A 116,808-nucleotide genomic window follows, 5' to 3' on the forward strand; every position below is an offset into this window, starting at 1 on the left:
GTTGCGAGGTGATTCTTGGGATTTCAGAAACCCCAAAGGTCTGCTAAGTTGTCACAGACTTGCAGAACACCGAGTTGATTCTCATAGAAGGGACCACAATCACAATAGTATTTGCAAATAATTTTCTTTGTTCCCACTGACAAATTCGATAGATCATAAGATTGCAGACGGTCAGAGAGAATTGAAGGTGGTCGAATTCCAACTGATGTGATTAAACGCCGCTGGCTGATTGGGGTTTGTCAGGCAACTGAGCCGTGAAGTTTACAAAAAATTTTGCAAGCACACAGTGCTCCTTAGTTGTTCAGTTAACACTTTCATTAAAACGTTTTTGTTGCACGACTACGATAAACTTTTCATGCATTGTCTGATATACAAGGGTCCCTTCAAACGAATGTTCAGTTTCCGATAAAATATGGCAAGACATTGAATGAAATTGGAGAAGTTTTAGATTAACACGTACAGGGGGAATTAAACAGCAAAGATGAAAAAGGTAGAAATATTTAGTTTTGTTTTTGTTGAAAAGATAAACTCTAATAATAAAGAAATAGAAGTTGAACCAAAATCAATGAGAATATAGTTGTATTAGAAAGACTTTAGAGTTTGATTAGATTTTCCAACAAATAGTTATGTTGTTCAAAGCTGACGAAAAATAAAAATTCCATACACATTTTACCACATTTTATGGATCAAATATGCTATACTAACACACCTAAGGTCAGACATGTGCTGTTATATTTGGTGTTATATACTTAACCAACCATAAAAATTGTAGTGTTCCTACATAATTTTTCCAAGGAAAGCCAACATTAACATAGGATTTTTGAATGTATACATTATATAAAAGGGACAAAGCGGTTGCCTACAAGTCCAACGTAGAAGTACTATCCAACACACTTGTTTCTATTCTAAACACAGCACACTGTATTTCTTATCAGTGAACCAATTCTATTTTTAGTGTGTATGTTTCCCATTCCAATGTTCTAAACGCATAAAATCATTGGCACTCATATTCCCAAAGCAAAACAGTTAGCTGAATTATATGCATTAGAAGGTAAAATGACTCTTACAGCAGATGAAGACAGCGAATTTGCAGACGCTCATTTTGACATTTCTAGAGGCGAACGGGGCTTAGTTAGAGCGACAGTGAAAACTTATGGAAAAACCGAATCGTATATTTTCTTAAAATTGTTCAAAAAGGTTAATCAAGAGTTTGAATGTCAACAGAGAATAACGTTGACTTTAGACGAGTTTAAAAAATTCTTCCTGTCCTTGAACTCTAGTAAATAGTGCGGGAGTCTCAAAACTTTCTCCTGATAGATTGCACAGAAGATTATCGCTCACACTTTGTGAGCTGTAAAAGTTGATCCACAAGTTGTTTTGTTTTAAACTTGAGAAAAGAGATGGACTTGACCGAGTGCTGTCGGGGCTCAATGTCGGACTAAGATCTGCAGTGGGGGTGCAAAGTGGTGACGCGTTGCGAGGTGATTCTTGGGATTTCAGAACCCGAAGGGTCTGCTAAGTTGTCACAGACTTGCAGAACACCGAGTTGATTCTCATAGAAGGGACCACAATCACAATAGTATTTGCAAATAATTTTCTTTGTTCCCACTGGCAAATTCGATATATCATAAGATTGCAGACGGTCAGAGAAAATTGAAGGTGGTCGAATTCCAACTGATGTGATTAAACGCCGCTGGCTGATTGGGGTTTGTCAGGCAACTGAGCCGTGAAGTTTACAAAAAATTTTGGAAGCATACAGTGCTCCTTAGTTGTTCAGTTGTCACGTTCATTAAAACGTTTTTGTTGCACGACTACGATAAATTTTTCATGCATTGTCTGATATACAAGGGTCCCTTCAAAACAATGTTCAGTTTCCGATAAAATATGGCAAGACATTGAATGAAATTGGAGAAGTTTTAGATTAACACGTACAGGGGGAATTAAACAGCAAAGATGAAAAAGGTAGAAAAATTTAGTTTTGTTTTTGTTGAAAAGATAAACTCTAATAATAAAGAAATAGAAGTTGAACCAAAATCAATGAGAATATAGTTGTATTAGAAAGACTTTAGAGTTTGATTAGATTTTCCAACAAATAGTTATGTTGTTCAAAGCTGACGAAAAGTAAAATTCCATACACATTTTACTACATTTTATGGATCAAATATGCTATACTAACACACCTAAGGTCCGACATGTACTGTTATATTTGGTGTTATATACTTATCCAACCATAAAAGTTGTAGTGTTTCTACATAAATTCCCCAAGGAAAGCCAACATTAACATAGGATTTTTGAATGTATACATTATATAAAAGGGACGAAGCGGTTGCCTACAAGTCCAATGTAGAAGTACTATCCAACACACTTGTTTATATTCTAAACACAGTACACTGTATTTCTTATCAGTGAACAAATTCTATTTTTAGTGTGTATGTTTCTCATTCCAATGTTCTAAACGCATAAAATCATTGGCACTCATATTCCTAAAGCAAAACAGTTAGCTGAATTATATGCATTAGGAGGTAAAATGACTCTTACAGCAGAGAAAGACAGCGAATTTGCAGACTCTCATTTTGACATTTCTAGAGTCGAACGGCGCTTAGTTAGAGCGACAGTGAAAACTTATGGAAAAACCGGATCGTATATTTTCCCAAAATTGTTCAAAAAGGTTGATCAAGAGTTTGAATGTCAACAGAGAATAACGTTGACTTTAGACGAGTTTAAGAAATTATCCAAAAAAACAGGAAAAATTCGCTCTGCTGCTAACAACACAACTGAAAACGATTCTACCCTCAAAGCTCCCTCTGCAAAGAAACCAAAGTTCAAACCAAAAGACGACGAACACGAATTTTCTGACTCAAATAGAAAACCTGATTGAAGATGGTGGAAGCTATGTATGATCGTTCGCCTGGCTACTTTAGACAATTTCAAATAAAGTTCCGATTTTTTATCTCTCATGAGAAACCAGATTCTACGATTGCTAAAATTTATGCACTATGTACACACCTTGACAATGAATATTGTAGAGTGTTACTTACTAACCATTATCATGTGTTGTTTGATTTAACCGATGCTTTAAAGGACTTCATAAAACAAAGCAAATTTTACACAGTTCCGTGTCTTTATACAACATTCAGTTGCCTTTTTGCTAACAATAGGACTTTGGAGACAACTGGAGAAGTTTTTGAAAAACTGAAGCTCGCTGTGGAGTGCGACAGTTCTACAGACCAGCTAAAAAGAGACCTTGAACAAGTTTACAAACTCCTACCAAATGCTGTCAACAGCAATAACAGTCAAATATTCGTTGGGAACACAACCTGTAAAACCTTAGTAAACAATCAGCAGACATCAGAAATTCATTTACAAAATGACCATTTACCAAATGAAACTCTAAAACGATTTTAACAGATTTTAAATGGTCAACAGCAATAACAGTCAATTATTCGTTGGGAAAACAACCTGTAACACCTTAGTAGGCAGTCAGCAGACATCACAAGTTCAATTACAAACTGACCATTTAACAAATGAAACTCAAAAAGGATTTCAACAGATTTTAAATGGTCCCCATTCTGGTGCTTTCTGTCAAATAATGGATATTTTTATGAGTGGTTTTGGAGGATTGGAGTTGGATACTGATATTTTATTTGTTTGCGTGATATATGAAGAAAAAAATTTTAAAAAAAATATTCAAATTAGTATGTTAGCAGAATTAGAGCATCATATGATGTTCGAAGCGAATCAAATCGACGTCATTGATCTTTACATTTTCTTTTTCACCAAAAATTTAATGAGCAATATAAATGCAAAATATGCCACATATTGAAGAGTTTTTGTCTTGTATTGGTTGGTTTCTGAACAATTCATACACTGTTTGAATATCATCAGCAGAGGAAACAAGTCTATTGTGCAAAATTAAGCTTTGTCCAAGTGGATCAGCAAAAATGTATCTTCTAATTCTTTGACAAATAAGTGTCCAATGTGTTCCAACTGTTTGAGCAGTGGATACATTCACTATAATGAAGCTGTTCTCTCCAATTTTAAAAGGAAAGTTGTCAGCCGCAAATACACCCTTGAACTTGTATTTCAAAAATTTACATGTTTGAACAAGGATGTTTATTTCATCATCATCCATCAGTTTGTAAGAATATGATTTTTTGAAACTCTTCGGGCTGAATCAATGAAGATTGTACTGGCCTTTTCACCAATTATAAAAATTTTGATACTATTGTGCAAGGCGGCTGAAAAATTAAGATCAATTGAAATTGAACAATTGGTAAGTTCAAAGTGAATAAAGTCATGTGATGCCTGCTGAGTGCTAGTGAGATCAAACACCATTATAAAATGGTTAGGGTATCCAGACAAACTTATTTCATGCCCATTATCCATATTGGCTAAAACTGACATTGTATTGAAGTACAAGCGTTTCACGTCCGTTGTATTTATGGGGCTGTCAGCAATGGGGAGTCCATTTCGATAAATACAAATCTGCTCCAGATTAACATTACGGAAGTGAAAACGATTGAGTTGTTTGCATCCTAAGAAAGCTTCATTTGTGTTAAGACAAATGGCAAGACGTCGAGTAGGCTCCTTGCTAAATACATCTTCGTGTTTCCAACTTTGTAAACCAGTGGAAGCCAAAAATGTTTTAGTTATAGTTTCCAAGTGATGATGGGACGCTGGAATTGATAGTAAAGTTTTTTCAATTGTAGAGACCAGGTCATCGTTAAGCGTCATTTTTCTCACATAAAAACTAACTTCAATAATTTCAACCTTGTTTGATTTTCAGGCATCGTCAGAAATTATAACCAAAATCATCCATTGATCGTCTAAACGAAATTCGGAGAGTGACTGCACTCGAAAGATATCGGTCGCATTTAAAAAAATCTACTGCCACTTTTTCATAAAAACTACACTCAGCAGATTGTCTAACCAAAGCTTTTCGTCTTTTAACTTCAGCTGTTACAATAGCTCCAGGATTGCCTTCGTACGAACAACCTTGGCAAGCCAACCAAGTAGTTTTTGCATCTTTGTTGTGAGAAAACTCGGTTCAATGAAGCTTTGTGAGCATAATTTCCATTTGCATTTGAAATTTTTAATCCGTTGGCTGATACTGTAAGTCATTCAAAACTAATCGACCAGCGGAATCTATCTCATCTTCTTTATGACTCATTTGAAAATATGTTTTGATCAAAAATGAATTAAAATTTAATTTTTGTGTGAGCTCATTATTTTGGTAGTAAATCTCTCAACCATAAAAAATTCATATGTAGTTTATCTGGAGTCTTTGTCTTCCTTCTTGTAAGTCACTTTGTAGTTAGATTGCACGCCATAATCTTTCGCATAGTAGACAATTGACTCAACGTTTCTTTTGCTGACTTCCCGTTTGATTTCACGAGGGAGACTTTTGTCGTCCAGGGTCACTTGAACCGGTGCTGGCGACTTGTGAATAGGTAAAGGGGTTAGTTTCAGTCTTTTCATTTTCTCTTGTAATTTCTCGGTACATTTGAAAACATTTGAGCAGTGAAAAGTATTTCTTCAGAGTCTCAACCTCAGCTATGTTGCAAAGAATTTGTTGTTTCCTCAGAATGGATTGCCCCCGTGATTCTAATTTTTCCTCTCTGACCAGAGATAGTGTTATTTGATTATCATTCGTTATGAAACTGCATACTGGAGATAAATTCAATTGAAAAACTGAAGGAGCTCCCTTCTCCATTCGACGGCTCATTGGTGGGCAGTTTCAGCCAATAGAAATACAACTGCTTTTCTTTTAGCACAATGTTTTTTTTTCTTTCTCGGGTAAATTTAAAGAGTGTAAAGCACAGGTAAAATGTTTAATCGTATGAGAACTTTGGGATATAAAAGAGTGTCCAAATCTACAAGTTCCTTCTGCAATAGGGTTTGCAGTGAGTCAAATTTCTCTTTTACTTTTGCATAGAACTTTCCGGATGGAAAACGAAGTTTAATTGCGATAAAGATTTGGGATAGAAACCAGTAAGGATAACTACCAGTGCTCCAAGATAAACCGTGTAAGAGCTTACTAACCCACTGATGGGATTTCCTCTCACTAGCGGAAAGTGAAATGTATGGCACTGGTGGTAGGAAAAAGATTGTGTCAGAATAGTTATTTGAGCAAATCCATAACTCTTTAATTATAAAGCGGGTCTTTTTGTTACGAAAACCTTCAAAATCTAAGACAAAAACTTCGGAAATCAACATTCCAGCAAATTAAACAAATTCCTTTTAAAAGTTTTCACAAACAAGCAAAACCTTAGTCCAATCAGATGACCAATGTAAGCGTTTGTGATTGGACAAGGCAAAACATATGAATATCCAGGACCTTTCTGACTTTCTTCTGCAATAAACCCGGAAGCGTCATGAAGTATTGCGTTTAATCGAAGGAATTTATAAGACTTAAGGTAAGTGTCTAACGAAGAGTTGTCTACAACTAATAAGCCATCACATGGTCGTAGCTCGAGAGCAGTTTCCAAGTTAACGTCTGGGTCCAAATAAAGACAAGTTATATACAAAAAATATACAAAAAATATACAAACCGTTCACTATATTCCGGATAGTCAACTTTCAATTGTTCATAAATTTCATGAATGTTCTTCTAATCTATTTTCGCAATGGTTGTCATGCTGATTCTCAAACAGAGAGCTAAAAAAATTAACAAAAGTTACTTTCTATGTATGAAAAAAATCAAGTTAACAAATTGACTTTTTCAAGAAAATTTTTCTATCTTTTATAGTAGAGACCTTATTTGAGGAAAATTTCAATACACAAAAAATCACTTTTGAGTGCTCTTTCATAGCGCAAAATCCATTTTAGACCATTTTAGGACTTCGAAAAACTTTGGAAATTTTTTTCTCAAAAATTTGAAATTTTTCTGTTTCGACCCCATACTGCATAGGTGAAAAAAAGTGAAGTCAACAAAAAATCACTTTTGAGTGCTCTTTTATAGTGCAAAATCCCTTTCATACCATTTTAGAACTCCAAAAAATTTTGAAAAATTATCAAAAATTTTTGAATTTTTTGAAAATTTGAGTCATCTAGTGTCTTATATAGAATTTTTAAGTTCTCACAAGAAAGCATATATTGAGAGTCTAGGACACAAAAAACACCTAACTCTATCTACTGCGAACATTGCATCAGCGAGAATCTGCCATTTGGCTGTCGGGGTGGGGGTTCGAACCACCACCCTATAAGACTTTCTTCCACCGAAAAACTAATTTTTCTCTTAGTGAAACCAAGTTTTTTTGGTTAAATTGAGCCGGCCGGCTTAACATAAGAACTTCTCACAGGCTGGCGAAACTTAACCAAAAAACTTGGTTTCACTAAGAGAAAAATTAGTTTGTCAGTGGTAGAAAGTCTTGTAGGGGGGGGGGGGGGGTCGAACCCCCCCCCCCCCTACAGTCATATGGCGGATAAGTATACTACTAGTACTATTTTTTCATACCACTTTTTGCTCCAGCATGGTCTTATCATAAGTCGAAGTCTAAAAAAGGTGCGTGCCAGTTCACGCAAGTTCATGAATTTTTTATTTGCAACACTAGTTAATCATTAAATTGAAGGCATCAATTGTGATGATTAGAGAACAAAGTAATCGCAGAATAAAACCCGAAAACCCTACACTGTTTTGATTTACTTTGAGAAGACAACAATTATGCTAATTTGTCTTTGCAGACTCTTAATGTACTTAGGTTAGATTTTCCTCCCAGGCCTTCACATGCAATGTCAAGTCTAAGGAAAACAGGGTCGCATAATGGAGGTAATTTTGTAAATGTCAAATTTTATAATTTATTCGTAAACTATTTATAGCAAAATTGCTGTTGATGTGCAAATTTCACAAATTGCACAAATCTTGAAATGCGTAATTTTATTATGACCACAAAACATTTAATATCAAAAGAAAAAAAGTTTAAAACGAAACAAGGAGGCTCGGTAAAGTGCGTTTGCACATAAAGTTCCGGTCCCGCTCATACATTTTTCACTTAATTGTCTACCAACTGAAGAAGAGATTAAAAAATTAACGTATAAACATATCGTTCAACAAACTCTTAAATAAACAATACAATCTACCTAAAGGGGCTGATGAGACCTGTAACTACCATGATATGAATACCAGAACAAAAGGCAATAAAAATCAAATAATTACAAATATAAGTTATTTATTTTTTTGGTTGTTTTTAAAGTTAATAAATGTCAAACTGATTAGAAACAATATGCATCAATTGAAATCATTGAGAGATTCTTTTATACATCCATAGAGCGCGATGGAGACCTGTCATTATCAAGGATATGTCGTACGACTACAACAGAAACTACTACAGGCAAAAAGAAAAAGTTTGCACTAGGTAATGTGCAAGAAAAAACTTGCACAAAAACGATGTCCCAGACAATAAAACATTAAGCTGTTTGCTAAAAAAATTTAAGAATCTGAGCCACTTTAATTCAAATAACCAGAGGACCGCCTATTATTGTGATACTTTGAAAAGAAAACACAAACCTACGAAAATGGGCGATATGCAAAAGTCACGAATATTTTTTAAAACTGGTTGTACTAAGAACAAGAACCAGTTGAGGACAAAAAAACCGTTATAAAGAGCAGTTTTTTTCAATAGATAAGGGATGTAACTTGTCTAAAAAAATGCTAAGCTACAAAATAACAGAAATTAGATTGGCAAATCTCAGAAATCCGTTGTCTTTTTTAAAAAACAAATGACTTCAAATGCCATAGCCAACACAAACTCTCTACTAGAAAAGTAGACAGTTTGTCTTGCAACTTCTTCAAAAACTAATTATTATTACTGAGACTAAATCATAAGACTCTAAAAAACATCAATTGCAAGCAGAACTAAAAAAAGCTTCGCAGAAGACTTTAAGAAACCAGTGTTGAAGCCATTAAACTTATAAAATTTTAACCGCGAGAAATTTAATTCTTCATTTGCGTCTTCTTTGAACATCATAAAGTGTTTTTTTTGTAAAACGACAGCAAAATGAACCACAAAAATTGAAAAGTATCTAAAAATCACAAAATTCTTCTGAAAAAAAATATCTATGCCCCGAATACATCAGTCGAAACGTACAACCAACAGGAAAAAAACGTGACGAAGCTGATACAACATTGTAAAATACAAAGAAAAACGCAGAGCAGTACAAAAAAATTTATTTTTGTGGAAATTGAAACTGAAAGTCAATAAAATCATTAGTTAAGAACCGACATCAGCTATTAGGCTCATTTATGTTGCTAACTTTGGCCACTGAGAACTTTTATTTCCAAATATTTGTCATACGACAACAAAAGTTAACAACAAATACAGCGCAAACTTATAAACATCTGCCAAATTTTGAAAGAGAACTGTGTCTCCACGCTTAAATCCATATGTTGCATTCATGAAACAAAAAAAAAGGTTCGAATACAAAAATTTTAAAGTTTTTTTAGTTATATCAATAAAAATTGTGACAATAAACAAATGAAAAAAAAACAACTGCAAAAATAGGCAATTATGCACAAAAATCACAAAATTTTGTATGAAAACGCGTAGTACCAAAACCTAGAAGCCGATTTAGAAAAACTGCCACAAAGATTAACTGTATCTAATTTAAAAAAAATTTTGACCGTTGTTTACTGAGAATAAGCTAAAAGTTGACAGAAAAAAAATAAAATAATCGAAAAGTTCAAAAATTGCTGAAATTTCCTTAAAAGAAACACATTCAAGGACATAAAAGACCGAATGCATTTTTCAGGTTCACTTACACCTCTTGAAGAAGCGATTTTGATTATTGGATGGATAGAGCTAGCAATCAAACTGCAAAAAAGAATAAAACTTGAAGTCAAAACACAAGAAATCAGTTAAAATTTACTATAACGCTGCCCCGAAGCCATAAAGACCCTGAGTTCTCTGAAAACAAACTCTATCTACATTTGGCTTCATGTGTACGTAAGTGCGAGTTGTCATTAATAGAGCTGCGAAACAAAAATTTGTTAGGAATTAGCATTAAAAGCACAACAGCAAATTGTTTTGAAAAAAGGAAGCACCAAATTAAAAATTTAATCATTTCTGATTGTAAGAGTCCATGATAATATCAAACCTATCCCTGATTTTGCCAACAAACCGCCCAAGTGTTCCACGTTTTTGCAATATAGATCACATTGAGTGAAAGACTTCAAATAATAAAAAACAATGAGGAATTTTGAATTATTATCGAAGTAAATTTACAAAAAACCGCAATATTTTAATTCCAGAAGAATTTTATAGGGCACCGAGTTTCATCTAGCCTTTCCTGGGAGATTAATGAGATTATGTCAGCGATTTCTAGGTCTCCACTTTCTGCAAACTTGAACAAAGTGGACCAAGAAATCATAATTAGTGCAACTTTTGATGAAAAAAACAGCATTTTGGAAGTTTTATCAAAATTTTTAGCCAAAGAAACTTCAATCAAACATTTCAGCAGCACTTTTTTATCTTTTACGATCAAAATAACACTCTATCGTTAAAAATTTTAACTTAATTTAACCTACGAAAATGGGCGATTTGCAAAAATCATAAATATTTTTTAAAACTGGTTGTACTAAGAACAATGACCAGTTGAGGACAATAAAACCGTTATAAAGAGAACTTTTTTTTAATAAATAAGGGATGTAACTTGTCTAAAAAGATGCTAAGCTACAAGTTAACAGAACTTAGATTGGCAAATCTCAGAAATCCATTGTCTTTTTTTAAAAAACAAATGACTTCAAAAGTCAGAACCAACACAAACACTCTACTATAAAAGTAGACAGTTTGTCTTGCAACTTCTTCAAAAACTAATTGTTACTACTGAGACTATACAAATGGAAAAAAAAACAACAGCAAAAATAGGCAATTATGCACAAAAATCACAAAATTTTGTATGAAAACTCGTAGTACCAAAACCTAGAAGCCGATTTAGAAAAACCGCCCCAAAGATAAACTGTATCTAACATAAAAAAATTTTGAGGGTTATTTACTGAGAATAAGCTCAAAGTTGACAGAAAAAAAAATCGAAAAGTTCAAAAATTACTGAAATTTCTTTAAAAGAAACACATTCAAGGACATAAAAGACCAAATGCATTTTTCAGGTTCACTTACACCTCTTGAAGAAGCGATTTTGATTATTGGATGGATAGAGCTAACAATCAAACTGCAAAAAAGAACAAAACTTGCAGTCAAAAAACAAGAAATCAGTTAAAATTTACTATAATGCTGCCCCAAAGCCATAAGGGCCCTTAAGTTCTCTGAAAACAAATTATATCTACATTTGGCCTCATGTGTACGTAAGAGCGAGTTGTCATTAATAGAGCCGCGAAACAAAATATTGTCAGGAACTAGCATTAAAAGCACAGAAGCAAAATATTTTAAAAAAAGAGAGCACCAAATTAAAAATTTAAAAATTTCTGATTGTAAGAATTCATGATAATATCAAACATATCACTGATTTTGCCAACAAACCGCCCAAAAGTTCCAAGCAAAATGGTTCCAAAATTTAGAAAAAATTACTGAAAATTTGAAGAAAAACGTTCGAATATTCATAAAACTTTAAACCTCGATAACTCCCTGTAAAAGAAAAAGTTCGAAAATTGTTTTTAATTCCATATTCTACAATGTACGTGCCTTTTAATGATACCACTCACAACCCTCTACGATGCATATATCGATCACCCAAAATTCACTGAACAAAAAAACCCATTTGAGTATATATTCCACCCTCCCCACTAAAGCGGGGGTCGGAACAAATAGGTGTGTTTTATTTCTATTTTACTAAGGCTTGCGAGGGAAGAATATCAATTTCAATCTATCTTATTGAATGAAATTTAGCAAAATTGAAGAAAAAGGTGAATAAAAACAACGGAATTCACTCTACTTTTATCAAAAGTTTAAACCTCCATAACTCCCTGTAAAAAGCGAAAATCAAAAAAATCTTTCTAATTCCATATTCTACGCTGGAGGAGTTTTCTAATGACACCAGTCTCAACTCTCTACGATGAATATATCGATCGGCCAAAATTGACTGAACAAAAATTGAGTATATAGTTCCTCCCCCACAAGTTGGTCAGAACAAATATTTATTTTAAAAGTTTAAGATTTCGAAAAAGTAAGAACATTGAAGCCCCCAAGAGTGATCTGAATAATTTCATTTTAAACTTTCACTAAAGAGCGAATTTCATTTTGAAGTGAACTTGTTATTTTGAAGAGAATTTCAAAGTGAAGCGCTGAAACTATTTTTTTTACCAAAGAGAGGATTACCTAGTGATTTAGTTAATATCAAACCGACCCCATTGGACGTTAATTTTGTCTTAAGAATGTGAAACATTAAGGAAATGTTCTAACAAAGTTCTAACAGTGTGGAAAGCATTAGAATCCTGTGTAACAATCCATTCTAACATTATTAGCGCCCCAAAAAGTACAATTAGGAGGTTTTTGATAATCTAATTTAGAAAACGACAGTTTGGGTATGAAATACGAGAAATATAGGGTCAAAAGGAGTAAGCGTGAAATCTTATCCATCAAAGTTTCAAGCAAGAAGTTTTGATAGATTATTACAGTTTTTCCTGCATCGAGAATTAGGGTTTCATCAACTAAGACACTCAGCACTTGATATTTAAAATAATAGATTGAGGAAAGTCGTTGCCCGATGGTCAAAGACAATAGTAGGTAGTTTAATTTTGGCGCGAAGAGTCCGGATTTGAAATTGTATTCAGGCTCCACAAAACAAACTTGAACTCGCCCAAATCTGTGTAGCGGGACATAAAAATTGAATTGCTCGTATGCATTTGGTAGTATTTTGAAATTATATGGAAATTTAGAGTACCTTTTAGAGTGTTTCTAAAGGTGAACTCTCCTTCATCTGGGCGTGACTAAAAGTGGGTGCTGCGGGATGACACAAAAGCCAAAACCCCAAAAAGTTCAAAGTTTTAATGCTCTAATGAGCTTTAATTGGTCACAATTTTATAAACCAAGACTGGTAGTTACAAAATAAAGACAATCTGGTGAACTTTGAATTGCTAGGTTTTTCCAGTTTTCAAAACTCACGACTCTTTATAAAACTTCCAAATTCAAACTATTCATCTATTTAAAAAATTGCATGCCACTAATTCCCATCCAACAGTTTCCAAACATTATTGGCTCAAAAAAATTTTAGCCCTCGCTCAAGAGAGGTGAATTTTTGAAACAAATACCTCATAAAAACACGAGAATGCGCGTGAAGTCACTCCTTGCGGATGTTTGAGAGTGAGATTATTAAAACCTTATTTAAGATGCACCGGTGAATAGACTTTCTGAGAGAATAGATGTCTTTATAAATGTGACCACTAAAGGACCCGTGAAAGTTAATTTTTGTGCTTCCAGAAACTTTCAGAGTTTTTGCCTTTTTGAACAACGGATAATGGCTTGAATTGGTTTCAAAATTGAGATGAATTTTTTTTGTGTTCTCTTCTATGTTTTCTTATTTACTGATTTGTTCTTGTATGCTCTTTTTTTCTAAAAAAACAGATTCTGAAAAAACTCATAATAATTATTGGCTTCTGAGAAGAATTGATCACAGCTGTCGCCGTTGTCTTGGCTCGTATAGGCAAATTGAGTAGAAAAGCTTTTGAAAGTAACTTTCTGTGTTTACCAAACAAATGTTAATGGAAATGTCATGGGTATTGCCAATAAAGCAAAATTGGTTTTTTAACATAACATTCCAAAAGTTATCTACTAAGGATAGCACGAAAGTGGTACAAATTTTGACAACAAATGCACGACGGAGCATAACTTGTGAAAAATTGGACAATAATTAATTATTTTATAATTTGAATAATATAGAAGTCTTCTACGGAATTTGACCGATTTTAGGTGCAATGTTTGATGTTTCCTTAGGGAATAAAGAACTGTTTGTTTCATTTATATTGAGTAATTTGCTTGAATGTCAATAGAGGTACACATATTCCACCAAAGACCACTGTAAATGAGAAACAGAAGTCCAGGAAGACTCATAACACTTGAGATGATGATGACGGAGCAAAAGAGATATAGTTCATTCAGAGAGAGGTAGAGAGAGAGAGAGAGAGAGAGAGAGAGAGAGAGAGAGAGAGAGAGAGAGAGAGAGAGAGAGAGAGAGAGAGAGAGAGAGAGAGAGAGAGAGAGGTAAAAGACATTCCAAGACATTCAATTAGAACTTTAAGCTTAAAGAGACAAGACAAAACCGTTGAACAAATTAAGAAATGCAAGACCATTTGATATAATGGGAAATTTCAATTTGAATTGCTTCCAAGAACTGAGCAACAATATTTGTTTTAATATAGGAAGCTACTATTATAGAATTTTTTTAATATGTTTTTTCGATGGCACTGCGAGAAAGTTTTTTTAGTTCTGCTATTTTTGTTTGCATTAATAAGATTAGTTGTTTCATTGTGAAATTACTTTTATTGCGATAATTTATCTAGAAACAGTTTACATAGGTTTGCAGAGGGGAACTAGTTAAATAATTTGATATTGGTAACTACAATTTAAAAGTGTCTTGAAATTGTATCTCCTAGATATTGCTATTAAGTTTTTTAATTCTGCTGTTTAGATTTTGCGAATTAGGGTCAATTGTGTGATTGCAAAATATTTCTTGAAGAGACAATGTAACTCAAAGTGCGTACAAGTGAGGCAAAGTTATTTAGCAGAGTCAAAAATGTAGTCTTTGCTCCACCAATTAAACATCTACTGATTTGTTTTTGATTGATCTATTGGGCGACTGAAATTCATCACTGATAGTCCCAGCAAAAATACAAAGGACGGTAGTGGCTTTCATTGGTGGCCCTCAGCTCTTTGTTATTTTGCTGTTGACTAATTGTCGATTAGTATAAAGGCTCGCAATTTTTCTAACTGGTTTAACTGCACAGAGTTTCGATCGATTGGTTTATTTTTTGATATCAATTGTTAAGATATCCCTTTTCTCACCCCGTACGAATCTTGGGAAGTTTGTTGTGGACAATACCTGGGCTCTGGCAAAAAGCTGGGTTGGCCAAGAGAAGAGGTTGTGAAATTGTTGCCAACAAACTGTAGGGTTTGGAATTGAATGCAATCAGTTTGACCAAGACGTTTTTGGTGGTCAATTCCAGTAAAGCAGGTAGAGACCCAAGCTTGATGAAATTTTTCCGAACAATCCAGTCTTTTGTGAACAATTCCACGAGTTATTTGTTATTGCAAACAAAATATTCGTTCAGAGAAAGGATTCATCTTACATAGTTTTTTGACTGGGACGGGGGCTCGTCAGAGAGACTTTCACCAGTGAAGCTCAAGTATTGATTGATAGACAGAGTGTCAGCTGGACAGATTTTTGAGAAAAAGCTGAGTCGGCAAAGGAAAACCACAGCATGCTTTTCAAAAAAAGGTGTATGCTACAGTTAGAAACAATTACGAGATCAAACTTGATGAAACTGCAGAATCGTGTTTATGGGACGACTTGCGTGCTAAATCTTGCTGCATTGTTCTAAGAGTTGAAAATTTGAGTGAGGCGAAAGCGGAGAATTTCTCAGGAGAAAAAATGCTGAACGAAATGAAACAATTAGCATTCTGAGCTCTAGTGATGAAGACGAAATTGCGACTGAGGACGATTTTACAGAGGAAATTTTTGATAAAGCAAACAGTGATAAGTGAAATGCAGGTCAAGGCGAATACGGAGATGGACAGTACTTTGAAACTCACGATCCAAATGGGCTTATTTTTATAGAAAAGGATTCGACTTTGTTATCAGTATCCACGGAGTTAAGTAATGATGAGTCATATGAAGGCTGTTAGCTTGGAAAAATTTTGAATACATTATTCTCGAACGAACATAGATGAAACCCTTTTGACAATAATTTTAACTTAAAACAAATAGCGTGCCACAAGGCTACTGCAACGGACAGGAGGATTCTTACTACAGAGAGAACATTTTGAAGATAAAAATTGCAGGAGCTGGGATTTTATTGACTTTGAAGACAAGAGTTTGAGATAGAGATTTTTGCACTTGATGAGCATCAAAAAGCAAAGTGCTGGAAAAAACAATGAATTGATATCTGATTAGAAATAGATGACAACAGGGATGTATGATCGGCTGAAGGAGGGTTAAGATACAAGAGGAATAATTTTGGAAAGGTTTTAAAAGAATCTAAGGTGGAAAACCAGAGAAGCAAATTGAGAACGAGAAGCCGAGAGACGAGGTTCAGAAACTGTAATGCTTTTCATTGAAAGGCGAAATAGTGGTCAAACCGTTTCAGAGCATCAAGTCAACTACAGCTATGAAAGAAGATTGGAAGCTACACGAGAGGAGGTAGATACCCTTCCGAGCATCCGGAATCAAAAGTTGTCATCAGTATCCAAGGATCTAAGTAATGATGAGTCATATGAAGACTGTAAGCTTGGTGATTTCTTGAATACATATATCTCTAACCTTGAGAATTTTCATTTAAACCAATTAGCGTGCCACAATGCTACCGCAATGGACAACAGTTTTTTAGAGAGATTTTGAAGAAAAAAATTAGGAGCTGGGATTGTATTGGTTTTGAAGACAAAAGGATGGGATAGCGACTTTTGCAGTCGAGCAGAGTTAGCTATTAAAACACCGTTTTGTACAAATTTTTCCACTGTGGACATTCTACTGAAGGCATAAGGTTTACCAAGAGCCCAGGTTGAGGTTGCGCTCGAAATCGCCTCTGATCAGACCATCCCAGACAAGTGGGACCTCTGATCAGACCGTCCGAGACCGAAGTGATCTCTGATCAGACGAGTGTGCGCTCGAATATCGTTGTGCGCTCGAAGTGCGCTCGAATCCGCCTCTAATCAGACTGAAGTGCGCTCGAAATAGCCTCTGATCAGACTGAAGTGCGCTCGAAATTGCCTATGATCAGACTACAGTGCGCTCGAAATCACCTAAAGTGCGTTCAAAATAGTCCGATCAGAGAATGATTTTGAACATGAACAAATCTCTCAATATCGTTATAATAATATATTCATTTCATGAAAATCCATGTTATCAATCTTATATTCAACTAACAAAAAACCGATCCTAAAAGAATTGCTAATGAAATTAAAACCAAAAAAATGCTCAAAAAATTATTGAAAATGCCATTTATGTTTTTAACCGAATAAATGAATTTAGACAGCTTGGCATAAAAACGTCTTGATCTACTTTGATTCAAAATCTTTTCTTGAGGGGACCGGTAGTTGCTATCAGCTGGATCCCTTGGTTCTGATTAAACCCATCAGATTTTCAGATGAAGTTTGGATCAGAATGGTGTTTTATTGTTGACTTTTACCAGAGACAACAAATGTCAGTAAAAAAAACAAAAAAAAACTTGAAAAAAAAATTCGCTCGACGTGGTCTCTGGTCAGACTAGTGTGCGCTCGAATCGGCCTCTGATCAGACTAGTGTGCGCTTGAAACTGCCTCTGATCAGACCATCCCAGACCAAAGTGACCTCTGATCAGACCGTCCCAGACCAAAGTGGCCTCTGATCAGGCAAGTTCCAGACCATTGTCCAGACAAAAGTGCGCTCGAAGCCTTTTCCAGACCATGTAATTCGAGCGCACCGAGAACATGTGTGCGCTCGAAGATGGTCTGATCAGAGCTCAATTCGGTCTGGCCACCTCGACCTGGGAGCTGACCAATAGTCCGTACTTGAAACAAAAATGTGCAGCAAGCAACCTCAGTAATTTTTCTCAGTTAGGAACAGATTTTGAGTAACTGGTGCAAACGCATTTGAAAAAAAAAATCAACTTTTTGCTGGTATATCGACTGAGCAAATTGATGGTTATTGAGAAGAAAAATGCTGGAAAAACATTGGAATGATATCTGATTAGAATTAGATGACAACAGGGATGCATGATTGGCCAATGTAGGGTTAAGAAAAGAGGAGGCATGATTTTGACAGCAGCCGACTTTTAAAAAGCTAAGGTGAAAATCCAGTGAAGATTGGCTAGAACGAGAAGCCGTGAGAAGACGTTCAAAAATTGCGATGCTGTTCATTGAAAAGCGAAATTGTGGTCAAACCGTTTCAGAGCATCAAGTCAATCTTTTGTCTTCTTTTGCCCGTCATGGGTCCACTGACTTCCCATATTAGCTCTGTTAGAACGGCGAAAGGTTCACTTCGTGTTCCTATCTTGTATTCCAATGGGCTTTGTAGCTCATAAGCATCTTGACCAAGGATGATGCCAACTTCCATCAAGTTGAAGCTTTTGTAGCGTAGAACACTCAAGTGATTGAAGCTTTGCTTCAGCTTGTTGTAGTTGTAGTTTCTGTTCCCCAAGGAGATTGACGGGTGTGCAAAAGCTTCGATTGAATGCACCTTTGAATGTAGTCCCTTTATTTTGAGAGTAACCCTTTCTGTCCTCAGATCCTTTGTTCCGTGTATGCCAGCTATGTTGAGCTTCAAATCGGTGCCTTGGGCTCGTAACTTCTCTTGCACACTTTGATCGATGAATGAAACCGTTGATCCACTATCGATGAACGTATATGTGTTCAGCCTGTTGCCTCCGCTCTGTATAGAGACAGGAACTATCTGAAGAAAACTAGTAACTTCGTTGCTCTGGATGACTGTTGCTGCGCATGCGTTGACCGCGTGATTGCCCTCGTCCATTTGATTTTCTGAGAGTAGCAAACGGCTGTGCTTCTTGATGCATCCATTGATACCGCACGCGTTGACTTTACAATATTTGATTGCATGTCCTTTGCCTAGACATCCGTAACATAAGCGTTGTTTCCTCACTGCTGCGTACCGATCATTCACACTCATGTTCCTGAATAGTGGACAATTCCATATTTCATGAGTCCCATCAGCTAGCGGACAGTGATCACTTTGCATTTGCTTGGTTTCTTTCACATTCGAACTAGCGCTGAAGTTCGATGTTTTTGAGAACCGTTTGTCTCTATTTGTGCTTCTTCGGTCTTCTTCTCTTCCCTGTCCCTTGAAAGCTGAAAACCCTTTCGTGCACGAATGCTATCCTAGATAGCCACTTTTCAAACATAATCAGATCAGGCCAATCTTCATCTTTATCATCAACATAGAACTACCACTTCTCTTTGAGAACTTGGGGTAGTTTATCCACTGCCATATAAAGTGTCGAGCTTGATTGCAGATCACCAATCTGCTTGTACTCTTTGAGCACAATCACAAAAATTGAAACAATAACTGTTTCACCTGACTTGCTTTGCGAAGAGTTTCCAGTTGTGCATCAATGATCACATGAGGGCCTTCCAAATTTCCTCTCCAGAATGCTCCATAAAGCACCATAGAACTGTCCAGAATAACCCATTCTAGAGATTGCTGACCTTGCCCTGCCTGTCAGTAGAGTTTTCAGATGCCTCATCTTCTCTTAGTCTGGTATTGGTCGTTGACCCACTGTAACAATGAACATACTAGACCAATCTCGTCATTCGAGAGGGTTTCCGTCGAAGTTATTCAACTTCAGCTTTGGTAGGTTACTGCTACCTGCGTATCCAGTCTTCTATCATAGACCAGCTCTGGGGGGAACGTCTCGGCCTTCAATACTTTAGGATTGGTCTCGTGAACTGCGATATCGTAAGATGTGACTATACCTGTTCACTTCAGGGGTGGCTTCGAAGCGAGCTGTTGATCGCTCTGGTGTCAGAAGGTTGTCGATTCTGCTGGCCCAGTCTGAGACATCTCTCTTCTTTGGGGTCCAGTTGAAGGGTGATTTGTCTCGAGCACCAGTTGATTGGGAACGAGCATCATTGTCCTCTAATGATGTTCTCTTCACTTTGCGCTCTAGCTCACGCTCTTCTTCCAGCAGTTGATGCTTGGTTTCCAGTTCCTTCATTTGCATTTCCAGCTCCAGCTTCCTCCACTCGAACCGTGCTTGTTCCAGTCGCATCTTGGTTTCGAACTCAATATCGAATTTCTTCATCCTTTCCTCGCGCCTTTGCTTTGCTGAAGATGTTTCCGAAACATTCTCCGTCTCGTGGCCACTTGCTGTTGCTCTATTTCCCACTGTTTGAGCAACTTGGTTGTCCATTGGGTAGTTGTTATTGCTCTCGTTTTCGTTCACTGCTTGAGTTGTGTTGCTTGGCTCTGCATTCATTGCTGGTTGCGTGCCTTTGCTTATATATGCCAGCCAATGCTAGTCCAAACTTTCTTTGCACTTTCTTGCTTCTTTCAGATCTTCTTCGACGAAATTTGCTTGGTAGGGCACAAGCTTGTTTCGATGCTGCAGTTGCTTGGGTATTTCTTCCTCTAGAAGTTGAACAGTCTGTTGGTAGAGGACCTTTAGTTTGTTGGGTCGATCTGAATCGTTAATTAATTTGTAGCCAATCCCTGTTTTAGTGTTAACTTCTTCCACTAAAACTTGGAACTGCTTGTCGTACCTTTGAGCTGTTGATTGAAGCTCCTCTCTACTGGTTGTGCTTAGATTGCCGGGCTGCTGTTTGCTTCTGCTTTGCTGGTTCCTTTTAAGCGAGGTCAACTCTTCAACGTGTTTTGTGTATTGCACTCGCGCTCTGTATTACTTGCAGTCTGCCTTCCACTGTATTACTTCCACTTCACTTAGTCTCAAATTAGAGGTTTTTCAAAGATATCTCCTTAACCACAAATGCTAGTGAGATAAATTTTCACAGGATCTGATGTGAAAATAAACAACGCTGGGTAAACTGCGTTGGTGAGGCTACCTTTTATGTTTTTTAACCAATCTTAATACATGGGCAAAATTTTCAATGTTGAATAACTCTGTAACTAAAGATTCAAATTTGAGCAGACTTGGCAGTGCACAACACTGTCATACAAATAATCAAACGAAAAATAAATGAACTGAATTGGTTAAATGATCTTTGAGAAATAACACAACAAATTTTAGCTCAGATTCGGGTATTCTAAATTAATTTGGTAAACAATTTTTATTTCTCAATTGTCCTCAATAACACCAGTTTCAAACTAGGCTAGGCTTCGTTAAAGCCAGTAAGAGGAACTGACTATGTGCTTTGCACAAAGTTTCTCATACTTAGGAACTTTGTTCTTCAGAAAGAAAGTTTTGAGAATGTCAAACCTAATTCTCTTTTCAACAAGTCAAAGTAAAGTTAAAACTGTACAATCACTCATATGATCTACAGAAACTAGACACGATAACAAGAGATTTACCGCTCAAGAAAGTGTGCTTCAATACGCACTGTATGTCAGCAGTTTATGAAGACAAAATTACCGAGTTTTTCCGATTTTTGGTAGTTTCTTAACCTCTATTTGTACTGCCGTACATGTCAAAATTGCATCTCTGATTGGCTGTAGATTACTATGTCGTAAGATTTTCTAAATACACTGAGGTTGGGGTTCAAGATACCGTATACGGTGACCCGCACTCTCTGAATTGGTATAAAAATCGCAAAATTCATTGAATCTGGCTTACCAAGTTGTGTATCTCTTGCTCCGTTTGAGCTTAATTTGTGTGATTGTGAACATTTGAATACGTGGCAATAACAGCGTAGCTCGAGTCTGAATTTCATTATAACTTCATGCATGACGATTACGTACTAATAATAGACACTGAATATAAATGTTGAACAAAGTGAACAAATCTGTATGGCTTCCATAGAATGTAGCATTAATTTTCGCTTGTCATGCTATTCTAATTTAAGGCTTGAAATGGCCTTGAAGAGCTAATCAATTTGGTAATTGATTTAGTAAGCTCAGCCGCCACAGTGAACTGATAATTAGTTCAGGATGCCGTAATGCACTAAATTTAGTGTGGACGACACACATATATTAAAATGGTCTAAGGGAATAATAATCAATTTAAGTTTCGAAAGCTGGTTTTAGAAGATCAAAAGAGTAAACGAATTTAGGCTCAAAAAACCAAAGTGTCCTCTACCCCTCCTGTATTTACTAAATAATAGTATCAAGTATTACTCTGCTATAAAACCAACACATCATTATATCAAGCGAATTTCAAAAACGACTTGTTATTTGATCAATCGTCATGTAAGTAGCTCAAAAAGTTTATTTTCATTTTGCCTGACTACTACAAGTTTCAATTATCTGAAATAGCCAATCTAAACAAAATTGTCATTTCGACCCGTTTCAAACCCGGGCTTCCCGTTGTACATTTGTCCTTGATTTCGTGAAAGAGTTTGCTCTTTTTCGCCTGTGACCCCCGTATATCATAAAACCCACGTTGCGGAGCACCTACCATCGCATAGTTAATCATGTCACGTGCGCTTAATGGGTGCAAACAATATGCCCCCTCTAAGCTTGAGGGTGGGGGAAGCAAACGGAGAACCTGACATGATTCATATATGACCGCTTTGATTTCATACTGCTAAATGCACTACGGTGTGAAAAAGCTACATACAGCACAATTTGTGCTCTTTAAGCGTAAGTTATGCTCAGAACGTTTGATTTTTGCTAAAGCGTAAAAGAAAGTCGTGAAATTTCAAATGAAGGCGTTTTAGGTCTTTGGGCCAAAAAACAAAAGCAACTCAGTTTCAAATTAAGATATAGTACACGTCGTGAATAACAAACAATTCTCGGAAAGTAGCAGGCTCAGGTTATCTCCAGCGAAAGAACTGTGGGAATTCTTCAAACAAGCGGAACAAGATTTCATGATAAAAAAACAACAAGTATGAGCGCAAAAATACAATCAATTTTTTTCAATATAATACGAGATACAACACAATCAGATAGGCGGAAAAAGCTTGTTAGATCTGCAAACAATAATCAGAGTCTGGTGTACGTTAGAGTTTTTGAATAACGGTGACAAAAAATTCAAGATCTTTCTACAAGAAGTTGCTGCTCTTAATAAAAAAACAAGAGTTCCGATAAATTTTTGATCAAAGTAAATGAATGGAAGGTACCGGATTCATAAAGAATTAGTAGTCAGTAAGCTAGATATAAATCAAATTGAAAACGAATGGGCACTTTTGAAGCATCAACTGCAAAAACAGATAATTCTCGGAACAATGAAGATAAAAATTTTCTGGAAATTTGAGTCGGATGTCGTTTTGAACTAGTGTGAAGTCTACCAACCGTTAACTAGATATTTAAAGGGCTAAAACCTCAACTTGTTGTTAGAGAACTGATTTGAACTAAAATGTATCATTTTTGTTTCTTGGTGCTTTTTGAAAATAATTTAGGTGTTCGTAGTTTTCTGGTACCATAGTGTATTTTGTTTTTTGAGGCTTTTTGAAGGCAGGCACAAATAACGTTTAATTGTGTACTAGTTTCTAATTTTTCTGAAAGGGTCATGTATGATGTCTTTGAATCTAGGCAAGTATCGTATAAGTAAACTCGTTAGGATTTGTATGGCATAAAATATGGTCCTTGTATGAAACCTAGAAAAGTGTTGCGGGAGCTGGTAATATCATTGCACGTTTTTTGAGAAATGGTATCTCGTATCAAGATCTTATCAATATCTATTGAGTCCTCAGGGGCTTATCGGTTTCTTGCTTTTTTTTCTCATAGAGTTGCTGATGCTCCCAGGAGTTTGCATGTTTTGGCCCGGTCGTCGTCATTTCAAGTTCAAATGCAACTCATCTGGAGTGGTCTTTTGACAGATAACTTTGAACGGGCACATAAATGATGACTGTAATTTGATCCACCATGAAAATATGTTGCAAATTTTTCAAAGTGTATAATTCATCTCTGGGAACGCGGTTTTTGCTTTCCGATTAAGATTGAATTGACAATTTTTTTAGAGGTACTATTTCAGATAATTGAAACACTTAGTAATAAGACAAAATGAAAAAAAAATTGAGCTACTTATATGAATGACGATTGATCAAATAACCGTTCGTTTTTGAAATTCGCACGACACATTGATGTGTTGGTTTTATAGCACAACACTACTCGATACTGTCAAATATTAAATACCGGTGGGCTAGGGGACACTTTGGCCTTTTGCGCCTATTTTCTTTTACTCTTTTGATCCCTTAAAAATGGCATTCGAAATTGACTCTTATTCCCTTAGCCCATCTTAATATATGTAGTTCCCAACAATTTAGTTTTTGCTTTACGACATCATGTACTACTTATCAGTCCACTGACACAAAATTTTCAGAATCTCGAAAAAGCTTTCGGAAGATTCGTTGCATAAAAATGCTATTTAATTACAAACCCCGGGTCACCTGTCATACAGGTGTCCTCGACTTAATACAAAAATTTGCTCCCTTTCTAATGTGACCTTTTGTGACAAAAAACCCCGTTGCAGAGCGCGTTTTTTTACATAGTTAATCATGGCACGTGCGCTTAAATGGTGCAAATAAAATGCTTGCTCTAAGCTGGAGATTGGGGGAGGCAGACGCAGAACATCACATGAATCATTTATGACCGCTTTGATTTCATACTGCTACATGCACTACGGTGCAAAAATCTACATAAAGCACAATTTGTGGTCTTTAGGCCTAAATTTTGCTCAAAACGTTTGATTTTTTCTCAGACGTAAAAGAATGTCGAGAAATTTTGAAAATTTGAAGGCGTTTTTAGACTTGTTCTTTTCACATACACAGAAAACATTGTAAAGCTGCTTTGTTCCATCGCTGTTTGACAAGCTGCTGAAATTCGAAATGCCCGGTTCTCATGCGCCAAAATTCAAAAGCAACTCAGCGTAAAATTATGAACTAGTACACGTCATGAATAAAAAGCAATTCTGAGAAATTAGCAGGCTCACGGCATCTCCAGCGAAAAATTTTTTGGATTTTTAGAAGGAAATGGAAAATGATTTCATTACAGAAACACAACAAACATAAGCATAGAAAAACTATCACTTTGTTCAATACAATACGAGATACAACCAAATCAGATAGGCAGAAATATTTCGTTAGATCTTCAAACAATCATAAGGATCTAGTGTACGTTGAATTTTTTTGAAAAACAATGACAAAAAGTTCAAGATCTTTTTTTTCGAGAGGTTGCTGCTCTTAAGCATAAAACAAAAGTTATGATAATTTTTGTCCAAAGCAAACGAATGGGAGGTACTGGAGTTGTCAAGAAGTAGCGGTCAGTAAACTCGATACGAATCCAATTGAAAACTTATGGGCAATTTTGAAGCAGCAATTCGAAAAACAGACAGTTCTTTGGAAAAAATTGGTTAGAAGAATTCTGGAAAGTTGAATCAGATGTCGTTAGAAAATAGTGCGTATATTTTATCAACCGCCCACTAGATATTTAGGAGGCTAAATCCGCAATGACCCGTGTTAGAGAACTGATTTCAAATAAAAATGTTGTACTACTTGATGTTTGTGGAGCTCTTTGAAATTTTTTAAGGTTGTCGTAGCTTTTTGGTATCATAGTGTATAATTTTTGTCGGGTCTTTTTGAAGGCAAAAATAATGTTTATTTGTTTACTACTTCCAAATTTTCCTGGAAGGGTCATATATGATGTCTTTGAATCTAGGCAAGTATCGTATAAGTAAACTCGTTAGGATTTGTATGGCATAAAATATGGTCTTTGTATGAAACCTAGAAAAATGTTGCGGGAGCTGGTAATATCATTGCACGTTTTTTGAGAAATAGTATCTCGTATCAAGATCTTATCAATATCCATTGAGTCCTCAGGGGCTTATCGGTTTCATGCAATTTTTTCTCACAGATTTGCTGATACTCACAGGAGTTTGCATGTTTTGGCTTGGTCGTCGTCATTTCAAGTTCAAATGCAACTCATCTGGAGTGGTCTTTTGACAGATAACTTTGAACGGGCACCTAAATGATGACTGTAATTTGATCCACCATGAAAATATGTTGCAAATTTTTCAACGTTGGTAATTAGTCTCTGGGAACGCGATTTGGGTTTAAGATTAAGATTGAATTGACAATTTTTTAGAGGTACTATTTCAGATAATTGAAACACTTAGTAATAAGAAAAAATGAAAAAAATTGAGCTACTTATATGAATGACGATTGATCGAATAACCGTTCGTTTTTGAAATTCGCACGATACAAATTATCCATTGACTCCTATAATGAACAGGGGCTTATCGGATTCTTGCAATTTTGTTCTCAAAGATTTGCTGATGCTGTCAGGAATCTGCATGTCTTGCCCTCGCCATCGTCATTTCAAATTCATATGCAAACAGTCTGGAGTGGTATTATGACGGGTATTTTTGAACGATCAACTAAATGGTGACTGTAAATTGACCCAGCATGAAATTCTGTTGCCAATTTTGGAATGTTGATAATTAATCTCTGGGAAATCGATGTTGATTTTAGATTAATATTGAAATGACAGTTTTGTTTAGATTGGCAATTTCAGATAATTGAAACATTTAGTAGTAAGACATAATGAAAAAAAATTGAGCTACTTACATGACGATTGATCGAATAACAATTCGTTTTTGAAAATCGCACGATACATTGATAGAGTGATGTCACAAACACACAAAAAGTATGAGCGCAAAACTACAATCACATTTTTCAATACAATACGAGATACAACACAATCAGAAAGATGGAAACAATTTGTCTGACCTCCTATCAATCATAAATATCTGGTGTACGTTAAAATTTTTGAAAAATGATGACAAAAAAATTGGGATCTTTTACAAGAAGTTGCTGCTGCTAAGCAAAAAACAAGAGTTTTGATAAATTTGTGTTCAAAGCAAACGAATGGAAGGTACCAGAATTATCAAGAATTAGTGGTCAGTAAGCTAGATATAAATCAAATTGAAAACTATTGGGCAATTTTGAAGCATCAATTACAAAAACAGACAGCTCTTTGGAAAAATGAAGATAAAGAATTTCTGGAAATATGAGTCACATGTCGTTATAAACTAGTAGGAATATTGTACCAACCGTCCACTAGATGTTTAAAGTGCTAAAACCTCAATGACTTGTTGTTCGAGGACTGATTTGAACTAAAAATTTCGTATTATTTGTTCTTCTTGGTGCTTTTTGAATATAATCTAGTTGGTCGTAGTTTTTTGGTACCATAGCGTATTTTGTTTTTTGTGGCTTTTTGTAGGCAGGCACAAATAACTTTTAATTGTGTACTAATTTCTAATTTTTCTGAGAGGGTCATGTATGATGTCTTTGAATCTATACAAGTATCGCACAGGAAAATTCGTTATGATTTGTATGACATATTATATGCTCATTGCATGAAGCCTAGGAAATGTTTACGGGAGCTGGTAAGATTGTTGCACGTGCCTTGAGAAATGGTATCTCTTACCAAGATTTTATCAATATCCAATGAGTCCTATCATAAACAGGGGCTTATCGGATTCTTGAAATTTTGTTCCCAAAGATCTGCTGATGCTGTCAGGAAGTTGCATGTCTTGGCTTGGTCGTCGTCATTTCAGGTTCAAATGCAAACAGTCTGGAGTGGTAGTTTGACGGGTATTTTTGAACGATCAACTAAATGGTGACTGTAAATTGACCCAGCATGAAAATTTGTTGCCAATTTTGGAATGTTGATAATTAATCTCTGGGAAACCGATGTTGATTTTAGATTAATATTGAAATGACAATTTTGTCTAGATTGGCGATTTCAGATAATTGAAACACTTAGTAGTAAGACATAATGAAAAAAAATTGAGCTACTTACATGACGATTGATCGAATAACAATTCGTTTTTGAAAATCGCACGATGCATTGATACAGTGATGTCACAAACACACAACAAGTATGAGCGCAAAACTACAATCACAATTTGTAATACAATACGAGATACAATACAATCAGACAGACGGAAATAATTTGTTTGAGCTCCTATCAATCATAAGTATCTAGTGTACATTAAAGTTTTTGAAAAACGATGACAACAAATTTAAGATCTTTTTACAAGAAGTTGATGCTCTTAAGCATAAAACAAAATTTATGATAATTTTTGTCCTAAGCAAACGAATGGGAGGTACTGGAGTTGTCAAGAAGTAGCGGTCAGTAAACTCGATACGAATCCAATTGAAAACTTATGGGCAATTTTGAAGCAGCAATTCGAAAAACAGACAGTTCTTTGAAAAAAATTGGATGGAAGAGCTCTGGAAAGTTGAATCAGATGTCGTTAGAAAATAGTGCGTAAATTTTATCAACCGGCCACTAGATATTTAGGAGGCTAAATACGCAATGACCCGTGTTAGAGAACTGATTTCAACTAAAAATGTTGTACTACTTGATGTTTGTGGAGCTCTTTGAAATTTTTTAAGGTTGTCGTAGCTTTTTGGTATCATAGTGTATAATTTCTGTCGGGTCTTTTTGAAGGCAAAAATAATGTTTATTTGTTTACTACTTCCAAATTTTCCTGGAGGGGTCATATATGATATTTGAATCTATACAAGGATCGCAAAGAAAATTCGTTATGATTTGTATGACTTATTATATTGTGCTTGTATGAATCCTAAGAAATGTTTACGGGAGCTGGTAATATTGTTGCACGTGCCTTGAGAAACGGTATCCCTTACCAAGATTTTATCATTATCCATTGAGTCCTATCATGAACAGGGGCTTATCGGATTCTTGCAATTTTGTTCCCAAAGATTTGCTGATGCTGTCAGGAAGTTGCATGTCTTGGCTTGGTCGTCGTCATTTCAGGTTCAAATGCAAACAGTCTGGAGTGGTAGTTTGACGGGTATTTTTGAACGATCAACTAAATGGTGACTGTAAATTGACCCAGCATGAAAATTTGTTGCCAATTTTGGAATGTTGATAATTAATCTCTGGGAAACCGATGTTGATTTTAGATTAATATTGAAACGACAATTTTGTCTAGATTGGCGATTTCAGATAATTGAAACACTTAGTAGTAAGACATAATGAAAAAAAATTGAGCTACTTACATGACGATTGATCGAATAACAATTCGTTTTTGAAAATCGCAAGATGCATTGATACAGTGATGTCACAAACACACAACAAGTATGAGCGCAAAACTACAATCACAATTTGTAATACAATACGAGATACAATACAATCAGACAGACGGAAATAATTTGTTTGAGCTCCTATCAATCATAAGTATCTAGTGTACGTTAAAGTTTTTGAAAAACGATGACAACAAATTTAAGATCTTTTTACAAGAAGTTGATGCTCTTAAGCATAAAACAAAATTTATGATAATTTTTGTCCTAAGCAAACGAATGGGAGGTACTGGAGTTGTCAAGAAGTAGCGGTCAGTAAACTCGATACGAATCCAATTGAAAACTTATGGGCAATTTTGAAGCAGCAATTCGACAAACAGACAGTTCTTTGAAAAAAATTGGATGGAAGAGCTCTGGAAAGTTGAATCAGATGTCGTTAGAAAATAGTGCGTAAATTTTATCAACCGGCCACTAGATATTTAGGAGGCTAAATACGCAATGACCCGTGTTAGAGATCTGATTTCAACTAAAAATGTTGTACTACTTGATGTTTGTGGAGCTCTTTGAAATTTTTTAAGGTTGTCGTAGCTTTTTGGTATCATAGTGTATAATTTCTGTCGGGTCTTTTTGAAGGCAAAAATAATGTTTATTTGTTTACTACTTCCAAATTTTCCTGGAGGGGTCATATATGATATTTGAATCTATACAAGGATCGCAAAGAAAATTCGTTATGATTTGTATGACTTATTATATTGTGCTTGTATGAATCCTAAGAAATGTTTACGGGAGCTGGTAATATTGTTGCACGTGACTTGAGAAACGGTATCTCTTACCAAGATTTTATCATTATCCATTGAGTCCTATCATGAACAGGGGCTTATCGGATTCTTGCAATTTTGTTCCCAAAGATTTGCTGATGCTGTCAGGAAGTTGCATGTCTTGGCTTGGTCGTCGTCATTTCAGGTTCAAATGCAAACAGTCTGGAGTGGTAGTTTGACGGGTATTTTTGAACGATCAACTAAATGGTGACTGTAAATTGACCCAGCATGAAATTCTGTTGCCAATTTTGGAATGTTGATAATTAATATCTGGGAAATCGATGTTGATTTTAGATTAATATTGACATGACAAATTTGTTTAGATTGGCGATTTCAGATAATTGAAACACTTAGTAGTAAGACATAATGAAAAAAAAATTGAGCTACTTACATGACGATTGATCGAATAACAATTCGTTTTTGAAAATCGCACGATACTTTGATACAGTGATGTCACAAACACACAACAAGTATGAGTGCAAAGCTACAATCACATTTTTCAATACAATACGAGATACAACACAATCAGATAGATGAAAATAATTTGTCTGACCTCCTATCAATCATAAATATCTGGTGTACGTTAAAATTTTTGAAAAACGATGACAAAAAAATTGGGATCTTTTTACAAGAAGTTGCTGCTGCTAAGCGAAAAACAAGAGTTTTGATAAATTTGTGTTCAAAGCAAACGAATGGAAGGTACCAGAATTATCAAGAATTAGTGGTCAGTAAGCTAGATATAAATCAAATTGAAAACTATAAGGCAATTTTGAAGCATCAATTACAAAAACAGACAGATCTTTGGAAAAATGAAGATAAAGAATATCTGGAAATATGAGTCAGATGTCGTTATAAACTAGTAGGAATATTGTACCAACCGTCCACTAGATGTTTAAACTGCTAAAACCTCAATGACTTGTTGTTCGAGGACTGATTTGAACTAAAAATTTCGTATTATTTGTTCTTCTTGGTGCTTTTTGAATATAATCTAGTTGGTCGTAGTTTTTTGGTACCATAGTGTATTTTGTTTTTTGTGGCTTTTTGAAGGCAGGCACAAATAACTTTTAATTGTGTACTAATTTCTAATTTTTCTGAAAGGGTCATGTATGATGTCTTTGAATCTATACAAGTATTGCACAGGAAAATTCGTTATGATTTGTATGACATATTATATGCTCCTGGTATGAATCCTAGGAAATGTTTATGGGAGCTGGTAAGATTGTTGCACGTGCCTTGAGAAATGGTACCTCTCACGAGGATTTTATCAATATCCAATGAGACCTATCATGAACAGAGTCTTATCGGATTCCTGAAATTTTGTTCTCAAAGATTTGCTGATGCTGTCAGGAAGTTGCATGTCTTGGCTTGGTCGTCGTCACTTCAAGTTCAAATGCAACCAGTCTGGAGTGGTATTTTGACGGGTATTTTTGAACGATCAACTAAATGGCGACCGTAGTTCGACCCAGCATGAAATTCTGTTGCCAATTTTGGAATGTTGATAATTAATCTCTGGGAAATCGATGTTGATTTTAGATTAATATGACATGACAAATTTGTTTAGATTGGCGATTTCAGATAATTGAAACACTTAGTAGTAAGACATAATGAAAAAAAATTGAGCTACTTACATGACGATTGATCGAATAACAATTCGTTTTTGAAAATTGCACGATACTTTGATACAGTGATGTCACAAACACACAACAAGTATGAGCGCAAAACTACAATCACATTTTTCAATACAATACAAGATACAACACAATCAGATAGATGGAAATAATTTGTCTGACCTCCTATCAATCATAAATATCTGGTGTACGTTAAAATTTTTGAAAAACGATGACAAAAAAATGGGGATCTTTTTACAAGAAGTTGCTGCTGCTAAGCGAAAAACAAGAGTTTTGATAAATTTGTGTTCAAAGCAAACGAATGGAAGGTACCAGAATTATCAGGAATTAGTGGTCAGTAAGCTAGATATAAATCAAATTGAAAACTATTAGGCAATTTTGAAGCATCAATTACAAAAACAGACAGCTCTTTGGAAAAATGAAGATAAAGAATTTCTGGAAATATGAGTCAGATGTCGTTAAAAACTAGTAGGAATATTGTACCAACCGTCCACTAGATGTTTAAAGTGCTAAAACCTCAATGACTTGTTGTTCGAGGACTGATTTGAACTAAAAATTTCGTATTATTTGTTCTTCTTGGTGCTTTTTGAATATAATCTAGTTGGTCGTAGTTTTTTGGTACCATAGTGTATTTTGTTTTTTGTGGCTTTTTGAAGGCAGGCACAAATAACTTTTAATTGTGTACTAATTTCTAATTTTTCTGAAAGGGTCATGTATGATGTCTTTGAATCTATACAAGTATTGCACAGGAAAATTCGTTATGATTTGTATGACATATTATATGCTCCTGGTATGAATCCTAGGAAATGTTTATGGGAGCTGGTAAGATTGTTGCACGTGCCTTGAGAAATGGTACCTCTCACGAGGATTTTATCAATATCCAATGAGACCTATCATGAACAGAGTCTTATCGGATTCTTGAAATTTTGTTCTCAAAGATTTGCTGATGCTGTCAGGAAGTTGCATGTCTTGGCTTGGTCGTCGTCACTTCAAGTTCAAATGCAACCAGTCTGGAGTGGTATTTTGACGGGTATTTTTGAACGATCAACTAAATGGCGACTGTAATTCGACCCAGCATGAAATTCTGTTGCCAATTTTGGAATGTTGATAATTAATCTCTGGGAAATCGATATTGATTTTAGATTAATATTGACATGACAATTTTGTTTAGATTGGCGATTTCAGATAATTGAAACACTTAGTAGTAAGACATAATGAAAAAAAATTGAGCTACTTACATGACGATTGATCGAATAACAATTCGTTTTTGAAATTCGCAGGACACATTGGTGTGTTGGTTTTATAGCAGAATAGTACGCGATACTGCCATTTAGTAAATACCGGAGGGCTAGGAGACACTCTGGTTTTTTGCGCCAAAATTCGCTTATTCTTTTGATCTCCTAATAATGGCTTTCGAAACTTAAATTGATTTTTATTCCCTTAGCCCATCCTAATATATGTGTCCCCCACACTGAATTTATTGCACGGTGTCATGAACTACTGTTCAGTCCACTGACGTCAGAACATCAGAATCTCAAAAAGGCCTTCAGAATATTCGTTGTATAAAAACGCCATTTAATGACAAACCCGGGTCTCCTGTCATACATTTGTCCTTGATTTCATACAAAAATCTGCTCTTTTTCTCTTGTGACCCCCCTTATGTCAAAAAACCCCCGTTGCATAGCACGTACCGTTTCATAGTTAATCATGGCAGGTAAACCTGAAGGGTGCCAATAATATGCGTCCTCTTAGCTGGAGGGTGGAGGAAGCACAAATAACTTTTAATTGTGTACTAATTTCTAATTTTTCTGAAAGGGTCATGTATGATGTCTTTGAATCTATACAAGGATCGTACAAGACAATTCGTTATCATTTGTATGACATAATATATTGACCTTGTATGAAACCTTGGAAATGGTTACTATAGCTGGTAAGATCGTTGCACGTGTTTCGAGGAACGGTATCTCTTACCAAGATCTTATCAATATCCATTGAGTCCTATCATGAACAGAGGCTTATCGGGTTCATTTTATTTCTCAAATATTTGCTAATGGTGTCAAGAAGTTGCATGTCTTGGCCTGGTCGCCGTCATTTCAACTTCCTCTCCTCGCTTCCTCTGCATGAGAGCTGTTCTGAACGTTTCACTCTGAATAGTGAAAGTGGCGAATGCGACAGTCATGTTGAGGTAGGTGAAGATGAAGGATCCCTCGGCTGCCAGATCTAAGAAGAGGTGTCTCACATAGTCACTCCTGCCCACCAGCACCACATTTCTGTAGATCATTGCATTTGTTGACACACACATTGTTGTGAGGAGGGAGAACACTGTGAATGAAATGCCACACGCAGCTGCACCCTTAGTGAACATGATCTCTGTCTCTTGTTGGTGAAAATTTGCCAATTGGCCTTCTTGCTCATTGACAGAATGGCGTCTCCTAAGCATAATAAATTCCAGGCAAGTTAAGTTTTCGACAACTCTTGTCTAGATGGAATATCCTTTGCCAGAGATATAACTGCTCCAAACATTTAAGCAAGCCCCCGAAGTTTCTGAGAAGCCAGTAGTAGAAGAGGCTAAGCAAGACAGGGGGGGGGGGTAAAAGTATGTACCTATGTATTAACATTAGGTATAGCCTCTTTTCATCCAATTTCCAAAGATGTACCTAAAAAGAGAGAGTGAGAACAATAGACCTGTCATCTTATCGTAATTACCCAAGGGTAATTATCTTAATTACCCCCAGGGAAATGCATCCAGTTTTCCGCTTTAATGCACTTCAGCTAATCTTATCTACTTAGTAAAATATACCTGCAGAACTTTTACTTTCAAACTTTTCATTTACGCATAATTTTGTCAATTATCCATTTTTTTATTTTTCGATTATTAATGATGTTTTGTTTTCAATAATTTCAAATTATCGGAAGTTTTTCACAAAAACTTCTTGAAAGTTTTTTTTGAAAATTCCAATTTTTCAATTTTTTTACTCAAGATGTGAAAGCATGCAAGAAACCGATTTTTTGGCATTCTATTTTGGTAGTTTCTGTTTTTTTTTCGCGGCAGTTTTTAGTTTCAAAAACCCGAAACCGAAAAAAAAATTCATATAAAGTTGTTCTAATAATAAGTTAAAGTTTTTCTTAACGCTGATTTTAATGAAAAATACTAAAGCACAGAAAAGCATCACTAAAAATTTTTTGTTTTTTGTAGTTTCAGATTCTGAAACCTCAAACTAAATTTTTTTTTGGTCGAAAATGTATACTACAGTGCAACTTTAGAAGGAATTTTTCGAAGTGGCCAAACTGTTGCCAAAAAAGACAATTCTAGCCCAAAAATATCTGTTTCTAGTCCAGAATTACACAATTCATAGCAAAAATACCCAATTATTACCAAAATATACTGCATTTTTAGCCAAAAATACCTAATTCCTGCGGAAAGGAACCCATTTCTAGCAAAAGTATTCCAATACTTGCCACTCAAAGAGACACAAATTTCGCCAGAAATACCCATTTTTACCACAAAGTAGCAAAATCTTGTCAACAAATACGCAAATTGTAAACAAAATAACAAAATTTTATCAAATATTCATCTAAAACATATCAAAAATTAGACAACCTTGCATCATCTGTATTTCTCTAAGTTCTTACTAACAATCCAATTATTTAGTGACCTCAAAACATCAACTTTTGAGATCATCTTTTGTAAAAACGAAACTTCTCAGATGATCGATATAGGTTTAATGAGCACAAATTTGTCACGAATTATTTGCTATTGTACAGAATTAATCGTTAAATGTTTGAGTTCAATCATAGGAATTTAACAATTACGTCCTATTATCTTCTCAATTACGAACAATTAGGTGATCTCAATTTTTGTAAGAGAGTCAATGAACTCTTTGAAACAAAATTTATTCCAGCTACGTCATATGATTGCTACAATTAGGTACACCTAGGTATTGTATGGGGTCAGTCACTGATCTCATGTGAACAAAAAATAATCCCTACTGCTTACGATATTATTCTTACTTTATCGGAGCATACACAACTCACGTGATCGAGATCGAGGTCTTAATCATAATAAGGTAATAATTACGTCACTATTGCATCATAATGATGTCATTTTTATTGTAGTTTACAAACAAAAACTCAACTCGTTGTGCTTCTTTTCCTTCTCTTCAGCAACACAGCTATAGTTAGCTTTTTCAATCTATTTTGGAGACAATTCGAATCTCCTTTTCCTACAAACCTAAGTTGTCAGTTTTAAACCTTTCAGTGGACATTCTTCATCTCTATTACATCTTCTTATCTCCAATTCCAGGTATGTCACCTCTGTTATAAAATATGAAAGCAGACCAGAAGAAACGAATAAAGGACTATTATAATCATTGTACTCATTCGCAAATAGCATATTATTTCTTCAGAGAGAAAGATTTTGGAATATCTGTGACTTCACTTCTTTCAAGAGTTCAACCGTCTTCAACCGAAAAAGCATGGAATAATGAATATCAAATCTGTGAAATTGAACAAAAATCTTAAGGCCCACTTCTTCTTCCTCGATTTCAATGATGATGTAGCAATTATAAAGGAGAGAAAGACTTGCTTCGGCTGGGTAGCTGATCCTCCATTCTCAATTCCGAGGCAGCTTCTGGTCTTTTTTATTGCAATCGAGAATTTGCCTGAAGTCTCTGTTCCATACAAACAGACAACTGTAGATTTCTACAAGAACCACATCGAAAAAAAACTTTACAAATCTCAGAACATATGAAACTGAGCAGATCGGTCCGTGCACAATTCTGTGATTATGAGTTGTCCTAGAGACCAATGTATGAAAATCAATTGGGATTTTTTGCGGAGGAAAGAAAACTTAAATTTCTCTGGTGTGTGTCTGACGAGTATGACAATTTGCAGGAGCAAAAACCTCATCGGGATTGTGACGAGTGGGAAAATGGGTTATTGACAGAGAGTATTATCGCAAGTACAGAAGAAGAGAACGCACTTAACCCCAAATTAGCCAACAAAAAAGTCTGACAAGGCAGTCCCCTATTCTGGTTTTTCTACCGAAACTGGACAAGATACAATGAAAGAAGTACAAGGAGCATCGACTGTTGAAAATACTTCATTCAAGTCTGCCAGAACCATCCTTAGCACTGTAGTCAATGATTACCCAGATTATCAAGATCATATTTTATCTATTGAAGCAAGTGAAAAAATATCTGAAGAAACTTTCCTCAAATCTGAGCAATCAGCGTCTTGTACAAAAAAGACTGTCAGGAGAACGGCTCCTGTTGTCAAAAACCCTGAGAGAGTGGGAAACAAAAATCCAGATGGTGATGAAAGCGAAGACAAAATGTGTCCTCCATTTCGCAAATTGAGACGAGCTGCTGAGTTGTATACTAACTAAACTAGCAGGCTAAGACCTTATTTCTTTCACTGATTATTTGTTTATATTTCCGGTATAATTTGAGATCTAAAACTAGTATTTCCTGGGATGACTAATTGACTAGTTAATTTGTAATTTTCTGTTTTTACGCTCAGAAAAAGCTGAATTTCAAGTATGTTTTTGAATTGATACTTTGATACTATAATTCAGTTGAGTTTTAAAAATGCATTTTTGAAATCAACTTTTATTTAGAGTTCAATTTTGAATTAAAATGTATGTCAAAAAATGCTTGTTTTTGTAATATCTGTTTTTTTCAAAAGTGGCGGTTAACGACGAAAAACGCGTTTTTGTAATATCTGTTTTTTTTTCAAAAACGCGGGGTTATTTTGGCCTCTGCAAAACAATCCCGGCAGCTGATACTGGATGATGCAAAGCGATTGCAGTGAAAACTTTAAGGCAAAATCCAGCAGCAAGTTTTCCCAAGAGAATGTTGCAATAAGCATACTGCCTTTGATAATAGAATACCTGGTCTTTTTGAAGAAGAATTTTTGGCAAAGAATTTTTAGATATAGATACTCATACAAATTGTTAAGTAGAGAATATACAATTTTTTTCAAATAAATTGAAAACCTTTTGCATAATTTTTTACTGTTTTGAAAAAAATTATTCATTTACTATCCTATTTTTTAATAAAAAGAAGTCGTTTTTTTATAGAATGTTTTTATTTTTCATTTTTTCGTTTGTCAGTTTTTGAAGTTTTTTGATGTGAAGTTTTAAATTAAATTATTGTTTTTGAACTGAACATGTTTTTACTAAAATATTTTTTTGAAAATTGCAGTTTTTTACATAATGTTTCTAACAAAAATGTAAATCTTGATGTTTTTTTTTATTTTTCTGTTTGACTATTTTTCAATTTTTGAAGTTTTTTTCAGGTAAAATTTTCAATTTTATAATTTTTTTAAAAAAGAAAATGTTTTACCAGAATAATTTTTCTTTCAAAAATGCCGTTTTTTACATAAGGTTTTTAACAAAAAATGCAATTTGTGTTGTTTTTTTTCTATTTTTCCATTTTTTCTTTTTTTGAAGTTTTTTATGTAAAATTTTTATTTTAATTAATTTTTATATGAAAAAAAAATGTTTTAATAAAACAATTTTTTTTAAAAAATGCTGTTTTTTACATAATGTTTTTAACAGAAAATGCAATTTTCATTGTTTTTTTTTCTGTTTTTCTATTTTTCAGTTTTTGTCTTTTTTAATGAAAAATTTTTAATTGAACTATTTTTTTTTTTAAAAATGGTTATTCACTAAATCTTTTTTTTTTCAAAAATGCCGTTTTTTACATAATGTTTCTAACAAAAATTGTAAATTTTGATGTTTTTTATATTTCTGTTATTCTATTTTTCAGTTTTTGCAGTTTTTTTTAATGTAAAATTTTGAATTTAATTATTTATTTCAAAAACAAAAAATGTTCTACTAGAATATTTTTTCTTTTGAAAATGTCGTTTTTTACGTAAGGTTTTAAACAAAAAGTGCAATTTTGTTGTTTTTTGTTTTTCTATTTTTCCATTTTTTCTATTTTTGAAGTCTTTTATGTAAAATTTTTATTTTAATTAATTTAAATTTGAAAAAAAAAATGTTTTAATAAAACAATTTTTCTTTTAAAAATGCCGTTTTTTACATAATGTTTTTAACAGTTTTTCTATTTTTCAGTTTTTGTCTTTTTTAACGAAAAAATTTTAATTGAATTATTTTTTTTTAAAAAAAGTGGTTATTTACTAAAACTTTTTTTTTCAAAAATGCCGTTTTTTACATAATGTTTCTAACAAAAATTGTAAATTTTGATGTTTTTTATATTATTGTTATTCTATTTTTCAGTTTTTGCAGTTTTTTAATGTAAAATTTTGAATTTAATTATTTATTTAAAAAAAATAATGTTCTACTAGAAAATTTTTTTCTTTCGAAAATGTAGTTTTTTACGTAAGGTTTTAAACAAAAAGTGCAATTTTTGCTGTTTTTTTGTTTTTCTATTTTTCCTTTTTTAAGTTTTTGAAATTTTTTCTTGTAAAAATTTTAATTGAATTATTTTTTTTTGAAAAAATATTGTTATACTAAAACATTTTTTTTCAAATGTTGTTTTTTACATAATGTTTTCAACAAAAAAATGTATGTTTTGATATTTTTTCTTATTCTATATTTCCATTTTTCAGCTCTTGAAGTTTTTTGCAAATTTTTTAGCGAAGTCGAAAATTGTAAAAATCAATTAATTACAATTATTGCAAAAATTCATTATCTATTAAAATTATTTATTACTAATTATTACAATTATTGATAAAATCTTCGGAAATCTATAACAAATCAAGCTTTTGATGACAAACTTATTTCTTTTATTTTTTCATTTTAAAGAATTACATTTTTATTAACATCATATTTTTCTTAAGAAGTTCCAATTTACTCATGGTCTCATGACAAACATACTTCAGAGTAAACCCCGGGGTACCGTTGTCGCTGGGTGACAATTGTTGACTTCAAGCATCCCTAGCGTGCATCTAGGGATGTTGTTCAGAAATAAAAGATTGTTGGGCGCGCCAAGAGCCAAATTGGAATTTCTTAAGAAAAATATGATATTAATAAAAATGTAATTGTTTAAAATGAAAAAACAAAAGAAATAAGTTTGTCATCAAAAGCTTGATTTGTTATAGATTTCCGCAGATTTTATCAATAAGTGTAACAATTTGTAATAAATAATTGTAATAGATAATTGATTTTTGTAATAATTGCAATAAATTGATTTTTACAATTTTCGACCTCGGTAAAAAAATGCAAAAACTTCAAGAGCTGAAAAATGGAAATATAGAATAAAAAAAATATCAAAACTTACTTTTTTTTGTTGAAAACATTATGTAAAAAACGACATTTGAAAAAAATTGTTTTAGTATAACAAAATTTTTTCAAAAAAAATAATTTAATTAAAAAATTTTACAAGAAAAAACTTCAAAATTTAAAAAAGGAAAAATAGAAAAAGAAACAACAAAAATTGCATTTTTTGTTTAAAACCTTATGTAAAAAACGACATTTTCGAAAGAAAAAATATTCTAGTAGAACATTATCTTTTTAAAATAAATAATTAAATTGAAAGTTTTACATGAAAAAACTTCAAAAACTGAAAAATGGATAAACAGAAATATAAAAAAAACATCAAAATTTACATTTTTTGTTAAAAACATTTTGTAAAAAACGGCATTTTTGAAAGAAAAATTATTCTAGTAAAACCTGTTTTTTCAAAAAAAATTAATTAAACTTAAAAATTTACATAAAAAAGTTCAAAAACAGACAAAAAAGGAAAAATGGAAAAAAACAACACAAGTTGCATTTTTTGTATAAAACCTTATGTAAAAAACGAAATTTTTGAAAGAGAAACTGTTCTAGAAAAAAATGCTCTTTTTTAAAAAAATAATTAAATTAAAAATTTTACATGAAAAAAACTTCAAAACCGAAAAATGGAATAACAGAAACATAAAAAACATCAAAATTTACATTTTTCGTTAGAAACATTATGTAAAAAACGGCATTTTTGAAAAAAAATGTTTTAGCAGAAAACATTTTCTTTAAACGAAATAATTCAATTAAAAATTAAAAAAGTCAAAAGCTGAAAAATAAAAAAACAACAAAAATTGCATTTTCTGTTAAAAACATTATGTAAAAAACGGCATTTTTAAAAGAAAAATTATTCTATTAAAACATTTTTTTTTTCAAATAAAAATTAATTAAAACAAAATTTTTACATAAAAAACTTCAAAAACAGAAAAAAAGGAAAGATAGAAAATTAAAAAACAACACAAATTGCATTTTTTTGTTAAAAACGTTATGTAAAAAACGGCATTTTTGAAAGAAAAAATATTCTGGTAAAACATTTTCTTTTTTTAAAAAAAATAATAAAATTGAAAATTTTGTATGAAAAAAATTCAAAAAATGAAAAATTGAAGAACAGAAATATATAAAACGTCAAAATTTACATTTTTTTGTTTAAAACATTATGTAAAAAATGGCATTTTTGAAAAAAAAATATTTTATTAAAAAACATTTTTTTTAAGAAAAATAATTCAATTAAAAATTTTTCATTGAAAAAGTCAAAAACTGAAAAATAAGAAAAAACAACAAAAATTGCATTTTCTGTTAAAAACATTATGTAAAAAACGGCATTTTAAAAAGAAAAATTGTTCTATTAAAACAGGTTTTTTTTCAAATAAAAACTAATTAAAAAAAAATTTACATAAAAAACTTCAAAAACAGAAAAGAAGGAAAACTAGAAAAATGAAAAACAACACAAATTGCATTTTTTGTTAATAACCTTATGTAAAAAACGGCATTTTCGAAAGAAAAATTATTCTGGTAAAACATTTTTTTAAAAAAAAACAAAATTGAAAATTTTACATGAAATAAACTTCAAAAATTGAAAAATAGTCAAACAGAAAAATAAAAAAAACATCAAGTTCTTCATTTTCATCATCATCTGGATTTTTACTTCCCACTCTCTCAGGGTTATTGACAACAGGAGCCGTTCTCCTGACAGTCTTTTTTGTACAAGACGCTGATTGCTCAGATTTGAGGGAAGTTTCTTCAGATATTTTTTCACTTGCTTCAATAGATAAAATATGATCTTGATAATCTGGGTAATCATTGACTACAGTGCTAAGGATGGTTCTGGCAGACTTGAATGAAGTATTTTCAACAGTCGATGCTCCTTGTACTTCTTTCATTGTAACTTGTCCAGTTTCGGTAGAAAAACCAGAATAGGGGACTGCCTTGTCAGACTTTTTTGTTGGCTAATTTGGGGTTAAGTGCGTTCTCTTCTTCTGTACTTGCGATAATACTCTCTGTCAATAACCCATTTTCCCACTCGTCACAATCCCGATCAGGTTTTTGCTCCTGCAAATTGTCATACTCGTCAGACACACACCAGAGAAATTTAAGTTTTCTTTCCTCCGCAAAAAATCCCAATTGATTTTCATACATTGGTCTCTAGGACAACTCATAATCACAGAATTTTGTGCACGGACCGACCTGCTGAGTTCCATGTTGTCTGAGATTTGTAAGGTTTTGTTTTCGATGTGGTTCTTGTAGAAGTCTACAGTTGTCTGTTTATATGGAACAGAGACTTCAGGCAAATTCTCGATTGCAATAATGAAGACCAGAAGCTGCCTCGGAATTGAGAATGGAGGATCAGCTACCCAGCTGAAGCACGTCTTCCTCTCCTTTATAATTGCTACATCTTCATTGAAATCGGGGAAGAAGAAGTGGGCCTTAAGATTTTCGTTCAATTTCACAGATTTGATAATCATTATTCCAGGCTTTTTCGGGTGAAGACGATTGAATTCCTGAAAGAAGTGAAGTGACAGATATTCCAAAATCGTTCTCTCTGAAAAATTAATATGCTATTTGCGAAAGAGTACGATGATTATAATAGCCCTTTATTCGTTTCTTCTGGTCTGCTTTCACATTTTATAACAGAGGTGACTTACCTGGAATTGGAAATAGAAAGATGTAATAGAGATGAAGAATGTCCACTGAAAGGTTTATAACTGACAACATAGGTTTGTAGGAAAAGGAGATTCAAATTGTCTCCGAAAAAGATTAAAAAAGCTAACTATAGCTGTGTTGTTAAAGAGAAGGAAATAAGATCAATTAGTTGAATTTTTGTTTGTAAAATACAATAAAAATGACATCATTATGACGCAATAGTGACGTAATTACTACATTATTATGATTAAGACCTCGATCTCAATCACGTGAGCTGTGTATGCTTCGATAAAGTAATAATAATATTGTAAGCAGTAAGGATTATTTTTTGTTCACATGAATTCAGTGACCCCATACAATACCTAGCTCTCCCTAATTGTAGCAATCATATAACTTAGCTGGAATAAATTTTGTTTCAAAGAGTTTACGGACCCTCTTACAAAAAATGAGATCAGCTAATTGTTCGTAACTGAGAAGATAATAGGACGTAATTGTTAAATTACTATGATTGAACTCAAACATTCAACGATTAATTCTGTAAAATAGCAAATAAATCGTGACAAATTTGTGCTCATTAAACCTATATCGATCACCTGAGAAGATTCATTTTTATAAAAGATGAACTGGTTTTTATAAAAAGATGTTCTCAAAGATGATATTTTTAAGGTCACTAAATAATCGGATTGTTAGTAAAAATTTAGAGGAAAACAGATGATGCAAGGTTGTCTAATTTTTGATATATTTCAGATAAATATTTGATAAAATTTTGTTATTTTGGTTACAATTTGCGTATTTTTTGACCAAATTTTGCTACGTTGTGGTGAAAATGGTTATTACTGGCGAGATTTGTGTCTCTTTGTGTGGCAAGTATTGGGATATTTTTGCTAGAAATGGGTTTCTTTCCGCAGAAATTAGGTATTTTTGGCAAAAATGTAGTATATTTTAGTAATAATTGGGTATTTTTGCTATGAATTGTGTAATTCTGGACTAGAAACAGATGTTTTTGGGCTATAATTGTCTTTTTTTGGCAACAGTTTGTCATTTTTTTGGAAATATTTGGGTATTTTTGACAATAATTGGATATTTTGAGTCAAGAATTGGGTTTTTTTCACGAAGACCTGGGCTCTGTTGGCAATAGTTGGGAAATTTTCACAACAGTGGAGTGTTTGTTTTTCATGAATTTGGGATTTTTTTTGCCAATAATTATTTCTTTTCGGCAATAATTGGGTAACTTTTGGCAATAATTGGGTATTTTTTCCAAGAACTGGGTATTTTGGCAAGAACTGGGTATTGTTTTCAAGACTTGGTTATTTTTTGACAATTTTTTTTTGGTTTCAGGTTTCAGAATCTGAAACTTCGGAAAGAATACAAACTTGTCCTCTCTTCATGACTTAGAAATTATGCCCATTGCATTCTGCGTTAAAAATTACGATATAAAGATGTACTGTAACACACAATTCCAAAATGTTTGAGGATTCAGTTTTCAGAATCTAAAACTTCAAAAAATACAAACGTGTCTTCTTTTCATTACATTTAAACTAAGTCCATTGGATTCTGCGTTAAAAAATATGCTATAAAGATGTACTTTAACATACAATTCCAAAAAATGTTTGAGGTTTCAGGTTTCAGAATCTAAAACTTCATAGAATACAAACGCGTCTTCTTTTCACGACTTTTAAACTATGTCCATTGGATGCTGCGTTAAAAATTATGCTATAAAGATGTACTGTAACACACAATTCCAAAAAAAAATAGTTTGAGGTTTCAGTTTTCAGAAGCTGAAACTTCGGAAAAACCAAAAAGTGTAACTTCTTAGGTTAAGAAAATCGCCATAAAATGCTTTGTTAAAAACAACATATAAAGAGTTGATGTAGCATACCATTCTCGAAGAAATTACTTTTTAATTTGAGGTTTGTTAAACTCAAACTACAAAAAAAACCCAACCCATAATCTACAATTGACCGTGAAATTACCACCATTAACTCCACTTCGAAAAATTCCTTCTAAAGTTGCACTGTAGTATACATTTTCAACCAAAAAAAATTTCAGAATCTGAAACTGAAAAAAAACAAAAAAATTTTTAGTGATGCTTTTCTGTGTTTTAGTTTTTTTCATTAAAATCAGCGTTAAGAAAAACTTTAACCGATTATTAGAACAACTTTATATGAATTTTTTTTCGGTTTTGGGGTTTTTGAAACTAAAAACTGCCGCAAAAAAATCCAGAAACTACCAAAATAAAATGCCAAAAAATCGGTTTCTTGCATGCTTTCACATCTTAAGTAAAAAAATTGAAAAATTGGAATTTTCAAAAAAAAAACTTTCAAGAAGTTTTTGTGAAAAACTTCCGATAATTTGAAATTATTGAAAACAAAACATCATTAATAATCGAAAAATAAAAAAAATGGATAATTGACAAAATTATGCGTAAATGAAAAGTTTGAAAGTAAAAGTTCTGCAGGTATATTTTACTAAGTAGATAAGATTAGCTGAAGTGCATTAAAGCGGAAAACTGGATGCATTTCCCTGGGGGTAATTAAGATAATTACCCTTGGGTAATTACGATAAGATGACAGGTCTATTGTTCTCACTCTCTCTTTTTAGGTACATCTTTGGAAATTGGATGAAAAGAGGCTATACCTAATGTTAATACATAGGTACATCCTTTTACCCCCACCCCCCGTCTTGCTTAGCCTCTACTACTGCCAATCTTGGCCATTCTATATCATTTACAAAGACATAGGAGGATGATATCAATGAAATTATACACAGATCCAGGTGTCCAGGCCAGAGCGGCCTCTGCAGCCCTGTTTAATTAGATTGCCTATTGGTGGCTCAACGCTGGTCAACTATTTCCACTTTTCGATGGATCTAGGCATAACATCCGAAAAAAAACTTGAAAACTCTAGTTGATCAGAGACAACTCTCAACGCAAAAAGTGTATAGATTTTTGTTTAAATATGTTTTTTAAGATTTTGATGTAAACGATCTACTTTTGCAATAGAAAAAACATAATAATATCAAAAGCTACCTTTTCAATAGAATCACTTCACGTGTATTTTAAAACGCTTAGTTCTCCAGCAAAAAAGAGGCTTGGAGTTTTTACATCTTTTAACTTTCTGACAGCTCACACTCTTTTGTTCATATTGTATATAAATGATCTCTCTACAGTTTGAAAGAAAAGCACTTTAAAAACGTTCGCAGACGATTCTATTGTTGTAAATAACAGTAGTGACAATGATTTGCTTCTACAAATGGACGTTAAAAAATTTTCTACCGACTTAATACTAATTAACAATTAATCATGACAAATGTGAAGCTAAAATTTTGGGAAACCCAGAAAAACAAGCATGGAGACTCAAGGACAATGCTCTGGATTCCAAAACATCATGTAATTATTTAGGAATTTACATTTATAAAAAACTTAACATTCTGTGATCACGTTGAATTTGTTATTAAAAACCTAACAACTTTTTTGGACTAATGTATCGGGTACGGCATTTTTATCCAAGAAAATGCCTTCTAATGTTTTATAACTCTTTTGCCAAGTCGATCATAACTTTTGTTTTTTAATCTATCGAAACAAGCCAAAAGACTTTGCAAAATACGATAAAGTCCAAAAAAATCGTTCGAGCATTTTTCCAAAAAAGAGTTTTTAGGTCTTAATTTAAAAGAAAACAAGATACATAATGTATAAGAATTTCACGTGATTGAGCTTGTTTAAAACTTTTTGAAACAATTAAGGTCCGAATCTCTGCTGCAATAAATAATTCCGCAAAGCTTAGCAGTCGTTAAAAACGAAACGAGACTTATTTCTCCCAACTTCCAAAAACTACAAAAAACAAATCATCAAAAGCTAACTTGCTGAAAAGAATATTTAAATGGCTAAAACAACTCAATTTATTACCCAAAAAAATTCAAAGTTTTATTCTTCAACAAGTGAAGGCACATATATCAAAAATGAGTGGGCTTTATATTAAGGATAATAGGGATGTTTTTACCCTGTATTACTAAATTTCTAATGCGCTTCAGCAGAATGGCATCATTTCATCTTGGGTATGTTAGTTTTTGTTTGCTTAGATGAGCATAGACTTGAAGAGTAATTATGCTCATTTTGTCTCCTAATTGGATTGTAATTGGATAAGATTGTTTGAAATGTTGTCCAATACTCTCCAATTGAATTAACTTTTCTTTTCTTTTCCATTTTTCTTTTACTGATTAGAACCAACTTCAAACGCGCAACAGATAGATCAACGTTAATAATTATATTCAAATCGATGTCGAGGAATTGGTTAAAGGAGTTATCTCTCAGAGAGAGCCTATCAAGAGTCCCAACATTTTTCCGACGGGGAAAATGAAACAGCTTCAACATAGTTTCAAATAATTGTCAATTTAAAAGATGAAACAAGTTAAACACAGTCAAATCAATTTTTATTGGATTGATAACGTTCTTGGTTTTTTTCCCATTATTTAACTGAAACTTTTTAAAATTATTGGTAAAATATTTTACCGATAAACACTAAAACAAAAATAATTACTAATAAAACTAAAAAAACAACACTCAACGAGGAGGCTCAGTGATGCGAATATTCACATAATGTTCCAAACCGCTAATCTTATTTATTGGTTGAATAATCTACCGAAAGAGAAAAATATACAAAAAACTGTCCCTAAATCTCACATACTGATCAAAAAATAGTTGGTCTATGAATAAAATTGCTTCCTGCTCAAATCACTTGCAAAGGTAAATAATACCAAATTGGTAACCTAAACTAAACAAATTTGTTTGTATTTCATTACAAAAAACATGGGAACAGTCCATGAAGAGACTCAGTAACAAGTAAAAAAAATGATCAAAATTCGTTAAGTTAAAAAAAAGTACGTTTGTTTTTGGAATACAACTTATTTCAAATATTGAAAACCATTAGACATCAACTCAATTCTTGAATAGTTTTATGCTCCTTTATATCTGAATATGAAGATGATGACACCTGTCATTATCAAAACGATGTCGTGAGTCTACAGAAACAAACGACCATTTCAAAAAAGAAACATAAAAATTTGTTTAAAGTTCGCTAGAAGACGTCGTCAACGCCATTAAGTTCATAATCTAACAAATTAAAACAAAATTATAATCACTTGCGCTTTCTTTTAACATCAATATTGAAAAATGTGAAATCTGAATGAGACTAAATAAGACTAAAAAATAGGTACAAAAAAGGTTAGCTTTTATATTTTAAAAACAATTAATTTCAAAGTCATTAAAACAATAGTTATCAACTAAAATCAGTAAACAGTTTCACTTACTTTTAAAATCCCCTGAGATCTGTTATTAATCAGAGTTCTTGATACGTATACAAAAAGGACGACAAATAGACGAAAATTCAAAAATATATTAATTTTTTGTCCAAAAATGATGTCAAAGCCGTGAGTTACCAACTGAAATCAGTAAATAGGTTCTTTCGCTCAACGATAGAAAGGCTCTAGGAACTGCAATTTTCCAGAAATTTTCATACGACTACAAAAACGGCGACAGCTAACAAAAAAATTAAAAAAATATATTTTGCGAAAAAACGGTGTCCAAGCCGTTAGAGCAATAAGCAATGCACTAAAATCAATCAATATTTTCAATTATTCATTTTCCCAGCAACAATAATTTGATATGCGACCATATGTGTTATTAGACTAGGCTGCAAGTAGACAAAAATGTTCATAAATTGCAAAAATAAACAATACGTCTATGTGTGTCTTTCAAAACATTTGATTTCAATGTCAAAAAAATACTCAGCTGTCAACGAAATCACAAAATTGGTTCGTTTGTTCCCCTACAGGAAGCCTCGAAGACCTGCAGTTATGCAGTCAGTATATATATATATATATATGTATATATATATATATATATATATATATATATATATATATATCGAGTTAAATTAGCAAAAAAGCATCCAGATTTTGTTTTAAGAACACCCTCAGAGAATGCACAAATAACACTCACCTTCTTGGGTGTTAACGAAGATTGTTCAGAACGATTAAACAGTTCAACAGCACTCTTCTGTTTTTAGAAGTAAAATCAACGAAACTAATTTTGCAAATACGACAAATAATTTTGCAAAACTTACAAAAATTGCAAAAAAACGGGAAATAAGAACGTTAACAACAAAAATCAGTCAAATGTTCGCAGAAAATTTGGTATAGCTCTTCTTTCCTTTTTACTAGAAACTTTTCATTCTGCATTTTTTATGCGGAGTGATGCTTCTATGTGACCGTTGAGAATGAAATCTCTTCAATTTTTACTGGTTGGCAAAATTTTTCTAGGTATCTATTCATTAGTAAACAAATCATTTGTTTTACAGTACTGAGTAATTAGTTTGCCTAGTGGTGGCCCAAAGATGGCCAACAATTTCCTGCTTTTCGATGGATCTAGATATAACAATAAAAAAAATTGAAAACTCAATTTCAGGCATTTTCAAGCAGATGTTTGACGTTTCAGAAAAACTATTGTTCTCCAATGATTATTGAAATAAATCTAAGCCTCATTTCCTGTTAGATTTTTCAATTGTTAAGTATAAATTGTGATTTGCTCAGGTCTTAATTTGAGTTAGCACAAAAAACCTGATTGTGTAGATTAAAGAAGCCACAAAATTCGATGATGCCTAAACTCGAAATTGCCATTTTCCGCCTTGGGTCAATGAGCATAAAATTTTCTGATTGATGGTTATCTTTGCATATATGTGACAAATATGACAATTTGTATGTTCATGCGCGCCTGTGTATGAACGGATGCGTGTTTTTTCCAAAGTTTGTAAAATGTGTGTAAGAGTGAGATGGCAAGAAATTTGGTGTGAGAAAAATTGTTCCTTCAAATGTTAAACACGAATAGAAGCAGACAACAAAAACTAGCAGATAACAAAGAAAAATAAAAAATAGCTTCTTTATATCTCAATATGAAGATGATGACACCTGTCATTATCAAAACGATGTCGTGAGTCTACAGAAACGAACGACCATTTCAAACAACAAACATAAAAATTTGTTTAAAGTTCGCTAGAAGACGTCGTCAACGCCATTAAGTTCATAATCTAACACATTAAAACAAAATTATAATCACTTGCGCTTTCTTTTAACATCAATAGTGAAAAATGTGAAATCTGAATGAGACTAAATAAGACTAAAAAATAGGTACAAAAAAGGTTAGCTTTTATATTTTAAAAACAATTAATTTCAAAGTCATTAAAACAATAGTTATCAACTAAAATCAGTAAACAGTTTCACTTACTTTTAAAATCCCCTGAGATCTGTTATTAATCAGAGTTCTTGATACGTTTCAGAGCCACAAAATTCGATGATGCCTAAACTCAAAATTGCCATTTTCCGCCTTGGGTCAATGAGCATAAAATTTTCTGATTGATGGTTATCTTTGCATATATGTAACAAATATGACAATTTGTATGTTCATGCGCGCCTGTGTATGAACGGATGCGTGTTTTTTCCAAAGGTTGTAATATGTGTGTAAGAGTGAGATGGCAAGAAATTTGGTGTGAGAAAAATTGTTCCTTCAAATGTTAAACACGAATAGAAGCAGACAACAAAAACTGGCAGATAACAAAGAAAAATAAAAAATAGCTTCTTTTTATCTCAATATGAAGATGATGACACCTGTCATTATCAAAACGATGTCGTGAGTCTACAGAAACAAACGACCATTTCAAACAACAAACATAAAAATTTGTTTAAAGTTCGCTAGAAGACGTCGTCAACGCCATTAAGTTCATAATCTAACACATTAAAACAAAATTATAATCACTTGCGCTTTCTTTTAACATCAATATTGAAAAATGTGAAATCTGAATGAGACTAAATAAGACTAAAAAATAGGTACAAAAAAGGTTAGCTTTTATATTTTAAAAACAATTAATTTCAAAGTCATTAAAACAATAGTTATCAACTAAAATCAGTAAACAGTTTCACTTACTTTTAAAATCCCCTGAGATCTGTTATTAATCAGAGTTCTTGATACGTTTCAGAGCCACAAAATTCGATGATGCCTAAACTCAAAATTGCCATTTTCCGCCTTGGGTCAATGAGCATAAAATTTTCTGATTGATGGTTATCTTTGCATATATGTAACAAATATGACAATTTGTATGTTCATGCGCGCCTGTGTATGAACGGATGCGTGTTTTTTCCAAAGTTTGTAAAATGTGTGTAAGAGTGAGATGGCGAGAAATTTGGTGTGAGAAAAATTGTTCCTTCAAATGTTAAACACGAATAGAAGCAGACAACAAAAACTGGCAGATAACAAAGAAAAATAAAAAATAGCTTAAAAATTACATCAAATTGTGGATTTGAACATGCCCAATGCTAAAAGTAATTGCTTGTTGATCTCGCTGATATCATATCTGCCAGATTTTGAAAAAAAAACAATTGCTGCCTTACGATTTCGAAATATCAGAAATGACAACAAAAATTCGAAAAACTTAGGAAAGTTCAAATCGGATTTCGCTGTCATTTCCACGGTTACCGATACACATTTGTAAAAAAAATTACACCTGTTTTCCAAAAAACTGCTGTCAATTCATATAAAAACGATAGATACTTTTGAGTAATGATTGCAGGTCAATGATAAAGTTTTTAAAATATTTCTTTTGGTGGTGAGGTTTGTATATGCTTGTGTATATGCTAGTTTATGTGTCTGTGTGTGTGTGTGCGAGCTCATGTGCGTATATTTATGGATGTGCGTTTTTTAATATTTGTGTGGTTTGCGTGCATGAGAGCGAAAGAAAGGGATAGTAAGTAGTGAGATAGTTCAATCAAACATTAGACACAAATAGAGGCACAACGCAAAAAATGTCAGAAAGAAAGAAAAATTTTTAATATTTAATGCAAATGTGTCCAATGCCAGACCTCTGTTTTTAAAGGTAGAGGATAACATTTCTGCCAGATTTTGACAATTTAATTGTCACGTTGTGCTCATGAAATATCGAAATTGAAAAAAAAAATGCTAAAAAACATTTAAAAGTTAGGTTTCAAAGTTTAGTGTCCAAATTACAGTTAACGATGCAATTGCCTCAACAAATCGAATTTACTTTTATAGAAAAAGCGGCAAAAAAGATCTAAATGAACTGTGACGAACCTTGAGTTTTGACCAATTGACAAAAACAAAATTTAAAGTGTTTTTTTGGTATTGGGCTTTGCATTCATGTGTTGGCGTTTGGTTGTGTAATGTGTGCTGTGGATGTGTTTGTACTGTTTTTCTGTGTCTTCCAGATTAGACTACGCTTATCTTTCGACAATTTGTTCTTTTGAAAAAGACGGCATGTTTTTTTGGTTCAAACAGTACAACTATGTTTCTTCAATTCTTACAAGTTGCTTTCGGATACTCTCAACGGTTTTTCTGGCAGAATTTAAAAGTTTCTTTTTTTTCAACTATGACAGGTATGTTGGAACTTTCTATGCTACGGACAGACTCGCAAGAGTCGTCTTGTTTTTTTTCCAGGTGGAATACTTCTCGGGCCATGTTTAACAGTTTTTCGCAAAAGAAGTGTACACAGAGTAGTGAGGTTCAAAGTTCTTAACCCCGTCAGACGGTCTTATTTCTGGCTGATTTTGACAAGAAAGCATAAAATTTATGAAAGAAACGTGCTGAATACAAGCTACATATATGTCAGAAATTTCCTGAAAATGCGCTAAAATTTAAGAAACAGATGCGCTAAAAAAATTATGAATTGTCAACGCATCCAGTGCATTTCACAACATTCAGCAAATTTCTCACATATTTTCATTTTGTTCGGCGCATTTTTTTCCTAAAGAAGTTCTGCAATGTTGCTGATACCTCGACTCGGAGCATTTTTTTCCTAAAGAAGTTCTGCAATGTTGCTGATACCTCGACTCGGGTATAAAAATCCATCACACAAACCTGAGCTTGGTTGATATGTAGATATTTGTGGGAATGATGACTAGAAGTGGCACTGCGATGTAGAACACGGCCCAAATGCCCAAAACGGGCATGATGAAGGGAGAAACAGTGGCGTTATCCTGAACCGTACATCTGTTCAACATCGGGTCGTAGTAGGAGACGAACACAGTGGGGATATTCAAAAGGGCAGACAGAACGATGTTGAGGATAAACACAACTCGACAGTAGTAAATGTTGTGCATGAGATTTTGCGCGTACCAAATGTGCCGAGTGAGGGCTACAAAACGGTCGACGTTGAAGATCGCGAGCTGATTTTGAGTGAGATGGGATGCAAAGAAAGACATGAATACAGATGATTTACAACCGAAGGTGGAGAGAGCCCACGCTTTTACACTGAAACAGGTAGATAATCGTGCAGCAAGGTTGCTAAATTAAAACAATTTGAATTTGGTCAGTATGTGATAATCATTTCTGGGACGTTCGGAAGCATTTGAGATGTAGCGAAAGAGGCTTCAAGAGATTTTCAGAACTTCGAAGAAAAAAATGTTTGGCCACTACATTGTTTATTCTTTAGAGGGGAAATTGATAGAACGTTTAGGTCAAGTTTCGCGTTTTGGTTGAGAACATGTAAATTGAAAAATAGAATTCTACCTAATCACCATGCAAACATTGGTCAAAAATTGGCACTTTTGAGAAAGTTGACCAAACGTTTTGTCAAAATTTATAGCTATTTAGATATCTCAAAAGTTCGGCTGTATGACATTTGGACAAAAATGTGCCCGGTCAATTTATTTCGTGCAATGAAAGCATATCTTCTTTGCTCTCAAATGATTAAAGCTAATTTTGGAATTTTCGTACTTTATCTCCTAACGATTTAGAGCTCGAATAATAGAAATACGAATCACAACACAAACAAGGAGGTTCGGTAATGTGAGTTCCCACTTAATGTTCAGACCATAAAATTCGTCTCGTAGTAAACTACATTAGCTATGAATTGAAATCACTATTTCGATTGAAAATCTCCACAACACATGTCCGACGTAGTCCGTTATATTGGCTAATTGAAACCTGTTTTATTGAGACAACAAATAACAAAAAACTAAAAAAATTCGAAATTTTATTTTTATTCACTAACAAGTAATATCTAATTAAAAACTGTTAGCAAAAATCTAATTAAAAACAAGTTGCAATGAAACATTCATCTGATGAGACTACAGTTAATAATGAGACAGCATTAAAAGAACACAAAAATTACCTTCTCAATTTAGATATAAAAAGTGAGTGACGAAGACAATTTCAATGAGAAGACAATTTTAAAAATCAATCTTGCTCAAAAATGTTATGGAATGTTTTACGAAAAAAAACCCGTAGGCTACAGTAGCAATCGACTTCAATCTAGTCAATTGCTATAACAGTTCATTGGATTTAAAACAAAAAGGTCTAAAACAAAATCAAAAAATCTTTTAACTATTGACTCAAATCCTAGAAAACTGGAACTCATGGCCTTTATACAAACAACCAGATACACACAGGGAGAAAGAAAGAAAGAAAGAAAGAAAGAAAGAAAGAAAGAAAGAAAGAAAGAAAGAAAGAAAGAAAGAAAGAAAGAAAGAAAGAAAGAAAGAAAGAAAGAAAGAAAGAGAAGAGAGAAAGAAAGAGAGAAAGAAAGAAAGAAAGAAAGAAAGAAAGAAAGAAAGAAAGAAAGAAAGAAAGAAAGAAAGAAAGAAAGAAGGAAAAAGAAAGAAAGAGAGAACGAAAAAAAACAAAGTGAGAGAGAGAGAGAGAGCGAGAAAGAGAGAGAGAGAGAAAGAGATCGAGATCGAGAGAAAGAGAGGGAGAGGGAGAGAGAGAGAGAGAGAGAGAAGAGTAAGAGAGAGAGAGAGAGAGAGAAAAAAATTGATGCAAAAAACCCGAGATTCGGAGATAATTGAAGTTTTTATTGACAATCAAGAAGAATTTTATTATTTTCGATCAACATCTCAAACTTCTTTTGAGTTAGAAACCATTAATTAAACTAATCTTCACTATCTACGCATCGTTAAATTGTTCAAACTATCTCATTCGTAAACTGAGACTCAATCTAATGGCTCATATTTTAGAAGTAATATTATCTTAATTTCTCAACCTTCCCTAAAATTCTCCTTCATGTGTTTTCATGGGATTGAGCGACCGTAGCCAAAACGGCCGAACAAAAACTACTTATATTTATTGGTGCGTTCAAGTTTTAACATATCAAATTGTCGGTATATTTAAGATGGAGCTTTTGAACGCTTTGATACGTTAGGTATTACAACTCTGGTTTGTTCGCTTTGTAAGCGCAAGATTTTTGTATTTTTTTCTGTTTAGAAGCGTACGTTCTGTTTAAAAAAAGAAAATCTTCGTTATACTAAATGATAAAACTTAAGAAGTCGTTGGTAATTCTGCAAACTGCAAATGTCCATCGCCTCTAACAAACGACAGCCAAAAATACATTAGAAAATAGAATTCAAATGGAAGAAAAAGCATGGAAAACCTTTTAATTTAGATCTCTCTTCATTTTCTTTCCAAAAACTTTTTTAAATGTTCACATTTTTTAACAAAAAGAGGCACTTGTTTTCTGAGATATTATCGTTTACTAATTTTGTTTGCACATTTATGATATATGATGGGCACTATGTTCGAAATTTTGATTCGAAAACTGGGTTCAAATACTGTTATCAATGATAAAACAATGTGATTTTTGCATTAGTGTTGTTTCCTCAATTGTGTTCTTAAACCAAACAGTCACACTTTTTCTTGTTCTATCTAGATAAATGTTTTTATTATCTTCCATAAAATTTGTCACTCCACAAAACATGTTTATTACATATAGAGGTAAACCATTGTAAAAAAAACGTCAATTTGTTTCCAAGTTAAAAAGAAATTTTATCAATTTTCTCAAGTTTTTTTTAAAAGTTTTCAGTCGTCTTTAAGGTCAAACGGTTAATCATGTCTTTGGTATTAAACGGTATTAAACCTTCCTCATAATCTGAACTAAATTACTTCCATAAATCTCTTTTAGTCCAGATTAAGATTAATTTTTTTCATCCAAGGACACAATCGTTTGACTGGCGAATCAAGCCCAGCAGCAGAGCAATAGCCGCAAATAGCAACAAGTTGAGCGGGGCGTCTAAAAGCTTAGCAATTTTGCTCGAGCAGTTAAAGCTAATGCTCAGCTTATTTTTTTGGTGATGACTGTAACTAAGTACTCGTGTTCAATGCAATATCTCATAATTCACATCAATTTTTGCTGTCAATTTATTGTCATTTTTGCGCTAAAATCGGAGACGAATGTTTAGATCGAGCTAAAGTCGAGGACTGTGATTAATTGGAGGACGGTATTTTTTGCCGGTATTGGAGGACGGTATTTTTAGTTTCAGCCAGAGTTGAGGACAGGTAGTAGATTTGAGCAAAAGTTTTTTGCATAACAAATGTCGGGCGACAAGGGTCTCGACAAGGGTATAACTGCTAATAATTTTTTTAACCAGCGGGATCGACATAAAAAACATTTAAAAAGCAATACGGATCTTTTCCGTTTGTGCTCCCACAGTACGTTATGCACCCCCCAATTACAACGCACGTGCCATTACAGAATAAAGCATTATGTAAAAATATGGCATATGCGCCGGGGGGTTGCAAATAACTTGCACCCTCTAAGCTGAGAGGCACAAACGGAAAACATCCAGCAATAGAATAAAACCTTACTATATGATTGAAAAGATTTGTATGAAGTCGGTGACTGCGACGCTCCCCATAAGCACTTTGCAGGCCCTGTCCAATCCCAGGTCAAATACAGTGAAAATAATAAAGTAGTTGCAGGAGGCAGCAAGGAATACTACCAATGGAAACACTACCCATCTCAAGATCCTATTGGTCAATTCTAATCCGTGGAAGTCACCCTCTTGTTCTTCTTCAGTTTGTTCAACATTCGCAGACGTTTGATCAGGAGTGGACACCGCTGTAACTAACGTGACCAAAGTGATCAAAATGCTCACTTTCAGTCTCAAAGTCATTGCGTTAGTTTTGAGCATATTGTTAATTTATCAAACCGTCTTTTGTCAGCTCCGGACGTTACTAAACTTTTCCACAATTTTAATCATTGTAATATGGTGGATAGTATTATGCAGTATGAGATTTCCTTGGTAATAGTTGAGGATATTTGCGACTGATAAATTTTATACTAAAAATGAATAGATAAGAAGAATAGATATGACGAAAAATGAATTGATAAGAAGTTAAAAAGGCTTTCCGAATGAAGAATACAAAAAGCGATGAACAATGGAAGGTAGAAACATCTAGCTAGTCAGTTTTTGAATGATTTGGGTTAAAAACGGGCAAAATTTCCAAAGAAAATGCGATAAGTAAAAGGAGAAAAATGAGATCCGTAGTAAGAGTTCATCCGAATCCATCCATTTAGGAAAGGAAAGAAAGCTTTCGATTGGTCAGATTTCACTTCTCTAATAAAAGACTTCTCTTAATATCAAGTCATTAAATAAATGACCGTTTTCAAAATCAGGCTATGCAGGAATCATTAATTGAGCAGAAAAAGCGTCATTCTAGTTTTTCTTTTAGTAAAATTATCGCTGAGAGATAAAAGAAAAGAGTTCTGTGCCTGAAAATGATTCTTAAGAAGATGCGTGAAAAAAAAAAAGAATTTGCCTTTCTTTTCAACAACAGTGAGCTATTTGTAAACCGAGGACAGGAAATTCAGTGTAGGTTTTTTGTGGGTTAGTTTGGAGGGCTAGGATGTAATACCTGAAAAATATAAAGAATATTAGATCCCTTCCTCGGATATGCTAATTTTCCACTGACAAAAGAGAGTTTAACGTTGTGGAGTTGAATGATTAGCTCTCAAAATGAAACCCACACAGTCACAATTTCCTGTACGGACCAATGGTTGTGGCATATTATGTTTACTTGAGCTTTTGTTTTACTTGAGGACAATTGATAACGTCAAAAGCAACATAACCTCTAATTAGTATTTTTTAGCAATTCGGTTTATTCCTAAAATGCTTTTAAAACTGATGGAATTTATATCAGTGAATACGGTAGCTGTGACTTTTTCCATTAAAAGAAGACAGGTCAATTAATTTTTATGAATGGCTATACCAGGACCTAACGGCAGGTCAATTTCAGTACTGGGCATGTTTAATTTCATGTCTAATTTTTAGTACTGATTCAAAAGTATGATCATGTAACCTTTTCAACTTGTAAGTCTTGTGCATGCCTTTCCCAAGACTTGCAAGTCTAAATCCAAGTCTCTGCTAAAGACTTGAAGAGAATAGATTTTGAAAAAATTTATATGCTTCACTCAAGTAAGAACAAAATGCCGTTCAGAGACCATTTATTCGACGAAAACGCTGGCAATATTCGAGCCAAATCCTTTCATTAACAAATATGGTTTGTCCCTTATAATCGTGCTAAGGCACCGTAAATTTTTTATTTTTATTTCTATAAACATGGAGGCACAATTTATTTCAAATGTTTTCTCTTTGTTAGCATTTGTATAGTTTCTTGATGATTTCAATTTTGAAGTTACAAAAGGTCCATTTTAAAGAAAAATTACAAACCTTTGGTATGTTTTGGAGCTTTTTAACCATATTTTCTCGACTATTTGAACAGATAGTTTGGTCAAATTAGAGCGCGCTTAGTTGTTAATTGTGCGGTGGTTTTCATTAATGAAAGTAGGGTAATAACAGTAACAGTTCATGTATGATGGTATATCAAGAAGCAACCTCCAATGTAATATTATTAGCTTGAACAGTTTCAGTCTTTCAACCAATGTTCTTGCGAGTTCGGTCAAAGATTTTTTCTTTTTATACCAAACATTTATTTCGTTTCTCACTACGGACCGTTGTCATGTATAACAAATGAGAGCTGAGAGAATTTAATCGGATTAGGAAGCGAAATCCTTTGTACATTCTTATACAGGCGATAGAGTGTTTCAAATCGGATTTCCTTGACGCTTCCTCAATTTTTCCTCAAAAATTGAAAATAGTGCTTTTATGCTTTATATGTGAGGGAAATCCGAATAATGTGGAACGAACGCAATATAGAGCAGACTAAAACGAATTTTGGCAAAAAACGATATCCTCAAATTAGCCGGTTTCAACCAAGGAGTTCGCTCGTGATGACTTTTGGTAATTGATTCTGCTTTTAAGGCCAATTTTTCGAACGGAATGATTAGTTGATAAAATCAACACTTAAAAACACTCCAAACATATTATCTTTCAATTTGCGTCAGTTTTGTCAAACTGTGTTGATAATGTTTAGCTCCCAAGGAATTTTGGGTTATCGTTCTTGAAAATGTAAGGAATCTGTTAATTTTAAGTTTCAAATAAACTTTTTCTCATTCCCTGTTTCGCACAAAATAAACTCATATTTTTTTGTTGCATTAGCCTACAACTTTTGGGAAGAAAAATCATTTATAAAAGGGCAAAAAATCAATCGCTATGAAGGAATTAATGATTTGATTTACATAAGTAGCTATGTCGTCAACGATTTCCTGAGTTCTACAAATAATATTTTATACATATCAATAGATTATTACGGAAAAAATGTATCATACGGATAGGACAACTTAACAATTTGTCATATCGAATTTCATATTTTCATCTTGAATTTGAAGTTGTTCTTAATTATAGACAGGATACTCTCTGTTCACGTTATAAATATTCTTAGTATTTCCTTTGTATTGCGTGATCAGCCCGTGATCACTTTGTTGCTATTTTTGTACTACTGGTAAAAATTTCAATCTTCCTAATTTTGCTCTCTCAATTCAGTTGGTAATTCATTTTTGAGTAAATGTTCTTCAAACTAGTATTAAAAAACTAAATAGTGAATCGGGACGCAATCTCACATCAAAGCTGGAGAAAAATAGATTTCAACTAAAAAGAACAGGCAAACACAGTGCAAATTCTCACTCACGCTTCAAGCACAACAATTGCAGTGCAATTCAAAAAATTAGACCATTACACTGCATAAAATGGCACAGTCAGCGAAGGACTCACGCAAAACAGCGTTACACATCGACGTTTTTTGGGAGAAAAATACCGTCACCCCAACCTTATCGGAACTTGCGCTGGCAATCTGCACAAAATGAAAAGTTGCAATTCTGGCAACAGAAGGCATACACCTAAAAGCTCTACTGATTGTCCCACCTGCAGTAGTTGACTACCCACCAGAACCAACATACGAAGAAGCTGCCGAAGGCCACACCCAAGCAACATAAAGCAATCGGAAAGTAAGACATCAACAACTAAATGTAAACTGGCAAAATAGATAAAAAACCGAGTAGATAAAGCTTGGGAAAGTTGCGATCAAAAAAGCAGTATCACTTTTATACCTCTGTATAATAAAAGAAGGACATCGCATATTTAACAGTAAGCACCCATTTTTTCAGATCGGAAAGAACCAATTAAAAACTTGTGGAAAGCAATGGAGGATTCCTTCATTAAAACACGAAATCTTACCTACGACAGATCTGTATTCTTCTCATCCAAACAACACAAAGTTGCATCAGTTAAAAATTTTGGATTTTTTCCGTTTGTGCTCCTCCCTGTGCCTTATGTTCTCCCAGTTACTGAGCACGTGTCATTACAAAGTAAATCATTATGTAAAAATTTGACACGTGCGTCCGGGAGGTGCGAATAATATGCACCCAATAAACGGGGGGGACACAAACAGAAAGGATCCATGACTTCTATAGACAATTAAGGGAAAAAGCCAAAAACTGTAGTTTGTGAGATGAAGAAATTACTGCCATTCGTGATATCTTCATTCTCAATATGTTAGATTTTGATACATTGAAAGAACTTCTCAAAGAGTCCGTAACAAATACCAAAGCTCTGGAAACGGCCATCCGCATGAAATTTATCGCACAAAATCAGCTAACAAAAAGAAAAACTGGAATAATAAACAATCTTTAAAAAAAGTTAATAACTATCAAAGCCAAAGTCGTAGCAAAAATTTCTACCAACAACGACAAAACAAACTAGAATCGCAACGCAACTTCCTGTAACCAAAAAAGTAACATAAAATTGCAGCAACTGCGGAGCTTGCTGGAAGAACAATCGTACACAAAATTGTCTTGCAAGAGCAAGATATACAATAGTTTTAAGAACTTTTGCAAAATGCGCAGAACTTTTCCATTTTGCAAAATGCGCAGAATAGCAAAAATAACACAAAACCACACAATATCAACAAAACAAACAAACATAAATCACATCGAAACTACTTCTAAAAAAGACGATGATGAACAGTCGGTCAAAAATATTGGCAGTTATAGGGAACTGTACAACAAGGTACAGGACTCATAGGATAACAGTGATTCAGACAAAAGTTATATAGCAGCCGTATCAAGTGAAACTGCAAATAATTTAGAATCCCTCTATGCAAAAACTCAGTTTTGCCAAATCTGCTCCTCTTCAATGAGTGATCATGATAGTGCATAGAGTATCATCACCAAAAGCCTTGCAAATGACATATTCACAACACTCGCAGCGCTCAATGGACTAACACAGCAGATGAAAAAGTTGTAAAATCGTTTTGTAACGAACCAATGAAAGTTATCGGAAAGTTTCGAACAGATGTCATATTCAATGACTAGACATGTGAAAATGCACTTTTAACATTGGTAGATGATTGTCACAAAAAATAATAGGAGGGGACCATCTTGACAATTCTGGAGTTGCAATTCTACAACAATAGGCAAAAAAATTGTAAACGAAATAATGATATCCACCATACTTCTACATGCAAAATTAAACCATCAATTGCTTCACAGTTTCAAGAGCTAGTTTTTTGAATCGGATTATTAAAGACCAAATGGTTAATACAAAATTTCATCAGAGTACAAAGCAAAGCACTAAAAATATCGACGCGTTCCAAATAACCTCGTACCTAGAGTCACCGAGGAACTCGATCATAGAAATGCTAATAAACTCAATATCAAAACGTTTAACAGAAACACAAAAATAGTCAAAGAGCATACTTTTCTGCAACCGAATTAAAATATGCATATCGTGAACTACAGTTACATGAGAATACAGCTAAATATTGTAATTTAATCATCATTTGTGGAGAAACAACAGGATCTTATAGATTTTAAACCGGATTCCATGGAATACATAACATGGTGGCGGAATTCCAGAATGCATTAAACTATGCACTTTTAGGTCTCCCAAATCAAAAACTTTTTTAGACGTTATTATAATCATTTTCACAAGATGAGAATTACAGCAACTTAATGACATGACAAAACGTCTGAAAAAAATAAACAATGACTTTTTGCGTAACAATTTATAAAAATGTCATTTCGATAAATCAGAGAGTGAATGGCTTGAAAATAAATTCACTCAAACAGGGATTTTGCCAGTGGACCCTAAAACAGCAGCCCTTTTGGCAATTCCTCTTCCAACAACCCTCAAGCACCGGAGATCAATTCTTGGCTCTGTTCATTATTTTAACAAAGTCATACCAAATCTGGCACAATTTTATCACCTAATAAGACAATTGCTAAAAAAAATGTCTATTAAATTTATTTGCACCAAAAATCACACAAAACAATTTAGTTCAATAAAAGAAAAAGCTGTACAGAAAACAGAACACTGTCATTATAATCTTATGTTAGAAGTCACAGTAAAATGTGATGCATCAAGATCCGGACTCGGAGAAGTATTAGAACAAAACATAATAGATTAATGGAAGCCAACCACATTGGCCTCTCGTTTCTTAAACACTACAGAAAATCGTCACAGTGTTAACGAATTAGAAATATTGGGAGTTGGGCTGTCCATTGACTAATTCAAATTTCATTTATACGGCATATACTCTGCTGTAATCAACAATCACCGTCCATTATTTCCTACAGTAATACAGAAAAGATCTAACAATTCTTACATTAATAGACTTTGACGATGGACTGGTCAACCTTTTTCCGATATTTTTAACATTGAACACATGCTAAGAACAAACATGGGTTAAGTTGACTACATATCCAGAAACCCATTCGCAAAGGCCAGCAATATTTCAACATACGATGATTGTTTTGTATTTGCAACAATCTTGAAAATCCGGCGATCATCATCAAAATCGTTAAAACTCCAGCATTAGTCATTTGAAACGTAAACATTTTAAAAAAGAGCACTTTACAACAATATTCATCTCAAAATACTAGCAAAACTTTATCTGAAAATAAGTCAAAAACATCTCATATACAAACTACAAAACATTCAGTGTCAGTTAATGACCGCAATAATCATTTCAAGCAAAACTCACAAATGTCATCCGCGTCGCAATTGCCATTAACACCTCTCATAGGTAAATTCGCACTACGCAAAACACCTCAAAATTAGTTCACAATCCACTAGCAAATTAAGTGCAAATAATCTGCCAAAATCAAACGATAAAGAAATTGAACAATATGAACAATCAAGCCCAGTTTGCACCGTATTCGCCATCAAATCAACAAATCACAACCAAATACCTCAAATAGGCACAAAAAGAAAACACGAACTATAAATAATGAACAAATAAATCTCCCACTGTATTTGCCCAAAGCTCACTCTGTAACAACCATCCAAAGGAAAAATTTTCAATGAAACACAAAATTCCTCGAGGAAGACCAACAAAGACCTCAACGCCCGATTGAGCTCTAGTAACTTTTAACCTTGGAATCAAAACAAACAATTTTATTAACAAAAACATCCAGTAACAGGAAACTCTTCTACGGACACAACAGACAACACCATCCAAAAACAATCTAGGTGTAGCTGAAGATCAACGATTGATAGATACCATAAACAAAATCTTCAGCAAAAAACTACTCGCCATTCTCACTAGTAAGGAACCAATTGTGAAAAAACTACGAGACTGCCTCATCCGAAATGAAAAAATACGAACCAAAAAAAATCAGTCCCATACATTTACTCATTGTGAAGAGATTTGAGTGTGAAAAACGGATGCTTGTGCATCGATGAACGTATTGACATACCAAAAGCAACAAAAGATGCTGTGCTGAAAAAATCCATTCTACATTTCTAGGCAGCTGGGCAATGCTTTCCCTTGCTCAGCATTTTTGATGGTAATATGTCCAACGGATTGTTTTAGCAAAAACAAGCGAGTGATAAGCTTGCATAAATGTTGGTAAAAATTTAAGGACAGTGATTCCGCGTAGTAAAAGCTCACCATTAGCTTAGTGCAAGGAACCAAACGAAAAATGTCAAATACGTTTTGATGGACTTATCTTAAGAAGAGAAAGGAATAGAACGGTACTTTCTATCTGCAATTGATAATTATTATCAATACTCTAGCGTTGAATTCAAATGTCATCAAATTTGTAACTAATAATATACACAATCACGATGTTCCAAGATCCATTAAATTAGAGCAAGTGTTTGCCCGGAGAAAAAATTAATTATTTTTCTGTAAAGAACGTAAGATCGAAGCTATTTATGCAATAGAAAATTATCATGAAGCAATTGGACTGATTAAAAATTAAATTCAAACAGTAAAAGGACAATTATTATGTATGAAAGCTCATCTAATTCTTATTCTTATGCTCCAAAAACTTATTCTCCAAAAGGCAAAACAAGCAGTTATTCAAAAACTACAAACAACTAAGCACAAAGCTACAAGTTTAACTCAGTTCGATGGACACTTTGACAAAACATGTAATACAGCAATCTGCAATATCGTAACAAAACCAGATAGTAAACATCTTAGCTATAATAAATTAATTCAAAAATGTTCATATGCAGATACGATACCAGTACCATAGTTCCTTACAGATGCACCGTGGGAAAACACAGGCATGTGTAGCAATTTTGAGGTCATAAAATTCATTTGCGCTACAGTGTTTTTGTTAAAAATTTTTACACTTTTTAGCAAAATTGACAAAATTTTAGGCAAAAATTCCGGAAAATGTGAATAAAAATAACTTAAAACGGTCAAATATTCACAACAGTTTAAATCACAATAACTCGCTCGAGAAAACGATATTCAAAAAAATCTTTCTAATTCCATACTCTACGCCGGATGGGCTTTTTAATGAACAACTCACAGCTCTCTACGATGACTATATCGATCGGTCAAAATTGTCTGAACAAAACAAACCATTTGAGTTTATAGTTCCCCCTTCAAGAGGGGTGGGAACAAAAAGAATTGAAAAAAATTGTAGGGACGAGACGGTAGGCTATGTTTTAGTGATCAGCCAAAACGTCAGAACATTGTTCAAGTTTTCTCAAGCAAAGTCCTTAATTTTTGTCTCCAGCAAAAAGCACTTAAATGTCTGCAAAATAGGATATTTTTTTCTGGCAGATTATTTTTATGAAATTTGATTGACTTGAGACAGTTCGAAACAAACTCTCGACGGTGGAAATTTGACCTTGGTATGCTGCTGAAACACGTAGTTGTTAACCAAATATACTGGATCTTCATTTTTTGGTGCCAAATTTTCGTAACTGACATATTCTTCCTCAAGGGTTTTTGTCAAATGGAACTTCAGAACAATTTAACTTGCTTTTTCGTATATTCCGAAGACAAGATTTACATTCTGAAAAAGAATTCTAAATTAAAATTGAAATGTTTGCGGGAAAAAACAAATGAGCGCGTGGAACCCACACCCACCTTTCAAACTTTAAGTTAAACTCATTGATGCAGTTTGGTTCATGAACACAGCTGGAACATAGCCGAAATCTAAACCGAAAACGGAAAAAAAATATCAGCACATGTTTAGTTGCAGCATTTTTTCACTCCAACTAAGATAAAAAAAAAGAACTGAATGAGTAAAATCAACACAGTTAAACACAATGAGAAAAATATATTGGCCGGACCCCCAATCAGGGGGCCTCTAAAATTTAAAAACAAAACTGGTACACTGTTTCTTTCTTACAAAATGCAAGGCAGTTATCAAAATAGGATCCATAAAAAATCAGGCTGAATAAACCAGCTCTTTTTTGTTCACCAAATGCTGATAGGGTTCTTGCTGCTTTTTGTCGCTAGCCTCAAGATTTTTGTTACTCTGGTACTGACTAAATCCTTATTAAATGCAACGTGAGCTTGAATGATAGATATAAGCAAGAGAAAGAAGGGAAGTTCGTTGCATTTGAAGTAATAGCAACTTCGATGCTTTAGATGAAATCCCACATCAATGCAACAGTGAAGGCCGCCGTGTTTATTTCTTAGCCCAAGAAAAGAAAATGACTTTCATGAGCACATATGCCACAAAAATATTCTGTTCCTCCACCTCACTGTTGATATAATTGTTAGAATTTTCTATAACTCTGAGATTTGAGAATAACAATTCAACCGACGTCCGAACGTTTTCAAACGTGCGGATTATCTGTTGCTTTCAATGGATTCTGTGATTCCTGTGTACGCTTTGCAGTTCATTTATTTATTTGGTGCAGTAGAATTCCATACGATGTATTTACTTAGTTCATTTCATTTGCCCTTCATTTTCTAGTTCATTTATGTTCATACCTGATGTCTCGAGTTACTTTCATTTCATCTTACCTTGGTTTCCCGCTTCGTGATCAGACATATCTGATTACACGTTCATGCTTGTTTACAAGTAATTGAGTATGACTTTCATTTTCTTAATCCAAAATCAGTTGCTCTTCTCTCTTTGCAAACGCGCACCGCAAGTAAGCGCAAAAGAATTAAGTCCAGATTTCGCTTCGCGAATCAAAATTCTAAAAGTATTAAGCTAACACGCATCGCAAGTTCCTATCGAAAACTAGTAGAGTACGACATGGTGCAGTCTGCAAACAAGCGTACACCGCTCGGGATAGATGCATTTTGGGACAAGCCAACACCTGATCCTCCCCTTCGTTGGGAAAAATGGAGAAGACAATACAAACTGTCACTACTCGCAAATGAGAATATCATTCTAGACACTCTACTTGGACCAAAACCTGAGATGGTGGACATTCCATTGGAACCCATATATGAAGAGACAACAGTTGGCTCGTCGGCATAATCTGAGAGAGAAAAAAATGCCCGCAATGCTCAGCAAAAAATGAATTCGCAGAACAATTGCCAACGACTGATTGAAATCGGTATAGTGTGCGGAGATAAGCCATGGCCACTCGCGGATCGAAAACAACGAAATGAGGAACAGGCAGCTTCAACTAGCGGAATTGATACTTCCGCCACAGGCAGCATTATCGTCTGCCTTGCAACAAGTTGTACCAGAAGCCGCCACTTCACAGGGCAAACGTACATCAAACAGGAACCGTCGTAGCCCTTCTTGCTACGGTTTTGACATTTCATCGTCTGACTCGGTCACGACAGCTCAACTAAAAGGCCCACGCCGAGCGGGAGATGTTGAAAACTTCCAACCGTCACTTGCATCAGTTGTGGAGACCGTACAAACAATTGCTACGCAACAACCTGATGAACCAAACATTTCTGCTCTTATCGGAACAGTATCATCTCCTGACCCTCGGGTTCGCCTTCTAATTAAACAGCAGACCTCGACGTTAGATGGCGATATGATTTCGATGACAATTTTTGAAGCTGAAAATCGAGATATTGATGAGTGATTCACTTACAGATCACAAAACTGAAAAAACTGTTGAACTCATAACTTAGTTTTCATTTGTTATTAGATATGATAACGAGAACATCTTTTGTTATTATTTATTTAACAGGGGACAAAGAATTAATTTGTAAATATCGTTACTATTATTATTCACAAAGAAAAATTAGTACAATAAGTATAATTTTTCTTTTGTCACAACATGGGGTATGTGATACCTGTGTACACTTTACATTTCGTTTATTTAATTGGTGCAGTAACATTCCATACGATGCATTTATTTAGTTCGTTTTTTTGCCCTTCAGTTCCTAGTTCATTTTTGTTCATACCTGATGTCTCGAGTTACTTTCATTTCATCTTACCTTGGTTTCCTGCTTCGTGATCAGACATGTTTGTTCACACGGTCATGCTTGTATACAAGTACTTGAGTTAGACTTTCATTTTCTTAATCCAAAATCAGTTGCCCTTCTCTCTTTGCAAACGCGTACCGCAAGTAAGCGCAAAAGAATTAAGTCCAGATTTCGCTTCGCGAATCAAAATTCTAAAAGTATTAAGCTAACACGCATCGCAAGTGCCTGTCGAACTATAGTAGAGTACGACAGGCTCCTGCATACCTTATCCTTTGTCACTTTCCGCTGTACTGTCAAGAATTTTTGGCCGGATTGAGTTTTATCTCTCGAAAAAGTATCCCAATAAGGGGGATTATGAGCAAAAAAGACGTTCGCATAGAGGAAAGCAAAAAAGGGGAATTTCAATTTTTGTTCACGCCAAGAGTGGATTGATGTAGAGGGGTCAACAATTTAAATAGAGTAATTAGCTGAGATGACGGTTCCAACGACTGCGTCGAGGTTGATTATAGAAGCTAGTGGAAACGCCTTTTTAGTTGAAATTGAACCCACAAAACAGTCGCATTTAACATTGAGAGATTGTATAGTTTTGAAAATAAATTAAACAATTTGGATCTCTTTGATCAAACCTATCGGGATGTTGTAACTAATATTACAGGTGTTTCTGAACTGAACTTTTTTTTTCTCGACCGGTTATCGCGTTTTCCAGACAATTTAAAAATGGAACCGCTAACTTCTCCGCTATTTTTTGTTAGAAGAATTAAAAGCAATTTGTTAATCGTCGTGATCATCAACAGTTAAATAACAGCATCCCGTTTTGTTACTTTCTCAAACTTAATCAGTAGATTGTAAAAAGATGTAATCAAAGATGTTGACAAACAAAAAGAAACACAGACAAAGGTATTCAATTTTGATAAGTGAGAAATGTTTCCCAACTATCAGTGGTATTAGTAATTAAAATTTGTCAAAAGACAGATCTGATAAGTGATATAGCGTCAATGATAGCGTCATGAACAACTAAAAATTCTTTGGGACGTAACGATGCAAGTGAGTTGCTCTCAATACAATCCCAATCTGCAATTTGCGGACTTTTTAGTAACTCTAATTGCCCCAGTTTGCGATTCCGTTTTCAGATTTTCGACGGATTTTGTCAATTCTTCAAACCGTTGTAATAGTAAAATTCTGTTGTTTTACAAATTAATTTTCCAAAAAAGTTAAATTCCTCGAATTTTTCAGTCAAAAATATTAAATCAGAGTTTCGTTTTTTTCTGCTCGCCGAAACGGTGGTTTAAAATTCGGACTTAACTGATGTCGATTCTAAATAATAGTGGTTCAGATTTCTAAATTTCACGTTCTTGATTGTTCCCTGTAATTGACGCGGTTGTTTTGTGTAACAAAGTTGATTTATTTGTTTTTGTTTATTTCAAAAAATATAGCTTCAATTATTATATTATAAAACATTGACATGATTAGATTGCGAGCGGAGTCAAATAGTTGCTTACTTTTGTTATTTGGGATTTTCAACGTGCTTTTGGGCTTCTGTCTGTTATGGCTCAGCTCTCAACCTACTGCCCTCATAGCAGATATTTGTAAAATAATATTCAGACAAATTGAAAGTTTACCAGAGGCGAGCGAATGGACATGAGCCTATATTTTATTCCTACCAATTGTATTGACTATTTAAATTGATGAAAATGAAAAAAATAACATACATATCGAATTACTTTTTACAAACACTTTTCTAGATACTGACTAGAATTAGAAGCAAGATTATCTGGACATTTAACTAGGCTAATTATAAGTCTAAAGGTTAAAGGTGGATACAATTGAGATGAACAAGATCAAAATTTGAAATTTTTGGTTTACATATAAATTAGACCATTTTAAAAGTGTTTTGGTATGGTGTTGTTCTTGAAAGCATTGCTATACAAAAATCTGTACAAGTTTTTCTTATAGTTCTGACGCCCTTTATGGTTTTATGGTTTAGGTTTTCGTCAATGAATACCTTCAAGTCATTCTCCAGAGTAGTGTCAGTTTTATTGCAGGTGTGACTTTTTTCTGTAGGGATCTGGGTAGTCTGGAAGTGTTATGGCTTCTTTGATTAAATCCGTTACAGTATGTTTATCGCTATTGTTCACAACCTTTGCAACTGCTCTTAGATTTAGACTGCGACCTGACAAAAAACATCAAGGTGCATCTGACGCTCTTATGCTATTGGCATTTGCCTTGTTGTACAACAATAGTATGATACGTATTCTAATTTTACCGTATTTTAGAGTTGACACCTCGGACCGGGCTTCGCTTGCTACTTCCTATAAAATAGGTATGCATGTGTGTATAACTCCGAAAAATCTTTGAATTGAGATAACGATGGGGTGTTTTCCGCTCCAATATTGCGGATACTGCAACATCCTGGTAGTTTACCCTTTTTGAGCTCATTCTAAATTAAAACTCGACGCGAATATTCAGGTGATAAATATTCTCCTTGCTTTAAAAACAATTTTTTTATCCCAAGTCACCTGCGTCTACGTCAATAGACCAATTAATGTTACGACAGCATACATATAGTTATAACAAGTGTACTATACAGCATCTGTTAAAAGAAACGTTAATGCTGTATGTTTGCGCTCCCTTGCATTGCTCGAAAAAATCCACTGATTAAAGAACAACCTTGGACCGGACTAGTAATCCGAGCTATCAGTAGAAAGCGATCTATGCTAAAGATTCAAAATTTAGCTGTTAGTGGAATCGTAATCTGATGAACAAGTTTGTGTCCTATCCTAGCCTAACCAGGAATTTATGAAAAGACCTAATAATTCCAGTAGGGGTAAATATTGAATTAAATTAAACGGCTGAGGACCCTGGTTAAAGTACAGGGTAATTCTTTTCATAAGTTCTGTTAAATTCTATTCATGGGTGGAGTAAAAAGATTTTCATAGGCATTCTGTGTCAAGAAGGGTATTTTCATAGTTATCTTGGGTTGAGCATGGTCTTTTCATGGGTCGATTACAACAAAGTCTTTTCATAATTCTGTTCTTTTAATAGCAAATTCGGACTTTGTTATAAAATTTTTCTGCTTCTGGACATACTGAAGCAGCACCGGTCCAGGATCACACAGCATTGCACTAGAGCAGTCAAATTTCAAAAACAGTTGGAAAACTGCCAAAAGACGAACCTTAATATAAATCAGTTAATGCACCTGGACCATTTTGCCACAACAGCTGATTGAATTAAACTAGGTCGTTTAAGTGTAGTGGTCTTGTTCCAATCAGCCATGATGAAAATTAGGCGTTATACATTTTCTATTCCGATTTTATAAACTATAGTTTTTGAAAAAAATGATGCAGATTTTTGACATATTTTTGGTTCATCTAAATTGCGAAAAGATGAATGAGCATGCATGCTGACTACCTATAAGCAATAGTTAGCAATCAAATTGCACGTAAAATATTTATAGTTTCAGGACACGTTTAGTTCTGCCACAGAACTTCGGGACACGTTTCATTGTCCAGTCAAAGTTGCCGACAATTGTTTTAATACCAGTCAAAGTTGAGGATATCACAAAAAGTCCAAAAAGTCCAGAAAGACAAATTCTTGCCGTAGTAAAAATTCGGCGTGGACAGTCATTTGATGTCTTAAATCGGTCCAAGACGGTATTTTTGTAATTACATATTTAAAACAGGTTAACCAATCTGCAGATTCATACTGGGTGGTGAGCTGTCACATAATTTTAAAGTTACGAACATCAATGTTAAAAATCAAGAAAAAATCAAATTTGGTCAACTTTTTCAAATTTTGCAAAAAAAGCTAGAATGAACTCCACATTGCTGATCTGAGCGTGCAGGCTTCGGATTTGATCAGTGTTCCTTTAAACACGCTCTGATATTTTCCATATTAGCTGCAAATTGACTGTATTACGCCAAAAAAGTTTCCCTCAAGCGTTAACAGATCATTACAAAGAAAATTTCTCAATAAACAAGTCTGTTTTTCTCTCAACACCTTTAGGGAACAAAAAAAATGATCAGTTGCAGGATATTTTTTGTGATAAAATTAGGCTGATTAATGACATGATGGCGCAAAAATAATAATAATAATAAACCATTATAACCCAGGCAGCCAAAATCAACCCTCCAAAACATCAGCGTAAAGAAGCTTTTGTATATGTCCCAGAGTAAACTCAAACACAATACTCAACATTTCATCAACATATTGACAGATTTTGTGTCTAGACGTTCACCAAAAAATCTTCGTTTACTTAGAGTACAACGAGCACTAAATCAGACGCCTAGGCGTTTGCTGAAAACCCGAACATTAGTGCTAAGGTATGCAAAAAAAGCTCGGATCTTTTATCGCTCATGCCAGCTCATAACGAAATTCAAAAAGCTCTCAGAAAACTTTCTGTAACTGTTAAGCGTGTGAAGAGGTTGATATAGTTGAAGCTTTTAATCACTTGAATGTTTCTTAGTCCTGTGTATTTTGAGAACTATCTGCACAGTGGCGGAGACTTACTCAGTTGAATCACATACTGTCGGTTGGTTTGTGTTTGCCTTCCTACTTTGGTTTGATCTCCATTTTTGTATTCTATTTTCTAGTTTTTTGGCAATTTCTTGTTTAATTATCTCGGTTAATAATGATGGAACATTTACATATTACACTGTTTTTTGCAACATTTTAGTATCATGTATCATGTTGTTGCAAATGATGTAGCGCGTTGCGTTCATTTCATTAAGTTTATTAGAATATTATGCTGGTGGTTGGCTTTGGTCCTGATTCCTTCTAGTATGTGATTTAGTTGTTCGCGAACGACGACTGTTTTCTCTATTTTTTCAGCTACACTGATTTACTGATTTTTCACTGATTTACTGGCTCTGTTGCAGTATACAACTTTGCTGTTCTATATTAAATATTAAGAGACTGGTGATTGGTTGTGTTGCTCTAAGTCTTCGTATTGTGTGACTTAGATAAGTCTCAAGTTACCGCCAAAAACTCCATCCAATTGTCTTATCATTTCAGCATACTCATTAGGTACCGTAATTAATTTTAAATTGTCTGCTATCTTGTCCCGTTATATGTTTTGCGCTTGTTTCTCCGGTATTTACTGTTTTCAGCATCTCTCTAGGTTGTAATTTAGCAAATTAACTAGTTAAAGATTGTGGTTTGCTTGTTTTTTGAAACTCTTTGGTTGATTTTTGAAGCTTAATATAAATCAGTTATTGCACCTGGACGATTTGCCACAACAGCTGATTGAATGAAACTAGGCCGTTTAATTGTAGTGGTCTTGTTCCAATCAGCCATGATGAAAATTAGGCGTTATACATTTTCTCTTCCGATTTTATAAACTATCGTTTTTGAAAAAATAGGATTCAGATTTTTGACATATTTTTGGTTCATCTAAATTGCAAAAAGATGAATGAGCATGCATGCTGACTACCTATAAGCGATAGTTAGCAATCAAATTGCACATAAAATATTTATAGTTTCAGGACACGTTTAATTCTGCCACAGAAATTCAGGACACGTTTCATTGTCCAGTCAAAGTTACCGACAGTTGTTTTAATACCAGTCAAAGTTGAGGATATCACAAAAAGTCCAAAAAGTCCAAAAAGACAAATTCTTGCCGTAGTAAAAATTCGGCGTGGACAGTCATTTGATGTCTTAAATCGGTCCAAGACGGTATTTTTGTAATTCCATATTTAAAACAGGTTAACCAATCTGCAGATTCATACTGGGTGGTGAGCTGTCACATAATTTCAAATTTACGAACTTCAATGTTAAAAATCAAGAAAAAATCGAATTTGGTCAACTTTTTCAAATTTTGCAAAAAAAAAGCTAGAATGAACTCCAAATTGCTGATCTGAGCGTGCAGGCATCGGATTTGATCAGTGTTCCTTTAAACACGCTCTGATATTTTCCATATTATCTGCAAATCGACTGTATTACGCCAAAAAAGTTTCCCTCAAGCGTTAACAGATCATTACAAAGAAAATTTCTCAATAAACAAGTCTGTTTTTCTCTCAACACCTTTAGGGAACAAAAAAAAATGATCAGTTGCAGGATATTTTTCGTGATAAAATTAGGCTGATTAATGACATGATGGCGCAGAAATAATAATAATAAACCATTATAACCCAGGCAGCACAAATCAACCCTCCAAAACATCAGCGTAAGGAAGCTTTTGTATATGTCCCAGAGTCAACTCAAACACAATACTCAACATTTCATCAACATATTGACAGATTTTGCCTAGACGTTCACCAAAAAATCTTCCTTTACTTAGAGTACATAGAGCACTAAATCAGACGCCCAGGCCTTAGCTGAAAACCCGAACATTAGTGCTGAAGTATACAAAAAAATCGGATCTTTTATCGCTCATGCCAGCTGATAACTAAAATCAAAACGTTCCCAGAAAACTTTCTGTAACTGTTAAGCGTTTGAAGAGGTTGATATAGTTGAAGCTTTTAATCACTTGATTGTTTCTTAGTCCTGTGTATTTTGAGAACTATCTGCGCAGTGGCGGAGAGTTACTCAGTTGACTCAAAAACTGTCGGTTGGTTTGTGTTTGCCTTCCTACTTTAGTTTGATCTCCATTTTTGTTTTCTATTTTCTATTTTTTCGGCGATTTTTTGGTTAATTATCGCGGTTAATAAAGATGAAACATTTACATATTACACTGTTTTTTTTGCAGAATTTTAGTATCATATATCATGTTGTCGCAAATGACGTAGCGCGTTGCGTTCGTTACATTAAGTTTATTAGAATATGCTGGTGGTTGGTGTTGGTCCTGATTCCTTCTAGGATGTGATTTAGTTGTTCACGAGCGGCGGCTGGTTTCTCTATTTTTTCAGCTACAGTGATTTACTGGCTCTGTTGCAGTATACAACTATGCTGTTGTATAAAAAATATTAAGAGACTGGTGATTGGTTGTGTTTCTCTAAGTCTTTCTATTGTGTGACTTAGATAAGTCTCAAGTTACCGCCAAAAACTCCATCCAATTCTCTTATCATTTCAGCATACTCATTAAGTGCCGTAATTAATTTTAAATTGTCTGCTATCTTGTCCCGTTATGTTTCGCGCTTGTTTCTCCGGTATTTACTGTTTTCAGCATCTGTCTAGGTTGTAATTTAGCAAATTAACTAGTTAAAGATAGTTGTTTGTTTGTTTGTTTGTTTTTTGAAACTCGGTGGTTGATTTTATTGGTTTCTTAAACCATGCCTCTGCCGTCTTGTGTTCCGCTGTCGCGTGTCGTTTACTCGGCGTTTTTCGTTACGTCCCTCTCATTTCTAGTTCGCCGTTTTACTCATTACCCCGGCATACTTGTTCGATTCGTTTCATTTTTGGTCTTATCGAGCATTGTTTGCAGGGCGTGTCCGTCCTGCCTATCTGCTTTTCTCTTACGTTACGAAATCGTACTCCCTTTTCGTGCAAAAGGGTTTCAATTTTCACCTTATGACGTGCGTCGATCACCTGGCTCGTCACGTCCATCTTTTTTCCTGTTGTGTCCCGCGTTGTATACTCGGCGGTTTTGTTTTGCCCGAAGTGGCTCCCGATCAATCTTGCCCCACTCGTTTGACATTCGCGCCCCATCCGTCTCTTTTCCCGTTTTCGCGCTGCGCTCAAGCATGCTAAACATCTCTTTTACTCCTCTTGACAAAATTCTTTTCTCTTTTCGAGAGTTTGCTGGGAAAACTATTTGATCATAACCAGTTTTGTGTTGTGATTGTGCTTTGTGTGTACTGAGGATATGCTATTAGGATATTAAATTTTGGGCTCATTTAATGTGTGAAAAAGATTAAGGCAGCATTACATTTTTAAACCAATGAACAAAACGCGGTCAAATTTGGAGGCCGAACTAATTAACTCCCGCAGTGAAATCAACGATGCTTCTAAAATTAGTTTATTGTTGCTGCTGTAAGTATTGTTTTTGTCCAAGAAACGTAGAAATCAGAAAAAAAAACGTTTTCAAAGTCCAAAAATTTTCTTTGAAATTCCTTAACAAATCAAGTTGGCTACATCGTCACGTTGCTATAGCTAGAATGAAGAACTAGGAACCCAAAAAACACCGCCACGCAGAACTGCGCATTGTAAAACAGCTAAACCATAAAAGGTTAAATTTAAACAATTTTGTGCAAATTGAAGCAAATTTGATTATTTTGAACTGTCCCCCCCGGCATATAATAGACTCAAGGTTAACAATAATGCAGCTATTGACATCAATGATGTTTAAGGTCAAACACAATTACCGAGCAAAAACTCCAAACCCAACGCGTCCGCTGTCTCAAGCCACTATAGATTTCCTCTGCTTGCAATTGGCAAGCCAACCCGCTCGATAGTTTGTTGAACTTCAAGCGCCCTCTTCATACTGCATTTTCAATCATGGGTCCTGGCTAGTCCCATACGTTTTTAACTCCTGCATATACCAACAACCCTCCAAGTAGATTCCAGGCCTCCATAGGCAAAGCCACTGACTCTGACTACTCAGGTCGCAACTAATGCAAATCAATTACCCCCTTACCGGCTTTGAATTTCCATCCAAATCTTCAGCAAGTAACAACAGGGTGATTTTAATTTCGACGCTAGTCACAATTAAACTTTCTAGTGGCAGCAATTTTGTAACAACATTACAAAGTCAACTAGTAAGTAGTAAAGCAAAAGATCTCCCTAAGTTGACTGAAATGCAGTTCGTAAACTCTACAGGCAATGACACCAAGACAAAGTGAAATATAGTATGATATCAAAATTTTATGGGCTGAAGACGACATCATATTTGTCAACAATAATCTTTTGGCACTGGCTCACTTACAATCATCAGAAAAGTAGCTTACAAAAAAAACTCTTCGGGAATGTTACGTAGTAAATGGACGAATTATTAGCCAATCAGAATCGAGTATTCAAATGCGTACAGAAATTCAAATGCGTACGTTCTAAATTAATAAAATACGTTCTAATATACGTAGAAAGTTCCGAAAAAGTTCATTTAACCTAATTTTAAATAAAAATAACCACTATATGTATCGATTAAGCTGGTTTTCGGCTTAATATTTTAAGGTTTTCTAGACAATTGTCGATTGAATACGAACTGATTTTGACATCAATGACATCAGACGAAAAAACCTGTTGATTGAACAACAAAAAATCTTGCCGTCTAAATTCCACTTGTTGCTTTGTACGTCTTAATGCTTACACATTGTTTAAACGTTGTTGCTATCTTATACGTTGATTTGTCCAATTTGCGCTTTATATCGATTTGGATTATGAATAAATTGAAATTCTGAAACGGTAGACTCTTTTACTTCTCAGCTACATTATGGTACCGCTTCCCAGTTTGCGAAAAATTACAATGACAAGTAATTGTTGTGAGGACCAATGAAAGCCTCAGGAAGTGTTGAACAACAGCCACGCATTCTGTGCTGTATGGCTAACTACTACAGGGTCAATGAGTTAGAAGCCAGTCAAATAGACTGTTAAATGTTCTACACATCATGGGACACAAAACAGTGCAAAATGCGGCAATCAGTGGTCAATCTGTTGCATTTGGACTGGAGGTAGTGATGCATGGGGCCAACAGAGACTACGTCAACCTCGGAAAGCTCCTCAAAGACCGCAAACACGTTGAGGAGAACCCATGTGTCAACTGGTGACTAAAAAGAGAACGAAGTACTTCCGGATCTGGGCTCTGCATCGTACTATTCAAATTCAATACCCACAAAAACTGACAAAAAACTGTAAGACAGAACAGAAATTTTATTCACCGATATTGCACTTAATTGATAAATTTCAGACGGCAAGAAACTCAACCCGTGATTTTTTTTGACAATGATGTTGTAGTAGAATTAAACTAATCTTTGTAGAAAACATTGGTAAGGGGGCCCACAAAAAACGATTTTTGAGACAAAAAACAATGATTTTGAAAATTTTTGGTAGATTTACCAAAAATTAGAAAAAAATTGATACAGTCGGTTCGTATATCAAAAAATAACTTCTGATATAGAGAAAATTGAGAGAAAATAGTGCTAAATTGTTCAATTTTGAAAATTTTTGGTCAATTTTGAGGCAATTAAAAAAATCAAAAATTATTACCGAATATTGATAAACCGTATTTTCGAGCATAAAAATGTGCAGTTTAGTGGATTACCGTTCCGTGTTACAGAAATTGCAATAAAATTGACCAAAAATAGAGAAAAATTGGACAAAAAAATAAATTGTTGACAAAGTTGTCACAAATCAATTTCTCAAACAAGAATGCTCGTTAATTGAGCGAACCTCAATATACAGAAAAAGTTGTGAAAATTTTCACAACATCCGGCCTACAGAAAAAAAAATTATCGAATCACTATAATTTTCCCTCGTCGCTCGTTTATGTACCGTTTTGTCCGCGTCCCTTTCGTCCTTTAACTTTTCAATTCTCCGAGTTCCGTTTTTCAATAACGTCTTTCTCCCAGGACTTTGCTTTTCGTTTTCACCGTCTACGTTTCTGGATTTTGATATAGTATGTTGTCATACGTGATGAAGCATGTTGTTGTTTTTCTTGTAGTATGTTGAGTATGCTAGTATGCTGGTTTATTGTTTAGGTCTTATAGCTTTCTAGGGTGTGACTTAAGTTTATTCTCGAGTTACAGCTGGATTGTCCTTTGACTTTTCAACTTAACTAATTCACTAGCCTTCCTGTTGTAGTATATTGACTTTGCTGTTCTATGTTTGTGTGTACCTGTATGAATGCTAGTTGGTTTGGTCTTGTTGCCTTCTAGGGTGTGACTTAAGTTTATTCTCGAGTTACGGCTGGGTTGTTTCTTGACTTTTCCAACTATCTTAGTCTACAAATACACTATTGTAGTTTATTCAATTTTGCTGTAGTTTGTTTAATACCGTTTGTATGCTGATTGTTTGTTTTGGTTTGATTTTTGGTAGGATGTGACTTAAGTTTTTTCTGGAGTTACGGCTAGTAAATTTCTTGACTTTACATCCTTTTAGTGTAATACTGCATTGCCGTAAATTAGTTTGTCGTTCAATTTGTCGTTATGAACCCATTATGAACTATGTTAGATTATCTTGCAGTAGCTTCTCTCCTTCTTCCTAGGGTGTGACTTAAGTTTGTTCTGGTGTTACGGTTAGGCTATTTGCTTGAGTTTTTACTGTGGTCTGCTAACATAGTTCTTTCTAACCTCATTTCCCGCCCGTTCTTTCCCATCATCCCGTTTCGTTGCGTTGCGCGTTTTTCACCTGTTTTCCCGCACGTCCCGTTTCCGTTCCGTCGCGCACTGCTCGCTCGACTTCTTGTCTGTTCCGTTCCCGTTGCGTCGCGCGTTGCTCGCCCGACTTCCCGTCCGTCACGTTTCCGTTTCGTCGCGCGTTCCTCGCTCGACTTCCCATGTGTCCTTTGTCTCCCTCCGCGTTGAGCGCATAGCGTTCAGTGCTCCACTTCTGTTTTTGTTGGGCACTGTGTGCTCGACGACCTTTTCTGCTCTTAGGGCGGTTTGTCTTACAGACTGTCTACAGTGTGCTGTGTTTGGTGTCTTTTGCGTTGGGTTTGTTTTGCGTGGGTTTGGTTTGTTTGGAGTGTGCATATAATAGATAACCGTGTGCAGTGGTAGATTTGCTGGTCTTTGGAAATAATAGCGTCGTGATGTCTAATAGTCTTGATTAAAAAGTCAAAAAGTTGTACGCTCCCAGGTCAAAGCGTGAAGTTGAATTGCATGCTATACATGAAGATATCCTTCATTGTATAAATAATAAAAGTAGGCGAGTGAAAGTTGAACGCCTAGTAACAATTGCAACGAAGTATTTTTGACTGTTGTAGACAAAAATGAGGACCTGATTGCATTTGCTGGAAAAACGGAGGATCCAAGTGCACTTTTTCCTTCCTTACTTAGAGTCTTTTCCTTCCTTTCATTAGAGTCTTACTTAGAGGCAATGACAACCAAGAACGACAAGATCCTCACTTCAGCACGAAACTACATCAACTCTGCTGATGATAAGGTGAGTGAGTTTCAGGAACCGAGGGCTTCCATTCGTTCTAGACTTCCCTCAATTATGACCTCGTCAAAAACATCTAGTCAGCGTAAACATGATTACGTTATTGCTAAAATGAAGCGCAAAGAAAATGAAAAACAGAATGAGGCAGCCATTCGCTTTGCTAAACAGAAAAAGCAAATGGAATTAGATGAACTGGAGGAAAACAACAGGAAACGTCTGGCAGAGGCAACTCTGCAAGAATTTGAATTACTGGACGCCGTTTCTAAAGGTAGCCAATCTGAAACAACTGCAAGTGCTAGGAGCTCAGTGCGAAGTGAAAAGGCTGTCCAAGACTGGATCAACACCTCACTTGCTTTAAGTTTTCATAATGAGGAGAAAACTAGTGAACCAGAGGTTATGATTGACCCTCCAGAATGTCCTAGCCACAACAACGGCAAAACAGTGGAAGATCAGAACACTGAAAGTTCAAGGCATTCTATTCCAAAAAATTGTAGAGGCAATTACATTTTAAGCAGTGAGACCTTGCAGCAACTCGACCCCTATTATACTCCACCTGAAAGTTTTTTGGCTGCTGCTAACACGCAGGCGTTGTACCAGGCGCACCTAAGGGCGCAAATGGATCAAACAGGACAGCAAGGCATGGCGCTTCCAAGCATAACTAATCAAGGAACAGCGGATAGTCAGCCGCCTTCTGTACACACCCCAGGGGCTTCTTCACTGCCTATTCAGCAGCCCATTCCACCACAGACGTTCGCACCACAAGAAAGTCAGAATATTGCAACCGAGTTATTTCCCAACGCACAACTTCAAATTTCGCAATTCAGGGGACCTGAAACATCAAGTCTGCCGGAGAACAATTCGGCCCATCGTATATGCCCCCGACAACAAATTGATTTTGTCCCCCGAGCACCAAACGCCACTCTTCTTCCTTTTCCGTCAACAATTAATCCAGCCCCCGCAGTAAACGTTCCCTTGCACCCAAGCGGCCCACCAAGTCAAAACACTCAACAGCACAACTCCGAACCCGCCCGTCCTAATGACTTTCCCATTCCGAACCCAGTTTTCGTACTTAACCTCACTGCTCCCATCCCACACGCCCCTTTGATTAACCAGCCTCTCGTCAACAACAATTTTCAGAATAGTAATAACCGAGTACACAAAGTTGTACGTTCTGTTGCTCCTCCTTTCCCAAATATGCCCAATATCCCTCTTGGCCAAAGTTTTGTGCCAAATATGAATCAATAGCGTTTTCCGCAGCACAGACCGTCATTCCACAACAAATTTATTCGAATTCACCCCCTTTGATTGAAATGCAATCACCATCAGGCGCACAACAGGTAAACCCGACCGCAATTACTAGTAATGTTGTACCTGGTCTAGCCACTCCGGTTTTTCAGCCAACATACCCTTATGTTGGGCCCACTCCGCTGAGTTGGAGTGGTCCGCAGGTGTCTGCACTTGCCCCTCCGATACCGGACAATGCGTCAATGATTAGGGAATTAGCTGATGCAATAACCAGCAAGAAAAATGACCCCTCGCCAAAAAGGAAACTTGCTCAGTATAATGGCGATCCATTACAATGGCACGAGTATTATAGTCAATTCAAAAGCGCGATTGACTCGCAATTGCTAACTGATGACGTTAAATTGACATACCTCAAAACCCTCGTCACCGGTAAGGCAAAGATTGCAATCACCGAGTTTGCTTACTGTGGTTTAATGTACCAGGATGCACTTAGGACTTTAGAACGTAAATTTGGCCAGCCACAGGCAGTCGTAAGTGCACACTTGGATAAACTAAGCAATTTTCCGCCTCTTAAAATGCACAATAGTGATAACATCATCAACTATTCTGCAGTCATATCCAGCCTCGTTGGGGTTTTCAAGTCACTATCATATGATGCTGACTTGAAAAGCGCTTCCCTACTTAACCAAGCGGTACGGAAGTTACCACCAAACATGAGAGAGTCATGGTCGCTCTTTACGGTTAAGAAGCACTGGGTTAAGCCTACCCTCCTTGATTTTAACGATTGGCTCAAAGAAAAGGCTGAGGCCCATGATCTTAGGAAACAAAGCGCAACCAAGGCAAGGCCTGAAGATAACAGCACTTCAGTAACCAAGACCAAAACAACCTCAAAAGTGTTTGCATCAAATTCACAACAAAGGGAAACAAAGAAGCAAATGCCACCTTCATCCACAAACACTTACTCTCGCTGTATTGTTTGCAAAGGTAACCACCGGCTATGGGAGTGTCGAGTTTTCTAGGAAAAGACTCCAACCCAGAGAGCTAAGTTGGTGGCGGACAATAAACTTTGCTTTTCGTGCTTACGCGATATGCACACATTCCGCCAGTGCCCTCAACCGAGAAAATGCCGAGCAGAGGGGTGCAATAGTTCGCATAACACACTATTGCATGGAGCAGATAGGGTTCTCCCAGCACGAGTATTATAGTCAATTCAAAAGCGCGATTGACTCGCAATTGCTAACTGATGACGTTAAATTGACATACCTCAAAACCCTCGTCACCGGTAAGGCAAAGATTGCAATCACCGAGTTTGCTTACTGTGGTTTAATGTACAAGGATGCACTTAGGACTTTAGAACGTAAATTTGGCCAGCCACAGGCAGTCGTAAGTGCACACTTGGATAAACTAAGCAATTTTCCGCCTCTTAAAATGCACAATAGTGATAACATCATCAACTATTCTGCAGTCATATCCAGCCTCGTTGGGGTTTTCAAGTCACTATCATATGATGCTGACTTGAAAAGCGCTTCCCTACTTAACCAAGCGGTACGGAAGTTACCACCAAACATGAGAGAGTCATGGTCGCTCTTTACGGTTAAGAAGCACTGGGTTAAGCCTACCCTCCTTGATTTTAACGATTGGCTCAAAGAAAAGGCTGAGGCCCATGATCTTAGGAAACAAAGCGCAACCAAGGCAAGGCCTGAAGATAACAGCACTTCAGTAACCAAGACCAAAACAACCTCAAAAGTGTTTGCATCAAATTCACAACAAAGGGAAACAAAGAAGCAAATGCCACCTTCATCCACAAACACTTACTCTCGCTGTATTGTTTGCAAAGGTAACCACCGGCTATGGGAGTGTCGAGTTTTCTAGGAAAAGACTCCAACCCAGAGAGCTAAGTTGGTGGCGGACAATAAACTTTGCTTTTCGTGCTTACGCGATATGCACACATTCCGCCAGTGCCCTCAACCGAGAAAATGCCGAGCAGAGGGGTGCAATAGTTCGCATAACACACTATTGCATGGAGCAGATAGGGTTCTCCCAGCACAACAGTCAACAAATTCCAATACTATCCAGTCTTCTGGCAACACAGGTCAAAGTAAAGCAACCACTAGTCAACAGCCGTCTAATAAGACCACAACAGTGTCATCTGTTACTGATGTTAAGTGGCTCCTTCAGGTAACGGAATTGCAGTTGGTCAATTCGTCCGGTTTAGATACCAAGGCTTTAGTGTTGTGTGATACCGCCTGCAGTAACTTTTGGGTGGCCGGTAGTCTCGCAGATAGACTCGGTTTGCACGGTAAAGAACTAAAGCTAACTGTCAAGGGTATCAATACCGAAGAAGTAGTAGACAATAGGATTGTCGAAGTTACTGTGAAACCAAGAGAACATCAAGATTTCGAACCATTTACCATCAACCCTTTCGTTAAAGAGAGTCTGAACGTCGGCTCTGATATAATTAATGTACAGGCCCTGCAAGAGATTTTCCCACACTTAGCGGTCCTTGATCCCGTGACATATTCCTATAAAGACATTGAAATGATATTCGGACAAGATGTCTATCATGCCATCCGCCCGTTAGAATACTTCGCTGCCGATGAGAAGCGTTCACCCGTTGCCATACGCTTACCCATAGGTTGGATCTTAAGTGGTCCGTTACCATCAAGTTCTTGTTTAACCTCAACGTGCTTTAAAGTGAATATCGAACATGACAATGAGTTAGCAAGTCAAGTAAAGTCATGGTACTACATTGAATCATTCGGGGCAAACAAGAAGGTCGACTCCAGATCTGCAGCAGACGCAAGGGCTCACGAGATCCTTGAGAGTACCACCATACACAATGGCCTGAGATACGATGTCGGAATGCTGTGGGCAGCAGACAACATCCAGCTCCCAAATAATTACTTCTCCTCCCTTGTGCAACTAAAATCGCTCGAAAAACGTTTGGCAAAGGATGAAGACCTAGGAGAGAAGTATACTAGTACCATCAAGGAAGACCTAAATAAGGGGTATGTATTTGAGGTTCCGGACTCTCACAAGGTTGAGAGCCGGTCCGATAAAGAGTGGTACCTACCCCACCATCCGGTTTTAAACCCGAACAAACCAGGTAAGGTGCGTAGGGTGCTCAATGGAGCAGCAAAATTTCATGGCGCCTCACTGAATAAATCTTTGCTCACTGGCCCTGATCTGCTCCAAAATCTTATTTACGTACTTCTTCGCTTCCGACAACATCCAAATGCCGTCTCCGCCGACATCGAGGGAATGTTTCTACAGGTTGGTGTGTTACCATCAGATCAACCATCAATTCGCTTTCTGTGGCGGGACGACCCTACAACTAACTTTGTAGTGTATCATTATACGCGCCATATATTCGGGGCTAAAGACTCGCCCACATGCGCCAACTATGCATTACAACGCACTGCGAGAGACAATGTCAAGTTTTACCCCGAAGCTGCAAAAGCCGTCCTTGAAAACTTCTACACGGACGATTATCTTGACTCAGTGGAGTCTCCAGAGAAAGCCATCAATAGATCGAAGGAATTGGTACATCTTCTCCATCTCGGTGGTTTCAAGCTTACAAAGTTCGTAAGCAATGTACAAATCTGGCTGACCGAATTGATGGTTCCTCTCAATCTACTGAGCCCAAGGTTATTGTTTCATGTCAGGAGGATTCATCACATGTGCTAGGGTTAAAGTGGGATCACACTAATGACACTTTAGTTGTGAGTAGGGGTACAAGCTGAGCTATCACCAAATCCCTCACGCAACGCTTGGTCCTAAGTCTTGTCTCGAAAACCTTTGAACCCATTGGTCTTGCCGCACCGTTTACCGTCGGTGCGCGACTGCTCTTAAAAGATATCTGGCGTGTCAGCGTGTCACAAGACAACAATGGGATGACGAGCTCCCACAGGACATCGTTCAAAGATTTTTGGTTTGGAGTGCGGACTTAACAAAGCTTGAAAACATCAAAATTCCCCGAAGTTACTTTAGTGGACCCTTTGATAATATAGAGTTGCATATGTTCGGTGACAGTTCGCAGGATACTTTCAGTGCGGTCGCATTCTTGCGAGCCCGAGTAAAAACACCTACGGGCCAAGAAAAAACAGAGCTTGCGTTTGTTTTGGGGAAAGTGCGCGTGGCGCCAATGAAAGTCCCAAAACTCGAATTACAAGCAGCTCTACTTGCCGCTCGACTGAAAAGAGAAATTACACAAGCACTTATCGTAACTGTTAACCGAGTATTCATGTGGACAGATAGCACGACCGTGCTCCGATGGATTAACTCTAATGAAAAGCAATCAATCTTTGTAGCAAACCGCGTTTGTGAAATTTTGGAGTATACCAGCGTTGACCAATTGAACCCCGTCGCAACTAAGGATAATCCAGCTGACGCTGGCACGCGTGGAATGTCCGCTGAGGTTTGGCAACTAAGCAGTTGGGTCAATGGTCCACATTTCTTAACTAACTCAAGTTTCCCTTTCGTGCCGAACAAAGACGTCATTAATAACATCAAACTTGGCGTCAACCAAGCAGTCATTATAGAAGACACTGTTTCTCTCTCTAGATCTGTTAAAAAAACAGACAACTCCCGTTCCGTCGTTATTCCCATTTGATAAGTTTAGTTCTTATTAAAAGTACTTGCGCATTGCCGCATACGTTCTCCGGATTTTGCCGAAACATGCCGGCTACCGTAACCCCGATGGTAGCATTACCGACCCTACTGAGCTTGACAAAGCCGAGCGTCATCTACAGTATTTGGTGCAAGGAGAGTCTTTTGAAGCCGAAAGAAAAGATCTTCTTGACAATAAATTCGTTAAACGGAGTAGCCGAATTGCTCCACTTTCACCGTTTATTAGTCCAAAGGGGCTAATCCGTTCCTCGGGCCGCATCAAGCGGTTAATGGAATTTGGGTTTAACATAAAGTACCCAATCATCTTAGATGCACGTCATCCGTTTGTAAAACTGTTCCTTGAACACACGCACGTAAAGCATTATAATCAGGGCGTTGAATACCTAAGATCAATTGTGCAGGAACACTACACAGTACTGAAACTAAGATCATCCTTGCGTTCCATCAAAGCACACTGCCTGAGGAGCCGAGAATTCAAAGCTATAACTCTGCAACCAATCATGTCTGACTTACCTAAGGAGAGACTTGCTTACCAGTCTCCTCCCTTCACGAACACTGGCGTTGACTCTATGTTAGGGTCCGCCGTACTACTGAGAAAAGGTGGGGCTTCCTCTTCACCTGTCTCACTACTCGCGCTGTCCACGTCGAGATAGTTACATCCATGGACACCAGTTCTTGTGTTATGGGAGTTGAGCGGTTTGTGTCACGTAGGGGTACACCTGTCATGATTTGGTCGGACAATGGCACTAACTTTATTGGAGCGGAGAAAGAACTTCGAGAAAGTATTGAAAAGTGGAACGTTGTCAACATTGCAGCTGAGCTCGCCCACAAAGGTATTAAGTTGAGGTTCAATCCACCCAGCGCACCACATCAAGGTGGTATCTGGGAGAGGCTGGTACGCAGCTTCAAACGCGTGTTGTATACTATTCTTGGCACGCGTCGCCTCACGGATGAGGTACTGCATACTACATTTTGTCTCGTGGAGAATGCTCTCAATTCGCGTCCTTTAACATCCGTAAGCGCCGATCCGTGCGATTTGAACGCTTTAACACCCAACCACTTTCTTTTAGGAGAATACTCTACCGGTATTCCGTCTGTGGTCGGCAATAATGAGCTTGACCATCGTAAACGCTACGCCCGTGCGCAGTCATACGCTAATGCGATCTGGTCCCGTTGGATCAGAGAGTACGTACCGACGCTGAACCGACGCTCTAAGTGGCAGGCGCCTGCCGAGCAACACCTTAAGACCGGTGACTTGGTTTGGATAGTTGAGGAAACCAACCCTAGGGGTTACTACCCAACCGCTCGGATTGTGGAACTCCGTTACGGCTCCGATAGCGTCGCGCGCTCCGCCGTTTTACGTACGTCGACCGGTTCACTCGTTCGTCCGCTTGTAATACTTGTACCAGTTTTCCCAGCATCTTCTTCCGGGCCGGAGGATGTTACGTAGTAAATGGACGAATTATTAGCCAATAAAAATCGAGTATTCAAATGCGTACAGAAATTCAAATGCGTACGTTCTAAATTAATAAAATACGTTCTAATATACGTAGAAAGTTCCCAAAAAGTTCATTTAACCTAATTTTAAATAAAAATAACCACTATATGTATCGATTAAGCTGGTTTTCGGCTTAATATTTTTAGGTTTTCTAGACAATTGTCGATTGAATACGAACTGATTTTGACATCAATGACATCAGACGAAAAAACCTGTTGATTGAACAACAAAAAATCTTGCCGTCTAAATTCCACTTGTTGCTTTGTACGTCTTAATGCTTACACATTGTTTAAACGTTGTTGCTATCTTATACGTTGATTTGACCAATTTGCGCTTTATATCGATTTGGATTATGAATAAATTGAAATTCTGAAACGGTAGACTCTTTTACTTCTCAGCTACAGGGAAACCTCATGAAAATCACCAACGGGGACTCGGATAAATGTTACGTTGTAAGTGTTCAGGATGACCATCAGACAAAAAGCCGCTCAGAACGTGAGTGGTACCAAACATTTTGGGTACAGATAATTTGAAAACCGAAAACACCATAAAAACTAAAAAAATAATCAATCGAACAGCAAATTTTCACGGTTCCTCCTCAAAAGAGTCAATGTTTCCTGCCCAATTCTGCAGCAAAACCTAATCCATGTGCATATGCATGTAAATGTCCTCCAACAGGTCGAAGGAACTTGTACACATTCATTCTCAATCCAAGTGGATTCAAGCTTACTAAGTCCGAAAACAAATCGGACTGACGGAATTGATTTTTCTCCTCAATCCTCTGAACCCAGAGTTATTGTTCCGACATGATCGTGATATGTGCTTTGGATTTGGGACCACAATTTTACAATGCCATAATTGTTATTCGGGGCACTGGCAGCACAATCAAAAAATGATTTATCCGCTTGATACAAAGTCATGCGTCTCAGGTCTACGGCCCAATTGGTCTCTGATGGTGCCTGTTTAGTTTTTAAACTTTGCATAACAATGAGCAGAATTGTGATGAAGTGTTACGAAAACACAGCTCTGCATGATGTGGTGAACTGTCGAAGATGATCGCGCTTACTACAAAGAAGATACTTTAGGTATCAAGTGCTGCATCATCTATTAGGGCTCAGATAACTGTACCTTCTGTTTTAATTGGAGCAAGTACGGCATTCGTCATGAGCAGGGTCTTTCTATCTATGAAAGTTGTGGTAACTGAGTATACTATTTAGCAACCAAGTTTAATTTATAATAAAATAAATAAATGTTCACACAGGGTCCTATTGAATTCTCTTGAGTTAAAACTTTTCAGGTTACCTAGTGAGGGATGCTTGGTGTTGTGAACACTACTCAGACTGATACTGTTTGATCCGCTGTTTAAGCTGATATGGCTGAGCTAATTAACGTTGCTGTTTGCCAGCGGATGAATGCAAAAGAGAACAATTAGATAGCTTTTGAATTGAGTGTTTTACAACTGCTCCTTTAAAAGCCTATTATCCTATTATCACTGGCAACATGGCGCAGTCAGCAATGGCACAATCTAAGATTGAACTGACAATTTTTTTATATAAAGAATTTCAACCATCTATCACGTGGGAAAGTGAATATCAAAAGCAAAACTTGCCGCAATTGCAATATAAAGCATCCAAGTAGACAAATTATTTAGAGAAAATCCAACTGGCGCGGAAGTAGATTACTCCAATGAGTCGCTGTCTCAATCATCAACAGAAAAAGAAACAACGGTGGAAATACGCCAAAGTGATAGAAGAAAAGACAAACGGATTTGCAAAAAATCTGCCGGATCTTTTCAACAATTGCCCCCCCCCCCCTTTGGTACCTAGTAGAGAATCGCCTCCCCTTTTGTGCTATACTTTACCACAATATTAGTTGGCCTAAAGTTTAGATAGCCGAATATCAGTTTAAGCGCAATTGCGGACCGCTGTTCACGGCCATGCCTCTCATGCGCTGTGGGATGTAATCCGGAAATCGCGGGTCGGTTATCGCGGCGAAGCGCGCCCACCGACCCGCCAGTCGGAAATTCTTTTCGCTTTGTATTCCAATTCGGCTAATTGCACTAGCATGGCGCATTTTATTCTATCCAATTTAACACAGTATGAGCATACAAGAAAAGTTTAGTCGTCTCTGATTGGTTAATAAATCGCTCGCTTAAATTCTATTCAAGAATAGGCCCCCCCTTTTGCAAAAGGGGGGGGGGCAATTGTTGAAAAGATCCAATCTGCCAAACAATCAAAAACAAAGATCCATACCACAACAAAAGATCCACAAGGACCAACAATCTAAATTTTACGTGAAAGAATAAACAAAAAGCGCCAGAAGGGTCAATGACATAAATACAGTAGCTGCATAAAAAGACAACAACACAAACAAGGACACAGATCAAGAACCGGAAACAATAACCCCATAGAGCACATGCTACATTAGGGAATTTCTCAACGACTGGCATTCTTTAAACTTCATTCACACTCAACTGTAAACCCACAGAAGCATAAGCCCTAAAAAAGAAGCCTGAGGAGAATTGTGGATACAAATTACAACCTAAAGATTAAGAGAAAACTGGCTTGTCAACACAGGAAGTCCACGAACTCTAACACTACACCAAAAACATTGATCGAAAAAGTAGGTCAGGAAATAGAAAGACTACAATTAAAAAAGACTACCGATGTTTTAAGAATTCAAAAGTCAACATACATTACACAATTCAACTGGATTGGAAATCAGGAAACTCAGTAGCACCGAAAAGCGAAATACTGTTGTGAACCTCCAAGGGACAGACGTGCTACAACAACTCTACATAAACCTAAAACCACCAACCAGAAGTTTCACAAAGGTCAGGTCAATCAAAAAATCACAAAATCAAATTGCAATAGCGACATTCAAACAACTCTTTTGGTCATCACAACGTAAAAAAAACTAAGAATACCGCTCCACCTCATAGAAAAAGTCGAAAAGGTAATCAAATAATTGACGATAAACAAATAATCAAACTGGACAAATGTTCAAACGGGTCTTTCTTAAGTCCAGTCGTCATCACAGTGAAACACGACAACACTACAATAATAGATCTCGACTTCAAAAATGTAAACGAAGCAATCCACAAAAATAAAATCCAAATGCAACGCATTGATCAATTGATGGACAACTTGGATTGTAAAATTAGTCAACTCTATCGTAAGAAAGATGAAACTTACTTCTCCAAAACAGATCTAAGTTATTCATATAGCCAACAACCGCTACAAAAGGTCACACAAAAATAAATATTGCAATTCCAACCAATTGGGGTTAAAGCAACTGGCACAAATAGTTTCTTAAAGAGATTAGATAGACCCACAGATACGTCCACAAAATTCGAAAAAACCATGGACTTCACATTGTTTAACATAAAATCATCACATGCCTTCTTAGTTGACATCATAAAAATCATAAAAAACATTAAAGAAACAAGAACAAGAAAAAATATTGATAATACTAGACAACGCAAATTTATGCATTAACCTCACTAAATGCAAGCCCGGGAGAACTGAGCTAATATTCCGTGGTATCAGATCAACTGAAAAAAAAACGAATATAAAAAAACCGATACTTTAGTCCAAATGGACGACTACCAAACAGTTAAGCACCACCTAATAAAACCGTTTCCAAACTAACCACACTTATCAGCACCTCTCGCCCAACATTATCCACTTAGAACAAAAAAAGAGTAGCGATCTCCAATGGACCACCGAACACAATATTTTTTTTCGAAAAAAAAACAAAACAAGCTATCAAAAACATCATGGGAAGTAAAGACTTTAGCACAGCGGTTCAAACACGTATCCGCTTTGGCGCATTTAATACAGGATTCGAGTTCTGCCTGGAACAATTTCAAAACAACAATTGGCATCAACAGCCTCTGCCAACAGAATTCTCAGCACAAATGAACAAACATAGCAGGACAAGTCCTGACGTACAATTCAAAGAATTTTTATTGACTAAACAGAAAACTAGACCAAGAACGGACTATGAATGGATTGGAAAAACCATTTAGAAAAAAATCCGATCCAAAAAATCGAAAAAACAGTAAAAATCAAAGTGAAATTGCCGCATGTGAACAAAAAACCACTACCGATAAAGCGAATTTTTGTTCAAACACCGTATTCTCACTCTACTTTAAAATTGGAGCGAAAAAATTTCACGCCGCAAAACCACTCGCTTTTTCGCTCCATTTCCTGTTTCGGCGTGACCAAAATCACTACTCCAATTTGACTTCAAAAATCATGAAAATGTGTGAACAGATCTTAAAAAAAAAGACAGCGCCCCAATACAATTCAAATTCTTTGAATTGTAAAAAAAAATAATAGTCTAGAACTACTGTATGTGGTGACTTCATCAGAAAATTATATGTACTACCAATGCGGATCCAAGTTCAGTGTCCAAACGGACCAACAGGCACTGCTGTTAGCCCTAAAAACATAGGCAGCAAAACTTACCAAAATTACCTCACTAGATGGCTGGATATGGTTAAGCAGGCCAAGATATGTTTTTGACAGATTGCTTCAGCGGACTTCCAACCTCACCAGCACTTAAACCAACAGCAAAGGATCCCACATTTATAACTAATATAATAGATGCATTCAAATCCATTTGTCAACGCGCACAAAAACATCTCATTACATTGCAGACAAAACATTCCAGCCAAATGACGTATTACACGCAATACAGAATAGCAAGATTAAAACATGCGCTTTTAGACAACTCTCCGCTCAAATTCAGTTGCCGCTACCTAAGAAAAGCCCGCATGATAGTCCTCATACAGTTTAATTAAAAGTTTCCTTTGCACTAGAATCAACCCCAAAAGACACCTTTGACATTCCCCAATCAAAAAGATTCAGGTCACTAAACATAACTGTTATAGCACAAAATAACCTGAACCAATATCCAATATCAACTACCCCCAAAACAACAACCATCAGGAACAATAACCGATTGTATCTCTCTCTTCGATCCCAACATATGCCAAAATCCGTCCAATTATTTTACTCCAGAAAGTTCCCCAGTTTAAATCCGTAACATCCACTAAATACTCGTCAAACCATTCATTAAAGAGGCCTTTTACTTTGATCTCGGCATTTGGATCATTAAAAATAATTTGAAACTTTAATTTGGGAAACATAAAAACAGTTTTCGATATAGCGATATACATCATGGAATGACCTTTCAGTCAACAATATGGCTGTGTTCTTTATGATTGGAAGTTGTATTATAGCACCCAATTCAAGCTCTTAATGCTTAATTCAATTCACAGAACCCAGCAACGATAATCAGGGATACTGTGCATAGCTGAATTGTTTTTTTTCGTACCAAAATCCATCGTGCCATAATTGCTTCAGCGCAGAAATGCAAACCCCGGACAAAAAAAGCTTTGTATTTTAAACCCCTAAGACAATAAAGACAAATACTAATTTAGCAAAATTACTAGAATCCAATGCAGAAGTGCAATTGGACTTTGCTGGGCCCATACCACATAATAACAAAGAACCATATACATTAGTTTCGTTTCCTTAGATATATAATCACGACATCCAAACGCAGAATTATACAACAATTGCAAATCAGAAACTGCAACATCGTTAATAGAAACCTACATAAAAATCCCTGGCATCCGCAATAACTTAACGATGTAACTAAGCACAAGCAATAAAATAAACAAAAACTTGAAACGGTCTGGAAAAATAATATCGAAACTAAATCTCGCCCCAGCAAGCAGCCATAGCGACAAAAAATGTTAGAACGAAGCGTAGTCAACAAAAACACTGGGCACTAAAACACTAGAAAAACTAGAAAACACCAAACCAAACCCGAACGCAACTGCACGAATTACACATTTTGAAGCACCAATTGGCCATCTACCCAATACACAATTAGGCAACATATCAACACAAAGAACCTCTGATAAATAAGCAAAAGCTGCTTCTATTTAGAGCAAAAGATGCTGAGAAGACCAATGTTTGACTAAACTGCAATGTAGAATGAGTCAGGCTTAGAACTGGCCAAAGATATATAATAAAACCCCCTTCAGAGTTAGCACGATTCGAACCCGTTATCGCTGAGCAAGCAACTGCCAAAGCATCCCCTGTTATCAAAACATCTTAATTTGGGTGGGGGTTATCGTTCGAAAGTGCTATTAAAAATGTTGTTTGTTATTTTGATTTAGATTAAATAAATTAGTTTCCTTTGATTGCGAGTGTTTTGCATGATTGTATTTTGTGTTGTGAGGCTCTTGTCGAAAGTCACTTCCGTTCGTTTTCGACAAAAAGAAGTCATGTCAGTGACATCCTCGGCCCCAACTGTAGGATCAGGAACTGTTGCTGTACTGTATGATATCGGTGTAAAATCAGCAAGATAAGACAAGATAAGATAATCGATCGCAAATATAATAATTGGAAAAGGAAGTTTGGGAGGAACTGAAAGGGGAGACAGTTATGAGCGACTGAAAGGGGGACAAACTAAATTGAGCAAAAGAAAATCCCAAAAAAAGTTTGACACGCAAAAGGACTGCAAATATGGTAACAATGCTTGACTAATGATCGCAAAAATTAGACATTTGATGTGAAACTTTGCAATGATGTAACTTGTTGCATCAAATTTTGGAGACGACTTGACTTACAATTCTATACCTTTTCCTAATGAAAACTAAAGTATACATCTGCTCGTGAGAACGAGAACACAAAATAACTCATTTGTTTATTAAGACTTTGCTTAGCTTGATGACTGGTCTTACTTTCTCACCATGTGGAGTTCTCAGTTTCACGGAGCGTACTACACCATCTGAACCGGGGTAAATTTCTATAACTTTTGCAAGAGGCCAGAGACCTCGTGGCGTGAAGTCTTCAAGTAGCCAAACCAAATCATTTACCTTGAGGTTTTCAGAAGTTTTGTTCCACTTCGACCTTGTCTGTTGATTAGGGATGTATTCGCGAAGAAATCTATTCCAAAAGTGCGAGGCTAGTTCTTGAGCAGATTTCCATGACCTGGACACGGTGACTTTTTGCGATTCGAAGAGACCAGGAGGGTAGTTAAGTGACGCTCTTCCGAGTAAAAAGTGGTTAGGCGTGAGAGGCAGAGGATCGTTAATTTCACTCGGGACATTAGTTAGAGGTCTAGAGTTCATATTGGATTCAATCTCACATACCAGTGTCCACAAAATATCATCTGAAAGGGTTCTTGACCCAATTACTTTGTACAGAGATAACTTGAATATCTGCACTAGGCGTTCCCAACTTCCACCGAAGTGTGGAGCCGCAGGAGGGTTAAACACCCACTCAATTTCGACCTGCATCAGATGCAAGTGACTTGCAAAGTCTTGGGAATTTCTAAGGCTTGCAATACTGGATTGCAAAGAGTTATTTGATCCAACAAAAGATTTTCCACAATCGGAAAAGAACTTTTTTGGTTTTCCTCTACGGCTTATAAAGCGACGGATGCAATTGATTGTTGAATCTGTTGTCAAGTCAACGGCAACTTCTAGATGGACAGCGCGTACTACTAAGCACGTGAAAAGGAGTATGTATCTAGTCCTGTTTCTTCCATGTTCCTTAACTGGAAAGGGTCCTACGAAGTCTAAGCCTGTGGTTTGGAAAACGTGATGATTTTCTCTTGGTAGTCTGAACTCTGGGAGGTCAGCCATTTGGGGGGCAGCTACTTCTTGGATCATACGTCTGCATGGAATACATTGTCTAACTGTTTGTTTGACTACCGCCCTGCACCTAAGAATCCAATAGAGTTCCATTAATAAACTTCTAGTTTGTTCTGTGCCACAATGCATGTTTGTTTGGTGAAAATGTTTTATCAGTAGTCTAACACTCTGATTATTTCCATCTAGGATCAACGGGAAGCGCGCAGTTTCTAGTCTCAATGCTTTAGACAATCGTCCTCGAGCACGCAAGTGCTGGTTATGATCGACGTATGGTGATAAAGAGACAATTCTACTGGTAGATGATACTGCAATACCTTTTCTTAAGTTCGAAATTTCCACTTTAAAATCTTGATTTTGGGCACTTTTTATCAAGTAATTGTAAGCTTTTGTATAATGTGCTAGTAACAACTTGGATTCCTTTTTCCGGCATTTATCTGCAAACAAAAAGCAAAGCGCTGCAACTCTAAGTAAACGATTCCAGTTGCTGAAACGCGATATGTCAATTTGGCATTTGAGTTCTTTTCTTGGATCTGCCATTATAATTTTGACATGTTGAGCAGAGAGTAAATCTTGTTTCGGCCACGTGTTTTTATTTTGACACAAGAAGGATGGACCTAATAGCCAACGTGAGTTGACATTCATTTGGTGAACGTTGTAGCCTCGGGTACCATCGTCAGCGGGATTTCTGGTAGACGAAATGTAGAACCAATCTTGGGCGGAGGAAACGTCTAAAATTTTGGCTAGTCTGTTAGCAATGAAGATTCGATGGCGAATCTCAGGAGTCCGTAGCCAATACAAAACGGTCGTGCTATCAGACCAAAAAACTTGTTTATGGATTTCAATATCCATCTCATCTCTGACAAATTGCGCTAGTTGAGCACCATATACCGCAGCCTGTAGTTCCAAATTAGGAATCGTCATCCGTTTTATTGGCGCAACTCTTGCTTTACCGATCACAAATGCGACTGAGACGGATTCGTCAATGTGTTCAATTCGTAGATAACTGACTGCTGATAATGCTAACTCGGATGCATCTGTGAACGTGTGTAGTTCAATCGATGAAATCGGTATCTCGTTTAACAGTTTGCGAGGAAGATGTACATCCTTGAAAGACGAAAGTTCTTTTTTCAGATTCTCGAAATCAGAATTCTCATCGAGTTGTAATGGCTTGTCCCATTTTGGACCGTGGTTCCATGCTGCTTGGAGAACTTTGCGGAACCTTATTGTAAAGGGGGCGATAATTCCTAAGGGATCAAAGATGGAAGCAACAAAACGAAGTAATTTACGCTGACTCGTTTTTTCATCAAGTTTGATCTTATGGAACAATTTTTGCTCTATAACAAATGTATCGGCTTCTGGAAACCAGGGCAAACCAAGAACCTTTTGACTTTGTGGTGCGGATGTTTCTGGATTAAGTCGGATATCCGGATTCAGCAGGTCAAGAACTTGTTGACTATTTGAATTCCACTTTGTCAGATTGAAGCCACCAGTAGCAAGAACCTTTCGAGTCTCATGGACAACGTTTGAAGCTTCATTTGGACTCGATACGGCAACATACAAATCATCCATGTAAATGTTCCGCTCTATGACCTTTTGAACACTTGGATAAGTTTTTGCATTGTCCTGAGCAGATCTTCTGAGCGCGTAGGACGCTATGCAGGGTGAATCTGTAGCACCAAATATATGACTGGTGTATTCATAGGTTTCAATGCGTCCATTGTTCTTCCAGAGGAAGCGTAAGTAGGGTCGGTCTTTAGGGTCAACTTTCACCTGCATGAACATTTGTTCTATGTCTGCGCACAGCGCAATTCGATTCTCACGAAACCTCATAATGACACCAGTTAAATTGCTGAGCAAATCTGGCCCTTTCAGTAAATTAGAGTTGAGGGACTGACCCTGGAAAATGCTGGAGGCATTTGCAACTCTACGAACCTTACCAGGTTTATTTTCATTGGTCACTGGGTGATGAGGCAAAAAGGAGACATTATCTGTTAGAGATTCGGAATCATGAACTTTAACAACGTATCCTTTTTCCAAGTCTGCGTCCAGAGTAGCCTGGTACTTTTCCTTTAATATCGGATTTTTTGAAAGCTTTTGATCTAATTGGTCAAGTTGTTTTAATGCTAACCATCTGTTGTTTGGAAGAAATGCACCTTGCTTCCAGAGGAGACCTATTTGATAATGACCGTCAACAATTTTGGTCGTGGACTCTAAAATTTCAATCGCTCTTTTATCGTTTTCCGACAAAGCTTTTCGGGGCGATGCAATGCCCAAATTTTCCACTTTCATCCAATCTTGGACTAATTTGAAAAGAGAGTCGTCCATATTAGGGCAGTTTTGCACCTGAGTATACTGTACTTGTGTAGACTCATTGAGAACTAAATTCGTTTTACCGGCACACGTCCAGCCTAATGGAGTTTCAACTCCCCGTGGGGCGTTTTTTGGACCTTTTATAATTTGTTTATAGTGAATCAAGTCTAAGTTGTCAATGCCTATGATAATTGAGACATTGTTCCGTTCAAGTTCAGGAAAATTTATATGACTGAGATGATCATAATTTTGGCACAAAGCGTTTAGTTGAGCTACGTTCAATGCAGACATGTTCAAATCCGGTACTGCCATAACATCATTAAGCCTGACAGGCTCGATGGAGCTATCTATTGGCTTTATGTCAAAGCAAACTTTAGAGCAATCAATTTCCTTAGTCGTGTGATACCCACTTATAGGCATTTTACCTGTTTTTTCGAGGTTAAGACCAAGTTCTTTTGCTGTTGATTTCAGAAGTAGACTTTGACAGCTACCGTTGTCTAGGTATGCGTATGTTTTCACAGACTGGTTTCCATTTATCAATTGAACTGCCACAAAAGCTACCTGGCCTGTGCCAACAAATTGCACTGGTTTAACGTTTGAGTTGCTTTTGTTCATAAAACTATCGTGCAGAAGTGTGTTATGTCTTTTGCCGCAGCCTTTTGAGCGGCAGACATTTTTTGAATTGCATTGATCTACATGATGATGTCCAAAACAATTGAAACAAAGCTTTTGTTTCATTACATGATCTTTCCGTTTCAGGGGACTCAGTGCTTGGAAATGTATGCATTTGTAGAGGTATTGGCAATTGTCATTGTTCGGACAACTAACGCTTTCTTTCGTCTTAGACTGAATTTGCCCTTGTTCCCTGTTACTCAGAAATTGATGCTTTGGGTTCGGATTTTCATTAATTCTAGTAGAGTGCGACGTTTTCCAAGCCATTTTATGAACACCAATGTTTTGAGAAGATGGGAAATTTGAGTTTGTCGGTAAATCTCGGCATGCTTTCGCATAGTTTAGGAGCCACTCAGCAAGCGCGTTTAAAGATGGCTGTGTCATGGTTTTTTCTTGGAGGTAACGGTTCCATTCGAGTCTGACTGGATTTGGTAATTTTGCTAATGCTATGTTCATGTTGATTGTAGAGTGAAGATCATGAATAAAACCGAGTTGTTGAAAGGTGTCGACGAGCGTTAGAAGAAATGAGGAGTACTGTGTATAACTTTCTGGATTTGATAAGTTTGGGTTTCTAAAGTTTGACAATTTGTCAAGAAAAGCATTGACAATCCTCTTTGAATTGCCAAAATGTTCTTGCAGTCTTGATAGAGCTGCTGCGTATAAATCACCGTTGCAACCGTAGCCATCAACTAAAGCTTTAGCTTCACCTGTGAGCATTGATTGCAAATGGATCATTTTTTCAGCTGAAGACATGGGTGACTGGTTGATAGTTGCTTTGAAAATGCTATACCATTTTATCCACTTCATTGGATCGCCGTTGAAGGTTTCTGCGTGCAGTTTCGGGACAGATTTTTGGAAGCACACTGACATTGAGCTGGTTGAACACTGGTTTGCACTTTCCGCGTTTAGAAGTCCTCGATGATCGAAGTTATTGCTTGATGCGTTACGATTTGTTTCAGGAAAAATACTCTGAGTGGGCCAATTGAAGGAATGTGCGTTAAGCAATGACGATGGAGCGGCGTTAGCATCAAATAGTAAGCTGCTGGGTGCAGAAAAACTAACATTGCTGTTCACAGCGGGCGCTGATGAACTAACTGCATATTGCTCCTGATTGCTGATATCGATACCAGGTTGAACTGGGTTAGATAATTGGAAATTAGAGCTGTCCGGCGGACAATTCGGTCTTTTGATGGCACCAGCACTGAGACTGAAGTCCTCTCCAGTATTTATGTGTGACTTCCCCTTGACGTATTTTTTGAAATTATCGATACACTTTTTAACTTCTATCTTAAGACGACTATGTTCGCGAGAACAATTGCTCTGTTCTGATGGATCAATCAGGATTATTAATTGAGACACTACGGTTTCAAGTTTTCGCTGCTTCTCTTTTATCTCTTCAACTGTTTCCTGTAGTATGTCAACATCTTCTGATTCATCAATCGAGGAGTTTAGGTAGTCAAGGTGATAATGTATATCGTCCGTTATTATCATTTTGGAAGATTCGAGCATCTTCTGTTCTTGAAGTGTTTCTGGCTTTTCTTCAGAGAGGCTCTCTGTTGGAGCACTGGAACATTGGTGAAGATTTCCCAAGATAGTTGTTTCTCTCTGATCGCTCTCGGAGTTAGCTGTTGACCGAGTGTCTACCATGACTAAAACGTAGACTGTTTTCTTTACTTTGCTGGAGAAAAGTTTTTGGTTTTGGTTTATGCAACTCCCACCAGATAAGCAAAAACAATTTTAACTTCAAATTACTTACTGCTTGACAATTATCTTGTACAAATGTTTTCAAAGGGCTACTTACCAGCGCTATCTGGGTCTTTCTACATATATCAGTTAGCTACCTGTTAAATGCCTACCTGTTACCTGCTACCTAACTGCTGAAACTTATACAAATTAAGTCTAATTAAGGATTGTTGATAATCCAACTAACTAACACTTGCTACCTACCTGCAAACTTATACCAAACTTACCTACCTAGAAGCTCCCTAATTTTACCTACCTAATACCTGCTACCTACCTGCTGCAATTTTTACCTACTTATACCTACCTGCAAACTTATACCAAATTTACCTACCTAGAAGCTCCCAAATTTTACCTACTTAATACCTGCTACCTACCTGCTGCAATTTTTACCTTCTTATACCTACCTGCAAACTTATATCAAACTTACCTACCTAGAAGCTCCCGAATTTTACCTACCTAATACCTGCTACCTAACTGCTGCAACTTGTACCTACTTATACCTAAGTTCTAATTACCGGTAACTCTGTTGCTGGATACTTGCAATCTGCCTGTAAGAGCTTTTACCAATAGCTCCACACCTAAAAGGGAAATGCAGAAAGGTTGAGATAGTAATCAAGCTGGGTAGTAGACGAAAAGCAAAGATAGCGTGAGTGGTATGGAAGAAAAGAGACCGGGGAGTTTGGGGCGGATAAAACCCCAAAACTGGAAAGCAAAGAAAGAGCGTGGGGTTGGGAAGGCAACCAACCTGTGGGGTTTGGGGTGGGTAAAAACCCCAAAAACCGAAAGCAAAGAAAGCGCGGGGGTTGGGGAGGCAACCAACCTGGGAGGATTTGGGGCGGGTAAAACCCCAAAAACCGAAAGCAAAGAAAGCGCGGGGGATTGGGAAGGCAACCAACCTGGAGGGATTTGGGGCGGGTAAAACCCCAAAAACCGAAAGCAAAGAAAGCGCGGGGGGTTGGGAAGGCAACCAACCTGGGGGAATTTGGGGCGGGTAAAACCCCAAAAACCGAAAGCAAAGAAAGCGCGGGGGGTTGGGAAGGCAACCAACCTGGGGGGATTTGGGGCGGGTAAAACCCCAAAAACCGAAAGCAAAGAAAGCGCGGGGGGTTGGGAAGGCAACCAACCTGGAGGGATTTGGGGCGGGTAAAACCCCAAAAACCGAAAGCAAAGAAAACGCGGGGGTTGGGGAGGCAACCAACCTGGGGGGATTTGGGGCGGGTAAAACCCCAAAAACCGAAAGCAAAGAAAGCGCGGGGGGGTTGGGAAGGCAACCAACCTGGGGGGATTTGGGGCGGGTAAAACCCCAAAAACCGAAAGCAAAGAAAGCGCGGGGGGGTTGGTAAGGCAACCAACCTGGGGGGTTTGGGGCGGGTAAAACCCCAAAACCGAAAGCAAAGAAAGCGCGGGGGGGTTGGGAAGGCAACCAACCTGGGGGGATTTGGGGCGGGTAAAACCCCAAAAACCGAAAGCAAAGAAAGCGCGGGGGGTTGGGGAGGCAACCAACCTGGGGGGGTTTGGGGCGGGTAAAACCCCAAAAACCGAAAGCAAAGAAAGCGCGGGGGGTTGGGAAGGCAACCAACCTGGGGGGATTTGGGGCGGGTAAAACCCCAAAAACCGAAAGCAAAGAAAGCGCGGGGGGTTGGGGAGGCAACCAACCTGGGGGGATTTGGGGCGGGTAAAACCCCAAAAACCGAAAGCAAAGAAAGCGCGGGGGGTTGGGAAGGCAACCAACCTGGGGGGATTTGGGGCGGGTAAAACCCCAAAACCGAAAGCAAAGAAAGCGCGGGGGGTTGGGAAGGCAACCAACCTGGGGGGATTTGGGGCGGGTAAAACCCCAAAACCGAAAGCAAAGAAAGCGCGGGGGGGTTGGGAAGGCAACCAACCTGGGGGGATTTGGGGCGGGTAAAACCCCAAAAACCGAAAGCAAAGAAAGCGCGGGGGTTGGGAAGGCAACCAATCTGGGGGGGTTTGGGGCGGGTAAAACCCCAAAAACCAAAAACAGAGCGCGCGGGTAAATAATAGGATAAATTTTTAAAGACTGTCTTTTGGTCTTTTGAATCTGCTTTCAGTCTGTTGTGATGTTTTGCGAACCCTCTTGCTGTTACATTTGGACTGTTTTTGTAAAATTTCTAGATCTTTGGATACTGAAACATCAAAAAAAACTCATGGTGCAGATCAATTGTTTCCCATTTCAATCAATTTTTTAGAGCAATACTTAGCTTTTTCAGGGGTTGAATTCGTTGCCTGATGTGGTTGGGCGTCAAAATATGTTATCAAAACATCTTAATTTGGGTGGGGGTTATCGTTCGAAAGTGCTATTAAAAATGTTGTTTGTTATTTTGATTTAGATTAAATAAATTAGTTTCCTTTGATTGCGAGTGTTTTGCATGATTGTATTTTGTGTTGTGAGGCTCTTGTCGAAAGTCACTTCCGTTCGTTTTCGACAAAAAGAAGTCATGTCAGTGACATCCCCCAATAAGTAAGCAAACTTGTCTTTCACCCATAACACCAGACAGGCAAAATATAATGTTGGGAGACAAATCATCCATTCTTATGAAACCCAAGCAACATGTAGCCCTCAAAACACTAGCGAGACTCTCGTCAGAACCACGACGATCACTAAATCCACTCTGAAACATTTTGATTGATGGCAAAAGATAAAAGTATTCTCCACACATAACAAAAGCCAACGCTGATAAAAGACATATTATAAATTTAATAGGTTTACGTAAAAACAATTTAGCATTAGCAACAGACACAAAACCAAAACTAAGCGATTTTTTGCGTGTAAAACGGTAGGTGAATATAGCCGGAACAAAAAAAACAAAAAGAAATCGTTTAGTTGAGAAAGCGCAAGTCCAAGCAAACCAGCCAGGACCCTAATTAGTAACAGTGAAACAACAGAAACAAGTTTACTAAAAGTAAGCTCCAGTAAACATGCTTTAAAAACAGAAAAACTGAAAAACTTTCCGTTAAAAAAACAGAAAAATGCAGCATCCACTAAAAAGCCATCAAAGTCAAAGCATACATTTAGCATCATTAAACAACAATACAAGGAGTTGGTCATAGCACACTCCAAATTAATTTTTGCAGATAAGCTCCAATTGAGGCCTCATACGCCATCTCTCAAAGTCTATACGGACTTAATCACCTGGTCAGTTTCGAACACAATAGAAGCCATAAACTTGATTTCAGATTAATCCAACCAGAGCCCAGTTTGCATCATCACATCCCGATGCCGACGAGACTACATGGACGGATAGGACAGCCTTCACCAAAAAATTTCATTGACATAGTACACGACAAGCACTCGACTCCCCAAAATCTCTCGATATCAAGTATATTGCGGAATTGAACAAAATATACGGCAAAAATCACCTGTCTTAAGCGAACGGTGAAGTGTGGTACGTGAATGTACAAACTAGCAACAAATTATATCGATGTACTCTCATATTTCTATTAAAATATCACAAATTTTTTATTATTTATACACAATCCTATTGGACACCTGTTATCAAAACATCTTAATTTGGGTGGGGGTTATCGTTCGAAAGTGCTATTAAAAATGTTGTTTGTTATTTTGATTTAGATTAAATAAATTAGTTTCCTTTGATTGCGAGTGTTTTGCATGATTGTATTTTGTGTTGTGAGGCTCTTGTCGAAAGTCACTTCCGTTCGTTTTCGACAAAAAGAAGTCGTGTCAGTGACATCCTCGGCCCCAACTGTAGGATCACGAACTGTTGCTGTACTGTATGATATCGGTGTAAAATCAGCAAGATAAGACAAGATAAGATAATCGATCGCAAATATAATAATTGGAAAAGGAAGTTTGGGAGGAACTGAAAGGGGAGACAGTTATGAGCGACTGAAAGGGGGACAAACTAAATTGAGCAAAAGAAAATCCCAAAAAAAGTTTGACACGCAAAAGGACTGCAAATATGGTAACAATGCTTGACTAATGATCGCAAAAATTAGACATTTGATGTGAAACTTTGCAATGATGTAACTTGTTGCATCAAATTTTGGAGACGACTTGACTTACAGTTCTATACCTTTTCCTAATGAAAACTAAAGTATACATCTGCTCGTGAGAACGAGAACACAAAATAACTCATTTGTTTATTAAGACTTTGCTTAGCTTGATGACTGGTCTTACTTTCTCACCATGTGGAGTTCTCAGTTTCACGGAGCGTACTACACCATCTGAACCGGGGTAAATTTCTATAACTTTTGCAAGAGGCCAGAGACCTCGTGGCGTGAAGTCTTCAAGTAGCCAAACCAAATCATTTACCTTGAGGTTTTCAGAAGTTTTGTTCCACTTCGACCTTGTCTGTTGATTAGGGATGTATTCGCGAAGAAATCTATTCCAAAAGTGCGAGGCTAGTTCTTGAGCAGATTTCCATGACCTGGACACGGTGACTTTTTGCGATTCGAAGAGACCAGGAGGGTAGTTAAGTGACGCACTTCCGAGTAAAAAGTGGTTAGGCGTGAGAGGCAGAGGATCGTTAATTTCACTCGGGACATTAGTTAGAGGTCTAGAGTTCATATTGGATTCAATCTCACATACCAGTGTCCACAAAATATCATCTGAAAGGGTTCTTGACCCAATTACTTTGTACAGAGATAACTTGAATATCTGCACTAGGCGTTCCCAACTTCCACCGAAGTGTGGAGCCGCAGGAGGGTTAAACACCCACTCAATTTCAACCTGCATCAGATGCAAGTGACTTGCAAAGTCTTGGGAATTTCTAAGGCTTGCAATACTGGATTGCAAAGAGTTATTTGATCCAACAAAAGATTTTCCACAATCGGAAAAGAACTTTTTTGGTTTTCCTCTACGGCTTATAAAGCGACGGATGCAATTGATTGTTGAATCTGTTGTCAAGTCAACGGCAACTTCTAGATGGACAGCGCGTACTACTAAGCACGTGAAAAGGAGTATGTATCTAGTCCTGTTTCTTCCATGTTCCTTAACTGGAAAGGGTCCTACGAAGTCTAAGCCTGTGGTTTGGAAAACGTGATGATTTTCTCTTGGTAGTCTGAACTCTGGGAGGTCAGCCATTTGGGGGGCAGCTACTTCTTGGATCATACGTCTGCATGGAATACATTGTCTAACTGTTTGTTTGACTACCGCCCTGCACCTAAGAATCCAATAGAGTTCCATTAATAAACTTCTAGTTTGTTCTGTGCCACAATGCATGTTTGTTTGGTGAAAATGTTTTATCAGTAGTCTAACACTCTGATTATTTCCATCTAGGATCAACGGGAAGCGCGCAGTTTCTAGTCTCAATGCTTTAGACAATCGTCCTCGAGCACGCAAGTGCTGGTTATGATCGACGTATGGTGATAAAGAGACAATTCTACTGGTAGATGATACTGCAATACCTTTTCTTAAGTTCGAAATTTCCACTTTAAAATCTTGATTTTGGGCACTTTTTATCAAGTAATTGTAAGCTTTTGTATAATGTGCTAGTAACAACTTGGATTCCTTTTTCCGGCATTTATCTGCAAACAAAAAGCAAAGCGCTGCAACTCTAAGTAAACGATTCCAGTTGCTGAAACGCGATATGTCAATTTGGCATTTGAGTTCTTTTCTTGGATCTGCCATTATAATTTTGACATGTTGAGCAGAGAGTAAATCTTGTTTCGGCCACGTGTTTTTATTTTGACACAAGAAGGATGGACCTAATAGCCAACGTGAGTTGACATTCATTTGGTGAACGTTGTAGCCTCGGGTACCATCGTCAGCGGGATTTCTGGTAGACGAAATGTAGAACCAATCTTGGGCGGAGGAAACGTCTAAAATTTTGGCTAGTCTGTTAGCAATGAAGATTCGATGGCGAATCTCAGGAGTCCGTAGCCAATACAAAACGGTCGTGCTATCAGACCAAAAAACTTGTTTATGGATTTCAATATCCATCTCATCTCTGACAAATTGCGCTAGTTGAGCACCATATACCGCAGCCTGTAGTTCCAAATTAGGAATCGTCATCCGTTTTATTGGCGCAACTCTTGCTTTACCGATCACAAATGCGACTGAGACGGATTCGTCAATGTGTTCAATTCGTAGATAACTGACTGCTGATAATGCTAACTCGGATGCATCTGTGAACGTGTGTAGTTCAATCGATGAAATCGGTATCTCGTTTAACAGTTTGCGAGGAAGATGTACATCCTTGAAAGACGAAAGTTCTTTTTTCAGATTCTCGAAATCAGAATTCTCATCGAGTTGTAATGGCTTGTCCCATTTTGGACCGTGGTTCCATGCTGCTTGGAGAACTTTGCGGAACCTTATTGTAAAGGGGGCGATAATTCCTAAGGGATCAAAGATGGAAGCAACAAAACGAAGTAATTTACGCTGACTCGTTTTTTCATCAAGTTTGATCTTATGGAACAATTTTTGCTCTATAACAAATGTATCGGCTTCTGGAAACCAGGGCAAACCAAGAACCTTTTGACTTTGTGGTGCGGATGTTTCTGGATTAAGTCGGATATCCGGATTCAGCAGGTCAAGAACTTGTTGACTATTTGAATTCCACTTTGTCAGATTGAAGCCACCAGTAGCAAGAACCTTTCGAGTCTCATGGACAACGTTTGAAGCTTCATTTGGACTCGATACGGCAACATACAAATCATCCATGTAAATGTTCCGCTCTATGACCTTTTGAACACTTGGATAAGTTTTTGCATTGTCCTGAGCAGATCTTCTGAGCGCGTAGGACGCTATGCAGGGTGAATCTGTAGCACCAAATATATGACTGGTGTATTCATAGGTTTCAATGCGTCCATTGTTCTTCCAGAGGAAGCGTAAGTAGGGTCGGTCTTTAGGGTCAACTTTCACCTGCATGAACATTTGTTCTATGTCTGCGCACAGCGCAATTCGATTCTCACGAAACCTCATAATGACACCAGTTAAATTGCTGAGCAAATCTGGCCCTTTCAGTAAATTAGAGTTGAGGGACTGACCCTGGAAAATGCTGGAGGCATTTGCAACTCTACGAACCTTACCAGGTTTATTTTCATTGGTCACTGGGTGATGAGGCAAAAAGGAGACATTATCTGTTAGAGATTCGGAATCATGAACTTTAACAACGTATCCTTTTTCCAAGTCTGCGTCCAGAGTAGCCTGGTACTTTTCCTTTAATATCGGATTTTTTGAAAGCTTTTGATCTAATTGGTCAAGTTGTTTTAATGCTAACCATCTGTTGTTTGGAAGAAATGCACCTTGCTTCCAGAGGAGACCTATTTGATAATGACCGTCAACAATTTTGGTCGTGGACTCTAAAATTTCAATCGCTCTTTTATCGTTTTCCGACAAAGCTTTTCGGGGCGATGCAATGCCCAAATTTTCCACTTTCATCCAATCTTGGACTAATTTGAAAAGAGAGTCGTCCATATTAGGGCAGTTTTGCACCTGAGTATACTGTACTTGTGTAGACTCATTGAGAACTAAATTCGTTTTACCGGCGCACGTCCAGCCTAATGGAGTTTCAACTCCCCATGGGGCGTTTTTTGGACCTTTTATAATTTGTTTATAGTGAATCAAGTCTAAGTTGTCAATGCCTATGATAATTGAGACATTGTTCCGTTCAAGTTCAGGAAAATTTATATGACTGAGATGATCATAATTTTGGCACAAAGCGTTTAGTTGAGCTACGTTCACTGCAGACATGTTCAAATCCGGTACTGCCATAACATCATTAAGCCTGACAGGCTCGATGGAGCTATCTATTGGCTTTATGTCAAAGCAAACTTTAGAGCAATCAATTTCCTTAGTCGTGTGATACCCACTTATAGGCATTTTACCTGTTTTTTCGAGGTTAAGACCAAGTTCTTTTGCTGTTGATTTCAGAAGTAGACTTTGACAGCTACCGTTGTCTAGGTATGCGTATGTTTTCACAGACTGGTTTCCATTTATCAATTGAACTGCCACAAAAGCTACCTGGCCTGTGCCAACAAATTGCACTGGTTTAACGATTGAGTTGCTTTTGTTCATAAAACTATCGTGCAGAAGTGTGTTATGTCTTTTGCCGCAGCCTTTTGAGCGGCAGACATTTTTTGAATTGCATTGATCTACATGATGATGTCCAAAACAATTGAAACAAAGCTTTTGTTTCATTACATGATCTTTCCGTTTCAGGGGACTCAGTGCTTGGAAATGTATGCATTTGTAGAGGTATTGGCAATTGTCATTGTTCGGACAACTAACGCTTTCTTTCGTCTTAGACTGAATTTGCCCTTGTTCCCTGTTACTCAGAAATTGATGCTTTGGGTTCGGATTTTCATTAATTCTAGTAGAGTGCGACGTTTTCCAAGCCATTTTATGAACACCAATGTTTTGAGAAGATGGGAAATTTGAGTTTGTCGGTAAATCTCGGCATGCTTTCGCATAGTTTAGGAGCCACTCAGCAAGCGCGTTTAAAGATGGCTGTGTCATGGTTTTTTCTTGGAGGTAACGGTTCCATTCGAGTCTGACTGGATTTGGTAATTTTGCTAATGCTATGTTCATGTTGATTGTAGAGTGAAGATCATGAATAAAACCGAGTTGTTGAAAGGTGTCGACGAGCGTTAGAAGAAATGAGGAGTACTGTGTATAACTTTCTGGATTTGATAAGTTTGGGTTTCTAAAGTTTGACAATTTGTCAAGAAAAGCATTGACAATCCTCTTTGAATTGCCAAAATGTTCTTGCAGTCTTGATAGAGCTGCTGCGTATAAATCACCGTTGCAACCGTAGCCATCAACTAAAGCTTTAGCTTCACCTGTGAGCAGTGATTGCAAATGGATCATTTTTTCAGCTGAAGACATGGGTGACTGGTCGATAGTTGCTTTGAAAATGCTATACCATTTTATCCACTTCATTGGATCGCCGTTGAAGGTTTCTGCGTGCAGTTTCGGGACAGATTTTTGGAAGCACACTGACATTGAGCTGGTTGAACACTGGTTTGCACTTTCCGCGTTTAGAAGTCCTCGATGATCGAAGTTATTGCTTGATGCGTTACGATTTGTTTCAGGAAAAATACTCTGAGTGGGCCAATTGAAGGAATGTGCGTTAAGCAATGACGATGGAGCGGCGTTAGCATCAAATAGTAAGCTGCTGGGTGCAGAAAAACTAACATTGCTGTTCACAGCGGGCGCTGATGAACTAACTGCATATTGCTCCTGATTGCTGATATCGATACCAGGTTGAACTGGGTTAGATAATTGGAAATTAGAGCTGTCCGGCGGACAATTCGGTCTTTTGATGGCACCAGCACTGAGACTGAAGTCCTCTCCAGTATTTATGTGTGACTTCCCCTTGACGTATTTTTTGAAATTATCGATACACTTTTTAACTTCTATCTTAAGACGACTATGTTCGCGAGAACAATTGCTCTGTTCTGATGGATCAATCAGGATTATTAATTGAGACACTACGGTTTCAAGTTTTCGCTGCTTCTCTTTTATCTCTTCAACTGTTTCCTGTAGTATGTCAACATCTTCTGATTCATCAATCGAGGAGTTTAGGTAGTCAAGGTGATAATGTATATCGTCCGTTATTATCATTTTGGAAGATTCGAGCATCTTCTGTTCTTGAAGTGTTTCTGGCTTTTCTTCAGAGAGGCTCTCTGTTGGAGCACTGGAACATTGGTGAAGATTTCCCAAGATAGTTGTTTCTCTCTGATCGCTCTCGGAGTTAGCTGTTGACCGAGTGTCTACCATGACTAAAACGTAGACTGTTTTCTTTACTTTGCTGGAGAAAAGTTTTTGGTTTTGGTTTATGCAACTCCCACCAGATAAGCAAAAACAATTTTAACTTCAAATTACTTACTGCTTGACAATTATCTTGTACAAATGTTTTCAAAGGGCTACTTACCAGCGCTATCTGGGTCTTTCTACATATATCAGTTAGCTACCTGTTAAATGCCTACCTGTTACCTGCTACCTAACTGCTGAAACTTATACAAATTAAGTCTAATTAAGGATTGTTGATAATCCAACTAACTAACACTTGCTACCTACCTGCAAACTTATACCAAACTTACCTACCTAGAAGCTCCCTAAGTTTACCTACCTAATACCTGCTACCTACCTGCTGCAATTTTTACCTACTTATACCTACCTGCAAACTTATACCAAATTTACCTACCTAGAAGCTCCCAAATTTTACCTACTTAATACCTGCTACCTACCTGCTGCAGTTTTTACCTTCTTATACCTACCTGCAAACTTATACCAAACTTACCTACCTAGAAGCTCCCGAATTTTACCTACCTAATACCTGCTACCTAACTGCTGCAACTTGTACCTACTTATACCTAAGTTCTAATTACCGGTAACTCTGTTGCTGGATACTTGCAATCTGCCTGTAAGAGCTTTTACCAATAGCTCCACACCTAAAAGGGAAATGCAGAAAGGTTGAGATAGTAATCAAGCTGGGTAGTAGACGAAAAGCAAAGATAGCGTGACTGGTATGGAAGAAAAGAGACCGGGGAGTTTGGGGCGGATAAAACCCCAAAACTGGAAAGCAAAGAAAGAGCGTGGGGTTGGGAAGGCAACCAACCTGTGGGGTTTGGGGTGGGTAAAAACCCCAAAAACCGAAAGCAAAGAAAGCGCGGGGGTTGGGGAGGCAACCAACCTGGGAGGATTTGGGGCGGGTAAAACCCCAAAAACCGAAAGCAAAGAAAGCGCGGGGGGTTGGGAAGGCAACCAACCTGGAGGGATTTGGGGCGGGTAAAACCCCAAAAACCGAAAGCAAAGAAAGCGCGGGGGGTTGGGAAGGCAACCAACCTGGGGGAATTTGGGGCGGGTAAAACCCCAAAAACCGAAAGCAAAGAAAGCGCGGGGGGTTGGGAAGGCAACCAACCTGGGGGGATTTGGGGCGGGTAAAACCCCAAAAACCGAAAGCAAAGAAAGCGCGGGGGGTTGGGAAGGCAACCAACCTGGAGGGATTTGGGGCGGGTAAAACCCCAAAAACCGAAAGCAAAGAAAACGCGGGGGTTGGGGAGGCAACCAACCTGGGGGGATTTGGGGCGGGTAAAACCCCAAAAACCGAAAGCAAAGAAAGCGCGGGGGGTTGGGAAGGCAACCAACCTGGGGGGATTTGGGGCGGGTAAAACCCCAAAAACCGAAAGCAAAGAAAGCGCGGGGGGGTTGGTAAGGCAACCAACCTGGGGGGTTTGGGGCGGGTAAAACCCCAAAACCGAAAGCAAAGAAAGCGCGGGGGGGTTGGGAAGGCAACCAACCTGGGGGGATTTGGGGCGGGTAAAACCCCAAAAACTGAAAGCAAAGAAAGCGCGGGGGGTTGGGGAGGCAACCAACCTGGGGGGGTTTGGGGCGGGTAAAACCCCAAAAACCGAAAGCAAAGAAAGCGCGGGGGGTTGGGAAGGCAACCAACCTGGGGGGATTTGGGGCGGGTAAAACCCCAAAAACCGAAAGCAAAGAAAGCGCGGGGGGTTGGGGAGGCAACCAACCTGGGGGGATTTGGGGCGGGTAAAACCCCAAAAACCGAAAGCAAAGAAAGCGCGGGGGGTTGGGAAGGCAACCAACCTGGGGGGATTTGGGGCGGGTAAAACCCCAAAACCGAAAGCAAAGAAAGCGCGGGGGGGTTGGGAAGGCAACCAACCTGGGGGGATTTGGGGCGGGTAAAACCCCAAAAACCGAAAGCAAAGAAAGCGCGGGGGTTGGGAAGGCAACCAATCTGGGGGGGTTTGGGGCGGGTAAAACCCCAAAAACCAAAAACAGAGCGCGCGGGTAAATAATAGGATAAATTTTTAAAGACTGTCTTTTGGTCTTTTGAATCTGCTTTCAGTCTGTTGTGATGTTTTGCGAACCCTCTTGCTGTTACATTTGGACTGTTTTTGTAAAATTTCTAGATCTTTGGATACTGAAACATCAAAAAAAACTCATGGTGCAGATCAATTGTTTCCCATTTCAATCAATTTTTTAGAGCAATACTTAGCTTTTTCAGGGGTTGAATTCGTTGCCTGATGTGGTTGGGCGTCAAAATATGTTATCAAAACATCTTAATTTGGGTGGGGGTTATCGTTCGAAAGTGCTATTAAAAATGTTGTTTGTTATTTTGATTTAGATTAAATAAATTAGTTTCCTTTGATTGCGAGTGTTTTGCATGATTGTATTTTGTGTTGTGAGGCTCTTGTCGAAAGTCACTTCCGTTCGTTTTCGACAAAAAGAAGTCATGTCAGTGACAACACCCTTTAGTTAAAATTTCAGATGTTACAGTTTTTCAGATGTTACCCAGTCCTTGACACTTTGTGTTGTTAACATTACGGGGAAAAGTACCTAGGTCGTTTTGTGGCAGCCATCACAATTGTCTTAAAATGGCTTATCTCCAACTGCAAACACGCTATGCTCATTACAAACTATGCTGTAATGGAGTACGAAAGCATTGAGAAGTTAAAACAACCCACCAGTTTTAAACTCGAATGTCATTTTATCCTGGCTGATCCATTTCAAAATCAAGGTATTCCGGGCTTTGTGTTATGACACGATTGTTATATCTGCTGAAATTTTGCAGCCTAGTAATTTTGTGATGGATCCTGACGTCTTCAGAGACAATATTTTCACCTATGTGCCAAAAATTGATGTGAACAATACCATCTTGCACGGTTTGGTAGCCACGAAACTTGATAATAACTAAGCCTAAACTTTACTTTGGTCGTAGTTTAGCTCATTAAAGCGCAAGGCATTCATCAAACATTGTTTGATTGGTTCAGTTATTATCAAAGTCTCTACTTCGTCAACGCCCATATACTCCACCTTTTAAATCTTGGGAAGTTAACAAACTGTCATCGACAGCATAACGAATCCAACACCGAGCTCCATCTCCAGTGTCTTATTTTGGGAGAATCTTTTTTAACCAAAAACATCTCTTCGACAACTTTGTTGAACAAAGTTGCCCAATCGCCCTTCTAACCGTTTATCAGACTTTGTGGTTCTATACACTCGTCTGGTCTTATCGAACGGCTAGTTGATTACATTTTGACACAAAACACCTGATAGTGTTAGACTCACTTCAAATTTTCGATTTACTGGCCCAGTGGCATACGCAATACTCGTTGCGTTAGCTCAAATGAGAGTGCATTACAAGCAAAACGTTTTGAGCAGCAAACACTAGTCACACCCAACCTTCTATGAAAATAGAATCGATCTTTCTTCAGTCATCCATATTCAGAAAGAGTGAATTGATTACGTTAGCGCCTTTTACAATACCGCTCGTCAGACTTCTGAAAGGACGTGAAGAATTATCTGCACATTTCTGATTGCTCGTTCTGTTCACGTTAAAGTCATTTCGTTCATAGACGCTAAATCAGGGACAGTAGGACTGATGCATATGGTCCCTCAATGAGGTATACTGGCTACGATTTGGTCACACAATATTACTAATTTTCATCGGAACTGAAAACCAATTCAGTGAGCGCGTTGAAAATGAAATATTTTAGTGATCGCTTTGACAATTGATCATACTTGCGTTAACCGGAGGTTAAATCGATCTAATAAGTTGCTTTGGCTGAAAGGAGAGAAGTTTATCCTGCTCACGTCGCCCCATCTTTGAGTCGTTTAACGCATTATTATGTCTGGTGGAATATGCACTGAACGTACGATTGCCAGCGGTCGTAAAACCTACCCATCCGACTGCGCAACAAAACATTATTTCTTCTACGTGTAGCAAACAGCAAAATGTCCGTCAATCGCTGAAATTAATGAGACAGATCATTGTAAGCGCCACACTTGACGCCTTTGACGTAGTTTGGTTTCGCGAGTAAGAAAATCCTAAGTTTTTCTATACCATTGCAGGGATTGAGAATTGATTCACGCTCCGCAGTCGTACACTCGTCTGGATAGCTCGTCCGTCCATCTGTTCCGGTTTCTCTTAGATTTTGGTCGCAAACCATATATTGATATTGATATTGATATTGATAGGAAACCAAGCGAATGACATATATTTTTACAGAAAAAAATCCTCTGTGTTAAACATAAATTTTTGCTCATACTTCGCGTTCTAAATGCGCTATACGCATCATTTCGGAGATAAACTTAAACCAAATTCTCACTAAAAACAATTTTGGATATGGCTCGAAATATGTCCATTGGCATGAGAGAATTTTGGAGCAGTTACTGTCCATGATCACTATTGGAATCGTAATGAATCGGAACAAGATTGAGCCAGTGACGGCCATTAGAATTTGGCTAAGACCTGCCAGAAACTTATTGGTTTTTGCGTGTATGACTTTGAGAAAACATTTGAACTAAGATAAGGGTCGCGTGAAGGTTCCGCGATAATAACCTCCGTGACTAATGGAATCAACAGTCCTGATTAAAGGGGCAAACAAGTTACAGGACATAAATAAAATCGTTTTACCAAAAGAAGAACGAAGGGATTCATTCAGTTATGGCATGTAACTCATTATATCTTCCTGCACTTAGTGAAATTAGCAGACACGCGTCTGGACACCAGACTAATAGTCTGCGCAAAGATTTTAATTTTTGTCCTATCCGTGCTAGAAAAGGCTCAGTCATATTCAGTGACCATAAAAAACTTAGAGCACATTTCCAAAATTTCCAATTTATTCCCGCAAAATATGGTGTTAAATTTGATGTCCGAAAGACCATTTGATAGATGCTATCCAGAACATTGCAAATTATTCAAAAAAATCAAATCACCGCTACAGAATCTAATCATTTTGCAGTAAGTGAAATCAAGCTTTATTTACTCGAAGAAAACAATATCATGTGATAATCTTTCAGCACAGTCCAATACCACCGATAAAAACAGCGATCACTACCTGAAAAAAGTGAAGGTGTCTCAAAAACGGAAACAATATCTCAAGATTCGATCTTGCTAAGCGAAGTGTCAGCTTTTTTGGCAGAGTGGTGTTAAAGTTTGCGTTTAATGCTAGGTAAAACTCAAAAAATTTGTTTTAACATGTTTCACCATTGGATTACTTCAAACCATTGATTTTTTTGCTAAATACTTATCCGTGTAGTTGCTAACCTTCTATACCCTAGAACAATTTTTCTTGTTTTTTAACAATTTCTCAAACAAAAGCTTTCTGTTTTTTAAACCATTTAATCTTTGTAACTTTTAGTCTTTAATGTTTACTAAATTTTGATTTTTTGTAATTTTATTAGGAAATGCTTTTTAAAATTTAGAGTTTTTGTAACCTTGATTCGAAAAAAGAAAAAGAGCTGGCTTAAACTAAACATTATTTCTTTAGAACATTGTCTTGTCAAATGTTTCAATTCATTGATAATAATTTAAAGTTCTCTGTGAAAGTTTTTTAATATAATTGCTGTGTCACTTGTATCCTCCCCTCGTTCACACGTGATATATCCCTTATCGAAGCAACAATAATCTGTTACCATCTTCATATATTTTTTTTCAATTAAATACTCTGCAGGCCACATTTGGTTCTTATTTCCATCTGTTATCATAGTCCCTAACTTTTATTTTATCCAAAACAACAAGATGACCAGATGAAAGTTTTACACCTAACATCCGGTACAACGTACAAAAAGCTTGGTGCTTTACTGTTTCCAGTTTTCCTATTATAAAATTTTACGATTGGTAAGTACTGCAAACAAGAAATAGAATACTTGGCGATGTAATTAAGCTGATCAAGCCATTCTCAATTTGTATTTTTGTAAGTACTCAAAGATCACCAAGAGACGTACAGAAAATGATTTATAAACCAGTTGCTAGATCAACATATGTTAAAGAAGGATCAATAGAGCCCGAGATACAGATCTATCGAAAAATTTTTTCCTGGAACAGCAGAGAATCATCCGGAGACTCAGTTGATAAATTTTTTTCTCTAAAACGTGAAATCTTGTTGATTTATCTTCTTCCGAGACTAAATAACAACTCTCTGAAAAGTAACATCTTGAAATTTTTTTTTTCTAAATTAATATCGAATAGATTTAAAGTTAAAATACAATTACCACTTCAAAAAGTAGTAACATATAAACTGGATAGCGCGCATCCAAAATCGCTTTAAACAAGACAACTATCTGCTGAAAACCTCACTGCGAAACCTGTAAATATCTACAAGGTAATTGCCCTAATTATGTCCTAAAAGCAATAATTTCTTATCCCTACCTAATTTCCCTAACTTTCTGAAATGTATAGCCAGATACAGATTTTGTAATATTCAAAGTGATAGATATACTTCTTTCAGTCGGTGCATTTTGCCTTAATAACATTCAGTCAATTTACATCTCAATTCATCGTCGCAGTCGTGATATTTTAGCTACAATGTGTATGTTAGTTCGATGCGGACAGTCAGAGCTCAAATGAAAGTTGACAATCGTAACTGAGATTCTGTGCTAATAATAAGTTTCAAATGCTTTTCTCGTCCGACAAGTATTAACTACGCCAGAGTAAAAATTGTTCTGCATTTAATTAAACCAGTTAGAGAACAAATGTTCAGTTAATATTACTTCAAAAGCAGCAAGCATTACTCAGTCCATAAACTTGCTATGTATAAAAAGAATAATTGTTTATATTTATTGTAAGCTATGGTAAATCTTAACAAACTACTAAAGAAAAAAGTACTAAGATTACCAAAATACTAACATTATTTACCCCACTTAAATGGCTAAAAAGTCCGTGAAAGCAAAAAATTTGACGACAAAATACTATTTATACTCTCTTATAACTTTATTTATTGCTGTTGGGTTTTGCTTTTTCTCAAAAATTTATCCAAGTGAAAAATTTTCCTCAGAAAAGACAAAGTCAGACGGAAGTACATCAGTCACAAAAATGGAGCAGACGATTGCCATTGATAAAACAGATTACTCCAAATTGGACGCTTCAATCTGCATGCTTAAAAAGGTACTACAAAATAATTTCCTGACCAGATTTGATGTAAATTGCTGACGGAATTTCGGCAAAAAAAACGTAACAAGAAGACAATAGCGTTAATAGGTTCGTAGATTTTTTCAAAAAATGAAGGTAAAGGAATTTTGAAAAGCCTAAAAACCAATTCAAACACGACTGGAAAATGTGTTCTAGCTTTAGTGATGTCTAAACAATTTTGAATCAATAAATTTTGATCAATTTGAATATATGTGACACAGTAATTTCAATCGCATTGGAAACATTGTTCAGTAAACTTTTTCAAAAAGCTGTCACAGAAATCTCATAGTTGAGGTTAATCACAGTTTCCTATAAATATATTAGCAGCAGTAGTGGTAGAATTTCGGGTTTCCCACCCCTTAAGGACGAAAAAGTGGGTCTGATCCAAGATACATGCTGTCAGGTGATAGCTCCTTCCCCTCCAGACGCCATAATAAAACAATGATTAGAGCATTTTTGTAGCAATATATATCAAACTAGTTGAAATTTGATTTAAAGTTGAACTGATGTCATCTTTTTCTGCAACACAGTTGATGATACTCAAGGGCAAGCCAAAGGCTGAGTTGATTGATAGCCTTTGGATTGGAATCCAGACCATCAGAGGAACTTTGTGCCAAATTTAAATATTTTAGTGTTCAATGTAAGGGGATTTTCTGATCTCGAACAACATCACGATAACTAGTTCAACCTCAGAGACAGTGGAATTGTATTTTTTCACCTAGATAGTACATTTCATTTGAGGGTTCTTTAGTTCCCATCTGAGGACAGTCACTCTTGCCGAATAGACTGTCAGTGCTTGCAAAATCAAAAACTATTTTAATAGAGACTGCAGTGTCAACCCGGACGTGTGTCTCAGAGCACTTCAGCGCTGAACCAGCACGTTTCAAGCGTAAAAGCTTAATTCAGTTCAGAGACAACTGAATATTTTAGTTATCCTTATTATGATTTTATCCTTTTTCCATTATGATTTTAAACTACTAAAGAAAAAAGTACTAAGATTACCAAAATACTAACATTATTTACCCCACTTAAATGGCTAAAAAGTCCGTGAAAGCAAAAAATTTGACGACAAAATACTATTTATACTCTCTTATAACTTTATTTATTGCTGTTGGGTTTTGCTTTTTCTCAAAAATTTATCCAAGTGAAAAATTTTCCTCAGAAAAGACAAAGTCAGACGGAAGTACATCAGTCACAAAAATGGAGCAGACGATTGCCATTGATAAAACAGATTACTCCAAATTGGACGCTTCAATCTGCATGCTTAAAAAGGTACTACAAAATAATTTCCTGACCAGATTT

At 36.4% G+C, this 116,808-nt stretch overlaps 3 protein-coding genes across 3 annotated transcripts; all 3 read right to left on the reverse strand.

Annotated features, from left to right (window-relative positions):
* Positions 1-33,054: 33,054 nt before the first annotated feature.
* On the reverse strand, positions 33,055-56,287 carry LOC142335278 (uncharacterized). Its single transcript, XM_075383710.1, has 3 exons — positions 55,722-56,287; positions 51,999-52,391; positions 33,055-33,632 (listed from the first exon to the last, which is right to left on the reverse strand). The coding sequence occupies exons 1-3, from the start codon at positions 56,045-56,047 to the stop codon at positions 33,257-33,259; spliced, it is 1,095 nt and encodes a 364-aa protein (XP_075239825.1). The 5' UTR covers positions 56,048-56,287; the 3' UTR covers positions 33,055-33,256.
* A 30,733-nt stretch (positions 56,288-87,020) lies between these two features.
* On the reverse strand, positions 87,021-98,554 carry LOC142334905 (uncharacterized). The gene is made up of 4 exons (XM_075383234.1): positions 97,615-98,554; positions 94,091-96,801; positions 93,146-93,562; positions 87,021-87,206 (listed from the first exon to the last, which is right to left on the reverse strand). Exons 1-4 carry the CDS (start codon positions 98,552-98,554, stop codon positions 87,021-87,023), a joined length of 4,254 nt encoding a protein of 1,417 aa, XP_075239349.1.
* A 3,287-nt stretch (positions 98,555-101,841) lies between these two features.
* On the reverse strand, positions 101,842-108,350 carry LOC142334906 (uncharacterized). Its single transcript, XM_075383235.1, has 4 exons — positions 107,411-108,350; positions 103,887-106,597; positions 102,942-103,358; positions 101,842-101,919 (listed from the first exon to the last, which is right to left on the reverse strand). Exons 1-4 carry the CDS (start codon positions 108,348-108,350, stop codon positions 101,842-101,844), a joined length of 4,146 nt encoding a protein of 1,381 aa, XP_075239350.1.
* Positions 108,351-116,808: the final 8,458 nt, after the last annotated feature.

This window comes from Convolutriloba macropyga, chromosome 2, assembly GCF_964194025.1.
Source record: "Convolutriloba macropyga chromosome 2, txConMacr16.3, whole genome shotgun sequence".
Classification (NCBI taxonomy): Eukaryota; Metazoa; Xenacoelomorpha; order Acoela; family Convolutidae; genus Convolutriloba; species Convolutriloba macropyga.

Excerpts from the sequence above, each read along its gene's own strand:
- LOC142335278 (XM_075383710.1), bottom strand. The coding sequence starts at position 56,047 with ATGCTCAAAACTAACGCAATGACTTTGAGACTGAAAGTGAGCATTTTG. Across the intron at positions 52,392-55,721 it reads CAAATCTTTTCAATCATATA|TGTAAAAGCGTGGGCTCTCT; the intron begins GTAAGGTTTTAT and ends TACCTGTTTCAG. Across the intron at positions 33,633-51,998 it reads TACATATCAACCAAGCTCAG|GAGACGCCATTCTGTCAATG; the intron begins GTTTGTGTGATG and ends TATTATGCTTAG.
- LOC142334906 (XM_075383235.1), bottom strand. The coding sequence starts at position 108,350 with ATGGTAGACACTCGGTCAACAGCTAACTCCGAGAGCGATCAGAGAGAA. Across the intron at positions 103,359-103,886 it reads TAGATGGAAATAATCAGAGT|GTTGAAATTGAGTGGGTGTT; the intron begins GTTAGACTACTG and ends CATCTGATGCAG. Across the intron at positions 101,920-102,941 it reads AAACTTCTGAAAACCTCAAG|GCTGTCCTATCCGTCCATGT; the intron begins GTAAATGATTTG and ends TTTTTGGTGAAG.
- LOC142334905 (XM_075383234.1), bottom strand. The coding sequence starts at position 98,554 with ATGGTAGACACTCGGTCAACAGCTAACTCCGAGAGCGATCAGAGAGAA. Across the intron at positions 93,563-94,090 it reads TAGATGGAAATAATCAGAGT|GTCGAAATTGAGTGGGTGTT; the intron begins GTTAGACTACTG and ends CATCTGATGCAG. Across the intron at positions 87,207-93,145 it reads AAACTTCTGAAAACCTCAAG|GCACCATCAGAGACCAATTG; the intron begins GTAAATGATTTG and ends AAAACTAAACAG.